The sequence below is a fragment of the Gorilla gorilla genome, chromosome 10 (genome assembly GCF_029281585.2).
Source record: "Gorilla gorilla gorilla isolate KB3781 chromosome 10, NHGRI_mGorGor1-v2.1_pri, whole genome shotgun sequence".
Classification (NCBI taxonomy): domain Eukaryota; kingdom Metazoa; phylum Chordata; class Mammalia; order Primates; family Hominidae; genus Gorilla; species Gorilla gorilla.
The window spans coordinates 105,941,080-106,085,258 of record NC_073234.2 but is presented as its reverse complement, the minus strand read 5'-3'; the positions used below and the strand labels follow the sequence as shown (position 1 = coordinate 106,085,258).

The window sequence follows — 144,179 nt, the reverse complement described above, 5'->3', positions numbered from 1 at the left end:
ACAAATGAAGGATCCTACTAATTAAGAAAATCTGAGAAATGGAAATGTACTTGGAATTTGTTGTGATGAATCCCTAATTTATAATTGGGTAGAAGCTATCTATAATATTACACCCATTGAAAGAGAAGTTGAAGTGCCAATATATACAACTATTTTTGTACATACATGATGAAAATAATTTTTTATAATGAAGTTGATGTTGAATACAAAACAATACTTCAACATTGCAGACTTTGTGACATATCCTTCTTTTATGAATTGATTTTAAACATATATGAACCTTTGAAATCTACTTTGTAAATCAACATATGTGTACTACAAAGATTTTTAACTTCTTTTGGCATATAAGTCTAATTTTGTTTGCATTTTTTTAAATTTCTTTGATTTATTGAATCAAAGTATTTACAAATAGAGTACCAAATGACTAGCTTTTAAATCTCTTATTGAATCAAAGTTCCTGTTAAAATAAACATGCAAACAGGAAAACGTTGAAATGTATGCCCACAAAAGTAAGGGAGGAATGGAACAAATTAGATGAAGAGCGCTTACACAGTGTTTAAGATTTATTTTTGTAATTGCCCCTTAAAATATTTCCACTTGTAGAAGTTTCTTTTGATTGCATTCCTATTTTTAATTTGATAAATTTGTATTCTGTAAAGGAAAGGATCGAAATTAAGAAGCCTTACAATTTTACACCACCTAAGTTTGTCAAATCATTCAAAACAAACATAAATGACATTATTTAATGAGTTTTATTTTTCAAAAATATTTGTCAAAGAAAGGTATTTAATAAAGCAAAAATACAATATACATAAAAACTCACGGTTTAAACTGTGCACACATTTAATTAAAAAGACCCCAAAATTAAAAATTGAGAAATTTTATTTTACAGCCTTTACTCTGATCTTGCTAGGTAGCAAAACATCTATCGAGCATGTACTTTGTCAACTGGGCGCAGCACTTTGGGAGGCCGGGGCCGGCGGATCACTTGAGATCAGGAGTTTGAGACCGCCTGGCCAACACAGTGAAACCCCGTCTCTACTAAAAATGCAAAAATTAGCAGGGCATGGTGGCAGGTGCCTGTAATCCCAGCTGCTCAGGAGGCTAAGGCAGGAGAATTGCTCGAACCCAGGAGGCGGAAGTTGCAGTGAACCAAGATTACAGCACTGCACTCAAGCCTGGGTGACAGAGGGAGACTCCATCTCAGAAACAACAACAAAAAAAGGAGAATGTAACTTGACTTGTCAATACTATAATCTCCAGAGAGGAGTCCATTGAAAATGTCAATTTTTCTTGACAGTGTCAACTAATGATGAAGTGTATGATCTCTGTGTTCTGAAGAGGCCATGCATTTAGAAGTCTTGAACATTCTAACTTTTCCAAAGGCAACAGTGCATATTATACACTGGATGTTTTAGTGGGATCCATTAAAAAATTTACACAATCTTATGTATTTTTAAGCATTTTTAAAATTAAACACAGACAGAAGTGTGCACAAATTGGAAGTGTACAGTCTAATGAATTTTTACAAAGTTACTACGTCTGTGTAACCAACACCTAGATCAAACACAAAACATGACCAATATCCCGGAAGTCCTCTGGTATCGCTCTTCAGCTAATTTACCTGCACCCTTAGGGTAACCTAACAGCACACTTTTCATGTGTGTTGTCATGGGCAGATTTTTAAAACTTTATTAAATCACCTCATATGACATGCCCTGAATTATTTCATTCAATATTATTTTCATTGAGATTAAATTACATTGTTATGAGCATTGTTTTAATATTCTCATTCCTTTATAATGTTCCATTGTAAAAATAAATTACAATTCATTTATACATTCTACTCTTGATGGACATTTGGGCTGCTTCCAATCTGAGGCTATTGTCTGTAACGCTGATATACACATTTGGGCATGAGTTTTTTAGGCTTTTGTGCATATTCCTAATGTAGACTTTCAAAATCTCATTTTATTTTTTAAATTCAATTTAAATAAATTAAATCCTTTATTAAAGTAACCTCTCTTTTTTTTTTTTCAGTGTATACCAGGACAGTCTAATGCCTTGAGTAGGTTGGTGAACATTTTACAGTTTTCTTTCTGTAGATTTCTTCTACTTGTGTTTGTTTTTATAAATATCCACCCATTTATTCATTTTCTTCTGCCCTTAAATGGTATCCAGAGCAATCACCATATAATTGTGCGACCACTTATGGAACACTTTCCTATTACTCTTATTCTCAAACTGATTGTTGTAATAATTTTGCACAAAAATTAACATCTATCAGTGTAAATATCAATAATACTATGCTCATTTCAACCTGATTTTAGAGTTTTTTCTTTGGAACAAGGTGGGTTATAAATAAGTAAATTACTTATACAAATAATCTGTCCCAAAGTATACTTTACTGCAAGCAGCAAAGTTTAAGTGAGACAATTAAATTGTGGTTTCAAAATTCTTTATACAATCTTTTAGAAAAACCACTTACTCTTTCGCAAAATATATAACAATATATAGACTAGGTATCGATTGCCTTGTGTGAGATTAATTGGAAATTGGGAGGTTTTTTTTTTCTTCTGAGCAGCAGCAGGGCATTTTATTGAAATGAGATCAGTTATTTTGATGCTACACTTTATATTATCTATTTTAGTATATTTACCTCTTTGAAATATGAAATTGCCTATTGGAAATCCTATGAACTTCTTGGAAACATTAAGGACTCAGAAAGTAATCTATTTTTTATAGATATTAGAAATATAATGGTGATTAGCAATAAACTACCAGTAACTGATGAAGTGTAGAGAGAATTAAGCCAACCTAATATTGCTTAACTATCATTTTGTATGCCTGAACTATTGTGTGGTTAGCGGTATTTTCTTTGTTTCTAAATTTTGAGTAAATCAATTTTAACCTCTGTATTATTTAATAAATTGCAGGTAAGCTTAGATATATTTAGCCATTTTAATGTAAATACAAGTTATGAAATAAAACAGCATTACATAAAAAATTAATGTCCTCATACATGAACAAAATGGAGTGAAAAATTTCTAACAAATAAAATCAAATAGATTTAGACCTAATACATAATAAAAGCAATGGCAATAGCAGCAATAAGAACAATATTAATACCCAGTGCTTTTGTAGTCATTATTGTGGTAAAAATATATTTAAATAAAAGAAAAAAATACCCAAATGCTTAATGGATGCACATAATCTGTGTGCTGAGACTGGTGCTAATCCCTGTTTATTCATTCATTGACTTATTTTATCCCAGAAAAAACTGAGATTTATGGAGATTATGTTCTTATATAATGTTATGCAGCAAGTAGTAGGAAACCCACAACTGGACCCTAGACTGTCTAATTTAAATGTGTGTCCTTTTAACCATTCTATTGGCTCTCATTAGAATGAAGAGGAATCTTTAATAAGAAATAATAAAAGAAAGAGTGTTTATTCTGTAGTGCCTTTTTTTGTTCTTCTCAAATAATTGTATATGTTATAAAGTGTCCATCATGCAAAAAGGGGTCTATGAACTGCCTTAAATTACAGTGGCAGACACATTTTTTTTTGCCCACTTTGAGGTGACCGGGTGTGCACTATCTCTCAATGAGCTGCGAACAGGCCTACTGCTGTTTCATAATGTGCATTTGGCTTTCCTGGACCTACCGTGAAGATCTTTTAAATCTCAGTTTTCTTCCAGGTATCTCTCATTGTTATTCTTATTACACATTTTTCACTGCCTTCTACTTACTGCCCACATCAAGGTCAAATATCTTTGTAACCCACTGCTGTGCTTTTGCTTCAGCCTACATCATTTCACTCATTCCGCCTACCTGCTTTCCTAATGTCTCTTTTCGTTTTAAACATTGCATCTTCCACCTACCTACTCGAAGATTTGAAGATTCCCTTGGAGGATTCTAGCTACTAGCTACTTGTATATAAATAGATAAGTTTTTCCAAGGCAAACTTACTCTAAAAAATGAAAAGTTTGCTTTTTCAATCATGCATAGGCCTAATATTCTATACTTACACTTTTCTAAATGCAAGTATAAAATAAGAATACTTCCTTATAGAGTTTCATCAAGAAATTATTATTCTTCATATGATTTTGAATACTCATAATTCTTCATACTTTTATAATTAAGAATAATAATTGTATTACCATATTTATGCATTAGTAGGCTTTATGCTAGTTTGTAACTTTTGTGTTACCCTCTTATTAGCTAGCAAGTAAGAAATCTTGAACTTCACTGGTTGATATGTCACTCTATATTATATTCAAATTTAAAAATGTTTTAGTACAAACAGACATATTCTATAACACATATTTTATTATTTAGTAAATTCATTCATTCATTCATTCATTCATTCAACAAATACAATTTGGCACCTACTATGTGCCAGGTAATACAATTTGCACAAGGACTACAGTGCTTTGAAGGCCATGGAAAGTCTCAGTTTTTATGAAGCCTGCAGTCTAGTAGACTAAATAGTAAAAGTGTGAGCAAAAGACAAAGTAAATATGTTTTAAAAGTACTAAAGTTTTTTTGTTTTTGTTTTGTTCTTTTTTTTAGTTAATGATTAGTGGCTCAAGGATATAAATAAAAAGAAGGGGATGGATGTTAACAGTGGTGGGGTCAGGTACAAATATGTTGATCCTTAATTTCATACGCAGTACTTGAAATTCGAAAGACCTACCATATCACTGCTACATCAAAATAAACTTCATGATGTTTGCCAGCAGTATGTATTGTGAGTTTCCCCCCACACCTGTTGTTTCACTTATTTTGGGCACTGTACTTTGCCCGTCAGCACTGGAATAAGGGTTGGGAGAGTCAGCATTCAGTCCAATCCTTCCTTCACCCACCTAACTTACATGGACAAACAATTAGACTGTCAAAAGAATGCATTACTCATGAAATGAGGGATTTAGACTAGTCATGGTTCTTAACATGGGTCCATAGACTCTAAAATTTGTGAAAACTATGAACTTAGATTAAGAAAAATTATATATTTATTTTCAAAAACCTCTAACTGAAATTCAGCTTTTCAATTATGAATAACTTTAATAGTAACAGCATTTCCTATGAATACTTCACCAATAGAAGTCACAGATATCTTGTATTACATTAGTGTTGTTATAGATATCTCAAATTATTATTTAGTCCTATCATTATAGAAAAATTATGGCAATTATTAGTTCTTCCTATTAAAGGCCTTAATAAAGAAGTACATGTATTACCAAATCAAAAAAAAATTAAAATACTGTAATGGCACAATTTTAACAAAATTTGTTTCCTGTATAATCCTATGTGTTTTATTTTGTGAAATACAAAGATCAGGATGCTGTATAAAAATGATTATATGAAATAAAATACACAGACCTAAATTTAAATATGCATATTCTGTTTAAAAATTTCAGTTAGGGTGGGACTGCACAGAGACTGGTATTTGGACTGAGAGCTAGAGAATGTGGGGCAGTGAATCCTAAGAAAAGTGAAGGAGACTCCAGGGCTAGACAAAAGTCCCAAACCGAAAAGAACTTGGTTAACATATATGAGAGGCAGAAAAAGAAAATGAGTGTGGCAACAAGTAGTTATATGTTTTTTTCCAGCCATGCTCAGCTGCATGGATCCAGGAGCTGAATTGATGAAGAGATGAATGTGAACTATGATTGGGTTTTAGCTGAGAGTTTGACAGTGGGAGCCTATGTGCTAGGCATTGATGACAATGTGTACCATGGAAATTAAGCAAAGTAAGGAGAAATATGAATATTGCAAGTGGAGAGATTGAAAAGGATTAGTGAGAAGATGGTAAAATTGATGGGTTGCAGGTTATAGTGAGATCTGAGGATGGTTGGAGCTGGATATTAGAGGTAATGTGTAGGAAGCCTATTGTAGTAGTACTAGTAAGAGATAACAATGGCTATGGAAATGCAGAGAAGTATATAATTCAGGATATTTTATTGTTATTATTGTTAGAATACTGGAAAATAAGCTCAGTGAGATAAGTTAGCTCAGTGAGGTAACTTACTTCAGTTATTCCCTCTACTTGGAGTAAAGAGTTCACTGCTTTATTTCTAGTCAATAGAATTGCTTCTAGAACACAGAAGATAATAAATATTAAAAATTAAATGAATGCTTATATGTGAGATCAAGATGTATAATGACTTCCAGGTTTCTGAATGGATACAATTTTTAAAATAGGAAAGAGAGATTGGATAACAGATTTGTGTTTTTTCCTTAAAATTATTATGAATCATACATATTATTATAATCATCTTCCTTATCAATGACAATGGTTTTTGAGCATCTATACAGTAGAAATATTGTGACCAGTACTATAAGAAAAAAAAGAATGAGATATACGATTCTTTAATAAAATTAAGAGCATGTAAGGACTTAGTTAAAATGTAGGCATATATGGTACAAAACAATAATAGATTCCCCCCCACACATACAAAACTAAATATTTAAAGAGAATGCTGAAATATTTTCAGTGTCTTAATTGAAAACTGCTTTGAACTTTGAATTCCATTGCCAGCCTAACTATCAACCAAGTATAAGCAAAACAACAACATATTCAGAATACAAGATAAAGGAAGTCTGTACTCTCTTAAAGTATTATTTGCAGGTATACTTTAGCAAAACCCCAAAATATGTTACATAATCAATAAACTACAATCAATAAAACTCAAAGCAATTAACAAAAATCTCTGATTTATTGCCTTCTTGAAGCGGAAGAAGTTTGTCTCAAATTGTTATTTTAACAATTACTATCAATGAGCAGTAAGTCAACTGAGTGATATGTTGGAGATAATTGTTTTTGTTATATCAACAATTAAGAAACAAAGCAAAATCAAAGACAATTAACAATTCCAGGAAAAATAAACTGCTATACTAGAAAGCCATAATCCCAATAAGAAGTAAGCAAAGCATAACATTATTTGGAACAAATTAATATAAAACAGAAAAAGATAACTCAATTGGTTTTGGTGATTAAAACATTTTATTTGTGACATTAGATTTATCAATGTGGAATTATTTCATATTCTCTTCAAATTATGCTCCACTAGTTATGCTGTTATTCAGAATTTTAATATTGAGTACACTTGATATTGCAAAAACTGTTTTTTATTCGATTTAATAACGAAATATCCTCAAGCATAGCATAATTATCCCACTAAATTGGAGGTTTTTAGAGGACAGAGATTCTATTTTGTTAACTGCTGTATGAATATCACCAAAAGCAGTATTTACCCTGACACACAGTAGGCACTGCATAAATATTTCTTGATAATCATGTGACAACACATATCTGTTATTCACTTTGATAGTTCTGGGAAGGGGAGGTGAAAGGAAATATAGGAAGATAATTTGTTATATGTATTCTTTGGTAAGAGCCATAAAAATCATAATAAACACTACTGTAAAAAATGAATGAACAGGAAACAGCTCCTATCTTCATGGAACTTACAGTGCAACCAGAGGCCATACATAAATAATTGAAAAAATAAACTGTGACAGGTCCTGTGATGCTGACATTAACAAAATATAATGGCAAAAATATAAAAGGAAACTTTAGTTCACTTGAGAGAGGCTCAGATGGCTGAGAAGGGGAAATACCTGTGATGGATCTTGAAAATAAGTGAGAATCCTTAAAAAAGTTGGAGATGGAAGGTGGTGAAGAGAACAATAAATCAAAACGAATATCACAGGGAAACAGCACAGCCTATAAACAGTTTGGTGTGGAGGAAGGGCTGGACAAAAGATTGGAGAGGTTGCTGAGGACTTAGCCAGCACATGAAAAGAGTTTAGACCTAACTCTTTGTACCTATTGCACAGATACAGTTTTCTAAAATCCTGTGAACTTACTGATTAAAAAAAATCATTGTGAGAGATGTTACTGAAGAAAGGCAACTTACAAAATGAAGTTAAAGCTCATTTGGAATAAGGGTGAGAATAGAAGACAGATAGCCAATCATGGAATGAGAAATCACCTTCTCAGAATAGTGGCTCTAAATAATCTTTCATATAATAACAGTGGTGTATGTGAAGAACAGCTTTTTTCCTCCCAACGAAACACAAACAAAATACCACATATGTAGAACAAAGACAAATTATTAAGGATAGCTGTTCATAGGCCCCAGTGGCTCCTGAAGCCCAATTTTATTGCATGTATTCTTCCTTAAACTCCTCTGTAAATGTGAGATTGTAGGGCATTCATGTTGAATAGCTCTTCCTTCTATCAATTGTATTATAAAAGTACAAACTATCACTAAAAATTAAAGAAGAAAGGAAGGAAGAAAGTCAAAAAGGAAAGATACAACAAAAGAAGAAGGAAAAAGATCAAGTTGATTAATGTGCCAGGAATTCCTGCACATTGCTGTACTTAAGTGTTTATTGGCAGAAAGGCAAATGTGCATCTTGTTTGCTTTCATTTTCCCAAAACACAACTTAATTAATGTTGTTATATAGCTCCTGGTAATAGACTCACACCGAAACAGTCCTCCCACGCCACAAGATCAATGGAACCCTGGAAGCTACAAGAGAAAGAAATTAGAATGTGCATCAAATTTGTGAAGCTCATAAGGAAAACACATTTGTCCTTCATGTATTTTTAAAGAGATTCTTGTTTCATTATGTCTTATAAATGGTTTCTCTGTTTAGTATAGCAGATAGAATTGAGTTTTGGTAGTATCCCATTTTTCAGAATAACAGAATGCCATTCAGTTTTAATAAAGATATTAGTGGTGATACTATTATGTTTAGGTGTCCAGTTATTCTATAGGGACTTTGCAGTTCTGAGAAAAAATCTTGACATATAACCTCATTTATTTGCCTCATTTTCTTCTTTCCTAAGTCTTTAAGATTCAAGAATAAAGTCTGTTGCCAAAAAAAAGAAAGATGATTTTTTTTCGATCAGCTATATCTCATGTTTTGTTTTCAGTAGCATATTGGATTGTATAACAGAAAAAAAACCTGATAATTTAGAATAGCACTTTGGAATATGCATTCATGTAAATCTGTTTGCTTCTAGACTTTGTAATTTTTAGATGAAAATACTGGTTTATTAATTATAACTTTGGGATCAAACTATCAGGACTGAGAGAACTGAGGTTTTTTTTAATACTGCTTATGCAAATAAAAAAATTGCATCTCCCTTATTTCATATGTATTGATTTATTGCATCACATATTCATGTTGATTTTCAACTTTAGGTATTTGCTATTTGCTTTTTCAATATGGAGTCATTGCAGAGCAGAATTAGTCAAAACATGAATAATTTGTCACAAAGTTCTATTTTTTCTTTGTTTATTTTCATATTTTATGGTTTTGACAGCACATACTATGTGAGAAAAAAACAGATTTAACTTATTAGGAAGTTTATATTTTTGGCGTGTTTGAAAAAATAGCATTATTGGACTCAATATTCTCAAATTTGTTGAAAACTTTATTAAAATAATTTAAAACATGTGATTTTGGTATCTAAAATTGTTAATAGTTTTAATAATTACTCTACAGAAATGTGATAGGCCTATTATATCCATGGTTCTGAGAGTTCTTAAATTGATTGGAAGACCTAAGCATGAGGTCAAGAACTCCATATATATTTTGATATTTTGGATTTGTAATATAACAACAATAGCATTACATGCTCATTTAAAAAAATCACTACCCGGATTTGTAAACTCCAGTTTCTTTATCCAATGACGAGTTTTAGTGGGCTATAGGATTTTTTTATTTTTATTTTTTTTATTTTTTATTTTATTATTATTATACTTTAAGTTTTAGGGTACATGTGCAGATTTTATGACCCTGTATCTACATATTCTGCTCAGGCTATTAAACTAGTTTTAATTCACACTATCAGTACAATTTAGAAAAGGCAAATGGTTCATTAACTTTCTTACTTCCAATGTAAAATTAAGATTCCTTATTTCCTTTTTATTCTAAGTAATGATGCAAAACTTCAAGAGAGTTTGCTAAAGCTATCTTGGTTATATTGAAGGAATATATTAAGAATTTAGTATCAGCAACCAATTTTAAATACTTCTAGCATCTCTGCAACATAGATGAAAAGGAGTCACCATTAAAATGATCAGAAAAATGTGCTCTTGATTAATACTTGCTATTGCTCATTTAATATATTAAATCAATATTTTGTCAGAGCAATTAAATTCAAGTTTTTATAGTTGAGTGTGAATAAGAAAAGTAACATCAATAATTAATGAAAATTACATTGCATTAATGAATTGCAAAATTGCATTACCTTATTACTGTATGTAATAAAAATTAATGCCTAAATATCCAAATGGCTAAATTATTCTCTTTTCTGAGACTGTGTGAATACAGTAGATGTAGTTCTGATTTTTCTGAGCATGACAAAGCACAAGAACAAAAAAAATTATTGTATGCATAGGTATGTATTGTCTACACAATATGGATTATAGACAGAAAACATACTTCTTAATTTTCCGGAATTACTTAAATAGATATAGTTGAGAAATATAGTAATGTTAAAAACTGAACAAATATGAGTGTCCTTTCCTATTTTATCCACCAAATGTATTTATATTATATCCATAAATTTGGCTCAAAACTGGACCAGTTTCAAGAGTAATCAAGAACTAGATAAATAGCATTTAGCTGAAGTTGTATGATGAAGATTCAATTACTTTTTTGCAGTATTGGTAAGCTATCCAAAATCTTGGCACTAATTTAAAATTTTAGCAAGTGTAATACCAGCCTAATTTAGGTAAATTACAAATTAGTAAATTTGTAGTATTGGTAATGTGGACCATTTTCACCTCATATGAACCTTCTGCTAATTCTTATATATCATTTTCTGTTGACTTATTTTTGGTTAAAAGTGCTTCAAAGTAAATGTATGTATGTGTATCTGTGTGTGTGTGCATGAACACATGTCAAATGATTCCATATTATTTCGAGAATCTCTTTCATGAAGCAATTTTAAATAGGTTAAGGGATTAGATAGTCCCAAGTATTTCACATACCAAAGAATGTTGCCACAACCTAGTCTATTCATGGCAGGGATAAATAACACAAAAGTTAAATAGGGTACAGGAAAGTGGTTTGTAATACACCGAAAATGACATCTGTAAATGATTTTAGACACACTCTTTCTGTCCGGTATAAATTGGAAATTCAGAGAAAGATTTTTTTATAAAATCTTGGAATACATAAAAATAATGAAAAATGCTGGAGAAGATATGGAGAAAAACAGGAAAGTGTTGAACTTGATGGCCTATATTTATTTTACTGTCATGCCCATGACAAGTACATGGCTAATCATTGGGAATAATAGCAGCATTTACTAATAGCACTGAATGAGTAAGCACATATTTTATTCTAGGCATTTTAATAAACACTTTACATATATTATCTCATGTAATCCTCACAGAACTCCCACAAGATACATGTTATGATTATATCCACTTTACAGATAAGAATACTAACACAAAGAGCAGGTAAGTATTAGTTATTTACAGTGCCTGGAAGCCATTGTTTACATTCGAAAAAATATAATATTCAATAGAATGTAAATTTTGCCCTCTAGTGTTACAGGAGAAGCAGCTCTACCAAGATTATAGCTAGTAAGAAAAAGAAACTGAAGGTGAATTTGTGAAATCAAACTTATGAGTGTTTTTAAATACTTTATCCATGCTATATAATATTGCTGTTCTCGTGATAGTGAATGAATTCTCATGAGATCTGATGATTTTCTAAGGGGCTTTTCCTAAAACCCTTTTGCTCAGCACATCTCCTTGCTGCTGCCATGTGAAGAAGGACGTGTCTGCTTTCCCTTCTGCCATGATGTTAAGTTTCCAGACGCCTTCCCAGCCATGCAGAACTGTAAGTCAATAAGCCTCTCTCCTTTATAAATTACCCAGTCTCAGCTATTTCTTCATAGCAGCATGAGAACAGACTAATACATACACAATCTATCAACGTGTGTATTAATCTACCAATGTTGTTAAAAATCACTACAGTTTTTTCTTTCCTATCACAACCACTGTGATTATTAAATTGAATAATCCCATTGTCTGTCCATTTGACCATTAGTTTATTAAGTTTATTCTAGTAAATTATAGCTCATCCTTCCTACATCATTTTGAGTGTCTCTTTCATAAAACAATTTTAAATATTGGCAAAATTACTGTTTATGTATTCATAGTATATTTATGTCTACATGTATATGGATTATGAGAGAAAAATGATTTTCTTTTTAAGAAACAGATTGGCATGGTAACTAAGCAAATAGCATGAAAACAATTATTAACAGGTCTATTCATGAATATATAATTGGAGGAAGGAAGTTGACAAAAATAACAAATACATGTGTGGACCATCTTTTTTCTGAAGATCTAATTTTTACTGAAATCCGAAAACAGAGGTGAGTTAATAGGCCAATAAACTACTGGATGTGGTAGAAAGAAGCAATAAATCATCAAAATTAAGATAAATTATAAATGGCCGGGCACGGTGGCTCACGCGTGTAATCCCAGCACTTTGGGAGGCCGAGGTGGGCGGATCGCGAGGTCAGGAGATGAAGACCATCCTGACTAACACGGTGAAACCCCGTCTCTACTAAAAAATACCAAAAAAAATTAGCCGGGCATGATGGCGGGTGCCTATAGTCCCAGCTACTCGGGAGGCTGAGGCAGGAGAATGGCTCGAACCCGTGAGGCGGAGCTTGCAGTGAACCGAGATCACACCACTGCACTCCAGGCTGGGCGACAGAGCGAGACTCCGTCAAAAAAAAAAAGAAAAAAAGTAAGTCGCAAATACAGGTGGTATTTAAACAGGTATCTCACTTGGATTATCAAATGAGCTATTTGGTCAAGGCAGATACAAAACAGCAAATAATAAGGTCCTGGGTTAAAATTTCATGTGACAGAAGAGAAAATTCTTCTCAGAATCCAGAGAGTACTGTGAAGGGAAGGACATAATCCCAAACTTCTTAGATCATTAGAAAATAGGTATACAGTCCTCAAAGGTAGCAGTGAAAGAAAATAGGAGAAATCATGTGAGTATTGTAACAGGCACTGGGCAGAGGCCCAGAAAATAAGGGAAATGAACCCTAAGAACTGAGATCTGTTGTCCAACAGGATTACTGTGGAAGTTATTGGAAGGATTGGGTCACCTTGTTTGGGAAGATATCTCAAATAGATAAAATAAGTTGAATTATTTGAGTGACAGCATATTCTTGTTTAGCAGATGTTAGAAAGCTTCTTATAAGACACTGATCCATAATTCGTACTTCATCATTTGTAACGAGGTTTCTAATACTGAGCATCAGGCCTTGTCCAGGAAGAGTAATCTCTTTTAAAACCTTTTTTTCTTCTAGGAAAAGAAACTTAAGTTAGATTATTTTTACTTATGTCCCTCTTTTGAGGAGCTACCTTCTAAGTTTTGAGAGCTGATTAGATATGTGATATCATAAGGAGAAAATAAAAATAACTCTTTATGGAAAAAGATTTATAATGAGTGCTTTTGGAAGCTGTTCTTTTAGGTCTTTGTTGGCCATTGTTCTGTGCCATTCTTTTGTGAGGAGATCTCTTGTCTACAGGGATAATTTCATTTCAATATTTCACCTAGTCGGCCTGAAGTTCTGATTAAACATTTCAAATTTCACAATAAAATATTAACCATATCCCCTAATCTGGTTGTTCTTTAGGGGATAAATATGTACTAGTTTGGAAGCATGGAATCATTGCAGTCCATATACTTTACAGAGAATATGCCACTATCTTGATGCTCAACATTTATTAATCATTTTAGATAAATAATTAGGAGAATAGCTTAATAGTCAAGTTATTTCCAAAAATTGTAAACTGTATTCTAATATCTCTATAAATTCTTGTTGGAAATATCTTTATTTGAAAAATACATTTCTGGCCGGGCGCGGTGGCTCACGCCTGTAATCCCAGCACTTTGGGAGGCCGAGGCGGGCGGATCACGAGGTCAGGAGATCGAGACCATCCTGGCTAACACGGTGAAACCCCGTCTCTACTAAAAATACAAAAAATTAGCTGGGCGAGGTGGCGGGCGCCTGTAGTCCCAGCTGCGCGGGAGGCTGAGGCAGGAGAATGGCGTGAACCCCCGGGGGTGGAGCCTACAGTGAGCCGAGATCGAGCCACTGCACTCCAGCCTGGGAGACAGCGAGACTCCGTCTCAAAAAAAAAAAAAAAAAAAAAAAAAAAATACATTTCTAGCTTGCAAGATAGAGTTCACTCTGAATTGTATGTATGACCTTATCAAGTTAACAATATCACGAGCAGTTTGATTCAAACGTGCCGCTCATTTGTCCTAGAAGAGCATGATAAATTTATAGAATGAAAAATACCAATTATAAGAGAATATCATTTATCAATTAATGATATTTATAAAGAGATCAAAATTTATTATCAATAGCAACTTGAACTTACAAGAAAAAGCAAATAGGTACTATAAGATAAAAGCATTACAAAGTGGGAAAATAAAAATATAAGAAAATCATTTTACTACTTGGAGCAGATATAATAATGTATTTCAATAATTTAACTACCCTTCCCTTGACAATTTGTACAAATATTCACTAATACAACAGTAATGGAAGTGTACATGACGCAGATACTGCTGGTTGCTCATTATCAATTATATAGCAGATATTCAGTAATGGATTGAGATTTTCTTGAGGTGGCAATGTGTCTTGCTAAAAAAAAGAAAACCCTGCTTCTTGATTCACTTGCAACTAAGGGTAGTCATATGATATGTTTCTGGGCTAATAAGACACAAGGTAATTTATTTCAAGAAAGCCCTTCCTGTTCCTACTTACTTCCACTTCTTTCTGCATGCATGGATAACTGCTATGCTTCGAGTTGGAACACTCATTTTGTGATCTTAAGGACAAATAAAAGTTAAAATATAACAAAGTAGCTAAAAACTATCCTAACATCATATATAAAGGAAAATCAGAAAAGTTTAGAGCCTTAGTCAACTTAGGAAGCAAAACAAATAAAGTCTGTCTTTCTAGACTGCATAATGTTTTGGCAAGTCTGAGTCAGGGTCTTGGGGTCTTCCATTTAAAAGTAATGTAACATTTGACAAGATAATATAATTGTTGATAATTTTGATCATATCTAAACTCAAGAGGCTAATCTAAATAATACATTTTTAATGAAGTGGATGGGAGATCAAAAATCTCTAGATTGTAGTTTGATGTTATATATTCAATATGATAGTTGCAAAATTAAATTATGTAAATTAGAAATTAATGACCTCTGTGCCAGTTTGAACAGAAGAACATATTCCCGTGATGATCAATACAACATGGTAAATACCTTATGGAAGGGTTATCATATTCTGGGTATGGGAGGGGTGAGTGCATCAGATTTTTAAATTTATCAAAATTTATCTGATTGTTTTATCTGTTTGCTAAGGGGCTTTTAAAATTCCATGATTTGCGATTTCATGATTAACATTGTAATGTATTTGGTGATAGAGCGGGAATATTTCTTTATTTGAAACTCAAGGTTCTTTTCTCTAGTATATTTAAGCAATTATTTATAATTGGATTCAGAACTTAATATGAATATGCAAAATTTGGAAATTACTCCTTGAATGTTTGAAACGGAATTTTTCCTGATTCCCTTTGCCTTTAAAATTTTATAGTTAGAACAGTATATTTTTGTTTAAGAACTCAGAAGTAGACTAATATAAAAGTTGAAACTCTGGTTCTTTATAGCTATGACCTTGCATTTCTCTGTGAAAGTGCTTCTTTATGTGTTTTCAATATACTCTCAAATTTTTATAGCCCAATCTAATAACTGTCACAGAGGCTTAGAGGAAATATAGGCATATATAACTAGCAATCTAGAATAGTCTCCTTGATTTCAAATGGGCCTCAAAAACTCTTTGATTCACATGTAGGTATTCTGTAGTGCATAGTGTGCCTTTTCTCAACTTTACAGTGAATACCCATGAAAGTTTACAAAAAAAATCCCCTAAAATGTCAAAAACTGCAAACAGCAGAAGAAAATACAAGAAAACTAGTTGGCAAAGTGCAAGGGTTCACTCTTCGTGTATTATTAATGAAGATGTGTTGAGAAATACATTACTGGAATACCCATCACACCTCCATCCTCATGAACCAATTACTGTTAGCTTCAAGTTTTCCTTCTGCAGCTCCCTCACCTCTCTCTGCCTTCATAGAATTGGAGTGAGTTTGAGTTAGGGCCTTGCTCCGGATTGGGCTTTCAACTTCTCTCAGCTTTTGACATGCCTTCCTCACTACACTTAATTATTTATTGCTTTTGATATAGAGTGAGAGATGTGTGGCTTTTTCTTTCACTTGAACACTTAAAGGTTGTTAGTTAGGACTCAGTAAGATTATTAATTGGTCTAATTTCAAAATTCTTGTGTGTCAGGGACTAGGCAGGCCCCAGGAGAGGGAGAGGAATGGGGGGGATGGCCAGTTGGTAGAGTAGAGCACTCAGAACACAAACATTTGTCAATCAATTTCACTATCTTGTATGAGCGCAGTTTGCAGTGCCCCAAACAATTACAACACTAACATCAAAGATCACTGATAATAGATCATCATAATGAATATAATAATAATAAAACAGTCTGAAATATTGTGGGGATTACCAAAAACATGACATGGAGAAAAGAAGTGAGCACATGTTATTGAAATTATGGCACCAGTAGATTTGCTTGACACAGGGTTGCCACAAACCATCAACTGGTTAAAAACACGGTATCTGTGAAGTGCTAGAAAATGAGGTAAGCCCACAGAACACCACAGAGAACTACTTCCCTCCCCACCTCTACTTGCTTCCTAAGAATTAAAAAATAAAATTAAAGGCATTGATCACAGCACTATTCTGTGGTTTCCTAACTCCATGAAACACAAAATTGTCATTCATACTCCTGAATGCTTAGGAATTATTTTTGGAGATAGAGCCAGTCTCCCAACCAAACAAGTCCCATCAGGTTTTATCTGCCTGGATCCCTTCAATGATACCACTCAGTAGGTAACATGGCAGGAACTAGGATACTACACACAGAAAGCAATTATACCATGTGATGATAATTGCAAAAGTAAAAATTTATTTTTGGAAATGAAATAGAGAGGGCACTAGAAGCACTATATGTTTTCAGATGTGGTGTTTCATATCCTTCTTCTGTATCAAAGAACTAGAAATCTCCCAGGTTAGAGAACCTAACTGAGGTTGAACCTCAGTCCAACAGGCCCACTTTAATACATTTCTCTTGGATATCACAAAGTGATTTATGATACTTGCACATTAACATAGCCTCTTGGTTTAGATCTAAGTGGGGAGGTTTATAATAGAGCCTAATAAGCACCCGGTAAGTTAGCTACGGACTCAGTGCTACCAACACTGCCAAATGGAAAATTCTAGGTCCAGAATCATCACATTCCATCCAAGGATAACTGAACATTAAACAAAGCTAGCAAAAAAGCCCAAGTGTAATGAGACCTTAAAAAACTCAAGAGCTATCATGAAAAATAAGAGTAAGAACTTAATTTTGAAAATTGTTTTCTAAAGTAAATACAAGGACATTTAGAGTACATGATTTCTGTGTTTTTGGCAAGATAGGAAGGCCTATTATCATCTGTAGAAAACAAAGATGATCAACAAGTGGAGACAGAGCTGAGAGTCATTTAAGAAATATCTATTGTGATGTAGGAGACACACACACACACACACACACACACAAATAAAATTCCACCACCCTCAAAAAATAACAACTTAATTCCAAGAATGACATTGAGAAACTAAAATATTTAATTACCTCAAAAGAGCACAATTGATGCTGAAGAAAATCAATTTAGAGGAAATACAAAAGGAAAGGACAAAAATATAAAGCAAGGAAAGAATTATGAAAACTGAAAGCAGTTTTAACCTAAATGTTGGAAAAGCATAAACAGAAAACAAAACAAAATCCTTTGATGAAAAAGAACAAATGAAAACAGAAACTATCTCTGTAGGAAAGAAAAAAAAGAGTCTACAGAAAATGAGCATAGTTTCTACAAACAGAAGCAAGACTCATATACCTTCATAATTTTATTAATTTCAAAGCTACAGAGTATCTCCTGCATTTACTGAGAAAAGAATGCATTAATTGAATTGGCTTTGAATCTAAAAGTTTCATTTTAACATCTCATTTTTGTTCTCATGAATGTGTACATAGTTGTGGCTTGTCTTCTTCATCTTATAGAAAAGGAAACATAGTATATAAGGACACAAATGACCAGATTAAACAGTTAATTAGCCACAGAGCTGAGATTATATGCCTGATCTGAATGAATGCCCGTTCAGAAATCTTCACGACATGCAATCCCTTTTTACTTGCTTACTAAGAATCTGTTCAACAAGCAGTTTTGCACCTGGAATCTACTTCAATCCTGCTGATTTTTCAAAATATAAAGTTATAAATGAAGAAGCAGAAGGATATTTAATGGGTAGTTGAGGAAGAACAAAAGACTAAGTTCGTCCACTTCTGTTATTTTTATTTAGTGACAATTTTTCATACTGAGACTTGAATGTTGTTTTAAGTTCTATCACAAATACTCAGCAATTATTAAATGACATGTCTAATATTTATAAGATTTGCTTCATAAGAGTTATTGGCTGAAAAATTGTGCTTGCCATTTTACTTACCTTCAATTTATAAAGCCCTCAAAAATGCCCTATAAGAATTTTTTCTCTCCCTTTGACAGAATTACTTTAAAATGAATATTTCTAAACACTCCATTCTGAACAGCGATGAATGATCTAAAATATTAAGCAAGGCACAAATTGTCCATTACAGTTTATAATATCCAGTCAGTGATATGGTAGTGTTCAAGAAAAGTTTATTTGATTTTCACTTATGTTTTCATAGATGAAATGCCTTGTGACATAGCTAATTCACTTTTTAAAATGTGCCCACACATTGGGAAAATCTAAGGAGCATTGAGATGAATCCCTTGCCTACTGCTAACTCTTAATAGAATATAATCAATGCATTTATTGTTTATCTAGATAGAGTGAAGTAGTATACCATATTCTTGCTGTCTTAAATGTGTTAATATTTACACATTGTAACTACTGTTATTTAATTTTCATCTCTCTTATCTAATAAAAATCCTTGAGTTCTTAGATGATTTGAAAACAATGGCATGTAATTTGTCTTTGTAAAACCAGCAGATGCCAGAATCCTAGAAAAAAAGAAAATAAAAACTACTTTTATCTCCAGTAAAAATGAGCAGAAACTATCAGTTGTTTTCATAATTTCCTTCAAAAAATTAACTGCTGTATTCAAAGCTTACTTTCTAATTCTAAAAAAAGAAAATCAGCATCCAATGATATTTCCTAATAGTTATAGTAAGAAATAAGAGCAATTTGATATATTTTTTTAAAAATTTGGTTCCTATTCCCTTATTCCTTGGTTTGCTTTTTCTTTAGTTTAAGAATTCTACAACCAGAATTTTTGCTAACTAAAGAGAAGAGAAAAAGAATTACTTTATTTTTTAATTTTTTTTCAGTAAGATTTTTTTTATTTATTTCTTTTTATTTTATTTTATTTTATTTTTTTATTTTTTTATTATTATTATACATTAAGTTTTAGGGTACATGTGCACAATGTGCAGGTTAGTTACATATGTGTACATGTGCCATGCTGGTATGCTGCACCCATTTACTTGTCATTTAGCATTAGGTATATCTCCTAATGCTATCCCTCCCCCCTCCCCCCACCCCACAACAGTCTGCAGAGTGTGATGTTCCCCTTCCTGTGTCCATGTGTTCTCATTGTTCAATTACCATCTATGAGTGAGAACATGCAGTGTTTGGTTTTTTGTCCTTGCGATAGTTTGCTGAGAATGATGATTTCCAATTTCATCCATGTCCCTACAAAGGACATGAACTCATCATTTTTTATGGCTGCATAGTATTCCATGGTGTATATGTGCCAAATTTTCTTAATCCAGTCTATCATTGTTGGACATTTGGGTTGGTTCCAAGTCTTTGCTGTTGAGAATAGTGCCGCAATAAACACAGGTGTGCATGTGTCTTTATAGCAGCATGATTTATAGTCCTTTGGGTATATACCCAGTAATGGGATGGCTGGGTCAAATGGTATTTCTAGTTCTAGATCCCTGAGGAATCACCACACTGACTTCCACAATGGTTGAACTAGTTTACAGTCCCACCAACAGTGTAAAAGTGTTCCTATTTCTCCACATCCTCTCCAGCACCTGTTGTTTCCTGACTTTTTAATGATTGCCATTCTAACTGGTGTGAGATGGTATCTCATTGTGGTTTTGATTTGCATTTCTCTGATGGCCAGTGATGATGAGCATTTTTTCATGTGTCTTTTGGCTGCATAAATGTCTTCTTTTGAGAAGTGTCTGTTCATATCCTTTGCCCACTTGTTGATGGGGTTGTTTGTTTTTTTCTTGTAAATTTGTTTGAGTTCTTTGTAGATTCTGGATATTAGCCCTTTGTCAGATGAGTAGGTTGTGAAAATTTTCTCCCATTTTGTAGGTTGCCTGTTCACTCTGATGGTAGTTTCTTTTGCTGTGCAGAAGCTCTTTAGTTTAATTAGATCCCATTTGTCAATTTTGGCTTTTGTTGCCATTGCTTTTGGTGTTTTAGACATGAAGTCCTTGCCCACGCCTATGTCCTGAATGGTAATGCCTAGGTTTTCTTATAGGGTTTTTATGGTTTTAGGTCTAACGTTTAAGTCTTTAATCCATCTTGAATTAATTTTTGCATAAGGTGTAAGGAAGGGATCCAGTTTCAGCTTTCTACATATGGCTAGCCAGTTTTCCCAGCACCATTTATTAAATAGGGAATCCTTTTCCCATTGCTTGTTTTTCTCAGGTTTGTCAAAGATCAGATAGTTGTAGATATGCGGCGTTATTTCTGAGGGCTCTGTTCTGTTCCATTGATCTATATCTCTGTTTTGGTAACAGTACCATGCTGTTTTTGTTATTGTAGCCTTGTAGTGTAGTTTGAAGTCAGGTAGCGTGATGCCTCCAGCTTTGTTCTTTTGGCTTAGGATTGACTTGGCGATGCAGGCTCTTTTTTGGTTCCATATGAACTTTAAAGTAGTTTTTTCCAATTCAGGAAAAAGAATTACTTTAAAAGTTCACAGAAATGTGTTTACCATGTTGTACTTTAAGTTCATCATGTTACTTTTTTATAATAATGCTTCTGGAAAGTCAAAAAGTTGAAGATAAAACATTTAATTTTAAGAGTACAGATGATACAAAAATTTCTTTGACAATAAATTATTTTTTAAAGTAGGTTTTAGATAATTAAGGATAGCATGATCTCATTTTGTAAAATAAAAACTGTCCCTCACAGAAACACACACACACACACAAATATAGTTGTTTATGCATATATATCTCTGAATAATCATAGGATAAATTTATTGAATTGCCTTTTATTTTTAGCTTCAAAGCACCATATTCACCTACTTTTTCTCTTACATCTCAGGCCTTTATTCCTGTTTTCCTTTGCTAATGTCTATTCCTTCTAGTTCTTTAAATTTCAGAATCAGCCAGGGCTCTGTTCTTGGATCTTTTCTCATGTCATCTATAATCACTTCCTAGATGATTTTATCCACTCACTGTCTTTAAATACCATCTCCATGCTGATGATCCCTGGATTTATATCTCCATTCTGAATCTCTTTCCTGACCCCAAACTCATATCCAATAACCTACTTATATTTTCACTTGAATGACATATAATCATCTCAAAGTTAACATGCCTAAAGTTAAACTTCAGATTCTTAAACCACTCCAGACTTGCTCTAACAGTCTTCCCATCTCACTTTATGACATCTCCATCTTTTCAGTTGTTTTGGCTTAAATATTTGGAGGTATTCACAAATCCCCTCTTTGTTCTATACCCCACATCTAATTCATTAGCAAATCCAGATGGCTTTTACCTTCAAATTATACCCCAAATTCAATCACTTGGCTAGTACTACACTGGTTCCAAGCCGTAGCTGGCCTGAATTATTGCAAATCCTTGTCATCTCCCATATCCACCTTCTTTCCTTTTAAGTCTTTTTTTTTTAACACAGTCAACATGAAAATGAAAAACTAGAGGAAGATAATTCCACTCTTCTCTCTATGTTCTCTAATCTATTTTTAAAATCTACTTCATAGGAAAAAGCAAAGTACCATCATGCATCACATAACAATATTGTGGTCAACAACAGACCACATATACAATGGTGGTTCCATAAGACAATAATGGAGCTGAAAAATTCCTATCACCTAGTGGTGATGTTACAGCCCTTGTAGGGTCATAGCACAATGCATTACTCACCTGTGTGTGGTGATGCTGGTATAAACAAATCTATTGCACTGATAGTCTTAGAAAAGTATAGCAGTACAATTGTGTACTGTACATAATACTTGATGATGATAAAAACTGTTTATGGTTTATGTATTTACTAGAGTACTTTTAAAATAATTTTTAGAGTGTACTTCTTTTACTTATAAAAAATAAATAAAGTTAACTGTACAGCAGCCTAAGGCAGGTCCTTCAGAAAGTATCCCAAAATAAGTTATTGTTATTATATAAGACGACAGCTCCCTGCCTGCTACGTCTCTGAAGACCTTCCAGTGGGATAAGACGTGGAGGTGGAAGACAATAATATTGATGATCCTGACCCTGGGTTTGATAAAATTCAAAGAAATTTATCCTTGAATTTAGGCTAATGTGTGTGTGTGTGTGTGTGTGTGTGTGTGTGCTCATTTTCAGTGACAAAGTTGAAAATGTAAACAAGACTTTAAAAAGTTAAAAAAATGGAAAAAAGCAATAGAATAAAGATATAAAGAAAAATATTTTTGTACAGTTGTACAATGGTGTTTTAAGCTAAGAGTTATTACCCAAAAGAAACAAAATTTTTATAAAGTAAAAAGTTTAAAAAGGAGAAATTATAGTAAGCTAAGTGTAATTTGTTACTGAAGAAAGAAAATAACTTTTTATAAATTTAGTGTAGCCTAAGTGTACCATGTTTCTAAATTCTGCAGTAGTGTATAGTACAGTAATGTCCAGGCCTTCATATTTACTAATCAGTTACTCACTGACTCACCCACGGCAACTTTCAGTCCTGCAAGCTTCATTCATGGTAAGTGTCCCATACAGATGTAACATATTTTATCTTTTATGCCATATTTTTACTGTACCTTGTTTTATTTAGATAAGTTTGGATCCACAAATACTATTGTGTTACAATTGTCTACAGTATTAAGTGCAGTAACATGCTGTACAGGTTTGTAGCCTAAGAGGAATAGGCTATAGTATATTTGTGTAAGTACACTCTATGATTTCACAAGAATATAATAGTAATTGCATAACGACATCATTGCCTAACGACACATTTAGAATATATCACTGTTCTTAAGCAATGACTGGCTGTACTTATTATGATATGGATCCTTGGTTCTCCTCCACCCCATACCCACCGAGCAATTCAGTCACTTTCTTTTCTTTCCTTTCCCTTTATTTTATCCATACAAGTCTCCTTGCTGTCCTCATATATGCTAATCAGACTTCCAACTCAGAGTTTTTGCTCTTACCATTCCATTTGCTTGGAATTTTCTCTGCCAGAGATTTGCATGGATGGTCTGATCGATTCTTCTGTGACATTTTCCCTGGCCACTGAATCCAATATTTCAGTATGTTCTCCCCCAACAGTTCCTGTATCTAACCTAATGCTATTTTTCTCCTTATCATTTATCTTTTATTTTTCTTAATTTCCCTTTGCTTGTATGCATTCCTCATCAAAATATAAGGTTTGTGAAGGCACCTAATTTTTTTTGGTCATTCTCTAGCCTCAGGGCCTAGAACAGTTTCTGGAACATGGTAGGGCTCAATAAATACTAACAATAATTTTCTCTAAACAATAGAATTAGTAAAAGGGAGACTTTCAGTTCTTTACACATCATTTTGAAGAATATGATAATGAGTGCATTTTAGTTTTTTTTACTTGCGTATTTCAAAAATAATATGATGGAACATTCCTTTTAAAATTAGAAATTCTAGTAACAACTTTCCCACTGTTTTATCATTTGAAAATTTAGGGTCTGAATATTTAATATTCTTGTCAGATCATGTTCACATAGATTAAAAATGAAAAGCGATGTTAGTTGCTCATATAGGTGCAATGAATGACTTATTATTACAACTCAGGACAACCTGGCAAATGTAATAATTTATTTATACCAAGCTAAGGAAGATTTAGGTTACTGTGCCCGTCAGCCCTGTCCATAAGTGGAGATTCCATCAGAAGAGCAAGACAGCAAGAATTCTGCATAGAAAGCAGCTCCAAAAAGAGCAACAGGATGGGAAAGCCGATGTGCAAATTCAGAATTCTAGGTAATAAGATAAAATTGTGTGGATGAAACTGCTGATGATGGATAATGGGGCCTTGGCCTTTGGATTGGGATTTAGGTGAGGGGCGTCTGTACATAATTATGGGACTCTGAGAAATCTACTTAAGTGTACAATCACCACTGGGATACGGTAGAAGGTGGCAACTGACTTAAGTCAGAATATAAAGCAGTGATTAAAGCAGAAACCTGACTGTAAGTGGCACTCATAACAATAGGGAGAGAGAAGACTCTGAAATGAGGGATTAGAGGTGAATTGTCTGCAACAGAGGGTCAGCTTTGACTAGAGAAGGCTAGTAGTCAGCACTGGAATTAAATAACTCCTACTCACTCTGGTATCAAGAAGGACTGGGGATCCAATGAAGTAGTGCAGTGGTCACTCAAGGGGCAAAGTGCTGTGGGTCTTGCTGCCTAGATTCTGAGGCAGATACTGCATTGTTATATTCTGTCTCATGTTTATATTGGCCTGGACCCTGAACTTACAGGGTTGGGATGATATGGGATCACAGGAATCTAGCTAAGCAGTTTTTTTTCCCACAAACTTTTTTTTTTCACTGTTACCAATTATCTGCATTTAATAATTCAGCCAATAGTTATTTAAACACTTCTTAAATGTCATTCTGAGCTGAGCACTGACAATAAAACAATAAATAAGACAGACTCAGTTCTTATCCTCATAGAACTTTGCTTTCAACCTAACTTTAATCTTTGATGTATTGTCCTATATGGAACAAAGTTTAACATAGTATTTTTAGTTTTGATGTCTTTTCAATTCTTTATACATTTGTACATTTCAGTCTGAAATGAAATGGCCTTTAGAAGGATTTCCCAATGGACTGGAGAACTGATCAGTAATCAGGGGGGTCCTTCCTTCGGTTAATAATAGTGTTAATAATAGTCTGAAGTAATTCTCAACACTGAGTGGTCATAGATGTTCACCTTGGAAAGGATGCTTGAACTTCTGCTAAATCAGCATCCTCATCTTGTATATCTCAAGCCCAGGGAAGATAGAATGCATGACAACATTGATGTAAAATATAGCTGGGATTAAAATGAAAATCTCTTGATACCATAAATGAAAGCATTTTCCTTGATCATGTTCCCTATGAGGCTTCCTACTAAAAGCCATATCTCAGCTAGACTAGATTCTGTATTGGCCAGTCATACCAGTACATACCCTGCCATTCCCCTCAACTTACAGCATTCAGGATATTTCTCTGTAAAGAAAAGATAATTGGCTTTCCTTTATCTATCTATATTTCTATGTAACATACCAAAAGGATTTCTGGCAGAAACCAAAATAGAACAACTGGAAGCCATTAAAAGTAAAGAGTTACACTATAAATTTCAACCTGAAATACGAAAGTTTTTAGTTTGACTTTGTATATTGAAAATAAAGTCAAAGTTGACACTGAAAACATTATTTATCAATAGACTTTGGAGAAAAAATGAGTAAAATAATAATTAGGTTCATAGGTACTTCTTCAACATATTTTTCTCTTTGTTTTCACCAGTCAGAACCATTTCTATGCAAGAATCAGTGATAAGTAAAATCTAAGTGTTGGGGAAGAGGAGAGGGAGGCAGATGTCTCTTTGCCTAACTGACCATTGGTGTAATTCTCAGGTGGTTGGTTGGTGCTGCTGCTGGTAACCAGTGGCTGCCCATGGGTGGTTCTATACAACAGGTGACTGTTCACTGACTCCTGTGAAGACATGGGAGAGTTATTCTCCTGATAGCACACTTACTTGAAGTGGTCATCAGTCTCTACCACTATCTGTCCATCCTTCCCTTACTTCCTTTTCCCTCATGTTTTCACGCAGGTGAAACCAGCTCAACATGCAGTTCAAAGACATTCTGGAAGGTAAAGGGGGCACCCAAACCACAGCATACACATATTGCTGGCTTCCATCTCTGTGGGGCTTTATGTTTTATTTAGCAATTTGATTTGATCTTTCCCCCAAATTCTCCACTGACAGACACACTGAGAAAAAAGCTCCTTGATACTACAGAACTCATGCTCTAACCACCTGAGCAGCGTTGCCTTCCAGCCATATTTGCTCTCATCACAGTCTAGTTTCACTGTGGAACACTGAAGTCTCTGAATCAGCAGAGGCCACTGTTGATTCCACTGGAGAGAAGCATCCTCCATGCTAGTAAGTTTTTCCAGTACTTATGCTGAGGACTCTTGGGGCTACTGGAAGAAATTCTCTGCAAATTTCTTTGGAGACTTTGAGCGCACTGCTGAAAATGGATGTAGGCCAAGCAAAACAGGTAACTGAATATTTGGGTTTCAGCCCTAATATGTCTAGAATGCCAAAGCCAGTTTCTTCCTCTATTATTTCTTTTTTTATTATTATCCTCTGCCACATAAAATGAAAAGTCCTTTAGCCACCCATACTCTATTATTGAGGACCCAGTTCTAAGCATTGTGGGTATAGTGGTAACAAGAGAGTCACATGGAATGTACATAATGCACTAATATGCTGTAACTAGTGCATTAAGGACTCTCACATCTATGGTATAAAAATATTAACTTTTTTCTCTGATGTGTTTTCTATTGAATCCAATTTTTGTTTCTTAATCCTTTCTTGGGAAGATTCCATAGTTCTCTGGGCATTTTTGCTTATTAAATGTTACTTTCTTCTCATTTAAAACTTGTCTCATATTTGATTCATAGCCCTACAACTCTCCTTTCATTCTGTAGGCAATAGCTCATCCAAATTATTGGGCACAGAGAGGAGTGAGGGGCAAAGAGACAAGTCCTTTTCCCAACTTGTGATTGTTGTCACTTTTCTGACAGTTACCCCTTGGCAGCTGGTACCTTCTGTATGGCAGGTATCCAAATTCTGGTATATTGTCAGGCTCTGATATGAGGTTTTCACATGTTATTCTTAGGCTTCTAACCATAGATCTTCCATAATTTGGGGGATATTACTTTAATGCTACCTCTTTCATTATCTCCGCTCCCAGTACACCTCATAGTCTCTAAATGCTGGTGTCACCTGGATTAGATACAAGCAAAACAGCTAGAGCCTAATAATCTTATAGTGTATTCACTCATGGGAAACAGCCACATACCTGCCACACCAATTGGTAAGACTTCAGGTGAGTTTGACATTCTCTCTCCTTCCTTCTTGCTAAGTCATTACCTGCCCTTTAAATAGGCACATTGCCATAAAGCATGAGTAATCACACAGTGGAGAATCAATGCCAATCCCCCATTCTTGTAGACACTCTTGATTTCTACTCTTTACTTCATCGGGCTTTGGAGAAGGGGTGAAGAAGAGTGCCCCTTTTTCTTTTTCTCAGCCATCTCTGCAGATTGTTTATGGAAATGGTGCATGTTGCAGGGTTGGGAGTAGGGCCAATTTTGCTGCCTTTAAGTAAACCTGAAAGAGAATTGTCTGCCTTCAGTTATAGGAGTTTCCTTTTTCATTTTGTTAACAAAGAAAAAGAATATAGGGATATTCAATAAATCTTGTTTTCAACTGTGAAAACAAGTTGCCAATTCTAGTAAATCCAATAAACATTCTTTACCAGCAAAATCCTAAATAGGCAAATATAAAAAATAATAAATATATGAAAACAAAACAAAGTAATTTGGCAGGTATGGCAGATCAAGAGATTTTAAAAGTTCTCCTTGTGAGCCCATTTAGCTAAGACCCAAATGATCAAAAGTTTTAATGAGGTGAAGATTTAAAAGAAAAAGATCTCAGATAATTGTAGACAAAATAAATAATTAATGAGTAAGTGAAAAGTTCCCAGATTGTGAATGAAACTAGCATATATGAAGAAGGGAAACATCAATGCAGATGTAGCAAAGTTTCACAGAGTGAGGTGATATGAGAGTGGATAGAAGTGAACACAGAGAGACGATGGTGGCTTAAAATTAAGAGGTAGAGTTGACTCAGTTGAAGTTGGATGTATTTCAAGGTAGAGTTAAGAGAATTTGCTAATTGTTTGGATCCAGGTGCAAGCAGTGAGACAAAAGGAAAATAAAAAATTGCCCTATGGTATTTTACTTCAACAGCTGTAAGGATGAAGATATCATTTACTAAAAAAACACAGACTAGAGGAAGAAAACACTATTTTTTTTGTATTAGTTTACTAGGGCTGCCATAACAAAGTATCACACACTGGGTGGCTTAAACTACAGAAACATATTTCTCACAGTTCTAGAGACTAGAAGTCTGAGATCAAGTTGTTGGCAGAGTTGGTTTCTTCTCAGGCCTCTCTTCCTGGCTTGTAGATAGCCATATTTTCCTGTGTCTTGACTTGGTCTTCTTTCTTTAACTGCTTTTTGTCCAAATTTCCTCTTTTTATAAGGACACAGGTCATATTAGATTAGGGCCCAGTCTAATGACTTCATTTTAACTTATTGTAGTAGAGGTTAGGACTTCAAGAAAAATTGTGTTACACAATAGTTTACTTATTTATTTATTTACTCATTCAGCAAGTCTTAAACAATCATAGCTACACTGTTGAATGCTAGCATTATTTTACATGCTTGACATACATTAACTCATTTTAATCCCCCAAAACTCTATGAGGTAAGACCTATTATCATTCCCACTTTGCAGTTGAGAAATCCAATATATTAAGAGGCTAAATAAGTTGTCTGAGGTCAAACAATTTGTAAGTATCAAAGCTGAGAATTCAGCCCAAACAGCCTGACTCTAGAGTCCATTCAGTCACTACACCATGCTTCCTTTTCTGTAAGTACAATTATGTAACTCAGCATCTTTGAAATGATACCTATATGCCTGTTATGGGCTAACACAAAGAAATAGCAACTGTGCTACTAGGTTAGGCCAGCCTAGCGTCCAGAGCAGATATTCATCCTTGGACCAGCCTTTCAATTTGGCAGTCATTTATGCCCTGCAAATAATAGGTTATAGAGTAAAAAGGGGAGTTTGGGCATGATGAGGTTAGAATTTTGGTAAAGGTGTTAGAACAACATGCAATAAACTTGACTGGAACTTTAGTGAGTCTACAACTTTCTCAAGAAGGGCTCACATTTAGTATCACGGTCAAGCTAGAATGAGCCCCAAGAGTGTGGATGGGTCTGAGTCTAAGGGTTAAGGAAGCAAGAAGACCAGGCATAAAAAGTTAGAACAGGACTGGATAAAGCATGCAAACTCAGGATAGTTCCTTCCTTTGCTCCCAATTAAAATGAATCTCATTTCTCTGCAAGGTGAATTTCTGCTCCAGCTCTACATTCCTTATATTCAGCTGCAGCACTTGAAGTTAAAATTAAATTTGGAATCGCTTAAGAAAGAATTTGGACATAGGCCAAAGGTAGTCGGAAAGTGAATGAAAATCTTTTTGAAAATTTTGTTGGTGATGAAAAATCTGGCACAGGAAATCTGTCTGGCAGCAAACCTATCTTTTGTAACAAGAAATCAAATGTTCGTGACAACATTCTTTGTTTTACGATGGATTATTTGTGTCTTTACTATTAATGCTTTCAGGAAATATATTTATTGAGAGATAATCATCTTTATATCGCTACACTAAGTACCATGTGAATACGAAGCCTTTTACATCTGAGATATGCATTTGGAGTGGAATAGCTGTGAATAAGAAGCTCATGCTTTGAAACAGGAGGGATACTTCGCTAAGTTACCATGAACACATTCTATAACTAAGTTCATACTAAGTACATGTTTAGTTTAGAGGGAGGAGAGAGGGAGTTTTGTGGAGTGCTGTAATACTGTGAAGTTTGAAATATATAGTTGAGGGTTAGGAACACAGATTCTGAACACATAACCTTGTATTTGGCTCAACTTTGTAGAAACAGCAACTGAAAATAAGGCCAAGTTAGGTTAACTCCTCTTTCTATCTCAGTTTCCTTTTTATCTCTTTGAAGTAAATGAGATCATGCGAGACATTTAGCACAATGTCTATGAAAAGTATTAGCCATTAATTGTATTACCATTGTCAGTATTATTTTAGAAGAAGCAAGGGCTAGTATATGAAGGTCTTAATAAGTGTATTAGGTTGTATTTGAAATTGTAGACAGTGCTAAAGTCTTGAGTGGAGTGGAGTGGGGGGAGTGACAAACTGAATAAAATGATACAATTTCATTTTATAGTACGTTGAAACTAAATTCAAAAAGCATAAGAATACATCACTTCTTTTTTCTTCCCAGGTATGTGAATCTTCATAAACACAGATTATCTAGTTAGAAGTTGAGAAAACTATTTGATTTTTTTAGAAATGCCCTATTTCTATAATTTCAATAATCTAGGCATTTAAACCAATGCCCCCTTTCTTTTTCTGACTATTTGGGACTATTTTACTAATTGTATATATCTTCAAAAGTGGAGTGTAGAAGCTTGGAATGGAGGTAGAACACAAATTAGATTTTTCTACTTGCCTGGAGAAGTGCAATACTGTTGACCAACTCAGGACTCACTTGTGGCTTTCATTGTTTCTTATTTCCTCTATCGTTAATGTGCTGATGGGATTCTTCTTTCACACTTTGGGAGAAGAGACAGTGAGAGAAATGATCAGACAATGAACAGTTATCCAATTTCAGAGCACAAGTTTTCTGGTATATATTAAGTGTTTTGTGTTTAATTTGTAGTTTAATAGATCAAATTGCATATTTTTAATTACACAAAGCTGTAATGAAAAGAAATAATGCCTGTATCTCATTTTTTTCATAGGAACATTACTAATTACTAAATAATGGTTTCATGACTTGTAACTGGGTTAACCAGTTATATATCAAGTATTCTGTGTTTAATTACTAGTTTAATAGATCAAATTGCATATTTTAATTATGCAAAGCTGTAATAAAAAGAAATAATGCCTGTATCTCATTTCTTTCATAGGAATACTACTAATTACTAAGTAATGGTTTCATGACTTGTTACTGGGTTAACCACACACATGGCATACTATAATATACCAGTTTTATATCAGTATCAGATATTATATAATCAAAAATAGAGTACAAATGCATATATTTAAGACAGAAGCATTTCCTATGCCAGTTAGAAAATAGGATTATCCAATTACAGTCATATTTAGTTTAAAAAAGTACTGTTACTACCAGAGTAAATAAACTCTGCTTTAACTAATTCAAATATCCTTAGTAAATTTTGGTTATTTTCTGAAATATTAATTCTTTATTTGTAAAATGTGAAAAATACTTCATATACTGAAATAATTTGAGAATAGGGACTTAATACATACTTTCTGATGATGTCTGTGAAGAATAAGTCTCTAGGCTAACTTAAATGCATCTATTTGTCTTTGTATTGTTATAATGGCATATAAATCAGTCCAGAGAGCAGCTTAACCTTATTTTTTTCTTAGAAGTTCATTTATTTGTGCAAGATTTCTTTTCAAATCCATGCAGATAAGTCCAGTCATTGGCAGTGTTCTGGAAGGGTTCCTTCATTCTTCTTTTCTATTCCTTGCAATATTATTTGTGTCCAATTTTGCATAAACATTCCAGTACTATTGTTCAAGAATGTTAATGCATTTTGATTTGCACAGATGGAACCAAAAGTAAGTAACAAAAACATTAATTGAAAATAAAACATTTATGTTTGTTCAAAGGATTGTAAGAGATTAAAAAACGTAAAGACCTGTAACAAATTTCCTTACCTTTCTCCACTTAGCAGTGTGACACTGGTCATTACAATTCTAGGTGGCATCAGTACAGAATGCAAGCATCTCTTTGAAATCAGATATTTCTGTGGACTGTCACATTCTAGGGAGGCTGCAAAAGAAGAACAGGCTGGGTGGAACAAAAATAGTGAAGAAGTATGGGAAATGTAGTAAGGTATGGTAACTCAGTAACAGTGTTGCAAGTAAAGGGGGAACAAAAATAACATTTGAAATGTAGAGATACTAATACTTCAACTGATTTAGTCTGTGCCATCGTATTTCCTGATGCCCCCGGGATAGGAAAATATAGTAGAAGACTATAAAATGATTAGCTATAATCCATTGTTGTCATGCTTCTGGACTTGGAATTTTTGGAAAATGGATTTGTATGTGCTTGCGCTTCAGCCTGGAATATTCAAAAAGCCTCCTACCTGGGGTGAAACTAAACTTCCTAATGTACTGATTTAGCACTTTCCATCCTACTCAGAGCGCTTAAGAGCAGATTAAAATTCTGATGGCCATTGCTACAGATTCACAGACTGTGTTTTTTTTTTGGCTCATACTATATGTTTAAAAAGCCAACATATTAAAATTGCTATGAATTCAACATCTAGCCCTTTGTAGAAATTGTTAAATCTAGCTGTACAAGCCCAAATTTTCTCATTGCCACAATAGAATGGATTGATAAAGGCACGCCCTTGAGCCATGGAATATATTCTCTACTGTCCACATTATTCCCTTTTGTCTCCCTGACACTGTGACCAACTAATATATTAATTGGTATTTATCATTAATCTTATAGCCTATTTTTTAGCTTTTTTAATACTAGAAGATCCTTTTTAAATCTGCTACATTTTTGTCATCTTGCCACTAGTAAACTGAATTTGTGGCACCTACTTTTTTGACTTTTCATTATCCATGGTCCATGATTAAAAGTACACTAGTCAGTCTGACATACATTTAATATTCTCCGATTGTGTCTCAGTCATTCATTCAGCATGTGTTTATTGAGTGCCTACCATTTGCTACATACTTCGGCAATGGTGGTAGTGTTATTGGAAAGGATACAAGGATGAAAAAAAGCACAATTTCTGCTCTCGAGAGTCTCAGACTCTCCTCAGACTCTATGAGGAAAGAGAGATTGTATAGCATTTTAATTCCATCCTGTGAGAAGTAAGGAGAGTGTTCATAAAACATTATTTTTATAGAAGTACACAGGAGATGAATATCAGCTGAAACTCAGGCTGGAAGATCTAGGAAACTTGAACAGAGGAGGTGAAAGACACCTAGACTATGTTCTAAAGAACTTCATGAAGCTTTTTAGATAAACATTTAATGTTTGTGAAAATAATAATAATAATAATAATATCCATAATTATTTCATACCCCCTTTATTTGAAGATACTCCTTGCTTTTTTTAATAAAAGCCTCCAGAAATCCTAGGGTCTCCCTTTCCCCCCTATAACTTTATCTTCCTTAGAATAAACCTCCAGAGGTTCAGCACTGTTTCCATCTCCTTCTCTTGCCGTTGAAACCTCAGAGCTCAAAGACACTTTAAGGACTTCACCCAATTCTAGCTTAGCTGTTGTATGAATAAAATGCTCTTGTGTTGGCCAGTCTGGAGCAATTCATATATTAATAAGTATGTATTTTCTAAGTTTTGAGCAACTTCTTTGAATAACCTATATTTCAGGATGTGTATATGTGTGTATGTGTCTGTGTGTGTATGTTTAGAGGGTACAGAAATTGACAATAATGAAACATTTTCTGAACTCTTTGCATCATTAGGGATTCAAAAATAGTGACGTTGGCTGGGCGTGATGGCTCATGCCTGTAATCCCAGCAGTTTGGGAGGCTGAGGGGGGCAGATCTCCTGAGATCAGGAGTTCGAGACCAGCCTAGCCAACATGATGAAACCCCGTCTCTACTAAAAATACAAAAGTTAGCGGGGCATGGTGGCTTGCACTTGTAATCCCAGCTACTTGGGAGGCTGAGACACGAGAATCGCTTGAACCCGGGAGGCGGAGTTTGCAGTGAGCTGAGATCACACAACTGCACTCCAGCCTGGGTGACAGAGCAAGACCCTGTCTCAAAAAAAAAAAAAGTAACATTGATAAATTGTTTTCTAACACCAAGAGTTATCATTAATGAAATTAGATATTTTATTGTAGAATCAGATTGTTTTTTCTTATATTTTTTAATTCAAGAATGAGTATCTTTAAAAATCTGTAATGTATGAAACAAAATTAATGCATCTTGATTCATTTTGATTTCAAAGGATCTATTTATAAATCCCAGAAGAGATAATATTTGTAAAGATAATTGACAGAAGATGAACAGCAAATATTAGTGCTTGTAGTAGAACTGGCCAAACATTAATACTTACCTTGGGAAATGGATTTGTCTTTTGAGTTGAAGCAAACTCTATCTCATTCAGAATGTAGATTTATTCATTGTAACTAACCAAAAACCAAATTATCAAATTCATACTTTGAAAAATAAAAATAAAATATGTATATATGATTTTTCCTTTTTTTGCCTATCAAGAAAGAAAACTCTCAAATGAACTCTATAAATATTTCTTACAAGTGAGCCACAATGTAAATAATAGTTTCACAGTATTCCTAAATTTAAACAATTTAGTGCTCTTCATTTTCCCTTTACATATTAGAAAAGGTATCAAGTTATACTTCAAATTAAACAATTCTAGGTTCTTAATATTTTACCAGTATTTATTTAATCATTCTGGCATTTTAAGCTATACACTTGTATCCTTTCTTTCAATAACTTAACTTAAGTCAATGGCGCTCAATATAAAAATTGATTTACTCTGGGAGGTTCAAGTACAACTAATGTACTTGGTATTGAATCATAAATTGAAAGCTATCAATCAGTTTATTGGAAGAAGCTTTGGCTCTACCATTTTGAAAAATGAAATAAGGATTTAATGAAAAATGATTGATTGGACAGTACTTTTCTTTCAATACTTTTTGGGCTGCTTTGTAAATCACAGTTCACACAGGTCACAAATAATTTTACAATTCACTGAAGAACAGGAAATTCCACTTAGATTGCTGCCCACATTCTTCTGTTACTCCAATTGAATTTCTCTGTATTGTTTTGTACTATTATCATGGCTGTATTCTTGATCCCACTGTGTGGTAGAAATGCCCGTGTTTTAAGTGTCTATTGTTAGAATATGAAATAGCCTTTGTTGTAAAAAATTACTGGTTTCTTGAGTGAACACAGAGTAGTATCTGGAATTGGATGAATAAAACAGAAACAAGCAGGAAACTATTCTACAAGACAGGTATGGGTTAGAAGAAACTGACTTGGTAAGAGTCAAACACCAGAAAGCTTTGATGGGCTTATAATATAGTGTTCAGGTATTATATGAGATTCATGCAGTGTCAGGATGTCCAATCATATGGACAGGGTACAAAATGGAAAATTTAATAGGCCCAAATTTATTATTTTGTTATCTAGCCATGTAAAATGAAACTCTAGCCACTGGATTAGAGGCAGTCTCAGACTATCCCTACGGAAGTGAATGACCATACATTAATAGGGTCAACGAGAAACACAGGTACAGAAACCAGAAACGGAAGTTCAAAGTAAGTCTTTGCTTAAGAGTAGTTTACTTATTTGGCACATATTTATAGATGATTACTACATGCCAAGAATTCTGCCAGAGCTCAAAATGAAAAGTGAGAAAGATACTTATCAGGGATCTCACAGTTTTAAGAATTATTTAAGCACTTTCTCAGATTGTTGTACACAATGAAGTAAATCACTGATTGACAAATGCATACCAGAGATTATGCAAGATTTGATGAGATGCTCCTAACTCATCCTTAGGAGTTATGGAGTAAGGAGGGAAACATGTTTCAGGTGCGAAAACATAATGAACAAAGATACTGAATGGAATACCTTTGTTTAGGGTCCAGAAGTGTTTTACTCTTGGCTGAGCTTAAAACGGAAAGCAGTGTGTGGCCAGAGTGATAGCAATTGAAAAAGGCAAATTTCACTTTAAGAGAACCTTGTTTTTCCACTCTATGACAGTTCTACCCTGTATGTGATGAGTCACTGAATGGATTTAAGCAGCGTTGTTTAGTGTATGAAATCTGAATCTTTTTTTGATTATTCTTGTAGCCTGGAGGGGTTAGAGCAGAAGACGAAGATTGCAGTTTAGAGACTATTGCAGCAGTTCTTCTGAGAAATGATGGGGCCTGATCCATGAGAATAAGTTTAGTTACGATAAGGATAATGGTGGCAACATATTTGAGACTTATTTAGGAAGTAAAAACAGTAAAACTATTTGGAGTGCAGCAGTTACATTAGTGAGGTTCTGTGTGTTCAGTGTACCCCTTCACTTTTACTCCATGGCTCATGGAAAAACTACAGGTTTCAGCCTTCATTGTAGGTAGGGTGGTTTTATGATTGTGTACTGGCCAGTGGAATATAGTTAGAAATGTTATTTGTTACTTCTGTTTCCAACTCATAAAACCTTCATTTGGAATCTTGCAGTCATTCTCTTCATCTGGATACATTACTCTGAGGAGTATTCCAAGATCCTGGGGCGGAGCATGGCATACAAGAAGTATGCATCCCTGAATGACTCCAAGCAGCAAAGCCTAGAGAAGCTACAGATTCAGTATTGATATCTATTAACCTTTATTTTATTTAATTTGACATTTGTTTGTTATAAAAGTAATTTATCTTGATGAATACACTAGTGAAAAAAAAAAGGAACCAAAAGGAACGTATTTAGATGGGAGGAGACTATTCCATTTTTTAACATGGTGAATTTGAGGTGACTATGAAGTGTTTAGCTAAGTGGTAAAACCCTAAGAGCAGATAAGGTTATTCAGGAGAGTACTTGACTAAGGAAAATCATAGATCAAGGATGAAATTCTGAGAGCACCAAACGTGAGGAGCCAGGAATATTTCTTAAAAATGAGGCGCTCAGGCTGGAAAGAGTGGCAGGGTCAAATCTAGAGGGACTTGACTTTCTCTTTTAAGGTGTTAGAATTTTGCTTTTCAGATAATGAGAAGCCTCTGTTGGATTTACCCTGGGGAGTCAATATAAGATTTGCATCATGCCTCAGGAGAAAATACAGATGACACATGTAAATATAAAAGCTTGGATAAAAGTTGGGAGGCCATTACAGTGGTTAATGTGAAGGTGTCTTGGAAACCAAGTAAGTAAAAATGTCAGGGAGAGAAAAATGCTCACAATGGAGAAAATGATCAAAAGTTCCAAATGCAAGAGAGAGTTTCATTTTTATAATGTTGAGTTTGGCAATATGGCAGTCAACAAAGACTTAAGTCATATTGTGATGGAATAAAGCACAGACAGAAGTAAGGTTCTGGAGACTGCAAAAGTAGACAACTTTTGTGAGATTGTAAGGAAGGAAGCTGAAAAACTGAACTGTAGCTGGAGGCATGCATTTAGTGTTAAGTGATTGTTATTGTTGATTTTTGTTAGGAGGAAAATTATACAAACATGTTTATATGCTCGCTCTGTCCTTTTGTGCAGCTATAAATGAATATCTAAGATTGTGTAATTTATAAATAAAAGAGGTTTATTTGGCTCATGGTTCTGCAGACTGTACAGGAAGTGAGGCATCAGTGTCTGCTTCCAGGGAGGACTTCAGGCAACTTCCACTCATGGCAGAAGGCAAAGGGGAGCTGGCATGTGCAGAAATCACACAGTGAAAAGAGGAACAAGAGGGGGAAGACTTTTCAAACCACCAGCTCTCACAAGAACTAATAGAGTAAGAACTTATTCATTACCACAAACAGCAACAAGCCATTAATGAGGGATCTGCCCCCATGACCCAAACACCTTCCATTTGGCCCTATCTCCAATATTGGGGGTGATATTTCAATATGAGATTTGGGGGAATAAAAATTCAAACTATAGCATATGCTAAATGAAAAAGAGTCAAAAGAGAAGAAGAGAACACAACGATTTTGCAGAAAAAAGGGATAACTAAGATAGCAAAATCTCAGAAGTACAGACAGAGAGGAATCAAAGTCTAAATTGGTGTTTGACTTGAGTGAGACATGAGGGACATCTTATCATCAGAGACTAGAGGAAAGGAAGTGAGGACCTATAGCATCAATGTCTATAGGTGTGGACGCCAGAAAATTGAAATGGCTCATAGCTGATTTGCTCTATATTCTATAAAGACAGGAGCAAAGATAAGGAATGAGGTACTGGAAAATTCATGTATACAATAGTTGAAGGCACCATTAACATTACAATTAAGGAAAAACAAAAGCTTTTTTTGCATTACCGAATACTATTAATTTTTATTGAAGAAGCTTTGCTACCAGGAATAATGATTGGCATGAAATGTCCAAATCTTCATTTTAATGATTAATTCACTTGTTTGATTTCAATTTCTAATACCAATTTTTGCAGCAATTTTGATATTTAGACACAATAATATTTTGTACTGAATACTTCTATTGCTGAGCTATTGTTTCTATTGACCATGTACATAAAAATATATGCCATAGAATTAAACAAAAATAAAATAGCACAAAATGTGTAATCACTTATATAGGGGCTTTTTTCTGCCTTCATTTATTAAGCATCTGTGGGAACACAGGTAGATAAGAAGGAGTTCATCCCATGAGTAATTCTACCTCTCAATTCTCATTTCCCACATATCATCCTAAAGCAGGAACACTGGACAAGAAACAATTCCTCCTGAAATAGAAAAACAGAGGATATCAGCTCTTTCTTCATGAAATAATTTTATAAAATGATTACCTACAAAATAAGTTGCAGGTTGTGCTGATGACAAAAATCAAGACCCTTATGGAAATATAAAATGTTAGTTTTTCTAAAAGACTTTTTCTGAAATATCCAAGTTAAGTTGGAAGCTTTTCAGTGCTCCCCTATCAAACCAAATATGCCTCTGACACAGTACTCTGGGCAATAGAATTGGGCTCTTTTATCTGCCTACCATAATAAACTCAGTTCCTTGAAAATAGAGACTATAGCTTGTCCATCCATATTTCTAGAACTTCGAAGACCTTTTGGTACATTGTATGCAGTCAGTAACTGGTAATTGAATAAAATATCAAAACTAAGTGAATTACTAAATAAATAAATAGATGATTGTTGTTATATTCAGAGAAATACACACTCTTTAGTCTGGCCTCAGACCATACAAGTAAAGCTACAATTATTTCTTCAAAATAGAAATGAAACAACAAGAGAAAGAAAATAGAAAAAAAAAACCTTGGTTGTTTGAAAGAATATGACTAGGAACATATATCTAATTTATACTTACAATAGCTGCTACGATATCCTTTTTTATTTTTTAGAAAAACTAAAAAGAAAATAGGATAAATACCAAGAAGTAAAATATGCTACTGCATTTAGGGGTAATGGTGCACTACATAATACAACTGGCAAAAAGTTCTTCCTGGTCTATTCTATGTCTCACAGAGAAAAACTTCAATTAACACTTAAAGTCACTGAATCACAACAGGATGTAAATCATTCAGTATACAGAGCTTTTAACTTAGTTTTCCTGGGCTTTCAAGGGAAAGAAAAACACCTGAAAAATCTTTCTGCAGGTTCCTAATGGTTACCAAATATTTCTGAGCTCCTTTTTTTCAGTTTTCATTTTAAATTCAATTTAGCTTTGTGATAAAAGATGGAAAAGGTAACTGAATACTCATTTTATGGCAAATCTATTAAGCTTAGAAATAAAATTATTCACTTCTTAAAATGTATTGCTTTGTCATATTAATACGGAAATACTACCTCCAATAATTATTATTATACATGGTTGAACTCTTAGTAAAATCAGTTCACACCAAATAATTTCTTATGGGATCAAATATTTAGAGGCCACGTTTGAACTCAAAATTTGCAAATTTTTCTAAAATGATTTTTTAGATTAATTTCCAAATGATTGATAATTTTAACACATTACTTAATGCACTGGTAATAATTTTGAATTGTTTTCCAGTGATTTCCTGTCCTCAAGTTAATTCATATTATTACTACCATTAAATTTAACCTGTCACAAAAAGACTTTATATTATAAAGTTCAAAGAATATTAGAAACACAAATATTAAGGAAAGCACAACATTCTGCAATCTCCGGTGTTTTCTTATCAAACCAAATAAAACTCTGAGCCTTATTTTTGTTCCGTGTATAAAATATGATTATTTTATACACGGAACAAAAATGTATTATGTATTATTTAACCATGTATTATGAATTATCATCCTATCTCTCTCTTTTTATATATATATATATACTTTAAGTTCTGGGATACATGTGCAGAACATGCAGGTTTGTTACATAGCTGATTTGCCATGGTGATTTGCTGCACCCATCAACCAGTCATATACATTAGGTATTTCTCCTAATGCTATCCCTCCCCTAGCCCCCCAACCCCTGATAGGTCCCGATGTCTGATGTTCCCCTCCCTGTGTCCATGTGCTCTCATTGTTCAACTCTCTCTTATGAGTGAGAACATATAGTGTTTGGTTTTCTGTTCCTGTGTTAGATTGCTGAGAATGATGGTTTCCAGCTTCATCCATGTCCCCGCCAAAGACATGAACTCATCATTTTTTAAGGCTGCATAGTATTCCACGGTGTATATATGCCACATTTTCTTTATCCAGTCTATCATTGATGGGCATTTGGGTTGATTCCAAGTCTTTGCTATTGTGAACAGTGCTTCAACAAACATACATCTGCATGTGTCTTTATAGTAGAATGATTTATAATCCTTTGGGTACATACCCAGTAATAGGATTGCTGGGTCAAATGGTATTTCTGGATCTAGATCCTTAAGGAATCGCCACAGTTTTCCACAATGGTTGAACTAATTTACATTCCCACCAACAGTGTAAAAGTGTTCCTATTTCTCCACATCCTCACCAGCATCTGTTGTTTCCTGACTTTTTAATGATCACCATTCTAACTGGCGTGAGATGTTGTCTCATTGTGGTTTTGATTTGGATTCCTCTAATGACCAGTGATGATGAGCTTTTTTTCATATGCTTGTTGGCTGCATAAATGTCTTCTTTTCAGAAGTATCTATCCATATCCTTCACCCACTTTTTGATGGGGTTGTTTGTTTTTCTCTTGTAAATTTGTTTAAGTTCTTTGTAGATTCTGGATATTAGCCCTTTGTCAGAAGGATAGATTGCAAAAATTTTCTGCCATTCTGTAGGTTGCCTGTTCATTCTGATGATAGTTTCTTTTGCTGTGCAGAAGCTGTTTAGTTTAATTAGATCCCATTTGTCAATTCTCGTTTTTGTTGCCATTGCTTTTGGTGTTTTAGTCATGAAGTCTTTGCCCATGCCTCTGTCTTGAATGGCATTGCCTATCCTATCTCTTAGGGAGTTTTTGTGATGACCAAGGAATAGAGTAAAAACATTAGCTAAATGAAAATTATTCTTAAACACTAAGGTGACCATATTTTCCCACATACTTACAGTATTTTGGAACTATTTCTTGATTGCATGCATGCTAGCCACATCTTATTTTCTTCTGTTATATTTTTGGGATTTTCTTTACAAATACAAACATGAATAAACGGGAATTCTGCACATATGCACACACATAAGTCTCTCTTCATTTGTTTTAGTCATATCTGCTTAATCTTATTTTTTTCTTAAATACTAGTTGTATTATGAGTGAATTAAGGGAGAAAGAAGAAGCAGTAGGATACTTCTTATAGTGGAACCACGCTGGTCTTCAGCTAGATTAGAATATCATTGATTTCTTATTGGTAATAAGTGTGGAAACTGGAATTTGTCTTTGATATACACTTCTTAATTGATCCTAGTGGAGGATGATTTGTTAAACATAAAATTGTGTCACCTAATTATTTACTTAATGAAGACCCGAGTCAGTAAAACAACCCAAGTACAGGTGTTTCAGATTATTAAATTCATCCTTCTACACAATGATGTTGATAGGTCACTTCACTAGTAGAGGGTGCCTCTCTGAAGAGATGATTATGATGCAACCTTCTTGTGCTGGTTTGTTTTGGGTGACTCTTGTATAATCCATGAGATAATGTTGGGGTACTGGAATAGGAGCTAGAGAATATACCAGAAAAGAACACAATCATGCAACATCTCTCAAATATATTGTATTAGTCTGTTTTCTCGGTGCAGATAAAGACATTCCTGAGACTGGACAATTTACAAAAGAAAGAGGTTTAATTGGACTTACAGTTCCACGTGGCTGGGGAGGCCTCAGAATCATGGCAGAAGGCAAGGAGGAGCACGTCACATCTTATGTGGGTGGCAGCAGGCAAAGAGAGAGATTGGACAGGGAAACTCCCCCTTATGATACTGTCAGATCTCGAGAGACTTATTTGCTGTCACGAGAACAGCACGGGAAAGACTCGCCCTCATAATTCAGTCATTTCCCACCGGGTCCCTTCCACAATACATGGAAATTATGGAAGCTACAAGATGAAATTTGGATTGGGACACAGTGCAAAACCGTATCGTATATATTGATCCCCTATTATCTGATAGGACAGGTTCTCTGTAACGGAATACCAGCATGTGGATGGAGGAAAACTGTAATAACTGCCTATAAATGATCAAGTTGAGTGGCCATTAAGGGGATAGATACTAATATCTGAGGTTTACATTTTCTTTTTTTTGCATTTTCTTTACTATCTTCAAGCCTTAGGAAAGGTAATTACATTTTTTAAAAAAGTGTTTGCATTAGCTTCCCGTGGATGCTGTACCAAATTACCTCGAGTGGGTGGTAAACAACAGAAATTTATTTTCTCACAGTTCTGGAGGCCAGACATTCCAAATAAGTATAACTGGGCCAAAATCAAAGTGCTCCCTCTTAAGGCTTTAGGGGAAAATCTGTTTATTGCCTCTTCCAGTTTCTGGTGGCTGGCGGCATTCCTTTTATGGTGGACCATTGCTCTAATCTTCAAGGTCAGCATCTTCAAATCTCCCCCTGCTTTGTCTTCACAACACCTTTTCCTCTGTGTGTTTGTCAAATACTGCTCTGCCTCTCTCTTATGATTACATTTAGGACCCAGCTGGATAATCTCTTCATCACAAAATTCTTAACTTAATCACATCTTTAAAAGTCCTTTTTTGCTTATAAGGTGACATTTACAGTTCCCAGAAATTAAGACCTAATATCTTTGCGGGGGGCCGGTGTGTGTGGGGGAATAATTGCACCTATCACACTCTCCCTCTCTGTACTTTATTTATTTATTTATTTATTTATTTATTTATTTATTTATTTATTTATTTAAGGCAGAGTCTCACTCTGTTGCCCAGGCTGGAGTGCAATGGCACGATCTCAGCTCACTGCAACCTCCACCTCCCAGGTTCAAGCGATTCTCGTGCCTCAACCTCCAGAGTGGCTGGGATTACATTCGTGCGCCACCACACTGGCTAACATTTTTGTATTTTTAGTAGAGAGGAGGGTTTCACCATTTTGGCCAGGCTGGTCTCGAACTCCCAACCTCGGATGATCTGCCCACCTCAACCTTCCAAAGTGCTGGGATTACAGGTGTGAGCCACCGTGACTGGCCTCTTTACACCTTTAGAGTTGGTATCCAAAGTAATGCTGAACATTTAATTGAAATCTTCCAACACACCCTTCAAAAAATGATAAAGTATAAAGAGAACAAATGAGGCAAAACACACAGCATAACTAAAAGGAAGAAAATGCCCAATCTTTAAATTACCTGTAATCATGAAAAGCACTCTCTCAATGCATGGAGAGTCAGTGCAGCCCGTATAAAAACATCACAGAAAAGAGGGGAGTTAGAAGCAGCCCTAAGATCAATCTAAAATAGACACCTAAAATGAAAGTCATTCTTAAATCAACAAACAAAATATGAAAAGGGGGTCATGGGAGATAAGAGCACATTTTGAAAAGGAGTATAAATCCCATATGTCTACACAAAAACTTGTACATAAATGTTAATAGCACCTTTACTTGTAACACTAAACATTGAAAATATTACAAATGTCTGTCAATAGATGAATGGATAATCAAATGATGGTGTGTTCATCCAGTGGAATATTCAGAAATAAAAATAAATGACCTTAAACTTAAATGTGGATTATTTTTCCAAGTGTAAACTCACTCTGTGCCATTCCTACACACACACAAAATTAGAAAGTGAGCAAAGAGAAACTGAACCTACGCTAGCATCAGAATTCTCCTTCAGGTCTGCTGCTCATTAATACTACTGTCTGAGTACTAATATTAGTATTTAATATTTGTCCACATTTTCTCAAATATGTCTTTTAGGATATCATCTCTTGTCACTTTAATCTTAATGAATTAACTTTCTGGCTGTTATAGCTCTGTGTCCTTCTCTAGAATGACTGTATTGTTTATTTAACAATGGTACTTATAGATTTCTTCTATTGAGCTATAATCTGAATCTCATCATCCGGGATAGCCACTATGCCATAGTACCCCCAAATCAATCAATTATTACCACATTTACTGCTACAGTTTTGATCCAAACCACCACAAGTTTCCATTTACATTGTTGCAATATTTTTTCCCTGTTTATTTGCTTCTCTACAGTCTGTTCTCCAATTTAAATTTTAAGTCATATGATGTTACTTCTCTGTTGAAAACTCTCCAGTAACTTCACATCTCATTCAGACAAAGAGTCAAAATCCTCACAGTAGCTGCTATAAGGTCCTTAGATAACACAACAGGTCAGACTGGAAAAATCAGACTCCTGTGAATCAAGGGTCTTAGCGTCAAGCTTTACTAATGCTTTCAAGGACAAAAGGAATTGTGAGGCACAGGTGAAGCAAGGAAAGGTCTAGGGCACAGCTCCCCATGTCCTTTCTCACTACAACAGGATTTTCTCTGGTGCAGATAAATATATGAAATCTCCAAGTAAAATATGCAGCTTTGCTCAGTCTTTCATTTGGTTAATGAAATATCTCTACATTCTTCTCAAGTTCATGACATTTTTTCCTAGAACTATGCCCTATAAATCAATTCCAAGTTTGTTTATTCTCTGCAATTCTTTATGTAGTAGGGACATCCTGCTAAAAGCATTCCATAGACAAGGATTCTCTCACTAGCAAATACAGATAGTTTGTTTGCCAGAAAGTTTTGTTACTGGCATCTTTGCAAGCAGATTTGACTGGTTAATCTTGTTTTCCACAGATGTTTCTCAGTAAAAGGAGACAATGGGTTGCAGGCCTCTGCACAACCCATTCTTCCCCAGGTCTCAACTAGATTTGGCTTTTAGTTTCTTGATAATTTTGTATTTGCCTTCTTTTCCCTAGATCTTTCCACATCAGCATTTCTAGTATGTTCTTGTCCTCAGAGATACCATGTTTCTGCCTCAGGACTTTTGCATTTGCTAACCCAGAGAGCTGTGCTGCTAGTTTTCTCTTTTTATTGAGGTTTGCATACAAGTCTCCTCACTGAAGCCTTCCCTAAACATCTTAATTATATTAGAATTATCTTTTGTTCTCTCCAATACTCCCTATCCCCTTCATCTACTTTATTTCTCTCTATATCATCTATCATGATCTGACATATCGATATTTTCTTTATACTTATCCTTACCGTGTGTCTCTCACCACTAGAGTTAAGACCATGAGGCATTCTTTTTCTATTTTGTTCATTGTTGTATTTCCAGCAGTTTGGATGGTGTGTAAGACTAAGTGATATGTCAATTAAATTTTTTTTGGATGAATGAATAACAGGGTATATAAATAAACATTACTCAAAGATGATATTGGAATCCATATTAGCCACAATTCGCTATTTAACTCTCCTCTCATATCCTATATAAGACGCTGTTTCCAAGTCGGTTTCCAGAGAGTAATCATATTATATTGTGTTATCTAATTTTGTGTGTATTCATTTGGGAAAAATTTCCCCAAATACCTCTTTCATCTGGCTAGCAACTTATATCCTAGTTTTAATCATGAGAATGGCACAGTTTCTTTTTTTCTACCCATGCCTTTCCATATATAATTCCTTCAGATTGAGACAAGATAACCCATGCTTTAATTTCTATTGCCCAAGATACACCCATATTGTTACCTGTTCTTACTGGGATACTTTTGTAAATTCTGTGGCTTGGTCTTGGTCTAGGTGTACCCATTAAGACTCCCATCTAGCTTATCCATTCTCAGTCTTCGATAATATGACATAAAAATCTAATGTATCAACACAGACATCAAAGATCTACTGATTCTAGACGTTGTCATTCATTAATTTATTCAGTCAATTATATAATTGACAGTATTATAAAGTACTTATATATATATTTGACATTTTAACATATTCTGGAATTTACAATTTTAAAAAAGTATGGTCCTTTCCACTGTTTTAACAGATTCTAGACTCATAAATAAATTACTGCAATTCAATTTAAATGCTATATTTGTAATACATACAGAATCGCTATAGAAACTCAAAAGAAGAACCTATTTGCCTTGGCCCAGTAATTTCTCTATTTAGTTGTTTAATCCAAATCAGAAATAGCAGGTGTAGTTCCTCTTACAAGCTTCTCCTTTTTTCTTTTTAAATTTTCTTCTCTTCATATTCTATACATAATACTAGAATAGTAGATATATCTTTTTATGGTTATTCTATGATTCAGTAGGGTCTATGGCTTATCTAACTTGCTTTATGGCAAGAAAGAAAGGACCCCTATTAACTTTCTCTCCTATAATATAGTGATAACAATGTGCAATCGGCAGACTGATGAGTACTGAATAAGAAAACATGATTGAAATGGAATACAATCTCCAGCCAGGAAGGATTTTTGAGAAAACTGTACAGTATTGTGAATAAGCATCCACGTTCTGGAGTTAGCAAATCCAGGCTTTGCCTTTTACTATCTGTGTGATCTCGAGTATGTGGTTTAACCTCTCTAAGTGTATTTATGTATAAAATAAGAATAATGGCAACACTCAGTTCATAGAGACTATTAAAGATTAGATATGATAATTGCAGGTAAATCACCAAGAAAATTGTTTGATACATAATAAGTAAGAATAAGATTGTTCTTATTCTTCTCTTTTTATTCTACATTTATTTTAAAGAGTATTATGAAAATAATGATCAAAGAAAATGCTGCATAACAAATACAGTGTGAATAGGCTGTTACTATGTACAAATACTCTGTGTTCTTCTTCTGGCTTATGAACACCTTTACTCTGGCTAATGCTTAATCTTTACACCTCATCTGTATGTGTTTGCCTTTTTATTTTTATTTCACCTCCTGCCATGTAATTTAACTCAGCATAAAATTCATTCTTTTGTAATCTTTTTTATGCTTTCCTGTCTGCTAATTGTGTTGTCTAATAATAAATATCAATTAGCACTTCCAAATACATCTCTATAAATACAAACATTGAAATAATAGGAAAAGCTGAAAAATGTCCAAAATAAGGAGCATCATTCATATTTTCAGTAAGAAAAATGCATCCTATTTGAGATTTTATTTGGAGCATTACATAATTATTGTATGTACTTGTTTTGCTTCTGCTGTTCTCTTAACAACTGGATGAACATAGAAATGATGCATTTCTGAAATTCCTTAACCTTGTCTTCTTCCCAATATTACTGAAATAGCTTAAAAGGAACCCACAAAAAACAAAGGCATCTTAATAAACACTCCTCAGATAAACAGAAGATGGCCTTTTGAAATGTTTAAATAATTCCACAATTTTACTGAGCCACAGAATAAAAATGGGAATGATTTTTAAGGACTAATGCTAAAGGTACAATCTCACTAGAAAAAAAAAATCCATCTCAAACTTATTTAGAATTCATTTACAGGAAAATTCTTATCTTTCCAGAGAACATGCTAAGTTCCTTTCTTTTCAAAATAAAGAGCTATTTATGTCATTGTATTTTCTGATTTTCTCTGGTTATCAAGAATCTTAAAAGCAAACATATTGTTTAGTCCCAAGAAGTATATTAAATATAGCAAAATTGTATGTACATCTTTTCATTACTTTTGACTTTTTCAACAGGATTTATTTTTAATTTAACCTTATTTCACTTTTTTATGAACTGACTGAACTCTCTGGAGAGAGAGAAAAAATAATTCATTTAGTAAACATGAAAATTTTAGTGACTGAAGATGTTTTAGCCTCTTTTCCTCACATCAGCAAAAAACTCCTGTTGACCTCAGTGAAAATTATAGGTACGACAATGCAACAAGAGATGTCCTACAAATAATCCAAAAATTTCTGCCCCTATTTAGCTGTCAGTTATTAATTGCATTTTGAAATGAGAGTTAGACTGGGGTCTGATTTATAGAATAAATCTCTCTGGCATTAATGCCCTCAGAATGAGAAATGGTGTACTGAGAATACTTTCCTCTTGACGTTTATGAAAACTTCATTGTTTCTTTTTCACTTCCATTAGTCGGTTCTACAAAAGTCCAATATTATTTTTCTAGGCATCAGACCATAGTACTAATAAAGTTGAATTGCTCTCTTTCACTGACATCACAAAGTTTTATTCTACTAAATAGTGTAGGCTAGAGTCATGTTACGCCAATTAGAAATATCTATAGCTAGAATCCAATAGATAACAAAATCACCTGAAACATTAATATTAGATATCCTTCCTCAGCATTTCTCTTCTATACATTCATCACTTTAAATAAAGCAAAACCACAAACCAGAAGACAATGTGTGCAACTTTTATGGTAATCAACAGTGTTAATATCAGTAACATGCCTACACACTTACCAAATGATAAGAAAAAAATTAATTTAAAAATGCAAACAGTATCTGAGCGGGTCATTTACATAAGAAGAAATGTGAATTGTCAATGAACTATGGCCAACATCACCCACAAATTTTAAAAAAGTTATTGGAATAATTTAAAATATCACAAATATTCTCATAAATTGCGTATCAGAGTGTTAACTGCGACTTTTTAGGGTAAGAAATCTGACATTACTCTTTGTTTGTTTCGGAGACAGGGTCTCCCTCTGTTGTCCGTGCCGAAGCACAGTGGCACAATAATCTCTTTAAACTAAAGGAAAGAGAGACAGAATACATTTGACTCCACAATCCCAATTTTGATGGTAAATCATGCAATATAAAAGTACCAATATATTATATGGAAATAAACAAGAGTGCTATTGCCACACTGTTTGTATAATGAAGAAAAAAATTAAAAATGGGATAGTCATCTGCCATTTACACACCAATTCCTTTCTCTATTCTTCTCCCATGTTCTGTGCTGTAAAAGACTGACCTACAGGAATTACATTAGATAATTTCTTGGAGACCCTGAGATAGTGAAGAAAATCAAAAGGGAAGCACAGGCCCATGACATTTATTTCCCAGACTTCCTACACTGCTATATTTCCAGGGGTTGGTTTTGTCCCTCTACCAAAGGCCTCAGCTGTTATCAAAAATCACTCTTCGTGCTGTTGTCTTTGGTTTCTGATTTGCTCCCTTCTCTCGCCCATTCAGGTTTCCTGGTGATACTAGCTTCCTAGAGTTACTATCCTTTTTTTGTTGTTGTTTCAAACTGCTTTGTAAGTAATCCTTTTATTAAATTATCTTCAGCTTGAGGGTGTCATCTGTTGCAGCTGGGATCTTACGCATCTGTCAGTAAAAGAATGCTTTAATAAATTTTAACATAGCTATATCCATAAAGTGTATTAGATGTATGTGTTAACTTAGAAAAATGTTTGTAATCTAATGCATGGTAAGAAACTCAATGTAACATCAAAATATGCCATTAACAAAGTGAAAAGTTAGGAAGCACTAAGAACAAATATAAGTAACAAAAATAAGTGAATACAAATCATTCTCCAAATTAAACAGGGAATCTCAGAAATCAATAAGAAAAAGCCAAAAGCCTCAATTTTTAAAATATGTGCAAATAATGTGAATAATTCCCACAAGAAAAAAGTTGAATGGCTAACACATGTATTAAAAAAGTTCCATTTTACTTAGAATCAGGTAGATGTAAGTTAAAAGAAAATGTCATTTCACACACACCAAATTGACAATTAGGTCTTGGAGATAATATGAATCAAACAGGGCTCTCATATATAAATAGCTAGAATATAAACAGTACCAATAAATAAAGAATTTTATATATATATATATCTGCATTTTATATATATTTATATATATATATAATGAGTATGTGTGTGTTTCAATGCAGTAATTCCAAGCAAGGGTCAGCAAACTTTAGTCTGCATTAGAACAAACCAGAGGGCTTGCTAAAACACAAATTGCTGTTCTTATCACCAAAGATTTTAATTCAGTAGGGCTGAGGTCAGGCCCAATAATTTGCATTTCCATAAAGCTTCCAGGTGATACACAGGCTAGTGGTCAGTGCTCACATTCTGAGAATAATTGCTCTAGAGAAATTCTTACCCATGTGCAGAACAAAATAAGTCAAAGACTGTTCACTGTAGTGCTTTTTGCAATAGTGAACAATTGGAAAAAAAATCCTTAAAGCTTATCTACAGAACAGATATATACCTTGTATATATATATTCATGCAATTAAATACTGTAACCTGATTAAAATAGATGAACAAAGCTATCTGCATCCATATTATTAAAACTCTCCAATATAATAGTGAGTAAAATAATCTAGTTGAAAAAGGAAAAATTCAGTATAAATTGTTATGTATATATATAAACATTTATATAAATTGTTATTACAAGTAAAACAATTTTATTTGCTGTTGGTCTGTAAGCTTTTATGTAGCAAAATTATTTTTAAAATGTGGAAATGGTAGACTCTAACTTTGAAATAGTAGTAAACTCTGAGAAAGGATAAAACAGGAATGGGGAGGAATTTACCATGGCATTTAACCGAATCTGTAATATATCGTATCTTAAGGTGCATGGCTGAGTCACATGGGCATCCACTATATTAGTCTCTGTAACATTTTATGCATGAGATATTTTATTAAGTAAAAATAAGTTAGGAAATAATAACATTTTTTCATAGTTGTACCACTCTATACCATTGAACTCAGCTGGCATATAGGGATACCAATGTACACTATGTGGGAATATATTGGACTTTTATGTATTGAGTTTGGATCCTGCAAACTTACTACATTTACTTACTAGTTTTGGGATTTTTTTGTAAATTTTTTGAAATTTTCTATAGAGATGTGCAAATCTGCTGTGAAAAGAGAGTTTTATTTCTAATTATTTTTATTTTTATTTTTTACAATGACAAAATTATACATATTTACTATATACAACATGGTTTTTTGAAGCATATATATGTTCAAAATAGCCATTCCTATATATATATATATAGTCATTCGTATATATATATAGTCATTCATATATATATATATAGTCATTCCTCTCTCTCTCTCTCTCTCCATATATATATGTATATAGTCATTCCTATATATATATATATATATGGGAGTGACTATGGCTTATCTCACATATTTATCATTTTTGTGGTGAGAATAGTTTACATCTATTCTCCTAGCATCTTTCAGGAATACAATATATCATTAAATATAGTCACCATGTTGTATAATAGACCTCTTGGGTTTATTCCAATGGAAAGTTTTTATCCTTTGACCAATGTCTTCCTGACCCCTTCCCTTCTCCTCACCAGTCACCACAACCCCTGGTAACTACAATTCGATTCTGCACTTCTATGATATCAACTTTTTAGATATCACATATGAGTGAGATCCTTTGGTCTTTTTCTGTCTGGCTTATTTCACTTAACACAATGTTTCCCAGGTTCATTTGTATTGGTGGAAATAGCAGGATTTCCTCCTTTTTATGGTTGAATAATATTTTATTGTGTCTATATACCACATTTTCTATATCCATTCATACATTGATGGAGATTTAGGTTGATTCCATATCTTGGCTATTGTGAAGAGTGCTGCAATGAAGATGAGAGTGCAGATAAGTCTTCAATATACTGATCTCATATCCTTTGAATATACACCCAGTATTGGCATTGATGGCTCACATGGTAGTTCTAGTTTTAATTTTTGAGGGACATTCATACTGTTTATCATAATGGCTGTATTAATTCACTTTCCAACGGTTAATGTAGAGAGGTTACCTTTTTTCTACTTCCATGCCAACACTTGTTATCTATTTTTTACAATAGTCATTTTACAAGATGTGAGGTAATATCTCACTGTTGTTTTAGTTTAAATTTCCCTGATCATTAGTGATGTTAAAGATGTTTTTTCATATACCTATTGGCCATTTGTACATATTCTTTTGAAAAATGTATATTGAAGTCCTTTGCTCATTTTGTAATTAGGCTATCTGTATTCTTACCATTGAGTTGCTTGAGTTTCTTACATATTTTGAGTATTAACCCCTTATTAGACATATAGTTTGCAAACATATTTCCAATTCTATAGATTGTCTCTTCATTCTGATGATTTTTTTTCTTCTCTGTGCAGGAACTTGTTAGTTTGATCCTATTTGTCTATTTTTGCTTTTGTTCCCCGAGCTTTTGGGTTATTTCCAAAAAGTTATTGCCCAGATCAATGTCACAGAGCATTTCTCCTCTGTTTTCTTCTAGTGCTTTCATAGTTTTGGGTCTTGCATTTAAACCTTTGCTACATTTTGAGTAAATTTTTGTTTATGGGATGAGACAAATGTCTAATTTCATTCTTCTGCATTTGGATATTGCTTTCTGAACATCATTTATTTAAAAGACTGTTCTTTCTCTGTTGTGTGTTCTTGATTTTTGGTTGAAAATCAGTTGAATGTAAATGCTTGGATTATTTCTGGCTGTCTTTTCTGTTTGATTGGCCTATGTGTCTGATTTTATGCCAATACCATGTTGTTTTGTTTTTGTAGTGTATTTTGAAGTCAGGTAGTGTGATGCCTCCAACTGTGTTCTTTTTGATCATAATTGCTTTGACTATTTGAGGTCTTTTGTGGTTCCATATGAATTTTAGGCTTATATACTCTATTTCTGTGAAAAATGTCATTGGCTTTTTAATAGGGGTTGTATTGAATCTGTAGATAGCTTGAGTAATATGGATAGTTTAACAATATTTATTATTCCATTCCATGAACACAAGGTATCTATTAATTTATTTAATAGATAAAGGTATCTGTTTATTTACTTATGTCTTTCTCAATTTTTTCATCAATGTTTTATAGATTTCATTGTAGTAATCTTTTACCTCCTTGGTTAAATTTATTCTTAAGTATTTTATTATTTTTGTAGCTGTGGTAAATGGATTTTTTTATTTCTTATTTGGATAGTTTGTTGTTTGTGTATAAAAATACTACTAGCTTTTGTATGTTGATTTTGTATCCTGCAACTTTGAATTCACTTATTAGTTCTAACAGCTTCTTAGTAGAGTCTTAAGAGGTTTTTACATATATAATCATGTTGTCTGAAAATACGGGTAATTTAATTTCTTCCTTTCCTGTTTAGATTTCTTTTATTTCCCTTGCCTTTCATTTCTTTCCCTTGCTTTACAGCTCTGGCTAGGACCTCCAGTATTTTACTAAATAGAAGAGATGATAGGCATCCCTGTCTTTTTTCAGATATTAGAGTGAAATTGTTTAATTTTCGCTGAGTTGTGGGTTTGCCATATATGGCCTTAATTGCATTCCTTATATAATTAAGTCATTGAGAGCTTTTATCATAAAAGAATGTTGAATTTTGTCAAACTTTTTTTCTGCATCTATGGAAATGATTATATAGTTTATGTCCTTCATTCTATTAATGTGATATATGACATCTGATTAGCCTATGTTGAATTATCTATCCTTACATTCCTGAGATGAATCCCATTTGATCATGGTGAATTATCTTTTTAATGTTTTATTAAATTCAGTTTGCTAATATTTCATTAAAGATTTTCACATCTAGTTTTATCAGAGACATTGGCCTGCTGTTTTCTTCTTTTATAGCATCTTTTTCTAGCTTTGCTATCAGGGTTATGCTGGCCTTGTGAAATGAGTTTGAAAGTATTCCCTTCTCTTTAATTTTGAAGAATTGAAAATAACTGGTATGAGCTCTTTTAAATGTTTGATAGAATTTGGCAGTAAAACCGTCAAGTCCTGGTGCAGCATTGCAAGAATCCTGGGCCTCTTATGGCAGATGTGATGCTAAGGTTAGTCAGATGCCTGGAACCACGGTGTACTGTCTGATGCTGAGGGCTGCTTGGAATGCAGTGCTGCTGACATCAGCCCAGTAGACATCAAGCCTACTGTACAATCCTGAAGCCTGGGGCTGTGTGAATGTGCCTGGAGCCAGAGAAGGTCTAGCAGTTCAGTCCATGTGTACTGGCCTAGAATATGAGTCCATGGGCCTCTGCCCAGAACTAAGTTTTACTGACGTGGGCCCAGTGTTAGGGATCAAGGCAAAGTTCTGTGCTCACTTCTCTCTTTTCCCTTGAGCAGACAGTAGTTCTGTATGTGCTGTGCTGCCTGGAGTTGTGGGAGGGGTGCCATGGGTGACGTAAAACTGTCCTTGCTATCCTCCTCAATTCATCTTTTTAAATTATTGTGCTAAAACCAGGTGCTGAGATATCTTATCTGGTTTCCTTAGCTTTTGTGGAGGTATTTTATCATGTGTAGAGCTGTTAAAAATTGATGTTTCTGTGAGTGGATGATGGCTAGAGAGCCCTACTCCACCATATTCCTGCTCCTCCTTCTTATTTCATAATATCTAATATGTATGCCTTTTATTATTTTTTCTTGCCTTTTGCACTGGCTACAATTTCCAGATGACATTGAATAAGTGTGATGCCTGAATCCATTTTGTGTTGCTATAAAAGAATATCTGAGGCTAGGTAATTTATATAGAAAGAGGTTTACTTGGCTCATAGTTCTGCAGGACACAAGAGGCATAGCAGGGGTGTTAGCTCAGCTTCTGGCAAACGCCTTAGGCTTTCACTCATGGAAGGAGACAAAAGGAGCTGGTATTTGCAGAGATCACATCATGAAAGAGGAAGTGAGAGAGAGAGGGGAGATGATAGGCTCTTATTCACAACCAGCTCAAGCAAGAACTAATAGAGCAAGAACTCACTCATCTGCTTTCCCCAGGAAGGAAATAAATCTATTCATGAAGGATCCACCCCCATAATCCAAAACCTCCCAGTAGACTGCACATCCAGCAATTGAGATCAAATTTCACCATGAGATTTGGAGAGGACAAACATTCAAATTACAGCAAGTGGTAAGAAAGGTCATCCTTTCTTGGTCAGTAGTCTTTGGAGGTGGGGATGGGGCTGAAAGCCTTCAGTCTTGAACAATTAATTATGATGTTATCTGTAAGTTTTAAAGATCCCACTACAGGAAAATAAATTACCCATCTTTTTGTAGTTTCCTGAGAATTTTTAATCACAAATTTGTCAAATGCCTTTTCTGCACAGATTGAGATGATTATATAGCTTTAATTATTCACTTGTGAATATGATAAATCACATTGATTTTCAAATGTTGAATTATCTTTATATATTAGTTTCCTTGGGCTACTATAACAAACTACTACAAACTGGGTTGCTTAAAACAACAGAAATTCTAGCACAATTCTGGGGCTACAAGTTCAATATTAAATTATCAACAAGATCATTCTCTTTAAAGATTCTATGGAAGAGTGTTTGCCTCCTTTTTTCTAGCTTGTGGTAGCTTCTTGGCAATAATTAGTGTTCCTTCTTCTACAGCAAGTGGTATCACTCCAATTTCTCCCTCTGTGGAAATGGCCACATTTCATTAACTTGTGTCTGCGTCTCTGCATATCCTTCTTTTAAGGACACCAGTCACGGAATTCTGCACCCACCCAAAAGCAGTATGACCTCATCCTAATTTAACTAGTTACATCTGCAAAGACCCTCTTTCCAGACAAGGTCACATTCTGAAATTTTATGTATATAGGAATTTGTGGGGAATACTATTCAACCAAGGACTCCTTTCATTTCTAATGTAAACTCCACTTGGTAATGGTATATTTTCTTTTTTATATATGTGAATTTTATTGCTAATACTTTTGTTAGAGACTTTTGCATCTATGATCATGAGTGATATTTGTCTATAATTATTTTTGTAATGTATTTGTTTTAGTATTGAAATACTACCAGTCTCACTGAGTTAATATTAGAAGAATCTACTCTTTAAAAGATGCTGTTAAGAGGATTAAAAGACAAGCCATTGACTGAAAGAAAAATGTTTGAAAACCGCATATGTGTAAAGGTCTTAAATTCAGAATTTACAAAGGCCCCTTAAAACTCAATAATAAGAAAACAATCAATTAAGGAATGGGTAAAAATTTGAACAAACACTCACCAAAGATGTTAAAGATGGCAAAGACATGAAATGATTCTCAATATAATCACTGAATAAATTTAAATTAAAGCCACAACAATCCAACACTATAAACCTAGTGTTTTATAAACCTAGAATAGCTAAAATTAAAATACTTACCATATCAAGTAGAGGTCATGAATGTAGAACAGATGGAATTCTTATACACAGTAAATCAGAGTGTGAAATTGTACAACCATATTAAATCTTCATCTGCCATATGACTCAACCATTTGACTATTTAGTATTTAAACAAAAGAAATGGAAGCATATGTCCATTCAAAGACTTGTAAATGTATGTTTATAGAGCCTTTTTTGTAAGAGCCAAAAACCGGAGGAAAAAAATAACAAATATTTACCAAGAGATGAATGCAGAAACAGATTGTGTTATATCCATACAATGCAATACTATTCAAGAATAAAATACAATGAACTATCAATATTATGCTAAAGCATTGATAAATATAAAGGACATTATTATAAGTGAAAAAGTTATAAACAAAACAGTACATAATGTAAAATTTTATTTAAATAGAACCCTAGAAAATGCAAGTTGTTGCCTGGATATGAAGGAGGAGTCTGGGAAGTAGAATGAGAGATTACAAGAGATATGAGAAAAGTTTTCAGTACAATGAATATGTTTCTTTTCCACATTGTGGTGATGGTTTCAGTAGTGTACACAGATGCCAAAATATCAAATTTTACAATTTAATATGCATAATTTATGTCAATTACAAATTTAAAAATGGATGTAGGAAGGCCATGGGATATAAGTTTAATATATAAAAGTATATTTCATCCTTCCATATCTCTACAGCCATATCCCTATATGCCAGTTAAAAACAGTGACAAAAATATGGCAAGATACACATGAATCTGTCACTTGTTTTCATTTATGAAATATTTTATTGTTAAAATATATATAGTATTTGAAGTCATCTACTTCTGCTTTCCAAGTATAAAGATTCTTTTTTTTAATTATACTTTAAGTTTTAGGGTACATGCGCACAATGTGCAGGTTTGTTACATATGTATACATGTGCCATGTTGGTGTGCTGCACCCATTAACTCGTCATTTAACATTAGGTATATCTCCTAATGCTATCCCTCCCCCGTCTCCCCACCCCACAACAGGCCCCAGTGTGTGATGTTCCCCTTCTTGTGTCCATGTGTTCTCATTGTTCACTTCCCACCTATGAGTGAGAACATGCAGTGTTTGGTTTTTTGTCCTTGTGATAGTTTGCTGAGAATGATGGTTTCCAGCTTCATCCATGTCCCTACAAAGGACATGAACTCATCATTTTTTATGGCTGCATAGTATTCCATGGTGTATATGTGCCACATTTTCTTAATCCAGTCTATCGTTGTTGGACATTTGGGTTGGTTCCAAGTCTTTGCTATTGTGAATAGTGCCACAACAAACATACAAACATACGTGTGCATGTGTCTTTATAGCAGCATGATCTATAATCCTTTGAGTATATACCCAGTAATGGGATGGCTGGGTCAAATGGTATTTCTAGTTCTAGATCCCTGAGGAATCACCACAGAGCCCGCATTGCCAAGTCAATCCTAAGCCAAAAGAACAAAACTGGAAGCATCACGCTACCTGACTTCACACTATACTACGATGCTACAGTAACCAAAACAGCATGGTACTGGTACCAAAACAGAGATATAGACCAATGGAACAGAACAGAGCCCTCAGAAATAATGCCACATATCTACAACTATCTGATCTTTGACAAACCTGACAAAAAAGAAATGGGGAAAGGATTCCCTATTTAAAAAATGGTGCTGGGAAAACTGGCTAGCCATATGTAGAAAGCTGAAACTGGATCCCTTCCTTACACCTTATACTAAAATTAATTCAAGATGGATTAAAGATTTAAATGTTAGACCTAAAACCATAAAAACCCTAGAAGAAAACCTAGGCAATACCATTCCGGACATAGGCATGGGCAAGGACTTCATGTCTAAAACACCAAAAGCGATGGCAACAAAAGCCAAAATTGACAAATGGATCTAGTTAAGCTAAAGAGCTTCTGCACAGCAAAAGAAACTACTATCAGAGTGAACAGGCAACCTACAGAACAGGAGAAAATGTTTGCAATCTACTTATCTGACAAAGGGCTAATATCCAGAATCTACAATGAACTCAAACAAATTTATGAGAAAAAAACAAACAACCCCATCAACAAGTGGGTGAAGGATATGAACAGACATTCTCAAAAGAAGACATTTATGCAGCCAAAAGACACATGAAAAAATGCTCATCATCACTGGCCATCAGAGAAATGCAAATCAAAACCTCAGTGAGATACCATCTCACACCAGTTAGAGTGGTGATCATTAAAAAGTCAGGAATTAACAGGTGCTGGAGAGGATGTGGAGAAATAGGAACACTTTTACACTGTTAGTGGGACTGTAAACTAGTTCAACCATTGTGGAAGTCAGTGTGGTGATTCCTCAGGGATAAAGATTCTTAAGGTGGGTATTTTACCTCATAAGATAATTCCATCTTTTTTGTGATTATCCCTCATATAAAATTATAGGATTTGTGAGTTAATTGATGTATAATATTTTGGTAATAAGAATATATTTTTATATATATAATAAGAATATATTCTTATTTGGTAATTAGAATAAGACCATAAGAAAATTGAGTCTAGTATTGTACGTTGTTCTTGTGGAAACTATAAAATTAAGGGACTGGGTCTTGGGATAACGATGGAAGAAAAGACATAATATACAAACAGCAGTTCTTCAGTTAAAACTTGGGAAATATAATGGAAGATGGTAGAAAGAAAAGCTAACCATTCTAATGATGCTTTATTGCAAAGGAGGAAGGTTGATGAGAAATGTAGAAAGGAGTCCACTACTTGTGTTTTTGTGCAGTTTTTTTTTCGTTTTTTAATATACAAATCAAAAATGTTTTCAAGGACAGTAGATGGCTTACTGTTCTCTCCTTTAAGCCAGTAATCCAAATAATTCCAAGTCTGACTCAGAGTACAGTGACATAATAACTGAAGTGAAAAAAATACGTGATGAGAAATCAAACACAGAAACATAACTTAAAAACATTTTTCATGTGCCTAGTGTCTGCCAAATATACAAGTAATTTGCTAATGTCTTAATAAAAGCCATGAAAGAGGTATTCTGAAATGTTCTAACTAATGATTGATGACACTTGGGAATTGATTGCACAGTGCCTAATTGTAATAATTTAAGATGTAAGATGTCTTTGATGATGTATTGATGAAGTGTACAATATTTAGTTTTATTTTTGGTATTTGTAAAAATACAAAATAAAGGTTTCCATAGGTGCAGGCATTGGCTCCTGTAAATATCTGATTTGGTTTTGCTGTGTCCCCACTCAAATCTCATCTTGAATTGTAGTTCTCATAATCCCCATGTGTCATGGGAGGAACCCAGTGGGAGGTAATTGAATCATGGGGCAGTTACCTACATGCTGCTCTTGCGACAGTGAGTTCTTATGAGATTTGATGATTTATAAGGGGCCTGTCCTCTTTTGCTTGGTACTTCTCTCTTCTGCTGGCATGTGAAGAAGGATGTGTTTGCTTCCCCTTCAGCCATGACTGTAAGTTTCCTGAGTCCTCCCCAGCCCTGCAGAACTGTGAGTCAATGAAACCCTTTTTCTTTATAAACTACTCAGTTCTTTACAGCAACATGAGAATGAATTAATACAATATAATTTTACATTTAAGAATTTAATTTTCTCAATTTTACCTTTTTTTTTTCTTAAGGATTCTCAGAAACCTTTGCATTTGGGGAGAAACAATTTCACACTGTTGTATCTCTAGCAGAGTGCCTGACTCCTGGGAGTTGCACATGGAACTATTGTAAAAATAAATAAAAGAACAATGGATGTGTAAATGAATTATGATTATATAATCTTAATTCTTTTAACATTTTTATGATACCTTAAGAACGCTACTAATTTAGCACAAATATGCCTATACTTTTAGTTTAGCCACAGTTCAGTCACCTAACTGTGGCCATCTTCTTTGCTGATTACAAAACAGAATTTATTTTAAGATAGAAACATTAAGATTTCTGAAATTTTCATGTTTCTTTTGCTACAAAGACCCTTTGAAATCTTCACTTAGAAATTTTCTGTTTTCAGGGGTATACTTATTGAGTGGTTGCTATATATGAAACAAAAATCTTTTAAAAATTATACTATATTCTATACCTTAAAACAATTTTTCCTTAGGGTCATGCTCATGTATATGTGTAATGTGTTTGTCAAATGGCCAATATCAGCTCTCTTCATTCTTAAAAATATCTTGAAGAAGCTACTACATCTGATTAGGGGAGTCTTATTTTCTTCTTCTTAATTGCTTTTTTAAAAACACAGGATACATGTGCAGAACACGCAGGTTTGTTACATAGGTATATGTGTGCTATGGGGGTTTGCTGAACCAATTGACCCATCATCTAAGTTCCCTCCCCTTACCCCCCAACCCCCCAATAGACCCTGGTGTGTGTTGTTCCCCTCTCTGTGTCTATGTGTTCTCATTGTCAACTCCTACTTATGAGTGAGAACATGTGGTATTTGTTTTTCTGTTTCTGTGTTAGTTTGCTGAGCATGATCATTTCCACCTCCATCCATGTCTCTTCAAAGGGCATGATCTCATTCTTTTTATGGCTGCATAGTGTTCCACAGTGTGTATGTACCACATTTTCTTTATCCAGTGTATTGCTGATGGGCATTTGGGTTGGTTAAATGCCTTTGCTATTGTAAATAGTGCTGCAACAAACATATATGTGCATATGTCTTTATAGTAGAATAATTTATATTCATTTTGGTATATACCCAGTAATGGGATGGCTGGGTCAAATGGTATTTCTCATTCTAGATCCTTGAAGAATCATCATACTGTCTTCCACAATGGTTGAACTAATTTACATTTTAGCCAACAGTGTAAAAGCGTTCCTGTTTCTCCACAGCCTCGCCAGCATCTGTTGTTTCCTGACTTTTTAATAATTGCTATTCTTACTGGTGTGAGACAGTATCTCATTGTGGTTTTGATTTTCATTTCTCTGATGATCAGTGATGTTTAGCTATTTTCATATGTTTGTTGGCCACATAAATGTCTTCTTTTGAGAAGTGCTGTTCATATCCTTTGACCACTTTTTGATGGAGTTTTTTTTTTCTAAATTTGTTTAAGTTCCTTGCAAATTCTGGATATTAGACCTTTGTCAGATGCCTAGATTGCAAAAATTTTCTCCTATTCTGTAGGTTGCCTTTTCACTCTGATGATAGTTTCTTTTGTTGTGCAGAAGCTCTTTAGTTGCAACAAAAGCCAAAATAGACAAATATGGGAGTCTTATTTTCTAAATAGGATATTTGGTTTGCAAACCTAATCCTCTAGTTTGTGGGTCACCTATTTTCTAAAAAGTATAGTTGGTTGGCAAACCTACTGCTTGTAAGAGACTGACAGATAATATAAATGAATAGGGGGTTTGGGGGCTAACAATAAGGCATGGTGGGAACTGTGGCAACCTGGATAATATATGCCTCTCCTTAAGTAAAGTCACTAACAGACTTGAGCAGATATTAACTAAGCCTCCTAAATTTTCACAAGAAATATTAAATATAAACATTTTAAATGTTAAATCTCAAAGCTTTGAAATATTGGCATTTAAGTAAAATTGCTTGATAAATATCTGTAAGCCAAGCAAGATATAATTATGGGTTACATTAGACCAAATTACTGTCAGACTCTTATCTCTGTTATTTATTTTTCATATGCACAGGTGAAAGTTCACAATTTTAATTTTTCCAACATATGTTTTCAGCAGTAGCTTAATAGTTTTTCCCTTTAATAAAGGAACACATATTTAAAAGATAAAAAGGTAGTTTTCAAGTCATAGGTTTTTAAAACTAAAAGAAACCCAGTAATAACATAAAGCATTTATCAAGTAAGGGAGCAACTAAGCATGTAGAAAATATTAAACAAGTGAGTTATTTGAGGTTTTAAATTAGATTTTAAAAGATCTGGAAGGATAACCTTAATCTCCTACTTTGTAGTCCAGAGATCATTACAACACTTCATGAAACCACCTAGTTTCTTTTTTACCTATACACACATGAGAATATTAAATTAGAAATATAAGATTAGAACAAGAAGCTCCAGGAAAGTATCCATCCCACACATCATTTTGGATTTGTTGTTGATATGATCTCAGTTGTTAGAAAAGACTAAGCAGTCATTCCATCATTCAGGATGAAAACTAAATATAAATTTTAAAACAATGATAAGAATTCAAATGAAAGACAATCATTTTCTCAGACATCTTGGCTTTATGGAGATTAAATGAAGTAATACACATGAAAGGACTTAGTATAATGTAACTTCCTATAGAAAATGTAAGCAATTGTTATTGAAAACAATGCTACTTCAAAATCTATGTACTCAGCACTGTTGAAATGCAAAGATATACATAAAACAAAATTCATGTCATAAATGAGAGGAGGTCCACAATAATCAACAAATGAGAAAAAGTTTTCCCAAATGATTAACTGCTAATGAACTATGTTTCATCTTTTATTTGACTATTCATGAAGTTTCTTCCTCTGTATAGTTTTAGGATTTTTTTCACCCTACTGTTGCTTACTTCTTCCACTGTTTTCTATTGAATTTATTTCAATTAGCAATTTTTCCATTTTAGAGTATTACATATTCATTTTAGATCCCACTTGTAAAAAACACATAATGCAAGCTTTCTAATTCAAATTAACTTTTAATTTTATTTAATTAGTAACTCTCATTAACATGTCTCCATGAAATGCAGAGCATTTAGAAAATAATTAAAGGATTGGCAATTGTCCTGTGTTTTACTTTTTGATGCAATATACCATTGTAGACAATCAATTTGCAAAACTTTACAAATTGTGATTTATGATTTAATGATTCCCATGCAAATGTAAAAGTAACGAACTCAAGACCTAATCCAAAGGGCAGATCCTAATACAGAAAAACAAGCAAACAAACAAGTTCTTTAGAAATGGAGACACTGACAGATTTTGGCTTGTTTTCAATTTAGGGAAATACCTAAGCATATTATAATATTTTCTAAGCTTCACAGGATATTAAGAAGACAATGAGTTTGAAAAAAAACAGGATCTTTTCAAATAAAGACACTTGTTTCCAAATTCAATATTATATAGAAAAGTTGCCTGCAGAAGACACTAGTCAAGTGTAGTAAACTTCAAAAGAAGAAAGGTTTTCCTGTTGGGTTTTATCTCACTGGAATCCAAGAAAACTGCCGTGTTCACTGTGTTTGCAGATATCTGAAAAGAACATTTAGATTTTTTCTTGAAAACTCATCTCTAAAGTACTATTTTCTTAAACTAACCTTATGAAAAAACTCAGGGAAAAAATGTGTTCTTTGTTTTTTTCTATTTTAAAGCTGGTGATGTTTAAAGGTGTTTAACCTTTCTTCCCTTAGCAGTATTTTTATTTTTTCTAATTTGGTCTTTGATGAATATCAAATGTATAGCCCTTTTACATTCCATTATTAAGATATTTGTTCTCAGTTCTGAAGGATGGAGATGTTTCAGGAGAATTTTTAAATAATTATATTGGATATTTAGAGCTGTTAGTGCTTCATAGACGTGGCTTTACTTAATGTAATTATATAAATCAGAGCACAGCATATTAGGGCTTCTTGGATTAACAAGCTAATTGTAATTTATTACTTCTTAAGGATTATTTCCTGGCAGCCAAGCCAAATGATACACCTCACAATGAACATTCAACAATTCTTTCTTCGATACAGTTCAATTGTTCATTTTTATTTTAAATGTTCTCAACTTTATGGCAATGGCCTTTCTCCTTTTACTTTGAATAAAAGATTAATGATAATTACTTTTAAGTGAAAGGTGGTGTGTTTCATTACACTTAGCTCAAATAAGACAGAATTTTCTTGAATCACTGATTAAAAGTGATTAGTACATCATCATGCAAAATGAGACTAAATTCACCAAGTTCTGTGAAGTAGCTGTTAACTAGTGAGTGATATATTCTACCAAAAGTCCCAGGAGCAAGGTAATTACTGAACCAAATGTAATTTGAATCCAATACTTAATTATCCATGATAATCAGTCCTGTACAGAACTTTCTGACTTGGTGACATGTGGGAGCCTGTTATAAAAAAGAAAATACACCTATTATAGTATTTTGTGGGATAGCCAAGTAGAAAATAACTAACAATTTCCAGCAGGGAATAAAAAATGTACCTAACAAAGCTTGGTATCTGCCTTTGCAAATATTTTAGATGGCATGTCTATCTCACCATTTATAACATACATTAGTCTTTATAAGCAGAGAAACACACCTAGGCTCTCATCCAAAGTATATTTCAGCAAAAAATAAGGAGTTATATTGTTCCTCTACTTCCTCCTGTTCTTTTTGTTAAAGCTTTTTACTGTTATATCATCAGACATTCTCGTAATGCCAATCAATGTTTTAAAAAGTGGATCAGCCTTCTGCTCAGAGTTCTGTGAAAAACTGTCATTATTACCTCTCTGTAGTAATAAGAGAAGTATTGTATCATTTGCTTGGATTGACCAATGTATACTGGCCAAGAAGAGCTTTCCATTTCTACAGAAACAAATTTTAATAAAAGAAAAATGAATGAAATTGACAAAGAAGTGGTTAGAATCAACTAAAATCGTGTGTTGTTAAAATCATTATGTCAAATAATATTCAGATATCTAGCCTCTTTATTCCTTTAGTATACATTAGGAGATGGCTGTTCACCTATCCCCACCTGTAACTATAACGTGATGTCAAAAGGAGCACTGTTGACAGACACTAAGAGTTAGTCGAGCTCACCAAAGGCTGAGGATATCACTCATATATTCCTATTGTTACAAATGTATTTTTGTTAGAAGTGACACATTCCCTCTTGTTAAGGTTAACGACCAATAAAAAAATATTTCTGATTAGAGCCATAGTCTACCACATGGCATTCAGAAATCCAGGTACCTTCTACAATGTGGCTCTTTCTTTAGGGCCTCAGAGATTTTGCATTTAACTTATGAGTAAAACAGTGGTTCTTAAACTAGTGTGTACCATAATCACCCAAAGAGCATGTTAAATAATTTTTTCCTACTCTGAAAGTTTCTGATTCCATGGATCTGGAGTGGAGCCCAGGAATTTATATTTCTAGCAATGTCCCAAGTGACGCTACTGCTCATCTGGGGACCACACTTTGAGACTATCTGAAGTGGAGAATAAGTAGAGAGATCACACACGAGACGATTTTATAAAACAGGACTTCAAGTAACACTTCCGTTCATTCAAGTAGATACCACTTGGGCAAAAGAGGAGGTTGAGAAAGGTAGTTTATTTTTTTGTCCAGTAAAAAGAAAAATTAAATTTTGATAAGTAGCTAGCTAGACTCTGTCACGGGTGACAATCAGTTCATATTAGTATTATGCCCTTCCACAGGCTCCTAAATGGAAAAATGAGGTTTTTTTTCCTTCCTTCCTTCCTTCCTTCCTTCCTTCCTTCCTTCCTTCCTTCCTTCTTCCCTCCCTCCCTTTCTGTCTTCCTGCCTTCCTGCCTCCCTTCCAACCTTCCTTCCTCCCTTCCCATGCCTCCCTTCCTTCCTTCTTCCCTCCCTCCCTTTCTGTCTTCCTGCCTTCCTGCCTCCCTTCCAACCTTCCTTCCTCCCTTCCCATGCCTCCATCTGCTTCCCTTCCTTCCTTCTTCCCTCCCTTCCTTCCCTCCTTCCTTCCTTCCTTTCCTTCCTGCTTCCTGTCTTGCTTTCTCTCTTTCTTTCATTTTTTTTCACTCTCTCTTTCTTTCTTCCCTTTCTTGTAACTCCTTATTACCCTGGCCATAACAGAAAAGGAAAAAGAAGTATAACACTTAAGAAAAAATTTTAAAAGAAACAAAACCAATTTTCTTAATTTCCTGTGTAACTTATTCTCATTTCCTAATAAGACCTACCAAATTGCAAACAGTTGAAGGAGATGAAAATTAAAGATATCTTGGCAAAAATGGAAAATGATGTGTTTGCAAGTTTTCCAATACAGTATTATATGTAGATGCAAAAGTCTGAAAACAAACCAAATACACATCATTAAGGAGACTGGATGAATAGGCTACGGTAAATACAGAAATGTAGATCCAAAGTTTCTTCTGAAACTCTATATTGGGGTCTGTCCTCTTTAGGGATCCCAGACATTGATTTAAAGATGCTCTATGGAAGTTAAGAAGGAGCAAGTGAGGAGCAACTGGCTGGGCACACCATGGCATAACAATGAGACACACACATTAGCTACTTGTACCCCTTTGGCAGACACATTAATGGAGTTTGACTATTTTCCATGGTAGATTTGTGTTGGGGAGATTGATTTACAGAGTCTTTAAAACTGATTGTAGGCTGGTGTGCTGGCTCACACCTGTAATCCCAGCACTTTGGGAAGCCGAGGCAGGCAGATTGCTTGAGGCCAGGAGTTCGAGACCAGCCTGGACAACACGGAGAAACCCTGTCTCTAAGAAAAATAGAAAAAATAGCTGGGCATGATGGTGCACACCTGTAGTCCCAGCAACTCTGGAAACTCGGGAGTCTGAGATACAAGAATTCCTTGAACCTGGTAGGCGGAGGCTGCAGTCAGCTGACATTACAGCACTGCACTCCAGCCTGGGTGACAGAGTGAGACACTGTCTCAAATAAAAAAAAAAAAATATGAAATGTGTGTGTAACTAGAATATCAATTAAGTATTTTTCAGAAGTATAATTTTTTAAGGAGACCAGATGTTTGGATTAGCTTAACTATTATATTTTCCTCTTTAGAGCCACAGAATACTGGGAGATTTCTGAATAAAAATTTATTTAAAAAACTTGTTGATATTATTATTTACTTTTGCCTATATGTATGATGAACTATCTTCCAGCACTACTGTTTATCTGTTTAGTTCTTCTATTTCTACTGATTATAGTTTATATGATTCAACGACATAATGTTTATATTGGAAATGTCTCCAGCAGTTCATTCTCTGTTGTGATTTTTACCCTTTCTAATTATAAAGTATTAGTAACAATCTTCTTTGTTTTTTTGTTTTGAATACTTTTTGCCTAATGTATCTATTGTAGTATTGTCTGATTCCATTTTGTTTATATATATCTTATACACTGTTTTCTGATTTTTCACATTTATAATTTAGGTGTCTTCCAAACTAGCATTTGTTTTGTTTTGTAATTAGAACTAAGAGGCTTTAATTTAATTGGAAGAGCTTATTATATTGACATTTTTATTACAATCAGTACAAAGTGTTTAGTCTTATGTCAACCATCCTTCTGTTTAATAGAGAAGCAGTAGCAGAGTATGAGCTGCCTAGATTCAAATTTCACCTACAACACTAGCATGTGATCTTGGGCAAGTATGTGACAGTAACAACAAAGATAGTAACAATATCAATGTCATACCGATGTTGTGAGATTTAAACAAATTAGTATATGTTAATCATTTGAAACAGAGCCTAACACATACTATATATTATATAGTTTAACTGTTACTATAATTTTTGTTTTTACATTTGATTCTTATTGAAAATACACTTTTTTCTATGTGGTTTATTTTCTCTTTTTTTCATATTTTCATATGCATATGTCTTGCTTTTCATTCAATCAGTGAACACTGTTAAGATTTTTAACATTGTCTCTATTTTTTGCAATCATATCCTCAAAATAAGAGGAAGAGTTTCCTACTGTGTCTTAGCTAACGGAAATAAGGAATTCACAATACTCTATGTTCCTCTATCACCGTGATGACCACAAATCATGCTCTGTCAATGAATTAGATTCATAGAATTATTATCCATTATTAATTGTTGTATATTATTGATCTGCTTTCAAAAATAATTTATATTTTATTCAGGTTCATAACCATATGTACTCTTAAATATGTACATTGGTTAATTGTAGTGATAAATGCCACTAATAATTTTGAGATTATTATACCTTTTTTAAGTTATGCTTTTTATTTTGAGATAATTATATGTTCATATAGAGTTGTCAGAAATTATACAGAGAAATATTGTGTATACTTAACCCAGTCCCTTTCAATGGTAACATTGAAAAACTATGGTACAAGATCACAACCAGAATTTTTTTTTTTTTTTTTTTTTTGAGACAGAGTCTTGCTCTGTCGTCTAGGCTGAAGTGCAGTAGCATGATCTCAGCTCACTGCAACCTCCTCCTCCTGGGCTCAAGCGATTCTTCTGCCTCAGCCTCCTGAGTAGCTGGGATTACAGGTGCAAGCCACCAGACCCAGCTAATATTTTGTATTTTTAGTAGGGATGGGGGTTTCGTTATGTTGTCCAGGCTGGTCTTGAACTCCTGCCCTCAAGTGATCTGCCTGCCTCAGCCTCCCAAAGTCCTGGGATTACAGGGGTGAGCCACCGCACCCGGCACAACCAGAATATAGTCAAGATACAGAACATTCCCTTCATCACAGGATTCTTCATGTTGCCTTTTTTAAAAAAAATCCTACTTTAGCTCCCTGGAAACCATTTATCTATTCTCTATTTCTATAAATGCTGTGTCAAACAATATGTGATATTTTGGGACTGGCTCTTTTCACTCAACATAATCCTCTACAGGTTAATCCAGGTTGTTGCATGGTATGGGTATTTAACCATTCATTTCTTGAAGGACATCTGTGTTGTTTGTGGCTGTTATGAACAAAGCTGCTGTACACATTTGTATACAGATTTTGGTGTGAATACACATTTTCAATTCTCTAGAATAAATGCCCAGGAGTGCAATTGGTGGATCATATGGTAGTTGTAAGTTTATATTTTTAAGAAACTGCCAAGCTATTTTCCAGAGTACCTCTATCATTTTATATTCCCATGAGCAATGCATAGGTGATTCGGTTTCTACACACCCTGGGCAGCATTTGGTGTTGTCACTACTTTATTTTTAGTCATTGTAATAGGAATGTAGTGACACCTCATTATAGTCTTAATACGCAACTCTCTAATGGCTAATAATGTTGAAAACATTTTTTTTCAAGACAGTGTATCACTCTTTTGTCTAGGCTGGAGAGAATTGGCATGATCACAGCTCACTGCAGCCTTGACCTCTTGGGCTCAGGCGATCCCCCTGCCTCAGCCTCCTAAGTTGCTAGGACTACAGGCAACTGCCATCATGCCTGGCTAAATGATTTTTTGTAGAGATGGGATCTCCATTTGCTGCCCAGGCTGGTCTCGAACTCCTGGACTCAAGCAATCCTCCTTCCTTGACCTTCCAAAGTGCTGGGATTATAGGCATGAGCTACCACACCCAGACTGAATACATTTTTATATGATTATCTGTATAACTTTTTATCAATATGAAATCTGTACATTCCTTCCCTTGAAGTGTCTCTCCATGTCTTTTTTTATCTATTTCCCAATTGGATTTTTGATTTGAACTTTCATGTTTTGAGAAAGCTTATACAGTCTAGATACCAGTTGTTGGATATATGGTTTGCTAATTTATTATCTCACTATGCGGCTTATTGTTTTATACTCATAACAGAGTCTTTCAAAGTAGAAAAAAATTAATTCTGCTGAATTTCAATTAGTCAATTTTTCCTATTATAGATTGTTCTCTGGCATCAAGTCTAAGAGCCAAGAACCCCTTTCCCCGAGCCGTAGATCGAGAGAAATTTTTTTTTTCAAAAAATTTTATAGTTTTACATTTTATATGTAAGTATTAGATCCATTTCAAGTCAATGTTTTGTATAGTCCCATCTCACTTTTTGCCTATGAGTGTCTAATTGGTCCAGAAATATTTGCTTGGAAGGCTACCCTTCCTCTATTGTATTACTTTAGCACCTTTGTCTAAAATTAACTGGGAATATTTGTGTGGGTGTATTTCTGGTTCTATATTCTGGCCTATTTGCCTATGTACCTGTCCTCATGCTAATTTTTACATGAGTCTTGATTACTGTAGCTATATAATCCTATTGGTCTTAAAATCAGTTTATCTAATTGTGGTTTTTCAAAATTATTTTCAGCTATTCTTGTTTCCTTACTTTTCAACATAAAATTTCAAATTATCTTTTCTATGTCTACCAAAATCTTCCAGGGATTTTTATAAAAAGCATGTTAAACTTGTGTATCAATTTGGGGAGAATTTACATTCTTATGTTGTCTTCTATGAACAAAATGTGATTCCCCATTTATTTAGGTCTTGTTTGATTTCTTTCATTAGTTACATAGTTTTCAGCATAGAATTCCTGTACCTGTTTGTTAGATTTACACATAAATATTTCTTTCTTTCTTTTTATTGTTAAGTGGAAATTAATGGTATTACATTTTTAATTTTTGTGACTCATACATAAGAATACAATTGATTTCAGTAGGCTTACCATTTATCTTGTGACCTTGCTAAATTTATTTATTTATTCTAAAATACATTTAATAGATTCCTTGGGATTATTTATTGAAATAATTATCTCTTCTGCAAATAGGGAATATTTCCTTATTCATTCATTTATTTATTTATTGAGACAGAGTCTTGCTCTGTCACCCAGGCTAGAGTGCAGTGGCATGAACTTGGCTCACTGCAACCTCCACCTCCTGGGTTCAAGTAGTTCTTGTGCCTCAGCCTCCTGAGTAGCTGGGATTACAGGTGTGCCCCAACAAGCGCAGCTAATTTTTGTATTTTTAGTAAAGATAGGATTTTTTCATATTGTCCAGGCTGGTCTCGAACTCCTGGCCTCAAGTGATCCACACACTTAGGCCTCCCAAAGTTCTGGGATTATAGGTGGGAGCCACCACGCCTGACCCTTTTTTTTTTCTCTCTCTCTTTATTTTTTTATTTTTTATTTTATTTATTTATTTATTCTTTTTGATACAGAGCCTTGCTCTATCACCCAGGCTGGAGTGCAGTGACACAATCTGGGCTCACTGCAACCTCACGTCGTGGGCTCAAGCGAGTCTCCTGCCTCAGCGTCATGAGTATCTGGGATTACAGACATGCGCCACCATGCCCTGCTGATTTTGTATTTTTAGTAGAGACAAGGTTTCGGCATGTTGGCCAGACTGGTTTCAAACTCCTGACCTCAGGTGATCCACTTCCTCGGCCTCCCAAAGTGCTGGGATTACAGGCTTGAGCCACCATGCCCAACCCCTTATTTATTATTTCTAATATTGATGGCTTTTATTTTATTTTCTTGACTGATTTTATTGGCTAGAATTTTGAGTTATGTCCAGTAAGAGTGATGAGAGTGGACATACTTGCTTTGTTCCCAGTCTGAAAGAGAAAGAATTTTCTTTCGTCTCTGAATATATTACTGTAGGAATTGTGTAGCTGCCTGTTACCAGGCTGTTGAAATTCCTCTCTATTTCTGTTTTTCTTGTTTTTTTTTTCATAGATGCTCTACTTTGTCAAAATCTTTTTTCTTGTCAATTGATTTGATGATATAACACGACTTCTGTTGACTATTAATATGGTAGATTACACTGATTAATTTTCAAATATTTAATCAGCTTTGCTTACATGGCTAGAATAAACCCCATTTGGTCATCGCATATAATTCCTTTTATACATGGCCGAATTTTATTTGCTAATATTTTCTTAAGGAGCTTGGTGTTTATATTCATGACAGATATTGATTTATAGTTTTCATGTGTGTTTGATTTCTTTTTTGTTAGTGGTTTTGGTTCACGGAAATACAAACTTCATGAAATAAGCTAATATAGGTAATTCCTATTATATTCCCTATAAAACTTTATGTAGAATTGTTAATTTTCTTTAAACTTTTGGTGGGATTCTCCACTGAAACCATCTGGGCTTGGACATTTCTTTTTGAAGGGGTGAGTTAAATTATAACTTCAGTGTCTTTATTTTTTTAGGGTTATTCAAATTATCTATTTGAGATTGAATGAGTTGTGATACCCTGGTTCTTTTAATCTACGGTATTAAATTTGTACATTTAGAGTTGTTCATAATAATTCCTATCATTCTTGCAATGTTTTCATGGCTCATAGTCATATTCTCTATTTTATTATTGATATTAGTAATTCATGTCTTTTCTCTTTTTTCTTACCAATGTTGATAGAAATGTATCAACTTTATTAATATATTTTTTTAATTTTACTTTAAGTTCTAGGACACATGTACAGAATGTGCAGGTTACACAGGTATACGTGTGCCATGGTGGTTTGCTACCCCTGTCAACTCATCATCAAGGTTTCAAGCCCCACATGCATTAGCTATTTGTTCTAATGTTCTCCCTCCCCTTGCCCCCGACCCCACCACAGGCCCTGGTGTGTGCTCTTCCCCTCCCTGTGTCCATGTGTTCTCATTGTTCAACTCCCACTTTCGAGTGAGAACATGCAGTGTTTGGTTTTCTGTTCCTGTGTTAGTTTGCTGAGGATAATGGCTTCCAGCTTCATCCATGTCCCTGCAAAGGGCATTATCTCATTCCTATTTATGGCTGCATAGTATTCCATGGTGTATACCACATTTTCTTTATCCAGTCTATCATTGGTGGGGATTTGGGTTGGCTCCATGTCTTTGCTATTGTAAATAGTGCTGCAATAAACATATGTGTGCATGTGTCTTTATAATAGAATGATTTATAATCCTTTGGGTATATACCCAGTAATGGGATTGCTGGATCAAATGGTATTTCTGGCTCTAAATCATTGAGGAATCGTCACACTGTCTTCCGCAATGGTTGAACTAATTTACATTCCCACCAATGGTGTAAAAGAGTTCCTGTATCTCCACAGCCTCACCAGCATTGATTGTTTCTTGACTTTTTAATAATCGCCATGCTGACTGGTGTGAGATGGTATCACATTGTGGTTTTGATTTGCATTACTCTGATGATCAGTGATGTTGGGCTTTTTTACATATGCTTGTTGGCCACATGAATGTCTTCATATGAAAAGTGTCTGTTCATATCCTTTGCCCACTTTTGATGTGGTTGCTTTTTTCTTGTAAATTTGCTTAAGTTCCTTGTAGATTCTGGATATTAGAGCTTTGTCAGATGGGTAGATTGCAAAAATTTTCTCCCATTCTATAGGTTGCCTGTTCATTCTGATGACAGTTTCTTTTGTTGTGCAGAAGCTCTTTAGTTTAATTAGATCCCATTTGTCAATTTTGACTTTTGTTGCAATTACTTTTGGTGTTTTTGACATGGAGTCTTTGCCCATGCCTATGTCCTGAATGGTACTGCCTAGGTTTCTTCTAGGGTTTTTGTGGTTTTGGGTTTCACATTTAAGTCTTTCATCCATCTTGAGTTAATTTTTGTATAAGGTGTAAGGAAGGGGTCCAGTTTCAGTTTTCTGCATATGGCTCATCATTTTTCCCAGCACCATTTATTAAATAGGGAATTCTTTCCCCATTGCTTGTTTTTGTCACGTTTGTCAAAGATCAGATGGTTGTAGATGTATGGTGTTATTTCTGAGGTCTTTGTTCTGTTCCATTGGTTTATATATCTGTTTTGGTACCAATACCATGCTGTTTTGGTTACTGTAGTCTTGTAGTATAGTTTGAAGCCAGGTAACATGATGCCTCCAGCTTTGTTCTTTATGCTTAAGATTGTCTTGGCTATGCTGGCTCTTTTTTTGGTTCCATGTGAAATTTAAATTAGTTTTTTCTAATTCTGTGAAGAATGTCAATGGTACTTTGATGGGAATAGCAATGAATCTGTAAATTACTTTGGGCAGTATGGCCGTTTTCACAATATAGATTCTATCTAAGAGAATAAAATGTTTTTTCATTTGTTTGCAACTTTATTGGTATTTTTAAAGAAGCAGTTATTTGTTTTATTAATGTTTGTATCTGTGACCTGTTTTTAATTTCATTTGTTTCTGTTCTTATTGTTATTGTTTCCTTTCTTCTACTTAATTGAGTTTATTTTTGCCGTCCATTTTTTAGATTCTTGAGGTGGGAGTTGAAATTAGTAATTTGAAACCTTGCCTGTTTTCAAATGTATGAATATGCTTTTAAAGATTTTGCACACAATGTAACTTTAGCTGTGTCACACAAATTTTGAAGTAATACATTTTCATTTTTGTTTAGTTCAATGAATTTTTAATTTCTTTTGAGACTTTTTATTTAACCATGGGTTATTTCAAAATGAGCTGTTTATTTCCCAAGTGTTTTTTCTTTTCAATATATAAATTTTGGCTTCTTTTTTGGTTAAGGGGATTATATGTATTTTCTTTTTAAAAATAATTAAGTTATTTAAATGTATCAGTCCATTTAATTTGGTTATATGAAATTAATATCTGATTTCTGAATTAAATTTTCCATCCATATTTTCACATGTGCTCATTTTTATTCTATTTTTATTGTGTTTTTCCAGTTAGTGGAAATTTAGCTTGTTCTCAATCTTTCTTATTGTTAATAATTATAGTTAGAATTCTATAGTTTCCTCTGATTAGCTCATTGACTCCATTCTGCAGGCTTTAAATTCCTCTTTCATTATAATTCAGTCCTACATACCAGAGAATTATCTAATTTCAAAAACATAACCAATTATATGAATTAATTTCTTCTACATTTTTGAGGTGGTCTCTAATTTCACTTTATTGTGATTGGTAAACATCCCTTTTGTGATGGAGTTTATTTACTTGTCAGAATTATTTACATATTCTTGATACTTCTACTTTACAGTGTCTTTTGATTAAAAAATTCTTAAATTTATGTTAATAAGTATCAGCTTTTTCCTGTATGTTCAGCCAGCAAATATCAAGCTACAAAGGAGAAGAATATATTAGCAAATCTTATAATATATGACATCAGAATAGTTAGGATACTTGCTTGTCATAGTGCCACATCAGCATATGCACAATTGCAAATAATAAGGTCTGAGTGGCTTAGAGTAACTCAACTCTGCAGAAGCACACATTTCTCCAAGTAAATAAGACAAAAGTAGCCCTATACTTGGTATAATCTAGACATCTACCAGTGACCACCCCACATTGTCCAAGAACACTTGGTAATGTATGCAATGCAACAGACAATAAATCCAGGAATGAAATAGCCTAGTACAGTTCGCTGTGGGTACATTCCTGAATTCCCCAGAGATCTCCAGAATTTCTGCTAACAAACCTTTGATCAAATAAATTGTTTGCTTTAAATATGTTGACCATGAGTAATGCACAGAGTTGTACAGGGAAATATTTTCAAAAGGTTTTTCATCATATTAATACTTCCAATTTTTACATGAAAATACATTAATCTATTACTGTTATAATTTCAAAACTATAATATAAAGAGAATGTACTTACTAGTTAGCAGATCTTTTGAAATTCATAAATTTTATTCAACAATTATTTTATTTACTAATCTAAAATGGTATCTGTAAAACGCTATATGTCTTTGCAAGGCTGATCAATACAATGAAGTAATTGAGAGTTTGAATTCTGAAAATCAACTTTCTTCAATTGAATTCAATGCTTCCTCATGAATGACACTATGATCCTGTGTGATTTTAGGCAAAATTCATCTGTAAAATGGTAATTATAATAGTGTCTTCATCACTAGGTCATTTTGTATATCAAATAAGATTTTCTATTATACATTAAGTCTTTAGCCCAGGTACACATAAAGGTTAGACATTACCAGGTAATAGAGATGGGAAGAGAAAGAAGGCCAAAAAAATCTTTAATTTTTAAAATGTTGTAATTAATGTGCAACAATATCAAATTTATTTTCATGTAGTCCTGTTTGATTCATTGGCAAACTTTCATTCGTGTGTCAGAATTATGTGCGCTTTTCTTAAAATGTGTTGTGACAATTTTTGGTGCCCAAGACTCCATTTCATTTGGGAGCTTGAGAAAAACTGTCTCTTGGCAACCAACGTTGTTGATATCTCTGCGAAACTGCATAATATTTCTTCTGTCTTCAGATCTCCTTTCTCATTACTGAAACAAGATAGATATAATTAAGGTATGTGTCTGAAATTCAAAATGATGTAAGAAAATAGAATGGTTACAAATTGTCCTTGGACAGGGTGACTTGCTCTTAGTGACTGCATTGCCTATACATTTGAGCAAAGACATGGTGATCTGAATTTCTTCCTACCACCTGATATATAAAGGGCTGAAAGTTTGTAGAACTTGTTTCTGTGTTTGGTTAAACACAGAAAAAAAGAAAGTGACTAAAGTTTTTTTTTTTTAAGGCTTAGTTGAATATATAAGGTAAAACTTTCATCTCAGAATAGTTGATCCTTAAAAAAAATAAGATTGGGAGAATCAGAACACAAGAGTGCAATTTTCTGCGACCACAAAATCATGTTAAATAAATCAATAAAATTGAAGTGAAGTGATCCTTTTTAATTTAAAGTAAAAACTCATTATGGAATAGGAAAGTTAATATTTCAAAAACAATATAGCTCAGTTTTGCAATAAAGGAAAGTTATAGTCAACCATCTCATTCTCTGTATTTTTTTGGAAATAGTTGATGAGGCAATGAAGACTAGGACGCTTTTTGTTCCTTTCATTTGAAAACCCCAAGAGGCACTCATCAAATAAACCTATATTTATTTTACTTCCAGTATCCATTAAATATGTGAGGAGCCTGAGATTACAATGGAGCCTGAAAGAAGCAGCTACTACAGTAGGCTTTTGACTAAGTGCCAGCTGAGCACTCTGCCTTTCCTAAGTGCAACTACTCTTTGAATTAAATTATTTCCACAGTAATTTAGCAGCATGAACATTTAGAAAAAAATGTTCTCTAAAATAACTGTTATTATGTACATCTATAGAAATGGTGAGTCAAGATGAGATGAGGCTTTACTGAGGTTTGAAGTATTGATTAAGTTTCAGAAGAATCATAGGAGAAATAACGATTAAATTTTAAAAATAAAGACAGGCTCTTTTTTTCTGATTTTCCCATAGGCAGTGCTGACCAATCTTGAGCCTGTGGAATTCCATTAATTTCTAGAAACATTTTTGATGACAATATCCTCAGACTAGGGGGAAATAAGAGTGAGATTGTTATTGTTTTCTAATTTCGGTCCATAATTTAAAAATACAACTGATTTTTCTATTTGTATCCTTTCTTTTTCTTTAAATATTTGTTTAGAGTACACTTTAGTTCCCTTATTCTTTGTAAAATATTGTCATAGGAAACATTTTCACTTGGGTATTATATTATATATCTCAATTTAGATATTCTTCATGGCTATCTTCTTCTTTATAACTTTAAAAATTCAGATCTAAGATAATTTGATGCCAAAAGTTTTATGAAGTTAATGAAACTATGCTATGGGCTTTTCATGTCCTGTGGATATTCTAAAACATCACTAAATTTTGGGAATCTTTCCAAATTGATTACAGGAGCTCCCTGAATATCTAAATAGTCTGATCTGCATCATTCATCATGTTGGCTTCTAATAAACAGATCAGACACAATAAATTTAACTGAAAACTTTTGCACGACACTAAATATTAAATAATATGTGTGGGGGATACATACATATAGATAAATGACAGAGATTATAGCAATATGATTTTAAAGTATTTTTGTTTTTATTTTTTCCATTGTCCCACTCATTTTATTGAAATAATCATTTTTCATATACCAAGGTTCCTCAATTTTTAAGTAATTTCAGCAGTAATTTTAATTCCATGTACTTCCTATATCCCATGCACCTGTCCACATTGGTCCTTTTCTTTATATCAGTTGTCAAACTTTAGCGTCCTTAGAATCCCTGGAGAGCTTGTTACAGCATTGATTGCTAGACCCCCATCTTCAGTTTATGATTAAGTAGGTATGAGGTAGACCCAGAGGATTTGCCTTCCCAAAAACTCCAAGGCGATGATGACGATGATGGTTCAGGGGTCAGAGTTTGAGAAACATTGTTTTCATACACATGATTATTATTTTAGTTTGGCCCTTAGAAGCTTACAATGATTACCAACTTTTTTTTTAACCCCTCATCATTACTTTCATCCTAAGTGACTCATTCTGCTGATTGTAGATGCATGTAATTTTTCTCAGCCATTGCTTTAAAATACTGCACATAATGTTTCCATTCTCATTTTGGAAGCTTCAGCAATTCCCCAATTCTCATCCAGAAATTGTTTCCCGAATGCCTAGTATGTACCAAGTATGAATCCAGACAGTGAAAATATAAGACTGAAGCAAGGAAACAAAATTCTATGTTCTTAATGAATTTATGTTTTAGTGGGGAGGTAAGAAATAATCTTTCAAAAGTTCAGTACGTAGAATGTTAGTGATAGGGCTAGTTGAGGATGATATAAACGTTGCAATGAGTTTGAACCCCTAGATAGAATGGTGGGGAATGAGGCAATGAGGAAGTGACACTTAAGTAAAAACAGGAAGGAATAGAGAAAATTAATGATACTGAAGGCTAAGCAAGTGAAAAGGCCTTGAGGTGGAAGCATTCTTATTGCTCCTGAACAGCAGGCAGGTTGGTGTGGGTGGCTAGTGCATAGAAAATTAGGTAAAAAAGTTATGAAATAACTCCTTAGCCTGTTATTTAAAGTGATTCATAGTCTTATCTTCCTAAATTAACACTTTATGGCAGAGAAAGGAGTTTGCTCATTCCCAAAGACTCTGTGAGCACTCCTGGCTTCCACATTTTATTTTTGCCATTCTACCTGCCTGTTTACATACCCTTTTCTTTATCTGGGTAAACAATCTATAACTGTCAAGTGAAACACTATTGCTGATAAAATGTACATGATTTTCCCAGCCAACAATCCATTCTCTTTTCTGTAAACTGCTTAATACCACTTTTTTTGACACACACATGCACACACACACACACACACACACACGCCTTTATATTAACATAATGTATTTATATTTTCAAACCCACAATGCATTCTCTTTTCTCTAAACTGCTTAATAGCACTTTTTAGAGACACACACACACACACACACACAAACACACACACACACACGCCTTTATATGAACATAATATATTTATATTTCTCTATCTTCAGATCTAAAATTATAAGCTGAGAAATGGAGAACTATCTTAATAGCTTTCTGTATCCTATAGCAACCAGAGTGCCTTGCAGTAAGTCAATTTTTTTAATGGATTCAGTCGTGTTTGTCTGTAGGATTGAAAGCTTGGTAAAGTGAGTGATTCTGTCTTTCATTTGACAGACATGTATTGAACGTTTCCTAAATATTGCACTGAGGATAGAGAAGAAGAAGACCCAATTCCCAGTGACAAAAAAAGATTATAACCAAGTCTGGAAAACCACCTAATAAATGTGCAAGTACAATGCAGCATAATGGGGAGTCTAGTTAGAGAATTACATGGGAACTTGTATATGTTACTGTGGGTCCTCTGAGAACCAGATGCTAAGACAAGATTAAACATGCAAAGATTTTCTTAGGGCAAATGGCTGTGAGAGAACATAGGAAGGAAGTGAAGAAATCTGAGAAGCAGTCAGCAAGTCCGATTCAGAATGAAAAAGAGAGGAAGGTGGTCTGGGTGAACATTTCTTAGCCTGCCAGGTAGTCTGAGAAAAATCCAGCCAAGCAGAAGAGGCGTTGAGGCAACGCCAAAACCACAAGTGTCCATGTTCCCCGGGATGAGTCTGCCTTAGTCTCACCACACTCAGTTGTTGACCAGACAGCCTAGGAGGGGCGGCCTTCACACAACTGCAGCCATGTAGTTGAGTACAGTAGTTGGGTTCTTGCTCAGTGATGCTCCTGTAGTGGAAGGTTGGCCAGACAGGACCTCATGGCTGCTACCCTGTCGGAAGATGCCAGACCCGGAATGTAACTCAAATGGAGCCAAAGGAAGACTTTCCAGAGCAACCTACACTTGAGATGAGTCGTGGATCTGTGTCAAAAGTCATTTCCATGAAGATGTGAGGAAAAAAAAAAAAACAGCCTATGAAGGCACTGAGGCATGAGGCCCATTGTAGGTGTCGGAAACCTACACCTACAATAGAGTGCATAGGGCATGTGGTGAGTGAGCAAAGTGAGATTAGAAATATGGCACCCAGAAGGGAGATCATCATGAACCCCACAAAAGGCATGCATGATTTTACCTTGAAGGAAAATGGTCAGAAAAGGATTCTTACCAGAGTAATTGCATGACTGCATGCTCTTAATATTATGAAGGAAAAGAAAGTAATCTTGCTACCATTTCAACACTAGCCAGGTTTTCAACTGACAATAAAAAAATAGATTTTGAAAAAGGTTAATTGATTTTTAAAATAATTTTCATTTTAGTTTCTGATGTTTAAAATTATTTTGAAAGATTAGTTATCCATTTCCTGTAAGAATCTAGACCTTAAAATTCATGACTTCTAGAAAAAGGCATTTCAAATTAGAATTTAGATCCTTTTGTATTAGAGGCTATTTTGTTAAAAACAGTTTTATAAAAATCTCTGAAGAGTTTTAGGGAATGTATAGAAAAGGGCTTAATCTAGGAGATGGACTGAGCAGAAGTACTTGTGAATCTTTGGGGATTCTTTGCCACTCTTTTGAAGGACTTTGAGAGTATTCGATATCTACCATTAATGAACACAATAGAACATTCTTGGCCCTCCCATAGTCTGGGATTCCTCAAAGAGAGTTTCCCATAATACTGGCAACTCCCATTAGATGGTAATAGAAAAAGTTCTGGGAATGCTACTCAAAGATTATTTTCTTAGTCCTGTTAATTGAGACCCAAGAGATTATTCATACTGTCCAAAATCTTAACTTGTTCTTTCTAATAAAATGTTTCATTTTGGTAAAAATTGCTGCTTGATCCCTGTCACAAGCTGCCGGACTAATGCTCTTAGTAATTAGCCATACCCGTCTATAAGAAATACACAGTCATGCTTTGAATAAACCAACGGCAAAAAAGTTTTCTACTTACTACACATATACATAGAAGCAACCAGAAAATGAGGCCATGCACAGAATAACTCCTATACACTGCATTTTGATGGTTGCAGGGCAGTGGTTCTGAACTGCAGGAAGAGAAACAGTTTATACCTTGCACTGCCCAAGGACATTTGGAAATATGAGGATACTCTTTAGGCTGTCACATCAAGGAGGTTGCTACTCACATTTAGTTAGTAGAGGCCAAGGATGCTGCTAAACCTCCTACAATTCACAAGACAGCAACTTCACCCCTCAAAAAAGAATTATTCAACCCAAAATATCAATAGTTCCAAGTCTCAAAAATCCTGTTGTAGGATTTCCCATCAATCTGATCTTTACTGTATGTCATCAAGGCATATATCTGAGAAACAAACATACAGTAGCCCAGCTCAGTACACAGAAGATACAGACAAGCACAAGTCCTTGGATGAAAGAAGATCCTGGCTTCAGTCCACACAGTAAATAGGTATGTTTCACTTCATATATATCTCAATGACTAGTAAAACATTGGACCAGTTGCTTTTAGCTCCAGTGACAAGAGAGCACAGGGACAATGTGGGAGAAATTTCACTTGTATTTCCAGGTAGAAAGTGGCTGCATATGAAATCCCATCATCCAAATAGACACACAGACTTGTCCCTACTGTATATTAAACAATTACTGTATCTGGTTTTATTGAATATTTACTATAATTTTTAATATATTGAAGTGTATACAGACATGTCACTTAATGACAGGTTTATGTTCTGATAAATGCATTGTTAGGGAATTTCCTTATTGTATTCTATATTATATAGTATACTTAATAAACCTATATGGTATAGCCTACCACACATCTAGGCTATATAATATAGGCAACAAACTTGTATAGCGTTTGACTGTACTAAATTCTACAGGCAATTGTAATACAATGGTAAGTATTTTTGTATCTTTCTATCTAAACAGAAAAGTTACAGGAAAAAATATGGTATAAAAGATAAAAAATGGCACACCTATACATGGCACTTACCATAAATGGAGCTTGTAGGATTGGAAGTTGCTCTGAGTAAATCAGGGAATGAATGGTGAGTGAATGTGAAGGCCTAGGACATGACTATAGACTTTATCATCATTGTACACTTAGACTACACTAAATTTATAAAAAATATTTTTAGTTTTGATAATATATTAATCTTAGCTTACTATAACTTTTTTTGCTTTACAAACATTTCACTTTTTTTAAAAAAAACTCACTGTTTTTTAATAAAGCAGCTTAAAATACAACCACATTGTACAGCTGTCCAAAAATATTTTATTTATTTATATCTATATTCTATAAGTACATATATTAAATATTTACTTATTTTTTACTTTTTAAACTTTCTTGTGAAAAATTCAGACACAAATAAACACATCAGCATAGGCCTACATAGGGTCGGGATCATCAATATCACTGCCTTCTAGCTCCACATATTGTCCCAATGTAAGGTCCGTCAGGGGCAATAATAAACATGGAGCTGTCATCTCCTATGATAACAATGCCTTCTCCTGCAATACCTCCTGAAGGACCTGCCTGAATTTCTTCTTGAGGAGGCGTCTTTCTTTTCAGAAATATGGTTGTAAAGTTACTACTAGGCAATGGAAATAATTCAGTTCTATTATAATATTATTACACTACTGTTGTACATGCAGTTAGTTGTTGACCAAAAGTTCATTATGTGACTCATGACATGCATACATATATATATATTCACATATATATGAGTGTGTATGTGTATGTGTGTGTGTATATATACACACACACGTATAACCCTTCAAAATACATATATTAGCCCTACTACATAAATGAGGAAACTGAGATAGAGATTTATTCATTTGCCTAAGTTCTCATAGCTTATAAGCAGGGTGGTTTGATGGCTTGTATATCCTCCCAGCATTATGATTTGTGGTGGTTTTCCCCCTTGAGACTGCTGTTTTGCAGTTTTTTTTAAATTGTGAAACCATTTTCCGCACACACATCTCTATTTCAATGAACCCATGTCTCCTTCCAAGAATATCCCCAATTATCTTCTAGTGTCCAAACTGAATTACCTTTACCTTGGTTTTCATCTTCTCTGAGGTTTCTGATTCATTACTGCTATTGAAACTGTCCTCAGCAACATGATAATTGGCTGGTTCTATTGGTGTTGCCACCTGACCCCTCAGCCTTTAGTTTGTTTCCTTCTTGTCTGTTAGGACTACTTTTATCCTCCTTTTCTTTAAATTTGGCTCTTTCTCTGATTCTGTTCTTGAACCTCTTTACCTCTCTACTGTCATATTATTGACAATTCTATCTCTTTCTTCATTACAGATAATTCAGAAGTCAATTTTAAGAAACAAGACTTGTGAGTCATCAATATATAGGTGGTTACTGAATATAGGCAAGTATTATTTGGGTAACAAAGAGATCCAAGGAGTAAACACTTAAAAAGATTTTACTTTGAGGGGTAGGAAAAAGCATATTTGTTGAAGAGTGTGTGATATTTAATTTTATATATCAACTTGGCTATTCAACAATGCTTAGATACTTGGTCAAACACCAATCTAGATGTTGCTGTGATGATATTTTTAGATGAGATTAACAGGTTAATCAGTAGAATTTGAGTAAAGCAGATTGCCCTCCATAATATGAGTGAGCATCATCCAGTTAGTTGGAGGCCATAAGAGAAAACAGTCTGAGGCTGCCTGAAGAAAAAGGAATGCTGCTTCTGGACTGTTTTAGACTTGAGGTTCAATATCAACTTATCCCTGGGTCTTTAGCTGCAAATCTGCCCTGAAACAATAGGATAAACCAGTTTCTTAAAATCAGTCTCTCTCTCTCTCTCCACGCTCGCACATACACAAACAACATAAACACACAAATATTCTATTGTTTCTGCTTCCTTACAGAACACTGACAGACAGAGTCTGATAAAGAATGCCTAACAAGCCAGGAGAGGTTATCTTTCTGGTCTCTGATGGAGCCTCAAATAGTGTTGTGTTTAGCAAAGTCAAATGCTACAGAAGGGTCTACCTTTTAAAACAGAGAAGAGACCAGTGAAGAATAATCTTTCCTCATGGCGACTTAAACAAGAGGAATTCCATTGGCATGCTAAAACAAAATTGTAATGACTTAAAAATTGAGTGAATATGAGGGTTGGAGATATTACAGTATATACCTTTTCAAGATATTTGATGATTTCAGATGGTATTGTATGTATCTCTGCTTTCCATTCTCACTGCCAGTCCCAAAGTTAAAGGCTTTGACCCCTTGCATGGTTGATCGCCCCCTGACTGTTTCTCATGCTACTGCTGAGTCATGCTTTCCCCATCACTCCACTAATCTCCTCCATGTTTATCTTCTTAAAGTACAGAATGATTATGTATCTTGCCTGAGAACCTAGAGCACTCTCTACTCAATTACCCATTATTTTTCAGTCTGGTTTCATGACTCTCCAGACCTTGCCCCCTTTCACGTACTTTCCACTTTCCACAAAGCCAGGTTATTTTCATTCTCTAAAATTTCTAAACAGTCACTTTGTTTTGTAGCAATCAGTCCCCCACCGTGCCACCCAACCACTACCAATCCAGCAACATACGTAATCCCTACTCAGCCTTAAGAAGTTATCTCGTATGTCATCAATCTCAAAAAGACTTTCTTTTACTTCATAACTGATTTTCTAAATGTCAGCTTGTCTGTGCATAACATAGATAATAGAAATGGTGCTATTTTAAAAAAATAGAAGTTTAAAACTTTCTTATAAAAAGCCCAGATGTGAGCAATCTCTAGGGTTAGAATGGTGAATTTTAGTCATGGGGATTTCATGTTGTTTGAAGCTCCCTGTTTCACTAACACTAAGACATGAGGCATGTTCCCATAGACAAAAATAGGCCTCCACTTGCAGGAGATACATCCTAAGCAGCAGTAGAAAGAAAAAGGGAAAGACAGACAGACATACTCTAGTTCTCTTTCAAACAAATTACCTACAAACTTTCACGAAACACCCTGATCCATTGGCCAGCACATAGTCAATCAAACACATAGCTGAATGGATCTTGAGAAATGGAAATATTTTGTGATAGTGTTTTAAGAGCTCCTTGGAAGTTGGGGCAGGCAACCAGCAGCGTCCATCATAACCTGTATTCTATACCTTCAGACATTGTTGGCGTTACATTGCAGTTCTGTGGGTAATAGCTTTGGGTAATAATCTTATCCCTATTTAAATCATAAACTCTTAAAAGGCAGAGAGTATATTAGCGTTTGTATATATGTGTACACGTTAATGTTCTACATGAATGTTTGCAAATAAAAGTGTGTCTATGTTTGACATGATAAATCATGACATACTTTTGAATTCAGAATCAATTATGATAGAGACACAGGAGTACTATAGGGATGACTGGGAAAGCTGGACTGAAGTATGAAAACACAGCATAAACCCAAAGCCAGATTAGGCTTCCTGGAATTTACTCCATAAATTTAACTTGGGCAAAGAAATAACACAACTACAGCTTTACACAATTGGGTCTTGCTGTTTCTTCTTGTATGGAGGATAGGAATAGAGAGTTCTTACACTGCTTAAGGAAAACCAGTTCGAAAAGTGGGTTCAGAGAAGGAAAGAGAGAGCTTGAGAACAAGAGACATGAGTTGTGCATTCCCAGCAGCCTTTTTTACTAATGCTACCAGCTGAATAAGTTATTGTTTTTTGTTTGTTTATTTTGTTTATTTGCTTGTTTGTTTTTTGTTTGTTTGTTTTTCTGGTATAGATATTCAAGGGTAAAGACCCAGAAGTGTCCTTTCAATATTTTTTCTTCCTGGGCAGTAGAGTGAAATATTACTGAAGCAGGAGAAGTGGGGTAGTAAGTATTTCTCTTAACAAAGTACATAACAGACATTAATTAAAGTCATTGACTAAGAACTTCAATACCTTTATGTCTAATGACTTATCACATGCTGTGCAGTAATTTTAATAGGAGCTTAACATCATTGGGCTATATCAACTTTCCCATTTCAGATCTGATTATAATTTTTAGTGATTGCTTAAAGAAATAAAGAAAGTGAAGAGTTAACTGCTTCCATTTAAAAATATAACTTACCTAGAATGTGCCAAAGCAAAACAAGTATTGCTTGCACAGGAAACTCATTTTTTCTTCCGTATTTTATCGTTACCAATTAAGCAAGAGTATTTAATATGAAATTATTGAATCACAAAAGGGAAATGTATAGAAGGCTCACTAGAAGTTTCAATTATTAGGTGTTAGAATTAGTTATTTCTTATTACTTTTTAACCCTCTATTTTAAATCTTATCTAATTATGCTTTTTGCTTTATATTGATATTTCTTTTCTTCTGGATTGTAAGTTTATTGTCTGAAGAAATTGGGTCTTAATTAATCTTGGAGTTCTCAGAACCTATCACTCTTCCCAGCATAAAGCATATTACTCAATATATGATTAATAAACATCCCTTCTTTTTAGTTGAAGAAAATAGTGTATCTCTTATGTGGGAAGCTGACAGTTTCTACACGTACTTGCCTATTAATTTCTGAATATGGGTAACAAATATAAGAATGAATAAGTAAGTATTTCCAAATATGCTTTAAGTTCTAGATTTATTTAGGTCTTAGCATCTGAGAGATTAAGTTTGAGAGAAAAACATAAATTTTTAAAGTATTTGTGAAACACTTTACAGACTTAAAGAAAGAAAGAAAGTGTAAGTATGATGCTAACAGCAAAAAGGCTAATAGAGATAGATACCTACACATCTCCAGGAAAGTACTATAACCAAAAACTTTAACATAGTTGTTTACATTTGACCAACGCCAAGAAATCTCATTACTTTAAGTCACTCCAAGCATGTAATGGGATATTGTTGGTTCAACACATCTTGATTAAGGCTTCCTCTGAACCTGTTCTTGGTGTTGAGTATACAGTGCTAAAAGTCAGGCTTTCATCAAGATTTTCTTTAGTGATGGCTGTGAGCGTGCACACATACAGAAAATTACTGAAGTTTAAGAAATACATTGAAAAAAACCTGATACTTTAACCATTGTGCCTATTGAATCTTTCTTTTTTTTACAGCAGGGTTTACATGTAAATTTTGGAAGACTATCCCACAATTCATTACATCCTACCAGACTGACGTATACATTGTCTATGAAATAGATTGTTGCTATTTTATAAATCATAAATCATGATGTCTCTATCCCTAACAAGATAACACAACAATAGATGAAATATTTGTATTGATTTTTCTCCCTGACTTTCTGGGTTCATCATAGTTGAAATTGCTCAGATAAACCCTTAACTGATTAGCCTCACTTAGCTCTTCAGTCAGTTCTGGGCAGAACTACAGGGAATTAGTAGCCTCAGTTCAATGACAGAATATGACCTAGACTTAGTCTTTCTTCAACTAAACTGACACCTTGGGTAAGTTCTAGTTACCTATGGAGTTTACTGTTTAGCTTGCCATGAATCCCTGGAGTATATCGTCTTCTCCTTCCTTCCTTTATGAACAGGTTGGAGGCATCCACAAGACCATTTATTTCTTCAAATTTTCTAACTTATACTTTAATGAGAGGCTAAAAATAGAAACTTGTTCTAAAGCCACTTAAGTAGAAAAAACTACCACCCACAGAAACTAAACCCTATTTCCTGTAATCCAGTGTCTGGCTGGGGTCCTTCTTTAAAAAGTCACCACTGATTTTGAGTATTGCTTTCACTATGAAAACCACCTAGTACTGGTTGATACATCCCCTTCTTTCATATACCAAAATCTTCCTAGATCAGCTCTAAACTTTCATCCCTTTGCACAGTGTTCTCTGTGAAACAGGCTGCCTTTATGCAAGCTAAGTATAGGAAATATACATATATATATAAATTTCCTAGATATTATACAATCCTAAATATCCTCTCCCTCCACACAGGTCATATTATTGAGAACTCAGCATGTCTGAACACACTCAAATTAAGATAATATCTAAATAAATCTTTAATTTTATACCATGTAATAAAAAAGAATATGGAATTTGTGTACACAAAGATGAGTACAAATAGTCATGCTGGTAAAAGCTATGTTTATTGACACTGACTGGCAAAGACAAGGAATCAGAGTTGTTATTCAGTCTTTGCAGACACACTGCTTGAGTTAAGCAAATTTCAACAAGTTCTGCAGCATTAGTCAGACCTCCAAGCTTAAAATTCTGCATTGTTTAATATTTTCCATTGCTGTGAAGGTAAACACAGTCATTAATCCAAAATCTTGGCAACAGCAATGTTTTGTTGTGAAAAAGTTGATCACCAAGACTTTGCCAAATATATGAGTGCATAGGAAATTTTGACATACAATAAATTGGCGTAATGGATAAATAATATTCTTGAAACATATTTGACTGGATTTTTATTGTGTAAATCACCATAACCATTTAAATAAGTAGCTTAGAATGATGTTAAAATATTTCTGAAATAGTCCAAAATAGCTTCACCTATAATTTAAATTTATTTTCCAGCAATCATAAGAATCAAATAATCTTCTCCAGTAAAGCAATATTTTATCCAGCAAAAATAGTCATGTTATAGAGTCACTTTTAAGAGGGCGTATTTGAGAGTAAGCCAAATATCTAAGCCAATAAATTTTAAGTAAAAAAAAAAAAAAGGAAATTTGGATGCTTTTAGTAGACTCAGGTAATTATGAATAATTATTTAGATGATTTTATGAGATACAAAATTAATTCATAACGTAATTATTTGCACTTGTAAAGATTCTTACAGTGTATCTGAGAATAAAAAGTAAAATTTATTGTTATGCAATTACATTTTCTGAATTTTCTATTATGGACATTTTTGATATATATATATATTTGGAAGAACATTATATATGGGATATACACAGAATGTGATGTTGAGTTATAAAAGATTTGCCATATCTGTAGCTCATTTCCTTCTTATTGTTGTGCAGAGATTTATCCAGGATGATCATTAAATTGAGCCAATGGATGATTGCCTGACAGAAAGAAGAATACACTTTTAGGATAACTATGTGTGAAGCTGTTTGGGCCAATAAGCAACAAGAAGAAAGAGTTCACAGCCCCATTTCAAACTGAAGTGTTTTAAGAATATGAAATGTACCTGCTGGAATCTTAGATGGCTATTTTTCCTCTGACATAACTAAATTGACTCATGTGTGGCCAAACTTCTTCAATATAAAACAAATCACTTTCTCAAACCATGTTTTTGTCCATTGTTCCTGTTAATAAATGTCAGCGATAGACTAGAAAGCCAGTTAGATGTTAAAATATGTGAGATAAACTGTAGCTTCATCCTGAGTCATTTAAGTTTCCTGGCTTTTGTGTACAATTTAGATTATATTTTCCATTTTTGAGGATAATTAATTTTGGAAAATTCTTAAGAATATACATTCAGTTATAGGTTGTATGATGTAAAGGAGATTTGAACAAATAGAATTTCACATCACTATTACATTAGGTTCACTGAGTTCTTGTATGCAAAGTATATATACAGAAAGGCATCATGATGTCTTCTAGGTTGATGCTTCCCAATCTACTAAAAATATGCTAAATATTGAGGATTGAAGGCAAGGAACAAAGAGAAGGCAATCCTAAAAAAAATAGCACTTCACCCCTTTTTTCATCCACTAAACTCTGGATTTGTGGCTTTATATTCAGTTTTAATTATAGAATGAGAACTCTAAGTAGCTTCTAAGATCTCTTCCAGTGTAACACTGACTTACCTCACTATATTCCTATTAAATTTTTAGAAATGAATAATATTAATTTTTCAAATATGTAGAAAATGAACATGTTAAAAAGAACTAACTTTCGGTAGAATTTTGCCAAAATTAAAACATCCTGAAAGAAGAGTAGGAAAATATAAAGGGAAAATCAAACAGGAGACATCTTAACTATCTTAGTCCATTTTGCATTGCTATAACAGAATATCTGAGACTGGGTAGTTTATAAATAACAGAAATTTATTTTATCACAGTTCTAGAGGCTAGAAAGTCCAAGACTGAGGTACTACAGGTTTAGCTATCCAGTGAGGGCTGTTTCCTACTTTCAAGATGGTGCCTAGTAACTGTATTCTTCAGAGGGGAGGAAAACTGTGTCTTCACATGGCAGAAGGTGAAAGGACAAGTCAGCCAAATGCTGCGGCAAACCTCTGTTATAAAAGCCTTAATCCCATTTATGGAGAGGGATACTCTCATGAACTAATCACCCCTTAGAGGCCCCACCTTTTAATATCATCACATTGTCCATTAAGTTTCAACACCTGAATTTTGGAAGGATCACATTTAAGCCATAGCTATGACAAGGAGGCTAGAACAAAAATAATAGAAAATATAGAAGGAACAATATACTGAAATGCAAGTCCTGACTATTTAGATAGAAAGTTTAACATATGTCAAGAAAAATAAAATACACAACACTTGAGAATGAGAAATAAATTGGCAAAGGTACCAATCATAAAAATACAACAATCATGTTAAATTGAGACTACTCTATTACAACATTAAAGTGCTAAAAACATGAATCAATATCTAAAGAATGTTTGGGGAAACATATTAAATATATTTTCTAAATAGGAGCATGATTCACGTAAAAAGAAAACAGAAAAACATTTTGAAATATATAAATATTAAACATATATATTATATAAATGAATCAACAGATAAAGAATGAAAGGACTAGGAAACAATTCTGAGTACAGGTAAACATATTAAATTTTAATAATTATATCAACTGATAGCAAAATACAATGTAAGCATTTTAATTTTACAAATAAAAGTCTCTAAAAACTTACTTTATGAATCTCGGTGCTCCTATATTGGGTGCATATGTATTTAGGAGAGTTAGCTCTTCTTGTTGCGTTGATCCTTTTACCATTACATAATGCCCTTCTTTGTCCTTTTTTATCTTTGTTGGTTTAAAGTCTGTTTTATCAGAGACTAGGATTGCAACCCCTGCCTTTTTTTGCTTTCCATTTGCTTGGTAAATATTCCTCCATCCCTTTATTTTGAGCCTATGTGTGTCTTTGCACATGAGATGCGTCTCCTGAATACAGCACACTGATGGGTCTTGACTCTTTATCCAATTTGCCAGTCTGTGTCTTTTAATTGGGGCATTTAGCCCATTTATATTTAAGGTTAATATTGTTATGTGTGAATTTGATCCTGTCATTATGATGCTAGCTGCTTATTTTGCCTGTTAGTTGATGCAGCTTGTTCACAGTTTCGATGGTCTTTACAATTTGGTATGTTTTTGCAGTGGCTGGTACAGGTTTTTCCTTTCCATATTTAGTGCTTCCTTCAGGAGCTCTTGTAAGGCAGGCCTGGTGGTGACAAAATCTCTCAGCATTTGCTTGTCTGTAAAATATTTTATTTCTTCTTCACTTATGAAGCTCAATTTGGCTGGATATGAAATTCTGGGTTGAAAATTCATTTCTTTAAGAATGTTAAATATTGGCCCCAACTCTCTTCTGGCTTGTAGGGCTTCTGCAGAGAGATCTGCTGTTAGTCTGATGGGCTTCCCTTTGTGGGTAATCCAACCTTTCTCTCTAGCTGCCCTTAACATTTTTTCCTTCATTTCAACCTTGGTGAATCTGACAATTATGTGAGTTGGGGTTGCTCATCTCAAGGAGCATCTTAGTGGTGTTCTTTGTATTTCTTGAGTTTCAATGTTGGCCTGTCTTGCTAGGTTGGGGAAGTTCTAAAGCCAATACATTGAAAAACAGTAGGCAAAAATATCTCATAGTGTGCTAAAAATTGGGATGGCTGGACACACAGGGAAGGACATAACAGTCCTTTATTTTTCACAGGAGGAGATTAAAGGATACTGTTTTAGTTTTGTAGTTTATAGCTAAGAGATAAAATTTAGGCAATATAATGTAAAGATATAGGAGTAATCCCTCTTAGAAAAGAACAATGAATAGACTATATTCATTCCAAATTAGCAAAGATAGGAGAGAAAGTGTAACACAAAGAATTAAAATAAAGGATACTTATGTTGTCTAGCAAAAACGTGTTTACATACTTGAAGCATATGTCTCTGCATATGTCATCATGGCACTGACCACAGGTTTTGAGCAGGTGACATGCTTTGGGATATAAATGGGCATGATATTTGCCAGATCATATCTAGAAGCTTTTAAGATTATTGCATGATTAGGTTTGACATCACCCTTCCATTCCTGCCTTCTGCCTTGAGAATGTGACTCCTAGACAGGAGCTACTCTGTCAGTCTGGGTCTTGGAATGAAATATATGGAACCAAGCTAAGCCAAGCTGAGACATACTGAATCAAGCAGATCTCAAGCTGATCCATAGCTCTCATGCAATGTGAGCCAGAAATAAATTCATGTTGTTGTAAGTCACTGAAATTTGAAGACTGTTTATTACCATAGCAAAACTGCAAATGCAGACATATAAAAAATTCTTGCCCCCGAAGAGGGAATTTATTATATTATCTTCTCAGCATTCATTTCCTTCTTGTTCTAATGTTAGCATACATATTCTTATTTAAGAACTCTTTCTCTAAGCTCCATTCAAGTAGTTACAGTGGTGGCATGCACAATTCCTAACTGCATGAGTGGGTATAAGCCTGTCAGAAGCACTCAACATATCCCCCTCATTTGACCATATTTATTGGACCAGAAATGGGTACATGACCCCTTTCAGCCATGAGAGGCATGCTTAGTAGGTTTTCCATAGTAGGGTAGTTACTAATATAAAGAAAAGCCTTCTCTGGACTTAAGCCGTAATTATGTAAGTCCAGATCATTCCGCTTCTATCAGAGGAAGATAGACTGTTTTAAGGAGACAAGACCAAATTTGAAAGTAAAATTGAGACATAGAGAGAGACTGAGCTGTGATGACATTATTAAGACCTTCAATACAACTATTGTATTCTTGGAATTTTCTTGAGCTTTTAGCCTTTAGTCAATTTGAGTTTGAATATTTTTTACTCATAACCAAAATAATGTGTAGTGTTGTAGCTCCCATTCACCTTTTATTATTCGATGAATTACTCCACTAAAATAAGTGAATCAAGGAAGAGGAAGAACTTTAATCCAAGAAACAGCATATAGCTCAATAAAACAGTGAAGTTCAGAGAGAGAGAGCTATGCACTTTGTTACTGGTCACATAATGAGAAAAAAAAAGTCTTTAAGAAATTCTTCAAGAAGAATTTATTTAGAAATGTGTCCCAAGTAACAAAGAATTATTAAAAAACTAGAAGATATTAATGACTGAGTAAACAATGTGCATGCTTTATTTTTCTTGTATTCTCCTAATGATAAAAAGAAAGGCAGTCAGAAATACCCAACCCTGCCACAAATATCTGTACAAGAAAGTAATAATTTGTAGATGCAAACTAGAAAACACTTTGAGAAGTTGGTGGATGATAGGAGAAGAGGATACGTTTGTCCATGTTGCCAGAAGCTAAATATGTTACCAAACCTGACAACATTTTCAGGTAAAATTGATAGAGTTTAGAAATGGAAAACTCTTCATTTAGTAAAGAAATATCATAAGAATTAGGCATGTCAAGAAATAGGAGTTTAAGTCTCATAACTATAACTATGCTAATCAAAAGTTGTGTAATTGTAAATATTCACGAATCTTTTTATGTTAGCTAAATTCTCATCATGGCAGAAAGTGAATAGATAAGTCAGAAGGAAATATGTCATTAAAGATAAAGTTATATCTAAATCTATAATTTACAGGTACATAACACCTTACAGAACAACTAAAATCATAAATAAAATAACTTATACAAAAAGCTGGAGAATGCAGAGGATTAGAAAGGACAGAGGAAAATTACTTTCCATTATAAGTCATTTTCTATAAACTTGTATACCTGAATTTCCTACTTATGTGTATTTTTAAAAATTTTTTATAAGTAAGTGAGCTAAACTAATTTAAAAAGAAAAACATTTTAATTAAACAAAAATAACATTTTGAACTATACGCCACATACAAGTCATACTGACATTACTTATCATGTCACACTACATCACTCACACTGAAAAGCAATCTACCTAATTAACATGACTATGGAACAAAAAATAACACACTGAATTCTAAAAACTCATTAGTAAGGAAAAATACACTTTTTTTGTTTGTTTTAAAAAACAAAAACAAACAAACAAAACAAACAAACAAACAAAAGACTAGGCTGGGCGCCGTGGCTCATACCTGTAATCCCAGCACTTTGGGAGGCTGAGTTGGGCGGGTCGCCTGAGGTCAGGAGTTTGAGACCAGCCTGGCCGACATGGCAAAACCCTGTCTCTACTAAAAATACAAAAATTAGCTGAGTATGGTGGTGCACGTCTGTAATCCCAGGTACTCAGGAAGCTGAGGCAGGATAATCACTTGAACCCAGGAGGCAGAGGTTGCAGTGAGCTGAGATCGTGCCACTGCACGCCAGCCTGGGCAACAGTGAGAGTGTGTCAAAAAAAAAAAAAAAAAAAAAAAGACTAACAAAATGACCAAAGGTTTGAAGAAACATTTTACCAAAGATATACAGATGGCAAATAAGCACATGAAAATATTCTCAACATTATTTGTCATTAGGGACATTCAAATTAATGCCACACTGAGATACTGCTATATACCTACTAGATTGTCTAAAGGTAAAACGTCTTACCATATTAAGTATGGCAAATCCTGTGGAGTAGCTGGAATCCTTATATACTCCTAATGGGAATGTAAAATGTTGAAAACCCTTTGGAAAGTAGGTTGACAATTTCCTAAAAAGTTAAATGCAAACTTGCCATACGACCTAGGCATTCCTGCTCTTGTATACTTACCCAAGGGTGAGAAAATCATATTTCCATAGTAAAGACTTGTATAATAATGTTCTTAGCAGCTTCATATGTAACAGTCAAAAACTAGAAACAGGACTTTCAGAATGACAGTGTGAGCTGTTCTGTGAACCCATTCCTCAGTGAAATAATCATTATGGTAAGAAGTATAAAAAAACAAAAAGGCCAATTATTTAAAGTCACTGGAAAATATCCTAAGGACATACAGTAAATGAAGAAGTATATATTCAATAAAATCTACTAAATACTAGTGAGAACAATGAGCATTTGAGGAACCTGAGCCACTACCTGCCCCTTGTTTCTCCACCTCCATCCAGTTCAGCATGATGGAATCTCTACCTGGGCAGATGTGGCCAAACGATGGGGCTTCAACTCACCCCAGAACTGCATCGAAGACTACACTGTCTCCTCAAGGATAGAAGGCCACAGCATGTCTCATCCTCCCAAGTTCTGTCTTGGCGAACTAAATTCTAAACAAGTGCAGCCAAGAGGTTGAGAGCTGCCTTCCTCTACTTAGCCCTCACTCGTGGGTGGATGCTCTAACCAGGCAAGACACATGAGAATAACAGGGCCCCATATTCATATATACAGTCCTTGTCACAGCTTGCTCATGGAGCAGAGATTCTAAGCTGGTAGATAAAAACCAAGAAAACCAGAAACTATCATCTTCACCCAGCACCCTACTCCTAAAGCACAGGGGATCACTCCAAGGGAAGTGGTCCATTGTCATCTTCCCACCTCTGGGGCAGTGGCTCAGGTTTTCCCAAGGGGAGAAGCAGACCATTAGACCAGAGCGCTCCAAAGCTCTCTTCAAGTGAACTGACTTTATTGAGAGTACAGTGTGGGAAAGTTCAAGTCTATGTTGACTCAAGTTTCTAGGACACTCTTGAAATCAATGGGGATTTGCAGAGTAAGCAATTAAGAAGAGGCTAGCAGCTCTAAGACAGCAACAGAGTAAAAGGTAGACCATTTAATTTATGTGAATCAGTAAAGCTCTAAAACATGTTGGACAAAAATACAATAAGGAAAAGCTAACAAAAGAATGTAGGAATCACAACTTGATGCAGTTGTGTCTTAACTCAGGAGATGTTTTTAGAATCTATTCTCTCATTGCAGGCACTTCAATAACTCACTATACAAACTACTGATATTTTAAAAACTAATACAGGATTAAAACTGAAACAGTATGGAATTAACATTGCAGGCAGACAGAAACATTTTGAAATTCTTCACTCATCCTTGCACTCCTTCATGATTTGAGGGTTAGTCTAAATGCAGAATGGTTTGATTACTTGAACATCTGTGAAGAGACATTTAGTTTGTTTCTTTCTCAGATTAGTGTTTATCAAACTTCAGTGTGCATAAGAATTACTGTGTTTGTTTAATACACAAAGTAAAATGATGTGTATAGAATATATGGACAATTTGGTGGGGAGGGTCAAGTGTAATTTGGTTTAGGTGTGATTTTTTTTCCTTACAAACATGAATGCAATCAAAATCAAAGCCAAAGGCATTTACTGAAAGTGCTATTTTGTCACAATGGGTATATAATCAGAATTAGAAGAGTGTACTAAAGAACTCTTATGCCCTCCGTAACTTATCATCAAATATATGGGGGAAATTGACAGGAAATACAAAGCAGCAGAAGAAAACTACAGTAGTAGCAGAACACTTTATCTCAGTCCTTCTTCATGACTATTTAATTCTCCAGGAGTAAATGAAAATCCAAATGTACAGTAAAGTAAATAAGTGATTGCATTCATCTTCTAGGGCTACCATGACAAAATACCACAAACTGGGTGGCTTTAATAACAGAAATTTATTTTCTCACAGTTCTGAAAGCTGTAACTCTAAGATCCATGGCCTGTCAGGGCTGGCTTCTGGTGAGGCTTCCCTTCTTAATTTGCAGATATCTACTTCCCCACTGTGTCCTCACATGGCCTCTTCTCTGTGTACTTGTGAAGAAAGAGAGATTGCTGGTGCCTCTTCCTCTTCTTATGATGGTCACCAGAATTATCAGATTAAAACTCCACCCACATAATCTCATTTAACCTTAATTCCCTTCCTAAAGACCCCTATCCCCAAATACAGTATCAATGGGGTTAGGGCTTCAACATGAATTCTTGGGGACACAATTTAATTCACAACAGCAATATAGTTAGTTTCAAAAAACGGATTTCTATTTGAAGTACATTTACTAACTTAGAAGACTATATGTTTATTCATTAAGAACTCTAATTCAACATTAAGAAACTTAGGTTTTGGAGATATATTCGACTCTTGTCAGAAAGCTGTCATTTGTATTAATTATTGGTATTAACACTTGCAATGATTAGCATTGATTTTTAGAATGACAGTCATGTTAGACTAACTATTGCTGCATAACAAACATCTCCAAAGCTCAGTTGCTTACAAAAAAAAAAAAATGGCACTTGATTATTTTTTATTTGTCTGTAGGTTACTTGGTGGTTCTTCTGACATTTCTCCTGGGTACACTCATGCATTCAGGTGAAGTTTAGCTGGGGCTGGAACATCCTAGATGGCCTTACTTTTCAGACAGTCAGTGCTGATTTTGGTTGAGACACTTTCGTTCTCCTCCATGTAGATTTCCATCATCCAGTACTCTTGACTGGCTTCTGACATGGTATTCTCAGGGCAGTTGAAAATGGCATAAGGTCAAGGCCTGGGAATCACCTTCTATTAGTCAAAGCAAGTTTTGAGGTTAACTTATGTTCTAGTAGTGGAGGAAAAAGATTAACTCTCTTGATGGGAAGAGGTATAAGGAAAATGTGGTCGTATCTAATCTACTGTATTGTACCCTCCGGCCACAATTATTTACTTCTCTCCTACATGGAAAGTGTCCCAAATGGTCACTTAATCACAGAATCAGGCTAAAAGTCCACTATCTGATCTATATCTGGCTTAGGTATGAGTAGAGCCCCTTAAGTGCAGCTCCTCTTGATCTAGAGACTTATAAACAGAAGAAACAAGTAATACTATTCACTGTATACCCTCTGCTCTTACATGCCTGATACAACATAAGAAAGGGACAATTTTACCACAATAGACGTTTCCACTAAAAAATGGGTAACTGTGACAGTTAATATTGAGTGTCAACTTGATTGGATTGAATGAAGCAAAGTATTGTTCCTGAGTGTGTCTGTGAAGGTGTTGCCAAAGGAGATTAACATTTGAGTACGTGGAGTGGGAGAGGCAGACCCCACCTTAATCTGGGTGGGCACCATCTAATCAGCTGCCAGGACGGCTAGAATAAAGCAGGCAGAAGGTGGAATGAGCAGAGTTGCTGAGTCTTCTGGCCTTCATCTTTCTCCTGTGCTGGATGCTTCCTGCCCTCAAATGTCAGACTCCAGGTTCTTCAGCTTTGGACTCTTGGACTTACATCGGTGGTTTGCCAGGGGCTCTCAGGCCTTCAGCCGCAGACTGAAGGCTGCACTGTCGGTTTCCCTATTTTTGAAGTTTTGGGACTCGGACTGATCCACTACTGGCTTCCTTGCTACTCAACTTGAACACAACCTATTGTGGGACTTTACCTTGTGATCATGTGAGTCAATTCTCCTTAATAAATTCCCTTTCATATATACATATATCCTATTGGTTCTTCCTTCTAGAAAACCCTAATACAGTAACATAGCAATTACTCAACACAGTAATTCCGAAAACAAGCTGAGTATGTGCCACCAGCTTCTCTTATTCATTGAGGGTGTTGCTAGAATAGGATCCATTTCTGCTTGAGAGTGATTCCTTGATCCTTTGTTCTCCTTGACTCTTGGTACCATCTATTGGGCTGTTGGCTCTCCTTTATGAGACGTCTTTTCATTTTAATAAGAAGTGGCCCCTCTTTGCAGCTGAGGATCTCTCTCTCTCTGCTTTCTGCCCATTGCAAGTTGTAAGCACAGAAGCCTCTTTTCAGTGTTAGCAATCTCTTATCTTTAAATTCAAGATAGCTGGGGTTTTGTTGACACCACTCTCTTAAAACTTTGCTGGCTCCCTAATTCACTGCACATTCCAAAAGCCACATCAATAATTAATTTTGCGGCAGATCCCTATCTTGGTCTGTGTATGAGATTGCCGAAGGGAATGCCCTCAAGATTCTTAGATCTCATTTGGAAAACTGAGAAAATTTATAAGGCACCAATTTAAATATTTCAGAAGGCTTAATAAAAACCCTAGCCCTTTTGGCATTTTCCTAGCCTTTGCTAACTGATTTATCACTGCTTCTCTGGGTTCTTCCTGCCACCCAGTCCCAATGTCAATGATGCAATTATTTTAAAGTTTTGTTATAGTAGCTCCCAACTTTTAGGTACTATCTCTGTATCTGTTAACTATTGGTCAAAAGTAACGACACCAAAACTCAATGGTTTAAACAGGTGATCCTCCTGCTGCTTTACTTGGGTTCCCTCACATGACTCCTGGAGGTAAACTAGGCAGTAAGGTACTAGGTGGCCTCACTCACCTGTCCAGCAGTTGATGCTGTCTCCTTTGTGACAACTTAGTTCTCCAAGTGGTCACTTATCTTCTAGTAGACTATACCAACTTCCTTGTCTAGTGATGTTAGAGCAGCCTTCTAAGAGTAGTAAAGGCAAATACTGCAAAGCCTCTAGAGACCATAGCTCCTGAACTTATACAACATAGTTTCTGGTACATTCCATTTGTTAAAGGATGTCGCAAGGCCAGCCAAAATTCAAAAATCAGTAAATTGATGTTCATCTCTTAATTCTTGTTACTATAAAGCATTTGTTTACTCTATAATAAACATTAATATGTTTATTAATAAATATTAATATAATCATAATAATATATAGAAACATAATTTTCACTGCTTTTGACAAAGAAAACTTACTAAAAGAGTATAACTTTTTTTAATTTCTAGGTTTAGTTAAATATAAATGGGTAATTAACTTTCCAAAAAGAATAAAACAGTCAATCTCTCTGCACATACACACACAAGATGCTTTTCTTAATTTTTTCTGTGAATGACTTGACTTGATATTTAGGTTTTAATTTTCTTGAACAACTTAGGTGTTGCAAAAATAAAAACTGTTGTAATAAAAGTTTTATGGCTTGGAGAGTCCTACTTTTCACAGCAAAGCTGAGGGAGAACAGAAAACACATAGCTTTGATGGGATTCTTCATAAAATAGCTTGTTTTTTGTGCTGCTGAAAATAGTATTGATGGCTTGGAGATGTCACAAAAATTTATTTGGCCTATATACATGTAACTTAAAATATATCAAGGAGATTTAAAATCAATTTGACTTTCTGTTTTATACGCTGCTGGAAAGCAGTTTTATTTCCTTCTCTGCATATAGATTCATTATCATTTTTACCTGTGCTATCATAGTATGAAATTTTTGCAATTTGATTTTATTTAATATGTTTGCGAAGTTTGTGCACATTGACAGGATTGACACTAGGTGATTTGTGTAACTGTTTTAGAGTGTCCAATCTTGTATAATATATTTCAAATTGTTTATCCATGCTATTATTGATGGCATTTTAAAATTTGTTGTTATAAACAATACTGGTTTGTATATTTTGTTTATATCTCCTTGTGTACATGAGCAAAATTTTGTTAAGCAGTGGAAATGCTGAGTTGTGAGATAGGAACATATTCAAGTATTCTGGACCTTTCCAAATTGTTCTCCAGAATGGTTGTGACACTTTACACTGCCATCCAAAGTGTACAGAAGTTCCTAGGAGTGCACATTATCTCTAGCACTTGACATTGCTGGATGTTTTGATGTATACTTTTGCTAAAAACAAACAAACAAACAAAAACAACAACAACAACAAAAAAACAGATTTCCTTTTATTCTTTTTTTTTTTTTTAGAGATGAGGTCTCTCTATGTTGCCCAAGCTGGTCTTTAACTCTAAGGCTCAAGCAGTTCTCCCACCTCGACTTCTCAAAGTGCTGAGACTACAGGTGTGAGCCATGTGCCTGGTCTTGATTTTTAATTTAAATGTGTGAACTGACATCTCATTCTGGTTTTTAAGGTAAATTTCCCTTATTACTGTTGGGTTTGGGTTATTTGCCTTTTTATTGTTGATTTTTACTTCTTTATATATGCTGGTTGCTAATTCATTGTCCTTTATGTACACTGCATTAGTCTTTCAGTCTGTGGCCTGAATTTTAACATGGAAATTAAGACACTCCAGGCAAATAAACTGGGGAGTAAAAGATAGTATACTTAATGTGTTAAGATGCATATGAAAATGAAATAACATGAGTAATATGAAGTTTTTCCTTTGTAACTCAATTCTACCCTCATAAAAGCATAGTTAGTATGTAGTAAAAATAAATGATTGATTTTACACTGCATGTGATATCTTGGTGGGCTTTGTACTTCTATTCCACAAAAGTTGGTAATTTTTGACTAGATACTGAAAGCCTTCATTATTTTTTAAACATCACACATCCAGGCCTGTTGTGGGGTGGGGGGAGGGGGGAGGGATAGCATTAGGAGATATACCTAATGTAAATGACGAGTTAATGGGTGCAGCACACCAACATGGCACATGTATACATATGTAACAAACCTGCACATTGTGCACATGTACCCTAAAACTTAAAGTATAATAATAATAATAATAATAAAGATATTCTTAAGGTATATAAAAATATATTGTAGGCTTATTCATCCATTTAACAAATATTGACACAGCCTTCATATGGCTGGAACTGCATATCAATTAGGATAAAAATGAAGAGATAATTGAGTTCCTCACAGTTTAGGAAAAAAATTAAAAAAAAAACAAAAACAAAACTAAAATATAAACACAGTTCAAGGAGCTCAAGTGCCATTATTGAATGCAGAAATGGTCACTTAAGTAAACATGAGGTCAACTAATGTTTTTAATGAGGAGTGGTACCTAATTTTAGCCTTAAAGATTAAAGAGGTATTAATTGGTCAAATGTTTCAAAATGAAATTATTATCTCAATTTCCTGTGAAACCTTTTAGAAATAATGACAGTCATAAGTCCCACCACAGATCTACTGGTCTGTGAATCAAAATAATAAAGATTGGGTATCTGGAATACGTATTTTTAAAAATCCTCCATTTCATTTCGAAGATCATATATGTTGTTGAAGCATTGAGCTACATAAAAGAGATGTAAAGGGCATCCTTGTCAAAGAAACAGTATAGGGAAGATATGGGTGTGTGATTGAGCTGGGCATATCAGGGGAACTGCAAGTGGGGGTGAGGATGGCTGTCATGTAGAATGGAGCGGACACATGGCAAGATAAAAGCCTGAAAGTTAGGAAGAAACCAGATGGACAATGCACCTGGTAAAGTGCATGACATTTACTAGGTTCTTAATACATGTTCATTAAATGATAGATAAATGAATGAATACATCAGTGTATTAGTTCATCTTCACACTGCTCACAAAGAAGACATACCTGAGACTGGCTAATTTTAAAAAGAGGTTTAATTGACTCACACTTCCATGTGGCTGGGGTGGCCTCACAATCATGGTAGAAGGTGAAGGGCAGGTCTTACATAGCAGCAGAAAAGAGAGAATGAGAACCAAGCAAAAGAGGAAACCCCTCATAAAATCACCAGATATCGTGAGATTTATTCACTACCACAAGAACAGTATGGGGGAAACTGCCCCCACGATTCAATTATCTCCTACCAGTTCCCTCCCACAACATGTGGAAATTATGGGAGCTACAATTCAAGATGAGATTTGGGTGAGGACACAGCCAAACAATGTCATTCTGCCCCTGACCCCTCCCAAATCTCATATTTCCACATTTCAAAACCAATCATGCCTTTCCAACAGTCCCCCAAAGTTTTAACTAATTTCAGCATTAACTTAAAAGTCCACAGTCCAAAGTCTCATCTGAGACAAGGCAAGTCCCTTCCATCTATGAGCCTATAAAATCAAAAGCAAGTTAGTTACTTCCTAGCTTGAACTGGGAACACAGCCAAACCATATCAGTGAGTTATTAGAACTTTACATGTTTTGATTAGAATTTTTAGTTTATCCTAAAGTTTATAGGAAGGCAATAACAGATTTCAACCAAGAAAGTGGAAATTTAGATTACATTGATTTAAATGAAACATTATTCTGAAACGATGAAGAAGCTCATACATTTTCTAAGTTTCTAGATGACTTTCAGGAGCTGTGACAAGCACTTATAAGTGATGGTTTTCCTAATTCTTATTAATCTTTTATTTAGGTTACAAAAACTCATTACAACTGTGTATAGAATTTCCCTAAGCCAACTGGCAAAATAAATTATTGAAACCTCACGCAGAAAGGGTTGACTGCCCTATTTCTACCTGTTATCAGAGATATGACATATTCCATGGGAGAAAAATAATAATCTACATTTTATGGAATTTTAATTAATAGCTTAAACATATTTTAAAAACTGCATATTTTATTTTATAATGGATCATGTAATCTCTTGGTTTTGACAGCATGTGTGTGTATGTGTGTTTTCCCCCCTTACTCCCACCCCGGTTCAATTTTTGCAATTCTGTGTCTTGGAAGAGCACTTAACTGATTGCAAAAGTAGAAAAAAGTCCTCCATGAATAGTAGGTAGGGAAAGAAAATAGGAAGAAAACTAGAGGAAGAGAAGAAAGAGAGTACAAGAGTGAGATACAATCACTTTGAACTTTAGCTAATCTACCTTTGATCCTGCTGCTGGAGTTTTAGTGTAAAGGCGCAACTTAGAGGCCAAGGTATCTGAGGTAGTCATTGTTCCTTAATGAAATCTCTTTAAGGATACCAGAAAAGAAAAACGCAGAAGAGCAGATGCCCAGAAAGACTATGAAACTAATTCAGAAACCACAAGTAACTGCAGGGCTAAGAGAACCTAATCTTGCATATCAAACTGGATTGGGCCTAGAACAGTAGATATTGTCACTGCAAATCCCTTGATTATCTTCAAGCTAGGTGTAACTTGGGAAAACACGACTATATTAATATATGAGCATATTAGTATCCATCCTTTATTTTTAAGATAAATCCCAATCTTTACTATAAAATAAATATAAAATAAAAGAACTTTCTTAATCTGGCTTTAGACTCCCTCCACCAAGCTCCATTTCATCTTTTGTCCTTTATTCTCATAAAGCTTTACTAATGGTAGTGCTATATCATGTTATATGCCTCAAGATGCTCTTCCTTTATATGTGTTGTTGCCTTTTTCCTGATCCACTTTTTATTCTCTTTTCCAGTGGGATAACAGTTACTTGTTTTTCAAAACGTATCCATCTTCATTTATACCAAGGTCAGTAGGACGCCCTTCTGCATGTTCCCACAGTACCTAGTGTTCTTGCGGATCAATTTATTCAATTTGTTTAATTGTCTCCCCATTCTATTTTAAATCTGGGGTCACCAGTTTAATGCCTTTAGGTGCAGACAGATGATACAACCTACTAGATGATCAGGTGTAATAAATAGAGAATGGTGGATAGCTATGAATTTGAGATACCATGTCCTTCAGAAAAAGAGCATTAAAAATAATACTTAGTTTTCCTTATCACTTGCCTTGAAAAATAAAATGCATTTGTAAGTCAAACGTAGTTTGTTTTATAACGACTATATCCTTAAGATCACATATGTTTTACATGTGTATTCATTTAATATCAAAGAGCTTGGTACAAAGAGGGATTCAATGTATACTGATTGACTTTTTTCATGACTTAATTAATGGATTGTATTATTCCTGAACTTCACTATTTCAAACTTTCTTCGTTCTGCCTGTAGAGGCTTCAGATAGTTGATAGACTGAAAGTTGCTGTGGAAGGAAAAAGAATGTATGTGACAGATAACTTAAGTATTTAGTACCAGACACAGAGAAGTTTAGGACTTTGGATATACAAGTTACAAGTCTTGAGATTCTTAACTAGAATCTTTAATTAGACTGTAAAAAAGCTCACCTCCAGTCTTAAAGAAATAACATAGTATAGGATTTCTAAGCCATGAAATAATTAGTATTGACTAAGAGATTATTTTTCTTATCTTTCTTTACTGTTTAATGTTTACTTTTTAAAAGTAATTCTAGTAGTCAGGATACTTTTCTTATCTCACATCTTCAAACCTAGCATTTTGGAAGAAAGAGTCAATATAATGTTGACAGTTTATTGAACTCCTCTCTATCCAACTTATTTATTTGTTTATTTGAAACAGAGTCTCACTGTGTCACCCAGGCTGGAGTGCAATGGTGTGATCTCAGCTCACTGCAACCTCCGCCTCCCAGGTTCAAGCGATTCTCCTGCCTCAGCCTCTTGAGTAGCTGGGATTACAGGTGTGTGCCACTACACCCAGCTAATTTTTGCATTTTTAGTAGAGACGAGGTTTCACCATGTTGGTCAGGCTGGTCTCGAACTCCTGACCTCGTGATCCACCTGCCTCCCAAAGTGTTGTTGTTGTTGTTTTGTTTTTGTTTTTGTTTTTTGTTTTTGTTTTGAGATGGAGTCTTCCTCTGTTGCCCAGGCTGGAGTGCAGTGGTACAATCTCAGCTTACTGCAAATTCTGCCTCCTGGGTTTAAGCGATTCTCCTGCCTCAGCCTCCCAAATAGCTTGGATAACAAATGCAAGCCACCATGCCTGGCTAATTTTTGTATTTTTAGTAGAGAGGGGGTTTCACCATGTTGGCCAGGGTGCTCTTGAACTTCTGACCTCAAGTGATCCACCAGCTCGGCATCCCAAAGTGCTGGGCTTACAGGTGTAAGCCACCACACCCAGCCCCAACTTATTTATTTTAAAGATGATTTTATATCATCACTGTAAATAGAAAATTACAATTAAAAACAAATTATAACTTTAAAACTTATTAAATTGTAACCAGATACTGTTGTCTACCAAAGGTTCTAAGCCGAAGTCTACTTTCAGTATTATAAAGGACAAGTGGCAAATATTTAAGAGAGGTTAGCAGGATATGCCAAAAATTTAAGACATGAAAAAAACAAGTATTATTTATGAGTTCAATACAAGAAATAAGATACAATAAAATTGAATATTCCTCCCCGTGTGAGTCACTATTATTTAATGTCGTGGTTTGTGTGTGTGTGTGTGTGTGTGTGTGTGTGTGTGACCTTAGACCACCAGGGACATGCATCCTATGTTTTGAAAAAAATGGGGACTAGATGAAAACCACTAACCTAACCTAGCATGACATTTTCCCTTTTGTATTTTCATTATCTTGGCTCTTATTTTCCTTTTCTTAAGAAGGGAGCTCACTGCTAAGAAAAATAGCAAGAGTAGGGTGCTATCCAAGTGTGTGGGGTTTGTTTTCCTTACTCCATTCTAAAGAGTGTCCATGTACACAATGGGAATGCACTGCTTTAAGTACAGAGTGGTATAGGAGGTAATCTACTAAAGAGAATGCTTACATTTCTTATTCTTATTCAATTATTCCAATTATTTCACAGTGTAGCTACAATATAGGTTTTCTTTTTTCTCGTTATTTTAACTTACCTTTTCTTCAAATCTAGGAAGTTGATCTTCTTTAAGCAAACCTTTCAGAGGAAGCACGTTATACATTTGCCTGTCTACCAATTCATGGTCAACTGCAACCTTTCCCAGGGCCAGGCAACAGAATTAATTCAAGGACTCCGTAAAATAAATAAAGTAGGTAGTTAGTTTTGCTGTTAGTAGTAATAGTTCTGCTAGAATGAATGGTTTATGAAGGTAATCAAGTCAAAGGAATGAGGCTGGTTTCCCAGTACATGTTTCCCTCAGATTAGTTCCTTTTGGCTGTTTGATTCAAGCTACGTATTTATGTTCATTTAAATCAGGTTTCAGAGGTAAAGAAATATTGTGAGAAAAGGAAGAATGGAGAACGTAGGTATCTTAGTTTGTTTGGACTGCTATAAAAATACCATTAACTGGGTAGCTTGTAGGCAACAGAAATGTATTTCTCATGGTTCTAGAGGCTAGGAAGTACAAGATCAAGGCACTGGCATATTATGCTCACCAGGCACCAAATATGTCACTGCCTGGTTTTCTGGTTCATAGATGGCACCTTCTAGCTGTGTCCTCACCTGGTGGAAGAGGCAAAAGCAGCTCTCTGGAGCCTGTTTTATAAGGGCACTAATCCCACTCATGAGGGCTCCACCCTCATGACCTAATCACCTCTCCAAAATACCACCTTCTAACACATTGGTGATTAGGTTTTTAACATATGAATTTGGTGGGAACACAAACATTCAGACCATACCAGTAGGACTAAACTTGAAGAACAACTTAACACACAGGCTCTTCTAGGTCCCAAGAGGGAGAAATGTGGCCACTGAAATATGTCATTAATTTATTTATCCAAGCAATTTGCCATTGGCTGGCAACAAACCCATCACAGCCACCATGAATATGACAGACTAATATGGTTTGGCTCTGTATCCCCACCCAAATCTCATGTCGAATTGTGATTGCAAGTATTGAAGGAGGGGCCTGGTGAGAAGTGATTGAATCGTGGGGACAGAGCTCCCCATTGCTGTTCTTGTGATAGAGTTATCTGGAGATCTACTTGTTTAAAAGTGTGTGGCACCTCCCTCCAACTGCTCCTGACAGCCATGTGAAGACCTGCTTGCTTCCCCCTCACCTTCGGCCATAATTGTAAGTTTCTGAAGGTCTCCCAGCCATGCTTCCTGTACAGGCTGTGGAACTGTAAGTTAATTAAACCTCTTTTCTTCATAAATTCCCCAGCCACAGTTAGTTCTTTATAGCAGTGTGAGAACGGACTAATACATAGACTTTTTTTATTTACTAAGCTCTGTAATCAATAGATTTTTAAATAACGTTGCATCTTTGGTAAGGGAGACTTCCAGGCAAGTGTTGCAAGTTCAGCTTATGAACTAGATACCTCAGCTCTGCCCTCTACCACTTTCTTTGCATTCCCATAAAAAGATTATTTAAATATTTTTATGTTCTATACACTTGTGCTGAAGGAAGGAAGGAAGGAAGGAAGAAAAGAAAGAAAGAGAGAGAGAGAAAGAAAGAAAGAAAGAAATTCCCACGTATGTTACAAAAAATATCATTATTTACCACAACCTACTATACCTTTTTCAAAGAGACATTTTGATGTATCCCTTAAGTTATTATAATTATAATATGATTAAATATTATTGTAGCACACTAAGAGCCTTAATATGTTCTCATTGCCTGAAAATTGGGTTGAAACTCAGGGAGAAGTTTCAAATTTGAGTTCTAAAATGCAATTTAACCTTAAATAATTGAAGAGGAAATAATAAGCATAAAGGTTTTTAAAAAAAATCTCATAAATAAAAGCCGACATCACACTTTTCTTTAAAAAAGTATGTAATTTTGGGATGGCTGGGTCAAATGGTATTTCTAGTTCTAGATCCCTGAGGAATCGCCACACTGACTTCCACAATGGTTGAACTAGTTTACAGTCCCACCAACAGTGTAAAAGTGTTCCTATTTCTCCACATCCTCTCCAGCACCTGTTGTTTCCTGACTTTTTAATGATTGCCATTCTAACCGGTGTGAGATGGTATCTCATAGTGGTTTTGATTTGCATTTCTCTGATGGCTAGTGATGATGAGCATTTTTTCATGTGTTTTTTGGCTGCATAAATGTCTTCTTTTGAGAAGTGTCTGTTCATGTCCTTCACCCGCTTTTTGATGGGGTTGTTTGTTTTTTTCTTGTAAATTTGTTTGAGTCCATTGTAGATTCTGGATATTAGCCCTTTGTCAGATGAGTAGGTTGCGAAAATTTTCTCCCATTTTGTAGGTTGCCTGTTCACTCTGATGGTAGTTTCTTTTGCTGTGCAGAAGCTCTTTAGTTTAATTAGATCCCATTTGTCAATTTTGTCTTTTGTTGCCATTGCTTTTGGTGTTTTGGACATGAAGTCCTTGCCCATGCCTATGTCCTGAATGGTAATGCCTAGGTTTTCTTCTAGGGTTTTTATGGTTTTAGGTCTAACGTTTAAATCTTTAATTCATCTTGAATTGATTTTTGTATAAGGTGTAAGGAAGGGATCCAGTTTCAGCTTTCTACATATGGCTAGCCAGTTTTCCCAGCACCATTTATTAAATAGGGAATCCTTTCCCCATTGCTTGTTTTTCTCAGGTTTGTCAAAGATCAGATAGTTGTAGGTATGTGGCATTATTTATGAGGGCTCTGTTCTGTTCCATTGATCTATATCTCTGTTTTGGCCCAAAGGACTATAAATCATGCTGCTATAAAGACACATGCACACATATGTTTATTGCGGCATTATTCACAATAGCAAAGACTTGGAACCAACCCAAATGTCCAACAATGATAGACTGGATAAAGAAAATGTGGCACATATACACCATGGAATACTATGCAGCCATAAAAAATGATGAGTTCATGTCCTTTGTAGGGACATGGATGAAATTGGAAATCATCATTCTCAGTAAACTATCGCAAGAACAAAAAACCAAACACGCATATTCTCACTCATAGGTGGGAATTGAACAATGAGATCACATGGACACAGGAAGGGGAATATCACACTCTGGGGACTGTGGTGGGGTGGGGGGAGGGGGGAGGGATAGCACTGGGAGATATACCTAATGCTAGATGACGAGTTAGTGGGTGCAGCGCACCAGCATGGCACATGTATACATATGTAACTAACATGCACAATGTGCACATGTACCCTAAAACTTAAAGTATAATAAAAAAAAGCTGAAAAAAATAATAATAACAATAATAAAAAAAGTATGTAATTTTATTATAATATATCCTCGCTTTTGCTTCTTATAGAAAAATTAAGTCTAAAGGTATATTTTGTATACAGCAATTTTATACACATATAGCTAAAATAATTTTTTTTAATTATCCAATAAGTTATACCAAAGATGCAATTGATTAAGACGGCTGACTGATAAAACAGATATGAATGCAAAAGTCTCTTAAAGTCTTTACCTTTAAGCTTAAGAGCCTTAACAGGTTTGAGGTCTCTTAAACCTTTTACCACAGAAGTTCAATAGACCCATCTTGAATAGTAAAATGTTAAAGTCATGTCTTACAGTTCTTAAAGACTAAAGCTCAAAATACTATATTTACTCATATTAACTATTATGAGACACCCTCAAGTCTCTCAAAATTTCCTAGTCATTATTTTATTATGTGTTGTATCTGGATGGTAGAAACAAGGTGAAGTCTAAGAAGAATGTTTTTTCAAAGTACTTTTTATTTTTTATTTTCGAAGGCAACAACATGTTCCAGTTATGCCTTGAATTACAGTGGGAAAAGTGTGTGTGTATGTGTGTATGTGTGTGTGTGTGTGTGTGTGTGTGTGTGTGCATGCGCCTATGAGTATATGTATGCATCTGTCTGTTTGGTAGTCCAAGAAGAAACATTTCATCTCTGAGGTTTTTAGTTATAGGTGCATAAAGAATTTGTAGCAATCCTGGCTTCACTAATCTTTAAATTCTCTATCTTTAACTCTTAGGAAACAAAATTTGGTAGCAATACTCTTAGCCATACAGAAAAATATGTCAAGGCCTAATGATTTTGGCAAGAACTAATTGCTAGATCAAGTAAAATTCATATGAGTGAAAACTAATCTTATATAGGGCAATAAAAGCATTTTCAAATTTCTTTTTATGTTTTGTTATGTGTTAAATAAATATTTGATAAACACATGCTCAAGGACCCTCAGGAAGCATTACTGCTTATATTAACAAGGAAACTGTGTAACAGTTTTTGTGAGCTTCTTTCTTAAAATTAACTTTCAGACAATGCTGCAGTTTGCTTCTCCTTCTTTGTAGTATACTGAACAGATTCTTAAATATGTATATGTTCTAAAAACAACCTCTGAAACAATTCCAAAAAATAATCTCTCTATATTTTTAACATGTATATTTCACATTGTATTACAGCAGTGAGAAAATGTATTTTAAATGTTTAACTATTATGTGTGTGTGTGTATATAGTGTGTGTATATATATATATAATATATATGTGTGCATGTGTGTGTCAATTACCAATGGTTATAATCAAATATGTATTTCTCAATAACTAAAGTACCATTTCTGATGTTTTAAGGGATGGCCTGATACATTCAGGGCAACTTTTTTGGCCAATAACAAGGAATAATTAGAAAATGTCTACTACAAAGAAGCTGATTTATCAACTTCAAAAATAAGTAAAATGCCATAGATGATTACAATTTGTTATTAGTAAATAAGTTAGTAAGGGTCAATTTGTGTCCTACGTTTTAAGGAAGCTAAGATTATGTAATTCTACAGGCCCGATAGATGTAAAATTGTTTTGCTTTTGCCATTCAAGTTATGTTCCTGAAAATTTGTTTGCCTCTCTAATTACTGCCAACTTTCAGTTCATCGTTGTGCCTTTTCTAGATTTGGCAGAACTACCTTGCATAGGGAATAAAGCTTATTTGAATGAAATAAGAGTTACTGCTGAAGAAAGAAGCCTGGTCTGAAAATAATGAATATATATGTGTATATATATATATAATGGAAGTAAGAAACAAAGTATTTTTGAGATATAATAACACAACTGAGAGCTGGATACTATGATATCTATTCATTTTAGAAGTAATATAGAACATAATCAATTTTATTAACGAGAATAAAAGATCCAAAAAGTTACCTGACTGGCCCAAGATCACAAAGCTAGTTCTGGCAGGCAGTATTAAAAGCTAGCTGTCTTGGCTAACAGTAGTTCTTTTCATTAAAACAGTATAATGACTGTTTACTGTGGTCATCTATCAAATATTATTCAAGATACAGTGTTATGTTTATTTTAACTCTGAACTTTAAAAAAATAATCCTAGAGTGTTGTTGGCTAATTGGGAGGCTAGATGCCCTCTGTGAATGATCATCATTAATATAAATGAAAATTCTAATATTATTTTATCATGTTTATATCAATTTATCCGTATCGTCAGTTATCAAAGGGACATTTAAACCCTTTTTCCCCCAAAGCTAGATTTTAGACAAATAAAAAGATACAAGAGGCCGGGCGTGGTGGCTCACGCCTGTAATCCCAGCACTTTGGGAGGCTGAGGTGGGCAGGTCACAAGGTCAAGAGATCGAGACCATCCTGGTCAACATGGTGAAACCCCGTCTCTACAAAAATATAAAAATTAGCTGGGCATGGTGGCACATGCCTATACTCCCAGTCATTTGGGAGGCTGAGGTGGGAGAATCGCTTGAATCTGGGAAGTGGAGGTGGCAGTGAGCTGAGACGGTGCTACTGCACTCCAGCCTGGTGACAGAGCAAGACCTTGTCTCAAAATATATATATATATATATGTATGTGTGTATATATATATATATATGCGTATATATACGTGTATATATGTGTATATATGTGTGTATATATATACATGTGTATATATGTATATATGTGTATATATGTGTGTATATATATGTATATATGTGTATATGTATATAAGATTTATAGTTAGCCTCAGGGAGAGTTTATGATATTTTATGAGATTATCACATTTCAGGTAGAATGTATTCCTCATGCAAGAGTCGGCCAAATTCATCCAGGAGTTTGAAAATGAATAGTTTCCAAATAAAAATATTAATTTTGAGTAATTGAATCAAATAATTACTTCTTCTGTTTAAATTCACACTCAATTCAAATGGAGTTAGCTTCCTTTATAACGTGTATTTGCATTTACCTGAATGAAAAAATATGATATCTAAGATTTGCTTCAAAATTATCCAGTTTGTGTTATGTGGAGTGTGTGTGGGGAAATAGAACAAGATTGGTGAGGGATACATGCAAATTTATTATCATAACAGTGCCTCCCCTATTATATAAATATAAGTGTTTTCATAATAAGTGCAAGGTGTATATTTTCCCATGTATTTTTATTGAAACTATTATTAACTATATGTTAGAAACCTGTGGAGAATCATCTTAAAATAGACATAGTCCCATGTTCAGCCAGTAGCACATCTTCTTAACTTCCTTCCTCCCTCCCATAATATATCCCTCTTTTTCATTTGTCTCTTACAATGCCAGGAAACATAGAGACAATGATGTATTTGCCAGCTTTTCCAGCTCGAGTGGGAACAGATAATACGTGTTATACCTATTTACCAGGTGATTGTGAGGTACAGAGAAGCACTGAAGATGAAAGCACTTTGTAATCTGTGAAGAGTGTAAATGTCAATCATTATAATAATGATAATCAGGATGATGTAGGCAATGATAATTGCTCTAATTGTTTTCCTTCTGTTGCATCATATACAGTCTTATGTGAAATTAAGGTTCTTATTAAATCTGTGTTGATGTTGATCAGTTGCTTATAGCAAAGTAGTAAATAAGTGGAATTCTAAAAACAACCTTCATTTAAGTTCTGTGAACATTAGGAAGCTTAAGGACTGCATTTGAATGTGCTTTATAACATCTAGCCTAAAATTTTAAATGAAAAAATAAAGCACTATTTTAGTAGACTTCAAGATATAGTGTTATGTTTATTTTAACTCTGAACTTAAAAAAAAAAATCCCAGAGAGTTGTTGGCTAATTGGGAGGCTAGAGGCCCTCTGTGATCATCGTTAATATAAATGAAAATTCTAATATTATTTTATTTTATTTTCTATCTTAGTCCTTGTCCTCAGAAATTCAGGTACCAAATTTTAATGTGTTTCTTCATACTTTAGTGTATGAAAATATTCTATGCTAACTAAAATCTATTCTCAAAAAAAGAAAGAGAAAAATTTTTCCTCTATCCATTCCATGCATTCACCAGTTTTCTTTCCAAATAATCAGAATAATTTTATAAAATATAAAATATGAGCAAGTCTAAATAAGGCAGTGATACAATTATGACAATTCACTTTCGTCTCCGTCAATTCTAATCTTACTTAATATAAGGTAGCATGAAGTTCTCTAATATGTATATTTCACAGTGAGATCACTTATTTCTAAATTTAAATACTAAGAAAATTGTTAAAATTCATATTTAAAATGTATGAATTTTATATTAGGTAACAAATGGCACCTTATTAAGGAGATGAAGTGGAGTCAAAACTTTGACAGTGTCAAAGTTAGATTATACAACTCACAATTAACTCTAAAAGGCTAGTAGCATTTTTTTTTAACTAAACAACTGGGTAATCGAGTTCACATATAATAATTACTGCCTAAAAGTATGAAAACAGTTAAGCAAACTTTTTTCTGACATTGTAATCTTATAAACATTTTTTAAAAATATATTTTAAATATCTATTAAAATATTTTAGTATATAAAACATAAAAGATATAATAGGTTTAACATATGCTAGTATTTTACCACATTTGCATCTCATCTTTAAAAAAGTAAATACAGCTGACAGCAAAAGGCTTGCCCATCATGTCATTCTTTTGTCTCCCCAGACATAGGCATAGTCTGATACAGCATGTATTTTTTGTGCATGATTTTACACTCTTACCACATATGTCAGTACCATGGACAAGTGTGTGCTTTAAATTTTACAGAAATGATTTCATATTGTACACAGCATTTTATTTTCTAAGTTCCCAAATCATAAGAAAAATCACAATAAAGTCAAATGACATGTTTAGCTCACTCTAATTATAGAGTATGTCTCAAAAATAGCTCCTTTTGCTGTCACCCTTTCATCAAAGAGATATTTGAGTACATGAAACACAAAAGGTTGTTATAAACATTCTCTTTGTGGTACTTACCTGTAGTTAAATCATCCTTGCTTTCACAATTCAGTAAGCAATTACTCACTTCTTGGCTCTGTCTCCTCTTGATTAACATGAAGTTGATAGAAGAATTCATTAGTGTGAGAAATTATTAGGATCCGATAGAGTATAAGTGTCCAGTGGCATTATTAAATTCCTCTCTTTATTCTCTGAACTGATAAAATGAGTGTTTGTAGAGATGTAGATCTGACACCTGCTTCATTCAATTCCATTACATAACTGAAAAAAGAAAGCAAGGAGATGAGCTACAAATTGGTGCAACGCAAATTTTTTTTTGGAAGTCAATTATTTGCAAATTGACAGATATTTTCCCACAGGCACAATGTTATATACAGTGGCTATTGTGGCTATTATCCATTCAGCCCAGAAATTCTATTACATTAATCATGAGTCCAAGGGTTAGAACTACGTTCAAAGTATGAAGGACTACCAGAAAAACACTCTACAATACCATTTGAGTTGACATTCCTGAAGCAATGGGTCAGGGACTTCTGTGCCACATCCTCTGTCTCTGTCAAGCACAAGAAGTAGGATATTTCCAGATACAAAATGCTGGTACTGGTTGATGGCATTTGCGGTCAAGGATTCAGCAGGTAACTTGAACATTAGCAGCTGAGGTGGCTAAATCCTTGATCAAATAGAACCCAAGGAATATTAAACACCGGGGAGGGAGACCAGGAGGAAAGGTCTAAGGAATTTGGGTGCTCAGGGATCCCAGATACCATGTGCCTCCACCTTGAGTTCATTTTCCAGTCACCTCCCTTGCTTTAGGCATTGACCTGATGGTCCCACTTTCACTCTTTCACCCCTCCTTCTCACAAGTATTTCCCATTCTCTCTTCCACTGGAGGAAACACATCACACTGATTACATGGCCCATTTTTGTGGTGGAATTCAGGGAGCCAATTGGGCCAAGCCTCCATGAATAAAGGGTCACAAAATTTGACTTCTACTTTCATCGTCAAATAAGTTTTTGCACATAGTCATGGAAATACAATATTGAAAAGATTGAAATACATCATTTATCGACCTTTAATTGTTCAACTTAGGCATTTAAAATATATCACCATAATCATAATACTGCTTTGTACTTCTTTGGTTTTTTCTTTTCTTCTTCTTCTTTTTTTCTTTTTTTTTTTTTTTTTTTTTGAGACAGAGCCTCTGTCGCCCAGGCTGGAGTGCAGTGGCGCGATCTTGGCTCACTGCAAGCTCCGCCTCCCGGGTTCACGCCGTTCTCCTGCCTCAGCCTCCGGAGTAGCTGGAACGACAAGCGCCCGCCACCACGCCCGGCTAATTTTTTTTTTTTTTTTTTTTTTGTATTTTTGGTAGAGACAGAGTTTCACCGTGTTAGCCAGGATGGTCTCGATCTCCTGACCTTGTGATCTGCCCGCCTCGGCCTCTCAAAGTGACTTCTTTGGTTTTTAATTTGCTTGGATCTCAAAAGGATGTCTGAAGCATTATTCTTTCTTAATTCTTTGAAGGCGTGCCTACACCTTACCATTCCTAAAGACAAAAATAATTGCTCACTTGTATTTTATTTTTGTAGTAATAATTCTTAATATCCTTTTATTATTTTTGGTGTCACACCTCAGTAGACAAACTTCTGGCATGAATGCATTGCTTCTCTCTCTGCAACTGCAAAAGACACTGCTAATTGATGAGGCTCTTTCTTGCTGAGACAACACATTGGTCTTAAACCTTTCTAAACATAGCACTCCAAGGAGTCACTAATGATTTGTTAGCAAGTGAGATGAACTATACCTGTGACCTCCAACTTAGATCCTATAGGAAAAAACAAATCATAGAGGTTTGCTAAAATGGGCCTTTGAGTGTAAAATAACTTAATATTTAATTACCCCTGACAAAATGGTGAAAACCAGAGATTGTGTCTCTCTATGGAATTACATCAAATGACCTGAGCCTGAAGGAAAGTAGGAGGTAAGATAATGTTGAAGCTATGTGAGTGAACTGAGGAAAACAGTATAGGGCATTGAACATGCTACCCAGAGACCTTAGAGATGAGAGAGGAGGCCTCGAAATTATTTTTTAATATTTATGTTATTTTTCCCTGTACTTTCTCTTTCACATCATTCCTGTCCTTCCCAAAGTGTCATCCTCCTGGATCAGCCCCATGTAATATTAGAATGTTAGAGTTGATATGAAAGTAAGAGCTGCTTATAATAGTAGGTAGAGGAGGAGAGAAATAAAATCCAAAACAGCAATGAAGAGAGAAGTATTTTCACTGTGGCCTCAGGAGCAACTTCTCATAAATAGTTTTTTACATAAATGACATAGTGTGTGGTGAGTACCTGTAGTGTCTTGTAGTGTCTTGAATTCCAATACATTGCCTAATAATATTCCACTATGTGTAAATTTGTCTTGCTTTTTTTAATTTTGAAAGGCAGATGCCCTGGGATCATGTGCCTGGTGACTGGTGATCTCCTTTAAGGGGTGATCCCTGACACACTGGATCATTATTATTGCCTCAGGAATCTGCAAGGTGCTTATTGTTTGTAGTGAGCATTGGAATTCCTGGCAATCTCCACAACTGATAAATCGGACATATCGTAATGGACAGATAAATGAAGACAAACGGTCTTTCAAATGTTACTGTCATTTCAAAAGAAAATTAAAAGAATTAAACAGAAAACATAGGGTACTAATTGCTGTAATAAACTCCAATTTATAGATGTTTAACACAAATGAAGGTTATTGGTGGTTGGCTTTCCCCACGATCGTTTGTTTCATCTTGTGAAATTCCCATGTTCAACATCTGAATCTCGAGGTGACTCTGTAGGCTACCTCCTGCAACCAGCCAGATTGGGAAACGATCATACAGTTTCATGTGGAGGTCTTTATGGTCCCAACCTAGAAGTGGTTCACGTTCCTTCTGCGGCATTCCACTGGCTTGAATTTAATCACATGACCGCAACTAACCAAAAGGTGGGCTAGAAAATGTAATCTATCTGTATCCCTATAAATAAGAGGAAATGAATTTTGGTGAACACATAGCCATTTCTGCCACAATCTATGCTATAAACTGTTTAGACAGATTTCTTGTGTTTCTCATGTAGTCCTTACAACAATTAAAAAAGGATATTATCTCCATTTTATTGATAAAGAAGTTCAAAAAACATTGGGACTTGAAGATTATTCAGCTAGAAAGCATCAAAGATACAGTTTGAGGCTGATTTCAAAATGAATCCTTTAAGTCAATGGATCCCAAAGGCCAGTCCATGTGCAGCTGCCATAAAATTATTTAGAGAGTATGTTTAAATGTAACTTCATGACAATAACTCTTGGAGATTCTTATTCAGTAGCTTTGGGTTAAAGCTCAGTATTATATAATTTTAAAAGCTCCCTAGGTAGTTCCATGCACAGCAAAAATTGGGACCAGCTGCTCTAAATTTTGCTGAAATTGGCCACTGAATGGACACTACCGGGGCAGGAAAATTAGCAGTAATCAATTGCTTTCATAGGGCAAACAACAGCATTGAACCATTCCCTCTGTCTTTCTATCTTTTATTAAACATGAATAAAGCATTGAAGTGTTCAATAGCTTCTCAGAAATAACTGGTAACATGGTGATGATGTTTGAATGGTGGCATTTGTCCATATAGGAGTGAACTAAAAGATGTGGTCATTTTAAATGACATTATTCACTGAGCAACCATGAAATAATAACTTTAGTAAGGACAACCAGATCATTACTCAGCTGGGTGGCATTTGAATTGGTATCCTAAAAAGCTCCCACTGTTTTGTTTCCAAAGCTGAGCTTCTTTCTTAAAACACTGTGAAAATTAGTGGGACTGGAAATGATAATGCTTGACAAAATCTTTTATTTTTTATTTTTTTGAGACAGAGTCTCGCTCTGTCACCCAAGCTGGAGTGTAGTGATCTCAGCTCACTGCAACCTCTGCCTCCCAGGTTCGAGCAATTCTCCTGTCTCAGCCTCCCAAGTAGCTGGGACTACAGGTACACACCACCACATCCAGCTAATTTTTTGTATTTTTAGTAGAGATGGGGTTTCACCATACCGGTCAGGCTGGTCTCGAACTCCTGAGCTCAGGTGATCCACCCGCCTCAGCCTCCCAAAGTGCTGGGATTACAGGTGCAAGCCACTGTGCCCAGCCTTTATAATTTCTTTAAACTAAAATTTGACAGTGTACTTTGCCATCTTTTCCTGGACCATGGCTGTTCTCGTGAATATCATGGAGAAATGCAGAAACTGTTAAAGGACATTTCCTGCTTTGAGCTCTTTGATATTAGTATAATCTCCCACTGTTAACTTTTAGAGTACATTTAAGCTCTCAACCTAATGTTGTTCTGTGACAATTCAAGTAACAAAATATTCTTTATGACAGATTTTTTTCATGTTTGTAAGGCTATTTTCCAGTGCTAAAATAAACATAGAAGGTGCATTCTATAGTTTGGAGTTACAAATTTTACTGACATATATGTAAGTATATATAAAGCTTAAATTGCCAAACATAAGTACACTAGTGGAGAGTGCAAATTCCTTGTGATTATCAGTTATTGCTTAGAGTCCAAATTTATTGAGTATAAAACACCAGGATGAGGACAATTTAGAGAGTTTATTTAATTTCATAAGGGTTCAGAAAACTTTGATGCTTGCTGAAAGTGAGTCACACATGTGTATGCACGTTTGGACAATACTCAATATAAGCCATGATTTGAAATTACAGATAGTTCATTTAATAAAAATGCAAAATCTGCTGTTTTCTTTGTCTTTTAAGAATTATTTCCATGTGTTGTAATTTAGCACAGTATAATTTGTTTGGAAAATTAAACTAATAAAACCTTAGTTTGTTGTGTGTTTGAATAGTGGCAATGATTGTCTCAGTGGGTGGCTGCAAATGTGGGAAGAAATCATTGTCAAGATATGCAGACAGAATAAGTACTATTTACTAAAGGCTAATGTATAAGAACTAATAATAGGCATATTGTCACATAAAAAATTACCTCCCTAGGAGAACTTGAACAGTTAGCTTCAGTGCAGTTAGCATACATATGTTTTCCTTTTAAACCACTGAAATAACCTTCTGGAAGGAAAAGAAATCCAGAGCAGTCTTTGTCATTTTCTGTGTTACATTATGTGGTGTTATGTGGTAGACTATGAAGTTATTAGTAATGAAAGATGATTATAATCATTGGATTATTAATATTTTAGTGGCATGATGAAATGATTATTGTAATCATGTGAACCACCAGGAACACATGTAATTGTGATCATTCTGAGTATTATTTTATAATTTGGAAGATTAGCACATAATAAGAGATCAATGAAGGACAATTTCAGAATGAGTATGTATGTGTGAAAGAAGAAAATTTTTGGAAAGCAAAGCTAAATAGCTAAACAATAAACTTTCTAGAACTGTTCTCATACCTTCTTCTGCATGGGGATTTTGGATTTTTCTTATGTGAGATCCCCTAAAAAGACAAAGATTTTGGAAAGATCCCCTAGATTTATAAAGTTCCAATTTCCAAAACAAGAAACTTTATGTCAAGAGCTGGTAGGCTAAGAGTTAAATATAGTAGCATGATTCATTGACGAGGATATATTGCTCGGAGTGGAACCCCTATAATTGTTTTTCTGAGATGAATTCTTTCAGACCTACAAATGAACTTGTCTTTGTTTTATAAGAATATGATCAAGACTGGCAACTTTGATCAAATTAATCAAGAATCGTAAATATATGGAAGTGCCAGACTCCTCTAATAGGCACTTTATGTTAAATTTTTCAGTTAGCCCCACAACAATCCTATGGGGTTAGTAATATTATTAAACACTTCTTACTGAAGAGGAAATAGAAACATAAAGATGATAACTAGCTTGGATGCACAAGGATTCAAGGATGCATAGTTAGCAAGTAGCAAAGTAGTTATCAAGCCTAGGCGGGCGCTGACTCTAGAATTCAAGCCCAAGGTCACTTCTGTATACTATTTTACATTGTATTTAAGAACTACATGAACATGAATGTATGGTGTGATGCTTATAGTTTCCTGATGCTTATAGTGTCCTGATCCTACTTCTGCATAAGCCATGCAAAGGTAGTGACCCAGACTGTAGAAATGCATCAGAGTGAGATATATCAACAAAATGAAACGAGTAAAAGTAGTATAATTTTCCAACATGTATACACTCTCTCACACACACATACACATGAGAGGAGAACTAAAGATTAGTGATAGGGGATTTACAACATTATAAAATCCGAGAGCCTGAAAACAAAGATCCAAGGCAGAGCTAGAGGAACACAGGCATGGGTCAGTCAGGTACAAGTTGAGAACTCAGTGATAGGGTTCAGAATGGTTAAGTATAAACAGAACTAGTGTGACAGGAGTCATTCTTACATAATATTTTTTTAGTTGGTACCAAGATGGAGTAGATGCAGTATGTGGTAGTAAAATCACAGGTAATTAACTAAATTGTTAAAAATTGAAATATTGTGCTCATTACTGATTTGTCTCCAATATTTATCTCTGATAGTCAATAAATCAAAATATATCAAAGCTTAAATTGTCAGAATAAAACCCATGTTTGTATAATTGCAGAAAAATTATTGAAAAGCAAAACTTGTCAGGGAATCCATGTGTTATCATTGCACAGCTCATATGAATCTGAAAAGTCACAAATAAATTAGCAACATGGAGTTAATTGGTTTTTCTTTTTTTGCTTTACTGTTATTTTTCTTTACCACATGTAATTTCTTTTCTGGTTTTTGTTTTATTATGGAAACAATACACTCTTTTTTCCTAATATTTATGCTTCTGTATCCTTGCTTATGAGTTTCTTCTTACATGAATGCTGTCGTCCTTCTTCCTCCCAGATCATCTCTGTCCCTTTTGTTTCCAGTTTCAGCTCAATTAAGAAATTTTTCTTGACCGGCTCAATATAGACTGACCTATGTTTTGTCTGAATGTAAATAGCAACACCAACTTGCCAAGTAGAAAATGTGTTGTGGATGTGCTAGCTCTTCAACTACATTTTAAGCCTTTGGGGATTAGGCAAGATTGATTCTCTTTCTTGTTGTGCATACTGACTGACAAAAAATTCATTGCATTATTGGAATCAATTATCACTTACTGAACACTCACTACATACCAGTTTTTAGATGCTTAGGTTGAAGGGGATAAGGTAATAATGGAAGAAATAATGTGGGCCTTCTCTCAGATATCTCATCATTTGTAGAAAGGGTGTATCAGTCAGAATATGATAAGTTTTGCTGCCTGATATAGTTTGTCTGTGTCCCCACACAAATCTCATCTTGAATTGTAGCTCCCATAATCTCCACGTGTTGTGGGAGGGACCCAGTGAGAGGTAATTGAATCATGAGTCTGTTTTTTTTCCATGCTGTTCTCATGATAGTGAATAAGTCTCATGAGATCTGGTTTAAAAAAGGTCAATTGCACAGGCTCTCTTGCCTGCCACCATGTAAGACATGCCTTTGCTCCTCCTTCACCTTCCACCATGATTGTGAGGCCTCCCCAGCCATGTGCAACTGTGAGTTCAGTAAGTCTCTTTTATATAAGGTATGTCTTTATTAGCAGTGTGAGAACTGACTAATATACTGCCATAACAGATGATTATCAAATCCTAGTCACTTACAAACAAAAAAAGCTTGTATATATCTCACAGTACACGTCCATTTATAGGCAGCTAGACTCTGTTCCAAATGCACTCCAAAACCCAGGCTGACAAAACAGGCTGTCTGATCATGTGGCAAGGGTAAAGGAAACAGCAAATCATGTGCTGACTCTCAAACTTCTCTTTCAGATTATACACAGCACTCCCTTCCACAACTTTCAGCAAAACCAAGTTGCATTTGTACTCTTCAGTTCTATAAGGCTGAGCTACAATTCTGCACGAGTGTGGTGTAACTTGAAGAGGCAATGTTTAGTGAATTGTATTGCAATTTACCTCAGGGAGAAAGACATGTAATAAGCTAATAATAATTGCTCTCAGAGAGGTGTATACAGCGTTCTCTGGGAAGCCACCCACAGTGAAGATTGTCAAATCACCTACTATCAGTGTCAGAAAGAACATTAAAGGTCATCTAATGCAATAATGTATTCAACGCAATCAATAGATGCCTGTTGGTGGAGATTAAAAGAAGTGTTAAAGGCAAAAAGTATGCAGTGATGTCATGTAATTATTTTCTCTAGATAAGATAATGTTTTTTGAACATGAGAAATGATATGTCAAAGAATAATTTATTCCAGATTCTTTTTGTAATTCTATAAACATAATGTGTAGATTGTATACTATGGCGTTTTTTTAATCCCAAAGCATCTTCTTGGACCAATGCTGACATCTGAAATTACCTTTAGAAAAGCACTAATGGTAATTTTACAATTGTGCCAACAACTAAAACTCATGCAAATGAATATTTAAGGAATAATTAGTGCCTCATGCATGCTGCATTTTTATATGTACACTCTTAAAGCACATAGTGAAATCTGAGAATGAATTTTCATTATTATTCTCTTGCATACAAATATTACCTTCATTCTCTTTATATAATAAGACAAGCTATGCTCTTTGCATAACATGTTACTCATTTTAATCGACTCATATTAATTTAGTGAATATTTCTGTTCAATTGCTTTTTACTCATGTAATATTACAAATTTATGAGCGAAGTGAAGCTATTTCTTTTTTTGTAATATTTGCTTTTTACGTAGAAAAATTCAAGTAGAGCACAAGCTTGATATGGTAATAAGAGCCCTAGTGAGGTATATTTCAATTAAGTTTTCCTATGGAATTATTGCAATTAAACTAAACATTATGACCTTCCAGTGTTAAAAAATATGGAATATAAACAGAAAGTGCAATATGTTAGATAATAGTCTTTTTATGGATTCTTCCCTTAGAATGTTTTCCAGGGAATAAATTGGAATGTTTCTCAAAGCCCTGTGGTAGAAAATATCTACCATTTTGTTGTTTATGCTTATTCCTTGTAATAACATAGGTTTTATTTTGTTCATCTTTGAGATCTCATTAGATTAATCATTAAATGTATTTTTGATGATTGAATAATTATTTCAATGATTATATAGAAAAAATAATTCAAATTCTAAGATATGTAGGACACATTTTCCCAAATTGTATACAATCTTACTTAAATTTTCAAGCTGATTAATGAATTTGAGGAAGGGAAAATATGTGCATTTATCAATCACCTAGATTGTGCCACTATGCTTTTTCATCTATTAATATATTGCACCTTCAAAATATACTGTTAATATGCTGCTTTTTGCATGGAAAAAAATTGGGTCATAGTTTGGTACACTGTTTTAGGTCATATACTTAGCAAATGGTGAAGCTGGAATTAGAACCCATGTGTCTCTGACTTCAAACTCTTTACATTTATACCATATCATTATAGCCATGTATTTTTACTCCACACTTATGTAAGTGGATAATGTATAAAATAAACACAGATTCCAATGATTATCTTAAATTAATTTTAAGATATTTAAAATTTGAAGATATCTTAGTAATATCTTAACATTTAAAGAGCTAAAAAGGAAATTGCTATAGTCATGATAGCAATATAAGCTATTAATATTCAAGGGTAATATGTATTTTTTCCATCTCTTAAAATCAAAACATATGACACTGAAAAAATGTATGTACTTCTTTGGGCTAATGTGCTTGCATTTTAAACTTGAACTGTGAATTTATAATTTTGTTAGAAGGCAAAAAGAAAAAGAAAAATATATCAAGTTGTATTTCTCATCAAGAATTCAAATGCAATACATTAAAATATAAACTCATTGCCAATTTTTTTCTCACCCTTGCTTCACTTTTACCTCCTGATCGTCTACACAGAACAAATATTTATTATATACTTGAACCATGATACAGCCAAGAATGTTACCACTGTTTTTTTACACCATCTTCTTACTTAAGCCCATCATTCACTGATGGAATTCCATTGACTATAGGAAAAAATCCAGCTGTAGCATACAAAATTGGTAATGACCTTACTTTTGATTATTTCTCCAGCAAATTTTTGCCCTCTCCCATTGGCACTTTATACTTTAATAAGATTAAAATACCTGGATTTTTCTGAGCAGTTTATCTCTATTCCAGACTAAATGTAGAGCAGATATCTAATATAATCCTGGGGTTGACTTCTTTCTTTTTCTATCTGTATTATCAAGTGAGTAGTAGCTCAATTACTACTTCCTATTTAAAGCATTCCTTGATTTTTAAAGCAGAATTAGAACTCTCCTTATCCTTAGCTCTTTTGATAGGCATTAATGCTACCTTTCAATATTCCCAGGTCTTCTCCTTCTGGGTCATAGTAAGCTTGCACTTTAGTAAACTACATTGCATTATGTATGACCATACTATTATTGTTAGACAATGTGACCCTAGACTTACCTAAGCAGATTTTAAGAGCCAATTATATGCTATTTTTCCCTTTTTAGCGAGCCACTCACTCCGGCATACTAGTTGATACTTCCTTGTATTTGAGATTGACGGTTATTTATCTTTTCTTTTTTCTCAGCAGCTTAAAGATGTTATTCATTTATCTTGTGACTTTTATTGTGTCTTAAAGGCTAAGTGCTCTAAACAAAAATTAAAATTATACAGCATGTATTTAAAATTGAATAGGCAAATAAATAACTGTATGTTGTATACGAGAGACACATCTATAGCATAAAACAATTGGTAAGATAATATAAAAATATTCAAGTTTTAGCTTAAAAGAAAGCTGATATGATTATATTATCAAATAAAGTGAATGTTTAAGTCCAAATCATTATAAAAGAATATAATGAACACTTGAAAATTATGATCTTAATTCACCAAAAGAAAAATATGATTCTAAATTTGAATATGCAATTTTATTTATCTATAAAATATGACACATATTTTATATATTTAATTTATTTATACATAAATATTATATATGTAACAGAAATTGATAGAACTACTAAAGAATAGACACATTCAAAATTAAAGTTGAATGTTTTAACATAGTGTTTCTCAAGCACACTAAAACATGAAGGATATAAAATATTTGAGTAATAAAATTAACACACTGTACCCAATTAACATATATAAAACACTGAGCACAATATTTGCAGAATATACATTATATATTTTAAGCATATATGTAACATATACAAAAATGACTCTGATAGATCATAAAACAAGCCTCAACAAATATAAAGAATTGAAATCATTTATAATATTTTTACCACAATAAAACAAGATGTGAATCTATGAAAAAAATGAACAATAGAAAACCTCTGTAAGTTTGAGAATTATTTCTAAATGACCCATGAATCAAAAAAGATACAATAGTTGATATGCTACTACATCAATTCAATGAAAATAAAAGTAAAAGAAAAATTAATGCATGATACAATCAAATTATAGAGCAAAAAATTGATTTTACCAGGTAAATACAATGAATACCCCTTGATAATACTTTTCAAGAAAGAAAAGAAAGACACAGTAAATCATTATCAAAAATGAAACAGAAAATAGCACCACCACAGATCCAATTTAGATATTACAAAGATAAATTTATAATGAAAAATTTGTTAATAAAGTTCAGATTTTCAATGGTAGAGATAAATTTCTAGAAAAATGAAAGTCACCAAAACTGACACAGGAAGAAATTTAAAAATTTGAAAAATTATGTAATTAATTATTAAATAAGAAGGATCTGTAATATGTAATTATAAACTTTTCCATAAAGAAAATTTTTAGGCTCAAGCGGCTTGAGGAAAATTCTCACAAATGTTCGGGAAACAAAACTGATCATCTATAAATATTTCCTCACAACAGAAAAAGAAAGATATTCTCTAATCAGTTATATAAAGCTAGCATAACATTGAATAGCAAAACTTGGCGTGTATATCAAAATACAATTACAGGCTAATTTTACTTAAAAATATTGACATGTAAGGATTTACTTCTCCAAAAATGATTATTTGCAGGCTGACTTCCTAGAAGAACCAAGGAAACTGCTATTGTCAGATGGTTCAGATAGAAATTCTAAGTTACAAAAGTGGTGGTTCAGGACACAAGTTGTGCAACTATGTATAGCTGCAGCCACAGGATTTGAATCCCAGCACGCAGACAATTCCACATATTTGATAAGATGGGTGAGTGCTTCTCCAATAATGAAAAATAAGATGGCAGAAATGGACTCACAAACAAGGTTTTGACATACTATACAGGTATACACTTAAGGTTTGGACCCAGCTGTAATATTACCCATGGGAAAGGACTGATGTTCTCCCATTCAATCAGGACTAAATTAAGATAGTGAAGGAGGCCAAGATTCTTCATGGCAAACATCTGTGACCAAAAAAAAAAAAAAAAAAAAAAAAAAAAAAAACCTTGGCTACCAGCCATCATTATGCAGCTTAACAGTGTCAGAATTATGAAGACTGTTGCACTTGAGAAGAGCTGGTTACCCAGTTCTACTTGTGACCTGTAAACAGTCACAAATTTGACAGATACCAGGAATTACATAATTCCTTCTGATCCTCTTTCTTCAAATTTCTTAAAAATAAGTTATCTTTCTATTCACCATGGGTTGAGCCTTAGTTCTATGGCTCGAAGACAACCAATTAACACCTAACATTGCATAATATTTTTAATATACATTGTGTTCACATGTAATTTACAACATTTGTAACCTTAGTATTTCATTTAACAGTTTATCACCAATATTTTACATATCATTTTAACAGAAAAATATATCTTACCTTCGATTTTTCAAAATAATTTTATTTTAGGGGGGCCTAAAACATATGTGCTGAAAATAAAGCTATCTCTAATTTGAAATATTTAAGTACAATTACAGATTTAAAATAAGAAGTTATTGTGACATTTTTATTTACTAAATGTTCAAGTCCTTTTGATTAAGAAATTAATCTGAAACTCTTTGAGTCTTGATTAGGAAATTGATGCTTCTTCTCCATAGGCAGATTATACGTTATGTAGGTTTTGCCAGTTGGATGCTTTGCCTATAATGTCAAATCTAAAGCAGGTATCACAAAAGCAAGGAAGTTTAACGTTTATTCTAGTGGAGAAATCTAGTACATACGGTCAAGTAGTGATGGTGGCAGTAAAACTGAGAGTCTGGACACAAAAACAAAACTGTCCAATGGATGTGAGACCGGCACAGATATTCTTACTAGCACTGACATTCTTCTGGGGTGATAGGCCTGTGTTCTTGGCTGTCCGAGGTCATTCTCCCCCCAATCCAAGTTCTAAGTTCTGTTATTATGCAGTTACGTTTTGTTGAATCTGTGAGATGTCCAATAATAAATCTTTCATATCCTGAAGTTGATCAGTTTTAGTTTCTGTTTTCAAAACCGAGAACACTGACTGGTAAAGAATTGAAACACTAAAATTAGATCCATTACTGTCAAGTCAACCTCAGACTGACAGAATAAATGAACCATCTTTAACTTGAAATCATTATTCTTAGGCAACTCAATGTCTTATTTCCTTTCAAAAAAGAGAAGATCATCTCTAGAATCACTTAAATCTGTGTTTTTAAAAATATTTAAATGACACAATGGAAGTAGGAAAATAAATTTGTTATACTATAAAAGATGAGCTTTATTCTTCCTTCATATCTCCTAAGTTACTAATAACTATGATTATATTTGGAGTTTCCAAAACAACCATTTTAACTGTACTAATGATCAAACTGTATATCTACTTATTAATTTTTACACATCTATAATTAACCATTTTTTTCTACGAGGTAAGAGTCCCATGTTTTTTTAATTTTGTGATTATGTTTGTAGTTCTTTATTTGTGGCCTATAGAGTTTTAAGGTCATTGCTAGTATTTCATTGGTTTTTGAGGTTTAGAATATTATCTCACTTCTCTGTGTTTATCACAGTAAAATTATGTGGATGCTTTTAATCTAATTCATTAGAAATTTGTCTACTTAGATCGGTAATAATCACCTCATATCCCATGAATCAAATACACCCACTCTTAAGACTTTAGTTGTTAAAATTCTTCTATGTATCTCACAGAGTATCCCTATACATGTGATACACACATGCTATTTTACACAATTGGAATCATATAATTCCTTGTATTTATTAATCTGGTTTTTTGGCTCAACAATGTCTCATGGATTTTTATAATTTCAGTACATATAAATCTGTTACCAAAACTTTAAGGACTGCATAGTTTTCAGTTGAAGCATGGATGATAATATTTTCGCCCATCCTGTGCTGACTTTGTTTTATGTCAAATTTATCAATATTTTATTAATATCAATATCAAATATTTCAGTTTATCAATACCAATACTTCAATGATAAAATCATAGTGTATATTTTTATTTTTCTACATATTAACACCTAAGTTTACTTAGCATTTGGAATCCTGTTACACAGAATAATATTTTGTTTTGTATTACTAACTTACCTTTCAATAGGGGTTTTTAAATGTTTAAAATTTCACCACAAATGAATGAAAGTTTTTCTTTAATAGGAGCTGATACGTGGAAGCTATGGCCTGAGGACAAGTTGTTGCTGCCATGTGGTGCAGGGTAACCAATGTTTTGAAGAAATGCTGTCATCTCTCTGGCTTGAGAAACCAGATAACAGGGTGGCTATAGAGGCTAACTGCTAAAACTCAAATATATGAAGAAAATATAGATAGGACTATATTAAGATAACTACAGCAGAAAGGATAGGAGAAAGCATAAATTGCTTACATAGTTGCAAAATGCCTACATTTTTCATAATGCAATCTAAAATTAACTCTATGTTGATTATAAAAATTTTAAGATATATATATTGTAATCTCCAAAGCAGGCTTTACAAGAATAATGTGAAAAATATGTAAAAAGTCAGTAGATTAAATATAATAAAATACTAAAAGTCAGTTAACCAAACTGTGCTGCACAGTGGGGAAAGTATAACGAGTTAAATATATACAATAATAACCATAAATAACAAATCTTATTTATATATGTAGGAGTAATGGGTGATAAACTCATATAAAAATAATTCTAAATCCTGCTATTTTCATAAATCAGTGAACACTGACATGTTTTTGTTTTTTGCTTTTCACTTATTTATATAAATTCAGGTATACAAGTGCAATTGTGTTACATGGATATATTGTGCAGTGGTGAAGTCTCGGCTTTTAGTGTACCTGTCACCCAAATAGTGTACATTGTGCTAAACAGGTGGTAATTTGTTCCTTATTCCTCTCCCATCCTTCCACCTTATGGAGTCTCCAATGCCTATTATTTCATTTTGCATATCCATGTGTATTCACTGTTTAGCTCCCACTCATAAGTGAGAACATGTGGCTTTTGAGTTTTTGTTCGAGTCATTTTACTTAAGATAATGCCCTCCAGTCACATCCATGTTGCTGTAGAATACATGATTTTATTTTATTTTTATGTCTGAGTAGTATTCTATGGTACATTTATACCACTTTTAACAATCTAGTCATTCATGGATGGGTCCCTGGGTTGATTCCATTTTTTTTTTTTTTTTGAAATAGTTTCACTCTGTCACCCAGGCTGGAGTGCAGTGGTGTGATCTCGGCTCACTGCAACCTTTATCTCCCGGGTTCAAGTGATTTTCCTGCCTCAGCCTCCCCTGTAGCTGGGATTACAGGTGTGCACTATTCACAACTTTTTTTTTTTTTTTTTTTAGAAGAGACTGAGTTTCACCATGTTGGCCAGGCTGGTCTCAAATTCCTGACCTCAGGTGATCCGTCTGCTTTGGCATCCCAAAGTGCTGGGATTACAGGCGTGAGCCATTGCACCAGTCCTAATTCTGTGACTTTTTAAATTGTGAATAATACTGCAATATACATAGAAATGCAGTTATCTTTTTGATATAATGATTTTTGTTCCTTTGTAGAAAACCAGTAATAAAATTGCTGGATTGAAAGGTAGTTCTATTCTTACTTCTATGAGAAATTTCCGTACTGTTTTCCACATCCTCACCAACATCTGGTTTTTGACATTAATGATAGCCATTGTGATTGATGTGAGATGGAATCTCATTGTGGTTTTGATTTGCATTTCTCTGATGATCAGTGTTGTTGAGCATTTTTCATATTTGTTGGTTGCTTGTATATCTTCTTTTGAGAAGTGTCTGTTCATGTCTTTTGCTCACTTTTTATGAGGTTTTGGGGGGACCTTTTCATTTTTATTGAGTTGTTTGAGTTTCTTGTAGATTGTGGGTGTTAGCTCTGTGTCAGATGTATTGTTTATAAATATTTTCTTCCATTCTGTAGGTTGTCTGATTACTCTGTTGATTATTTTGCTGTGCTAAAACTCTTTAGTTTAATTAAGTCCCATTTGTCTACTTTTGTTTTTGTTGCATTTTCTCTTGAGGACTTAGTCATACATTAATTGTCTAGGCCAATGTCAAGAAGATTTTTTCCTAGGTTTTCTTCTGGGATTTTTACAGTTTTAGGTCCTACATTTAAATCTTTATCTTAACTTAAGGTTTGCATATGCTGAGAGAGAGGGATCCAGTTTCTTTCTTCCATAGATGACTTTCCAATTTTCCCAGCACCATTTAATAAATAGGGTGTCCTTTCCTCAGAGTTTATTTTTGTTAGCTTTGTCAAAGATCAATTGGTTGTAGTTACATGGCTTTATTTCCGGGTTCTCTATTCTGTTCCATTGGTTTATATGTCTAGTTTTATACCAATACCATGCTGTTTTGTTTAATATAGCCTTGTAGTATAGTTTAGTGTAGCATAGTCTGGTAATGTAATAGTGATACCTCCAGTTTTATTCCTTTTGCATAGGATTGCTTTGGCTATGTTAGATTTATTTTGGTTCTACATTAATTTTAGAAATTTTTTTCCTAATTCTGTGGGGAATGACATTGATAATTTCATAGAAATTATGTTGAATCTGTAGATTGCTTTGAGCAGTAGATCATTACAATAATATTGATTCTTCCAATCAATGCACATAGGGTGCTTTTTCATTTATTTGCGTCATCTATAATTTATTTCATCAATGTTTTATAGTTCTCTTTGTGGAGAATTTTATACCTTTGTGGCTACCTGTATTCATAGGTATTTTATTTTTCATAGCTGTTGTAAATAGGATTGCGTTCTTGATTTATTCTCAGCTTGTAAATAGTGTATAAAAATGCTGCTGATTTTTGTAAAATGATTTTGTATTCTTAAATTTTACTGACATAAATTATCAAATTTAGGAGCCTTTTGGAGGAATCTTTAGGGTTTTATAGATGTAAGATAATATCATCAGCAAACAGAGATATTTTAACTTTCTCCTTTCCAATCTGGATGCATTTTATTTTTGTTCTTGCCTGACTGCTTTAGGCAGGACTTCCAGCACTGTATTAAATAAGACTGGTGAAAGTGGGCATCTTTGTCTCGTTCCAGTATGTAGGGGGAATTATTTCAACTTTTCCTTGCTGAGTATGATGTTGGCTATGGGTTTGACATATATAGCTTTTATTATTTGGGGGTATGTTTTTTGTATGCCTAATTTGTTAAGAGTTTCTATCATGAAGGGATGATTGAATTTTTTCAAATGCTTTTTCTGACATATGTTGAGACAGCTCAGAGAAATAAGATTCAGAGAGTTAAAAAAATAAAACATATGTCACCATGATGTAAGGAGTGGTAAGGAAAATTACTTTTCATATTTTTTTCATTCTCTTTGCGGATACATATGTTTAATTCTATACCAATATCTATTTCTATATATCCTTTCAAAAATTAAAATAGTGAATAAATGTAACACAAAACATCATGAGTAATAATTACACACTTAAATATTAAGTAGCATTTAGAATGCTGACCAACTGCTGAGCATTTTGCTGAGCATGCATTCAAAAAATAGGAAAAATAATTGCTGAGTCATGCATTCAAAAATAGGAAGAATACTAGCAATCAACAGAAATATGAGCAAAGATTTAAAAATATTTCATAAAAGAAAATATTCAAGTAGGCAATAAATGCATGCAAACATTCACAATTTCCTTTTCTTCAAAGATATTCAATTAAGATGACATTATAATATCACATTATACAGAGAATGAAGCAAGATAGCTGAATGGAAGCCTCCACCAATTGTCCCTTGATAAGGACACCAATTTAACAACTATCTACACACACACACACACACACACACACAAATCTTCTTAAGAAGAAAAAAATCAGGTGAGCACTTAGAGTACCTGATTTTAACTTCCTACACTGAAAGAGGCATTGAAGAGGATAGGAAAGAGTCTTGAATAACCAATGCCATCTCTTCGCCATCCCCCAGCAGCAGCCCTGTGGCACAGAGAGAGAATCTGAGCACTTCGGAGACAGTAAGCACAGCAATTGTGAGACATTGCATTGAACTCAGTGCTCACCTGTCACAATGACAAACAAAACAAGGCTTAACTCACCTGTCAACCCATACCCCAATGAAGGGAGTATTTAAATCAGCCCTAACTAGAAGGGAATCACCCATGCCAGCTGTTAGAACTTGAATTCCGGCAAGCCTTTTCACCCACGGGCTAAAGTGTTCTGGTGCTCTAAATAAACTTGAAAGACAGTCTGTGACATAAGGACTGCAGTTCCTAGGTGAGTGCTAGGGTTTGCTGGGCTCAGAGCCAGTGGAATTAAGACCATGTGACCTTCTGAGATACCAGCTGGGGCAGCCAAGGGAGTGCTTGCACACCCTTCCCACAACCCCAGGGTGAACAGCTTGCAGCCCCAGAAGAGACTCCTGACTTCTGCTTGAAGACAGGAGAAGGAAGAATAAAGAAGACTTTGTCTTGCATCTTGGATATCAGCACAGTCACAGTAGGATAGGGCAGTAGTCAGAGTCACGAGGTCCCCTTGGCAGGCCCTGGAAAATATTTCTAGACACACCTGAGATAGAAGAGAACCTGCTTCCATGAAGGGAAGGACTCATTCCTGGCAGGACATATCACCTGCTGGGTAAACAGCATTTGGGACCTAAATAATCAGCAGTAATACCTAGGTAGTATGCTGTGGGCCTTGGTTGAGACTCAGCACATTCCCAGATGTGGTGGCTATGGGGAGAAACTCTTTCTACTTGAGAAGGGTGAAGGAAAATTTAAAGTGGACTTTGTCCTATACCTTAGGTACCAGCAGCTCAGCCACAAGGGGTAGAGTACCAAGCAGGCTCTTGGGGTCTCCAATTCCAGGCATTGGCTCTTGGACAGCATTTCCAGACCTGACCTAGGCCAGAGGGGAGCCCACTGCCCTGAAGGGTAAGTCCCAGGCCAGGCAGCACTCACCACAAGCTGACTGAAGAGCCCTTGGGCCTTAAGGTAACACTGGCAATAGTCCAGCAGTGCTTCCTGTGGGTCTGTGGAGGTGGTGAAAACAAGGTGAGGCTCCTGCGTGATGGAAAGTGGGGGGAAGACAGTTTGAAGGCCAGCACAACCACAGTACAACAGAACACCAGGTAGACTTCTAAGGTTTTTTACTACAATTCCTGGGCTCCTGGACAGCACCTCTGGACCCACCTGAGATCCAAGGAAACTTGCTGCACTGAAGGAAAGGGCACAAGACTGGTTAGTTTCACCACTTGCTCATGTAGAGCCCCAGGGTCTTGAGCAAACATAGGTAGCCAGGTAGTGGTTACAGTGAGCCTTAGGAAAGACTCAGTGCTGTGCTAGCTTCAGGTCTGATCCAGCACAATCCCAGTGGTAGTAGCCACAGGGGTGCCTATGGCTCTAGGTGGCTCAGAACAAAGAGAGAGACTCCATTTGTTAGGGATAAAGTAAAGTAAGAGAACAAGAACCTCTGCCTGATAATCCAGACAATTCTTCTGTAACTTATCCAGGACACCCAAGGTGGCATTTCTATGAGTCTGCACAAACCACAGTGTTACTGTGCTTGGTGTGGCCCCTAATGTAAATACGGCTTAGATCACAACACCTAAGTCTTTTTGAATACCTGGAAAGCCTTCCCAAGAAGGACAAGTACAAACAAGCCCAGACTACAAAGACTACATTAAAGACTTAACTCTTCAATATGCAGACACAGACGAACATCCAAAGGGATCGTGAACATACAGGAAAACATGACTTCACCAAATTAACTAAATGAGATACCAGGGACCAATACTTGAGAAACAGAGATATGTAAACTTTCAGACAGAGAATTCAAAATAGCTTTTTGGAGGAAACTAAAAAAAAGTCAAAATAACATAAAAGAATTCAGAATTCTTTCAGACAAATTTATAAGGAGATTGAAATAATTTCAAAAAGTTATGCAGAAATTATGAAGTTGAAAAATGCAATTGTCAGAATTAAGCAGAAGAAAGAATTAGTGAGCTTGAACAAAGTCTATTTAAAAAGGCACAGTCAGAGGAGAAGAAAGAAGAAATGAATAAAAAAGAATGAAGTACACCTACAAAATCTAAAAGTACCCTCAAAAAGGCAAATCTCAGAATTATTGGCCTTAAAGAGGAGGTAGAGAAAGAGACAGGAGCAGAAAATCTACTCAAAGAGATACTAACGGGGACTTCCCAAACCAAGAGAAAGATATTAATATCTAAGTACAAGAAGGTTATACAATACCAAGCATGTTTAATGCAAAGAAGGCTACCTCAAGACCTTTAGTAATCACATTCCCAAAGGTGTTAAGGATAAAGAAAGGATCCTAAAAGCAGCAAGACAAAAGAAACAAATAACATACAATGGATCTTCAATATGTTTGGCAGCAGACTTTTCAGTGGAAACCTTACAAACCAGGAGAATGGCATGACATATGTAAAGTGTTGAAGAAAAAAAAATTACCCTAGAACAGTATATCTTGTTAAAATATGCTTCCAACATGAAGGAGAAATAAGGACTTTCTGATACAAACAAAAGCTGGGGGATTTCATCACCACCAGACCTGTCCTACAAGAAATGCTAAAGAAAGTACTTTAATCAGAAAGAAAAGGACATTAATAAACAATAATAAAACATCTGAAAGTACAAAACTCACTCACTGCTACTAGTAAATACACAGAAAAACACAGAGTATTATAACACTGTTACTGTGGTGTGTAAACAATTCTTAAGCAGAAAAACTAAACAATGTACCCATCAAACAAAATAACTACATTAACTTTTTAAGACATACACAGTGCAATAGTAGAAATTTTAAAAGGTAAAAAGTGGGGAATTAAGGTGTGGAGTTTTTATTCATTTTCCCTTTTCTTGTTCACTTATTTATGCAAACAGTGTTATGTTGTCATTAGCTTAAAATAACGGGTTACAAGGTAGTATTTGCAAACTTCAAGGTAACTTCAAATAAAAAAAAAATGATAGATACACAAAAAATAAAAAGCCAGAAATTAAATCATATCACCAAAGAAAATCACCTTCACTAAAAGGAAGACAGGAAGGCTGGAAAGAAGGTGGAGAAGACCACAAAACAATGAGAAAACAAATAATAAAATGGCAGGAGTAAGTCCTTACTTATCATTAATAATACTGAATGTTAATGCACAAAACTGTCCTATCAAAAGTATAGCATGGCTGAATGAATAAATAGAAAACAAGATCCAGTGATCTGTTGCCTATAGCAAATACACTTCACCTATAAGGAGATGCATAGACTGAAAATAAAGGGATGAAAAATGATATTCTATTCCAATGGAAACCAAAAAAGAGCAGGAGTAGCTGCACTTATATCAAACAAAATAGATTTCAAGACAAAAACTGTAAGAGGAAAAAAGGTTAGTATATAATGATAGAGGGAGGGGTCAATTCAGCAACAGGATATAGCAATCATAAAAATACATGTACCCAACACTGGAGCACTCAAGCATGTAAAGCAAATATTGATAATAAAAAGAGAGAAACCCCAATACAATAATACCTAGAGAACAACACTGCACTTTCAGCATTGGACAGATTTTTTCAGACAAAAAACCACTGAAGAAACATTGGACTTAATGAGTACTATATACCAAATGGACCTAATAGATATTTACAGAACATTTCATTCAATGGCTACAGAACATACATTCTTTTCCTCAGCATATGGACTATTCTCAAGGATAGACCACATGTTAGCTCACAAAATAAGTTTTAAAAAGTTTTTAAAATTGAAATAATATCAAGCACTTTCTCTGACCACAACAAAATAAATCTAGAAATCAACAACAAGAGAAATTTTGGAAACTATACACATACATAAAAATTAAACAATATGCTCCTGCAGGACTAGTGGGTCAATAAAGAAATTAAGTAGTAAATTTAAAAATTTCTTGAAACAAATGATAATGGAAACACAATATACCAGAACCTATGGGATACAGTGAAAGCAGTATTAGGAAAGAATTTTATGGCTATAAGTACCTACATCAAAAAAGAGGAAAAACTTCACATAAACACTGAACGGTGCATCTTAAGGGAATAAAAAAGCAAGAGCAAACTAAACACAGTATGATTTGAGGAAAAGGAATAATAAAAATCAGAGCAGAAATAAATGAAACTGAAATGACAAAAACAATACAAAAAACAAAAAGTTGATTTTTGAAAAAGTAAAAAAATTAACAAACCTTTAGCCAGACTAAGAAAAAAAGAAAGAAGACCCAAATAAATAAAATCAGATATAAAGTGACATTACAACTGACACCACAGGAATTGAAAGGACCATTAGTGGCTACTATGATCAACTATATGCCAATGAATTGGAAAATCTAGAAGAGATGAATAAATTCCTAGACACATCAACCCACCAAAATTGAAGCATGAAAAAATCCAAAACGTAAACAGATGAATAAGAAGTAAAGAGGTTGAAGCCATAAAAGATAAAAAGTGTCTCAGTAAATCAAAGCCCTTAACCCAGTGGTTTCACTGTTGAATTGTGTGAAACATTTAATGAAAAACCAATCCCAATCCTGCTCAAACTACTCCAAAAAATAGAGGAGGAGGAAATACTTCCAAACTCATTCTATAAAGCCAGTATTACCCTGATATCAACACCAGACAAAGACACATAAATAAAGAAAACTATAGGCCCATATAATGGATGAATATTGATGCAAAAATCCTCAACAAACCACTAGGAAATATATATCAAAAAGACAATTCATCATGACCAAGTGGCATTTATCTCAGGGATGCAAAGATGGTTCAACAAATGCAAATCAATCAATGTGATTCATCATATCAACAGAAGGAAGGTCAAAAACCATGTGATTATTTCAATTGATGCTGGAAAAGCATTTGGTAAAATTCAAAACCCCTTCATAATCAAAACCCTCAAAAAACTGGGGATAGAAAAAACATACTTCAACATAAAAAAGCCACATATGACAGGTTCATAGCTAATATCATACTGAATGAAAACAAAAATGGAAAGCCTTTCTTTCAAGCTTGGGAACACAACAAAGATGCCACTTTTACCACTGTTATTTAACATAGCACTGGAAGTCCTAGCTAGAGCAATGAGACAAGAGGAAAATGTAAAAGGCATCCAAATTGGAATGAAAGAAGTCAAATTATCTTTGTTTCCAGATGATACAATTTTATATTTGAAAACACTTGAAGATTTCACAAATAAAAACTGTTAGAACTGATGAACAAATTCAGTAAAGTGTCAAGATACAAAATCAGCATAAAAATCAGTAGCATTTCTATATGCCAACGGCAAACAATCTGAAAAATTAATCAGTAAGGTAATCTCATTTACAGTAGCTGTAAATAAAATAAAATGCCTAGGAATTAACCAAAGAAGTGGTATATATCTACAATAAAAGCTATAAAACATTGATGCAAAAAATTCAAGAAGGCACCAAAAATGGATTAATATTCCAGGTTCATGGATTGGAAGAATCAATATAGTTAAAATGTCCATACTATCCAAAGAAATATGCAGGTTTAATGCAATCCCTGTCAAAATACCAATGACATTAACCACAGAAGTAGAAACAACTATCATAGAATCTCTATGAAACCACAAAATACTCTATGAAACCACAAAATACTCAGAATCTACCCAATCTATCCTAAGCAAAATAACAAAAGTGGAGGAATCACATTACCTGATTTTAAATTATGCTGCAGAGCTATAGTAACCACAACAGCATGGTACTGGCATAAAAACAGACACATATATCAGTGGAACAGAATTTAAAAATCTGAATACAAATCCATACATCAGCAGTAAACTCATTTTTTAAAAAAATCGCCAAGAACATACATTGGGGTAAGGAGAGTTCCTTCAATAAACGGTGGTAGGAAAATTGAGTATCCATATGCAGAAGAACAAAACTAGGTCCCTATCTCTGGCTATGTACAAAAATCAAATAAAAAATGGATTAAAAGCCAGGTGCAGTAGCTCACGCCTGTAATCCCAGCACTTTGGGAGACTGAGGTGGGTGGATCATGAGATCAGGAGTTCAAGACTAGCCTGGCCAAGACGGTGAAATCAAGTCTCTACTAAAAATACAAAAATTAGCCAGGCATGGTGGTGGGTGCTTGTAATCCCGGCTAACCCGGGAGGTGGAGGTTGCAGTGAGCTGAGATCCCACCACTGCACTCCTTCCTGAGGCAACAGAGCAAGAATCCATCTAAAAACAAACAAACAAAACAAAACAAACAAAAAACAAAACAAAACAAAACAAAAGCTTCTGTACAGCAAAGGAAACAAACAAAAAAACAACAAAATGAGGAGACAGCCCACAAAATGGGAGAAAATAATTGAAAGCTACCCCTCTGACAAAGAATTAATAACTAGAATATACAAGGAGCTCAAACAACTCTGTAGGGAAAAAATCTAATAATTCAATTTAAAAATGGGCAAAAGATTTGAATAGACATTTTGCAAAAGAAGGCATACAAAAGGCAAACAGGCATATAAGCATGTGCTCAACACCATTAATCATCAGAGAAATGCTAATTAAATCTATAATGAGATATCATCTCACCCCAGTTAGAATGGCTCTTATCCAAAAGACAGGCAATAACAAATACTGGCAGGGATGTGGAGAAAAGGGAAGGAAGCCTCATATACTGTTTGTGGGAATGTAAATTAGTACAACCACTATGGAGAACAGTGTGGAGGTTTCTCAAAAAACTGAAAATAGAGCTACCCTATAATCCAGCAATTTCATTCCTAGGTATATACCCAAAATAAAAAGAAATAGTATATCGAAGAGATATCTGCTCTTCCATGTTTATTGACAATAGCCAAGATTTGGAAGCAACCTAAGTGTTGATCAACAGATGAACAGATAAAGACAATGTGGTACTTATACACAGCAGAATTCTATTCAGCCATAAACAAGAATGAGATGACTGTGTGCAGTGGCTCACACCTGTAATACCAACACATTGGGAGGCCAAGGTGAGTGGATCACGTAAGCCCAAGAGTTTGAGACCAGCCTGGACAACATGGTGAAACCTGTTTGCTACAAAAAATACAAAAATTAGCTGGGTGTAGTGGTGTGTGTCTGTATTCCCAGCTACTCGATAGGCTGAGATGACGGGATCGCTTAAGGCTGGGAGGCACAGTGAGCTGTCCTTCGCATGTTGTCACATATTTATATGAGCTAAAAATTAAAGCAATTAAATCATGGAGATAGAGGGTAGAAGTACGGTAACCAGAGGCTGGGAAGGGTAGTGGGTAGGAGGAGGTGTAGAAATGGAGTAGGAAGGGCTAATGGGTATGAAAAAATAGTTATGAATTAACAAGACCTAGTATTTGCTAGCACAACTGGGTGACTATAGTCAAAAATAATTTCACTGTACATTTAAAAAAAACCAAAAGAGTATAATCCCATTGTTTGTAACACAAATGATAAGTGCTTGAGGTGTTGGATGCCCCATTTATCCTGATGTAATTATTATTCATTGTCTGCCTGTAAAAAATATTTCATGTAACCTGTAAATACATACACTTACTATGCACCTAGAAAAATTAAAATAAAAAATTTAAAAAATTCTACTTTACACCTACAGAAGGATTAACATGAAAAGTATTGTTAATGAATTACAGCAATTGTAATTCCTATAATTTCCACATTTAAAAACTGGTAGTTTTTACTACATCCAGCTGTATGCATACTCTATGGCCTTATAGTTTCACTGAGAAGAATATATATATAAATATATCATAAATTTATACATATATTCACTAATTAACATATACTAGTATGTTCATACCAACACTATGAAGATTTACAGCTGGGAACAAACAAATGCCCTCAGCAATAAAATGAATAAATAACATTTTAATTAAAAGATTCTTTTAAGTTAACAACATATAAAATTCTTTTAAGTTGCCTTAAAATAGGAGAACATAAAAATAGAGGAAATATTCAATAAATAAATTCTTTATAAATTAACAAAATCATTTGAATAATACTAAAATCAAGGAAAAAATAACATGGAAAACATTTATATAGTCAACAGGTTAAATACCAGATACGAGAATGTTTTAAATGTTAAAAATGATGGAAAAATTATTATAATGGTTTTACTTTTAAGTTAAACATAATTTTATTGAAGAAGGAACTCAGAAATATAGAATGTATAGAAATATTGGCAATGAGATCATTGTATATAGAAATTAAAAGAAAGTGAATAAGGTCATATATTTGAAATTAAGGCCATAACTTAAAAATTTGTGATTATTTAACAAGAGTAAGGATAAATAAACTAAGCCAAGTGTGTTGTATATGAGAATTACCTATGGAGTTTAGTCAAATAAAATGCAAAATCCACAAAAGTCCTAGTCCCTTACATTTGTGTTGGCTCATAGAGATCTATCTCAAAAACTCTTCTGAATTTCCAATGCAGGTAACCTTTGAATCACTCTTTGAGAAATAGAAACACAACACTCAACTCAAAATTATATTTACCAAAATTTTAAGGGGAAATTCTGGCTTCATGCAATGCTTTCCAGTGAATTGGTACAAGAATTCCACACAACACAATTAAACCTTACTTGTATTACTAAAAGGTGAAAAAAAAATACCAAACCTGTAGAAGGGGAAGAACAAATATTTTGCTTTCTTTCTTATAAATCATTTGATCTTATACTCTGCCTTGGAATTCAATTCACAAACATGAAATCATAAGCAAACATACATGTTATTGTCAATGTTTCTGGTGTTTCTTAAACTGAGACTCATAGAAGTCACATGCATCAATAGGGTTGTGATATGGTTTGGCTCTGTGTCCCAATCTAAATCTCACCTTGAATTGTAATAGTCCCTACATTTCAAGGGCAGGATCAGATGGAGATAACTGGATCATGGGAGAACCTTCCCTATGCTGTTCTCATGATACTGAGTGCATTCTAACAAGATCTGATGGGTTTTATAAGGGGCTTTCCCCTTCAATCAGCACTCATTCTCTCTCTTGCAACTCTGCCACCCTTCTTCCTAGTGGAGCTGCCTTCCCCAAGATTGTGAGTTTCCTGAGGCCTCCTCAGCCATGTGGAACTATGAGTCAATTAAACAAATTTTCTTTATAAATTATCCAGTGTCAAGTATTTCTTCATAGCAGTATGAGAACATACTAATACAGTAAATTGGTACAAGGAGGAGGGTGCTGCTATAAAGATAAGCAAAAATGTGGAAGAGACTTTGAAACTGGGTAACAGGCAGAGGTTGGAACATTTTGGAGGGCTCAGAAGAAGACAGGAAGGTGTGGGAAAGTTTGGAACTTCCTAGAAATTTATTGAATAGCTTTGACCAAAATGCTAATAGTGATAATGAACAATGAAATCCAGGCTGAGGTGGTCTTAGATGGAGAGGAGAAACTTGTTGAAAATTGGAATAAAAGTTATACTTGCTATACTTTAGCAAAGAGACTGTTGACATTTTGCCCCTGCCCTAGAAATCTATGGAACTTTGAACTTGAGATAGATGATTTAGTGTATGTGGCAGAAGAAATTTCTAAGAGGCAAAGCATTCAAGAGGAAGCAGAGCATAAAAGTTTGAAAAATTTGCAGCCTAAGCATGCAATAGAAGAGAAAAACCCACTTTCTGGGGAAACATTACAGCCAGCTGCAGAAATTTGCATAAGTAATGAGGAGCAAAATGTTAATCCCCAAGACAATGGGGAAAATGTCTCCAGGGCATGTCAGAGATGGGGAAAATGTCTCCAGGGCATGTCAGAGATGTTCACAGCAGCCCCTCACATTACAGGTTCAGAGACCTAGGAGGAAAAAATGGTTCAGTTGGCCAGGCCCAGGGCCCCCCTCTGCCATGCAGCATAGGAACATGGTACTCTGTGTCCCAGCTGCTTCAACTTCAGTCATTGCTAAAAGGTGCTGAGATACAGCTTGGGCCATTGCTTCACAGGGTACAAGTCCCAAGCCTTGGTGGCTTACACATAGTATTGGGCCTGTGGTTGCAGAGAAGTCGAGAATTGAGTTTGGGAAACCTTCACCTACATTTCAAAGTATATATGAAAATGACTGAATATCTAGGCAGAAGTTTGCTGCAGGGGTGGAGCCCTCATGGAGAACCCCTGCCAGGGCAGTGTAAAAGAGAAATGTGGTGTCATAGCTCTCACACAGAGTCCCAATGGGGGCACTGCCTAGTGAAGCAGTAAGAAGAGGGCCACCATCCTCTAGACCCCAGAATGGTAGATCCACCAACAGCTTGCATTGTATGCCTGGAAAAGCCACAGACACTCAATGGCAGCTCATAAAGCACTTATGAGGGGGTCTCTACACTGCAAACCCACAGGAGTAGAGCTGACCAAGGCCATGGGAGCCCACATTTTGCATCAGTATGTCCTGGAGGTAAGACATGGAGTCAAAGGAGATCATTTTGAAACTTTTAAGGTTTATTGACTGCCCTGTTGTATTTTGAACTTACATGGGGCCTGTAGCCTCTTTGTTTTGGCCAATTTGTCCCATTTGGAATGGATGTATTTACCCAATTCCTGAATGCCCATTGTATGTAGGAAGTAACTAACTTGCTTTTGATTTTACAGGCTCATAGGTGGAAGGGACTTGACTTGTCTTAGTTGACACTTTGGACTTGGACTTTTGGGTTACTGCTGGAATGAGTTAAGTCTCTGGGGGGCTATTGGAAGGGCATAATTTGTTTTGAGATGTGAGGAAAAGAGATTTGGGAGGGGCCTGGGGTTGAATAAAATGGTTTGGCTCTGTATCCCCACCCAAATCTCACCTTGAATTGTCATAATCCTCATGTGTTAAGGGTGGTACCAGGTGGAGATAATTGAATCATCGGGGAGCTTTCCCTCATTCTGTTCTCATGATATTGAGTAAGTTCTCACAAAATCTGATGGTTTTATCAGGGGCTTCTCCTTTCACTCAGCACTAATTCTCTCTCCTGCCATTCTATGAAAAGGTGCCTTCCACCACGATTATAAGTTTCCTGAGGCTTCCCTAGCTATGTAGAACTGATTCAATTAAACCTCCTTTCTTTATAAGTTACCCAATCTCAGTATTTCCTCAT

The 144,179-nt window shown here is 34.5% G+C and overlaps 1 long non-coding RNA gene across 1 annotated transcript; it reads right to left on the bottom strand.

Annotated features, from left to right (window-relative positions):
- Positions 1 to 30,394: 30,394 nt before the first annotated feature.
- LOC129525653 (uncharacterized) lies at positions 30,395 to 127,972 on the bottom strand. The gene is made up of 5 exons (XR_008670082.2): positions 127,837 to 127,972; positions 125,148 to 125,335; positions 114,711 to 114,953; positions 32,056 to 32,170; positions 30,395 to 30,917 (listed from the first exon to the last, which is right to left on the bottom strand). It is a non-coding gene; the product is annotated as an uncharacterized lncRNA (long non-coding RNA).
- Between the last annotated feature and the right edge of the window lie 16,207 nt (positions 127,973 to 144,179).